The 136,180-nt window shown below is 53.6% G+C and overlaps 8 protein-coding genes and 1 pseudogene across 15 annotated transcripts in view; 5 read left to right on the plus strand and 4 right to left on the minus strand.

Moving 5' to 3' along the window:
• Positions 1–2,031: 2,031 nt before the first annotated feature.
• Positions 2,032–25,811, plus strand: ZNF335 (zinc finger protein 335; the record flags this gene model as incomplete). Of its 4 annotated transcripts, none has more annotated exons than XM_083744113.1 (27): positions 2,032–2,238; positions 2,613–2,886; positions 3,058–3,135; positions 3,495–3,761; positions 5,396–5,536; positions 5,625–5,780; positions 7,567–7,816; positions 7,943–8,120; positions 9,399–9,511; positions 10,484–10,502; positions 10,819–10,935; positions 11,778–11,854; positions 12,675–12,835; positions 13,488–13,714; positions 13,811–13,904; positions 15,471–15,568; positions 15,671–15,891; positions 20,858–20,966; positions 21,094–21,459; positions 22,347–22,489; positions 22,613–22,755; positions 23,554–23,657; positions 23,802–23,882; positions 24,467–24,550; positions 24,669–24,734; positions 24,888–24,969; positions 25,327–25,811. In XM_083744113.1, 27 exons carry the CDS (start codon positions 2,032–2,034, stop codon positions 25,443–25,445), a joined length of 3,975 nt encoding a protein of 1,324 aa, XP_083600239.1. In that variant the 3' UTR covers positions 25,446–25,811. The 4 variants fall into 4 exon arrangements, with proteins under 4 accessions (XP_083600239.1, XP_083600240.1, XP_083600237.1 ...); XM_083744114.1 differs by having other exon boundaries at positions 7,567–7,801; XM_083744111.1 differs by having other exon boundaries at positions 23,554–23,882.
• A 665-nt stretch (positions 25,812–26,476) lies between these two features.
• Positions 26,477–40,203, plus strand: LOC310847713 (uncharacterized protein; the record flags this gene model as incomplete). Its single annotated transcript, XM_083745775.1, has 10 exons — positions 26,477–26,712; positions 29,193–29,727; positions 31,030–31,203; positions 32,816–32,872; positions 33,085–33,186; positions 33,965–33,982; positions 37,213–37,299; positions 38,122–38,194; positions 38,316–38,405; positions 39,494–40,203. The coding sequence occupies 10 exons, from the start codon at positions 26,477–26,479 to the stop codon at positions 39,694–39,696; spliced, it is 1,575 nt and encodes a 524-aa protein (XP_083601901.1). The 3' UTR covers positions 39,697–40,203.
• A 9,689-nt stretch (positions 40,204–49,892) lies between these two features.
• On the minus strand, positions 49,893–54,350 carry LOC310847844 (E3 ubiquitin-protein ligase RNF182 pseudogene; annotated as a pseudogene). The gene is made up of 2 exons (XR_014568704.1): positions 54,036–54,350; positions 49,893–52,404 (listed from the first exon to the last, which is right to left on the minus strand). The product of XR_014568704.1 is annotated as an E3 ubiquitin-protein ligase RNF182 pseudogene (transcript).
• Positions 54,351–62,726: 8,376 nt separating this feature from the next.
• Positions 62,727–74,313, minus strand: PCIF1 (phosphorylated CTD interacting factor 1). 2 transcript variants are annotated; one of them, XM_083744279.1, is made up of 16 exons: positions 74,179–74,313; positions 71,532–71,670; positions 70,169–70,293; positions 69,826–70,017; positions 68,785–68,912; positions 68,489–68,643; positions 68,238–68,385; positions 67,732–67,815; positions 67,283–67,382; positions 67,012–67,174; positions 66,488–66,660; positions 66,286–66,372; positions 65,863–66,047; positions 65,560–65,653; positions 65,202–65,377; positions 62,727–63,807 (listed from the first exon to the last, which is right to left on the minus strand). In XM_083744279.1, the coding sequence occupies exons 2-16, from the start codon at positions 71,653–71,655 to the stop codon at positions 63,561–63,563; spliced, it is 2,181 nt and encodes a 726-aa protein (XP_083600405.1). In that variant the 5' UTR covers positions 71,656–71,670; positions 74,179–74,313; the 3' UTR covers positions 62,727–63,560. The 2 variants fall into 2 exon arrangements, with proteins under 2 accessions (XP_083600405.1, XP_083600406.1); XM_083744280.1 differs by having other exon boundaries at positions 73,849–74,257.
• Positions 74,314–86,500: 12,187 nt separating this feature from the next.
• PLTP (phospholipid transfer protein) lies at positions 86,501–102,959 on the plus strand. 2 transcript variants are annotated; one of them, XM_083744376.1, is made up of 16 exons: positions 86,501–86,778; positions 90,019–90,149; positions 90,406–90,505; positions 90,699–90,827; positions 92,387–92,542; positions 93,862–93,925; positions 94,094–94,157; positions 95,525–95,616; positions 96,466–96,642; positions 96,769–96,828; positions 98,414–98,578; positions 100,319–100,386; positions 100,482–100,524; positions 100,888–100,951; positions 102,265–102,341; positions 102,647–102,959. In XM_083744376.1, the coding sequence occupies exons 1-16, from the start codon at positions 86,516–86,518 to the stop codon at positions 102,752–102,754; spliced, it is 1,761 nt and encodes a 586-aa protein (XP_083600502.1). In that variant the 5' UTR covers positions 86,501–86,515; the 3' UTR covers positions 102,755–102,959. The 2 variants fall into 2 exon arrangements, with proteins under 2 accessions (XP_083600502.1, XP_083600503.1); XM_083744377.1 differs by lacking the exon at positions 86,501–86,778 and adding an exon at positions 87,835–87,982.
• Positions 102,960–105,606: 2,647 nt separating this feature from the next.
• On the minus strand, positions 105,607–116,779 carry CTSA (cathepsin A). Its single transcript, XM_083745274.1, has 15 exons — positions 116,702–116,779; positions 116,374–116,558; positions 115,807–115,921; positions 114,139–114,189; positions 113,697–113,783; positions 113,456–113,611; positions 112,124–112,215; positions 111,562–111,646; positions 111,317–111,408; positions 110,974–111,052; positions 109,844–109,992; positions 109,642–109,717; positions 109,408–109,497; positions 106,610–106,714; positions 105,607–106,171 (listed from the first exon to the last, which is right to left on the minus strand). The coding sequence occupies exons 2-15, from the start codon at positions 116,556–116,558 to the stop codon at positions 106,088–106,090; spliced, it is 1,446 nt and encodes a 481-aa protein (XP_083601400.1). The 5' UTR covers positions 116,702–116,779; the 3' UTR covers positions 105,607–106,087.
• A 7,153-nt stretch (positions 116,780–123,932) lies between these two features.
• Positions 123,933–130,775, plus strand: NEURL2 (neuralized E3 ubiquitin protein ligase 2). The gene is made up of 2 exons (XM_083744714.1): positions 123,933–124,655; positions 129,840–130,775. The coding sequence occupies exons 1-2, from the start codon at positions 123,968–123,970 to the stop codon at positions 129,953–129,955; spliced, it is 804 nt and encodes a 267-aa protein (XP_083600840.1). The 5' UTR covers positions 123,933–123,967; the 3' UTR covers positions 129,956–130,775.
• An 808-nt stretch (positions 130,776–131,583) lies between these two features.
• SPATA25 (spermatogenesis associated 25) lies at positions 131,584–133,306 on the plus strand. Its single transcript, XM_083744687.1, has 2 exons — positions 131,584–131,719; positions 132,444–133,306. The coding sequence occupies exons 1-2, from the start codon at positions 131,599–131,601 to the stop codon at positions 133,238–133,240; spliced, it is 918 nt and encodes a 305-aa protein (XP_083600813.1). The 5' UTR covers positions 131,584–131,598; the 3' UTR covers positions 133,241–133,306.
• Positions 133,307–133,705: 399 nt separating this feature from the next.
• The window catches only part of ZSWIM1 (zinc finger SWIM-type containing 1), a 3,787-nt gene continuing 1,312 nt past the window's right edge, over positions 133,706–136,180 (minus strand). The window contains exons 1-2 of one of the 2 annotated variants that reach the window (XM_083744467.1): positions 135,936–136,180; positions 133,706–135,815 (exon numbers count right to left, since the gene is read on the minus strand). The exon at positions 135,936–136,180 is cut by the window's right edge and continues 270 nt beyond it. In XM_083744467.1, coding sequence (XP_083600593.1) covers positions 134,154–135,680 — 1,527 coding nt within the window. In that variant the 5' untranslated portion in view covers positions 135,681–135,815; positions 135,936–136,180 and the 3' untranslated portion in view covers positions 133,706–134,153. The remainder of the gene's footprint in view (positions 135,816–135,935) is intronic. The other variant, XM_083744466.1, reaches the window with a different exon arrangement.

Genomic DNA, 136,180 nt, shown 5'->3' on the forward strand with positions numbered 1-136,180 from the left:
TAGGGACCGCTTACCAGCGGGAAGGTAAACGGCGTTTCCGTGTGCGGCTCTGGCTCGCCAGAGCAGCGATGTCACGCTGGCCACGTGACCCGGAAGTGTCTCCGGACAGCGCTGGCCCCTGGCCTCTTAAGTGAGATGGGCGCACAACCCCAGAGTCTGTCAAGACTGGCCCGTACGGGCAGGGGTACCTTTACCTTTACCTTACCTGTCTGGCACTCAGGTATCAGGATGCCAGGAATTATCTCTCAGGCAGAGGGGCAGCTGAGCTCACATGTCTATAATAATTTCTGAAGTTTTCCCAGTGAGCCAGTGCATAGATACATTTATCACTTGGTATTGTGCAGCAGAGGCCCTTTGAACAGATTGGACGAAACTGTGATGAAGTGTTTTGTGAAGACAAGTCACAAAAGTGATTGTGCTGATTTTGGTAGTGGGCTGCATGTGCAAGCCCCCCCCCCCCAAACTATACATAAATTCCTGCAGCACCTCCCAACTCCTGCTCAGGGCAAAAACCCTTCTCTGCCACAGCCCCCTTCACCCTTGCTCTGCTCCAACCTCAAAGGTTGCCCTGCACAACTTTGGTCTTTGCAGCCCGCAATTCAGGGAGCCCTGCAAGGAGCGCTCTCGGACGTCTGCTTTGCCTGGCTTCCTTTCCCACGGGGTGAATTCTGGGTTGCAAACACCGAAGTTGTGCAGGGCAGCCTCCCAGATCCTAATCTGATACTCTAACCACAATACCACACACACCAATATGAGCAACTTAAGCACTCAGCAATAGGAGCACTGCTCTTCTTTCTGCTTAGATCAAACTGTACTCCGGCATTTCTGGACAAGCAATACTCCTTCCAGCAGCTTGTTCAGTTTTCCATTAAATTTTCGTGGTTAAACGGCTGGGGGGGGGGGCGATAAGCAAACCAAGGCACAGGGTCACCTGGATTCCACATCTAGTGCCTAGCAGACTAAAGTTTTCCTGCCCAAAGGGACATGTAGGGTGACAAGCAGACTCTGGAGGTGGCAAAGTAATGAGATTGTCATTCGAACATTAGTTACTTTTCTGTTGCCAGTATATCTCATTAGAGATTAGGGGATACACTCGTTGCTTACTGCTTTCATCTTTGGTATCCTGATGGTACAAAGAACCTGGAATCTGGTGCACATCTTGTGTCTTTGAAGCCATCCAGGTTCAGAGATAAGCCCGATTGTATGAAGCTGTGTTGTGGAACACAGGGAGAGCCTTGCAGCTGGATCAATCTATCCCAGCATTTTGCTTTTAAAGTGGCAGCCAGGTGCCCCAGTGAGGTCAGCAGCCCTCTCTTATGCCTCAGAATGTCAGAAGAGGCCATCTCGTCCAGCATCTTCTTCATGGCCAGGAAGACGCCTCTTCTGGGAGGCCCCACAGGCAGGATCTCTCCCTGCAGCACTTTGGATTCCCAGCAGCTGGGATTGAGAGTCATAGGACCTCTGATCCAGCCATCATGACTAGTAGCCCTTGGTAGCCTTATTTTCTTAAAGTCCTCTTCTAAAAGCCTTACGTTTACTGTCTCCTCTCTTCTCTCTCCTTGCCTAGTCTGAGGTGCCCTAGAAGTCGGTCGCTTTCTGGCCTCACTCAAGCACAGTTAGAGAAACTGTATCTGGCTCAGGCTGTAGCTGGGATATTCCCCATTCAGGTATGTGCCAGAAATATGTACCATGCAACGGACAGACAAGATAGTTCCTGGGGCTGTCATGAGGGGGGCAAGATGCTACACCAAAGAGTGATGAACTGGCCTGGGTGCTGGGTTTGCAAGAGAGATTCAGAAATATGACTGGGAAACAGCTGGCATGGATTAGCATTGATTCCATTCCTGATTTTTGGGGGGGGGTGGGGGGTGCTGCTGCATGAACACTCCTCTTTTGCAATCAGAAGCTTCTGTTTCTCGTTCCACCTTTCACTGATGGGCAATGTCCAGTGCCACATCCCAGTAGGGGGCGACTGAAGACTGGGGTTTCTTCCCACCATGACACACATGCTCTGCTTTTGCAGACTTGGCCATGGAAGCAGAAAATGAAGTGGAGAGCAGCAGCGATGCTGCCCCTCGGTTGGGGCAGCGAGAGGAGCCCTCCGAGAGCGGCCTGGGCATGGAGACCTCAGAGACCATGTCTGCGGACAGCAGCGATGCTGCCTCAGTGCCCGTCACCCTCTCAGAGGCAGATGAATCCGGGGTCGGCCAGAGCTCGGACAGTGGAGGGATCTCTTTGGTATGGACCAAATCTCTTTTGCCTCTTTGGGGCCAGGCTTTCTGACAGGGTGGGGGACACAGCAGGCCAGGCCCATTCCGCAAGAGCGGAAGATAGCAAGTCTGACCTGGTGGAAGAATGAGAGGCTAGTAGGAAGTCTCCTCTTGCCTTTCCTCATGGTATGATGGACTTGCCTTTATTTATTTGTGCAGAGTTGGAAAGAGACCCTTAGGGTCATCTAGTCCAACCCCCTTGCAATGCAGGAATTGCAACTAAAGATGGCCACCTAAATTGTTCTTCGAATCCTCCTATGAAGGAGCATCCACCACATTCGTCTCTCTGCCACCTCTGAGTCGAGTTCCAGCCTCTGTTTCTTCCCCCTCTCTGCCTCGCAGGCCGAAGTACCGGAGAGCAGCTCCAGCACGGACACCTTGCCCAGGGCCTACCTGCCGGACTCCTCCTCCATTGCGCAGTCCACCCTGGTGTCCAGCATCTCCACCGTCAGCCAGTCCGTCCTGGTCTCCCAGTCTCCCCAGGGCCTCGTTCACTCCAGCGTCCTCGCGGAAGGAGCGCCCGTCGTCTCCAACTCCACGGCCTCCACCTCCTCGGATCTGAGTGCCGCCATTGACAAGATCATAGAGTCCACCATTGGGCCAGACATCATTCAGCGTGAGCAGGCAGAGGGCTGCGGGCGGGGAGTCCGTGGTGGGAGGGTGCAGAGGGAGTCGGAGGAAGCAAACAGACTCTGGAAGTCGCTTCTCACAGCCGTTCTTAGGAGGCACCCCCAAATGTGCCATTTGTGCAGGAGCTGACGCTGGTTCTCTTTATTCCCTGGTTCAGGGTGCATTGCTGTGACAAGTGAGGAGGATGGTGGGGCCCAAACCACCCAGTACCTCATCCTGCAGGGGCCAGATGATGGTAAGGAAAGGGTCTTACGCATCCATTTCTTTGCCTTCCTCTCCCACCCTTTTCTCCAAGGAGCTCAAGGTGGCGTACGCGATTCTCCCTCTCCTCGTGTGATCCCCACAACAACCCTGTGAGGTTGGCCGAGTGGGGGATTCAAACCCTCTCCCAGGTCCTAGCCCGACACTCTTAACCGCTACACCTCACTGGCTCCAGCCTTGCTTCCTTCCTCTCCGGCCGGGAGCAGAATGCGGAGGCAGCCTCAGCCTCTGCCGCTCCCGGACTGCGGTGGCCTGAGGGCTCCCTCCTGGCCAGCCTGGAGAGGAGGGAGCTCTCCCTTGACCTGGCGCCTGCACTCGCTCCCTCTGCCACAGGGGCCCCCATGATATCCCACATGGCCAGCTCTGCCCTGGCCCGCAGCTTGGCCGTCGAAGCCCTTGCGGACGGCCCCACTTCCACCTGCGTGGAGCACCCCGGGCCCCTGGAGCCGCTGGAGCAGCCGGAGGAGCCCGACCTGGAGAGCCTGGAGGAGCTGATGGAGGTGGTCGTGGTGCAGCAGTTCAAGTGCAAGATGTGTCAGCACAAGAGCGCCTCAAAGAGGGTCCTCATCCAGCACATGAGGGAGCGCCACTTCCAGCCAGGTGCGTCGGGCTCGGCCGGGCCTCGTCAAGCTCCAGGGGCGGAGTGGAGTTTTGGAGCGGTTCGTAGACTCAGAGAGTTGGAAGGGACCCCGAGGGCAAGGCAGGATTGGTGCACGAGGGCATGGAGTCGGCTCTTGCGCAGGCTTGCCAAGAGAACTCTGGCTCTGCACCACAAATGTATCAGCTTCTCTAACTTTTGGGAGCCGAGGGGGGAGGGCAAGGGTTAGCAATAGGAGAGGGAGGGGAGGTTCTGTGGCACAAGCAGGGCAGTATAAGAACATAAGAAGAGCCTGCCTGGATCAATGGCCCATCTAGTCCAGTGTCCTGTTTTCACAGTGGGCAAACAGATGCCACCTTTGGAAACCCACAAGCAGGATTTGAGCACAAGCGCATAACTATCCTTGCTGTGGTTTCCAGTAACTGGCATTCAGAAGCGCCGCTGCCTCTCACCCTGGAGGCAGAGCCGAGCCATCCTGGCTAGCTGCCCCCGGTAGCCCTCTCCTTCTCCTCCATGAATTTGTCTAATCCTCTTTTGAAACCCTCCAAGGCGGTGGTCTTCACTGCCTCCTGCGAGAGGGAGTTCCATAGTTTAACTCTGCATGAAGAAGGACTTTCATCCATCCAGAGTCTTCCAATGTTCAGTACTATTGGGCACCCACAAGGTCCAGCATCATGAGAGAGGGGGGGAAAGACCTTTCTCTCGCCAGTTCCTCCAGACCAGGGACCCTTTTCTCAACTCTGCGGCTTGCAAGTCAAGCTGCTGCACAATGGGAGAGATGGGAGGGGCACAATATATGGACTCAATCCGAATCAAAAATTTAAATAGGAGTGAAAATGTTTTGATGAATATACGGCAAAATATTGCTCAAAAAAAGATACGCTAATATGCCTAGATTAAAATGTGAAGTACTGGATGGAAGAAAAATGAGTAAGGAAAGATAATAAGAATATATTGATGATTTGAGAAGATTGTAGAATGCAAAGATTATTGTGAATTGTATAACGTGGAGGAAATCGAGTGGGGGCGGAGGGAAGTGGGATGAGGGAGAAAAGAATAATATGATGGATTGAGGAAATAGAAATGCAAATGTATGGGGGGAATGGGGAGGAAATGGTGTTGGCTTTGGTACGTTTGTATTGTAATGTAATATTTGAAAAATATATTTATAATATATGTGATATAATATATATATATATATATTATAAATATATAAATATATATGGACTGATTATATATATATATAAATATATATAGGGACGCGGGTGGTGCTGTGGGTAAAACCTCAGCACCTAGGACTTGCCGATTGCATGGTCGGCGGTTCGAATCCCCGCGGCGGGGTGCGCTCCCGTCGTTCGGTCCCAGCGCCTGCCAACCTAGCAGTTTGAAAGCACCTCCGGGTGCAAGTAGATAAATAGGGACCGCTGGTAAATGGCGTTCCGTGTGCTGCGCTGGCTCGCCAGATGCAGCTTGTCACGCTGGCCACGTGATCGGAAGTGTCTGCGGACAGCGCTGGCTCCCGGCCTATAGAGTGAGATGAGCGCACAACCCTAGAGTCTGGCAAGACTGGCCCGTACGGGCAGGGGTACCTTTACCTTTATATATGGACTGAATCGTGCTGTTTCCTCCCCACTAGCATCAGCCCCTGGTGTGAAGAAAGGGCGCCCCCGGAAGGGGGCTCCTGTGCCCAAGGCCCCGGAAAAGAGGAAGTCAGAAGAAGCAGAGGAGGAGGAGGAAGACGACATTGTGGACGCAGGAGCTATCGATGACCCCGAAGGTATTTCTCACACAACCCCCCAGCTGCAGCCCCTCACCTGGCTCCCCCAGCCCGCTCACCTGGGCCTGCCTTTGCCACTCTTCCACAGGGGACAGCGATTACAACCCAGCGGAGGACGAGCCCCGAGGGCGCCTGCCCAAGACCAGCAGCCGCCCTGTGCCCACGTCCAGCGAGGAGCGGCTGCGCCGGCGGCCGGGACGGCCCCGCAAGTTCCCCTGCCTGGAGGTGGTCCCTCAGCCAGAGGGTAAGCAGCGGTGGCAGAGCAGGGAGAGTGTGCAGAAATGCACACAGAGGTGCGCTCCGATTGGCAAGGTCAGCCCCACCTGCACGGCATGGCAGATTCTCCATTTTCCAAGTCATTGCCAGATTTAGGGCCAAAGTGAAACACTTCCAGTTGCTGGCTGCATATCAGAAACGGAGGTTTTCAGCGCTGACTTCCCTCCTTCCTTCTTCTGGTTTTTTATATCACATATAATTTTATCGCTTAGGAGCAAGTATAAATGTAAAATGCAACACATTATGTGTATGTGGAGTTTGTAACTGGAAAACTAATAAAGATTATTTGGAGGGGAAAAGAAAGAAAGACACAGAGGTTTTCAGATTCTCCGGGGGATGCTTTGGCGCCCCGTTGGAGTTCGGTGGGACTACTCACAAGCAAATAGGCGTTCTTGCAAATAAGTGTGTTTCACAGGAGGGCAGTTTCTTCTACTCAGCTGCTGGTACGAGCTTGGCAGGGCTTGCTGCCTTTGAGGGAGCCTCACTCAGATCCCCCTCTGCCCCCTGTGGGTCAAGTTGTGAGGGGAGCAGGGCAGTGGCACCAAGCAAAGACGTGGAGAGGGTCCCCTGGAGCATCAGAGAACAAGTTTGCTCCATCTCCTAGTTAGTTTGCATTTCTTGGTGCAGAAAGTATTGATCTCGTGTAGAGATCTTTCCTATTCCAATTAGTTCAAGAAGCTTCTGGAAGCTTTTCTTTGTGAAAGAAACAAGCAGAAGGGTCATGATGTTTGGGTAATTCCTTCAGAGAAGCTGAGTACAGCTGATGTAAACTGGTTATCTCTTCTGTCAAGGTCATGCTGACTATCATAATAAGGCCAGAAGGAGTCTAGGCTTCACTTTTTCTTTCTATCTTTTTTCCTTCTGGTGTGCTGTTCTGTACAGTATGTAGCGTTAAAGTTTAGACTTATAAGTTATTGTAAGCTTAAGTTAAGTCTTCTGCAACTGGATTTCTTACAAAAAAATTTCCTTCCAGTAGCACCTTAAAGACCAACTAAGTCAGTTCTTGGTATGAGCTTTCGTGTGCATGCACACTTCTTCAGATACACTGAAACAGAAGTTTCCAGACCCTTCTATATAGTGAGAAGGTGGGGAGGGGTATTACTCAGAAGGCTGGTGGGAATGGGTGATTGGCAGATAGCTGTCTGGAAACTTCTGTTTCAGTGTATCTGAAGAAGTGTGCATGCACACGAAAGCTCATACCAAGAACTGACTTAGTTGGTCTTTAAGGTGCTACTGGAAGGAATTTTTTTTGTTTTGACTATGGCAGACCAACACGGCTACCTATCTGTAACTGGATTTCTTACAGACAGGGCCAATCCCGAATGTATTGGATTTCTAACCATTGTGCTCATTTGCCTTCAGTAGCAGTAAAGCTCTGCTGGATGAAATATTCATTCCCTCTGGTCTATCTTGGGGGAATCCTGCAACGTGTTTAGGTTTTTCCTCTGCCCACTATACGTTGGAGTTCTGCTCTGGATCAATAGGAGCAGAATTCAATGACACTCCCGTGGGACAGCCCTTCACATATTTGAAGATGGCTCCTTTGACACCTGTCCGTCTTCTCTTCTCCAGGCTAAACAGATTTCTTCATGCTAAATAGTTCTCATCCTGTTTTTTCATGCTCTCTTTTCCTTCCCCTCCCCCAATTAGCACAGTGCTGTTCCTGGATTGGCTTTGCGCTTGCTGTGGCTTCAGGCCACCCCTCCCCCTCCCTTCCCCCCAAACTAAGCTGGCTGGCTGTTTCCCCTGGGCAGGTGGCGATGCAGAGCCCGTGGTCTCATCCCAGGGCCTCCCCCAGGGCGACCCCCAAGGCCCCGAGGCGGCCAGCTCCTCGGACCAAGTGCCCGCTGGGAGCGAAAGCCACGGGGAGCAGGCCGTGAGCCAGTCCGACTCCGAAAACAGGGACCCCTCCTCCCACGAGAAGCTGGAAGCGCTCCCCCGCCGGCGCGGCCGTCCCTCCCACCGCTTCCTGGGCAAGAAACACCGCAAGTACATCGGGCGAAGGTGATTGGTGGGGACAGCGGGTGGGGCTGGTTCCGTGTGCCCCCTTGGGGCTCCCTGCAAGAGACCCTGGGGCCTCCGTGGGGCTGGCCTCTCTGCGCTGAGCACCACTGTGATGTCACACCACAGGTACTGCTACAAGTCGGCCAAGCCCTTGATGCGCCCCTACCTGTGCCGGGTCTGCGGTTCCCGCTTCCTGACGCCCGAGGACCTGCGCTTCCACGTGAACTCGCACGAGGCCGGAGACCCCCAGCTCTTCCGCTGCCTGCAGTGCAGCTACCGCTCTCGGCGCTGGTCGTCCCTCAAGGTGCGCTGCTGCTGGCTGCCTCCCTTCTCCCATCTCCTCCGAGCAGGTGGGAGGAAGACAAATAAATGGAGAGCAGGGGACGTTTATGTATTCATTTTCTTTTCCCCACCTGCCTGTAATTAATAATAATAATAATTATTATTATTGGGCTCAGGGCGGCTAACACCAGTAATATTACAGTAAAATCATAATGGGGAGGACCCCATTTAAAATACAGGTTAAAATGCAGCCTCATTTTAAAGTAGCCAATAGATCAAGACCATAAGGGAAGGGAAAACATAAGGGTCAGACCGAGTCCAAACCAAAGGCCAGGCGGAACAGCTCTGGTCTTGCAGGCCCTGCGGAAAGATGTCAAGTCCCGCAGGGCCCTGGTCTCTTGGGACAGAGCGTTCCACCAAGTCGGGGCCAGTACTGAAAAGGCCCTGGCCCTAGTTGAGACCAACCTAACCTCCTTACGACTTGGGACCTCCGAAATGTTGTCATTTGTGGACCTTAAGGGCTTTAAAGGTCAAAACCAGCACCTTAAAAGAGGATTAGACAAATTGATGGAGGAGAAGGAGAGGGCTGCTGAGGGCTCCATTCAGGATGGCTCTGCTCTGCCTCCAGGGTGGGAGGCAGAGGCGCTTCTGAATGCCAGTTGCTGGAAAGCACAGCAGGGATAGTTACACTTTGAGACCATTCTAACCACCTTGCAACCTGGGACCTCCAAGGTGTTGTCATTAAGGTCCTCCGCGGGGCTTACCAGGAGAGGCGGTCCCGTAGGTACGTGGGTCCTAGGCTGCACAGGGCTTTAAAGGTCAAAACCAGCACCTTAAACCTGACCCTGTACACCTGGGAGCCAGTGCAGTTGGTAAAGCACTGTGTAATTTTCTGATCACTTCTGTCAAGCGAGCGTTAAGTTGCAGGTCCGCTGCATAGAAAAGATCTATTAAAACATACGAACGATCAGTTTGTACAATCAAAACATCACAGCGCAAGGCCTTTCTTTGAAAGCAATCTGTTCCCCAAAACCTGTTGGAACAAGAAAGTCGCTGTCTGCCGGTGGGAGGACAGCAAGGAGGGAGTTCTCTAGGCGGGGAGTTCCAAAGTTGTTTGTCATCAGCCAGCGCTGAGGAGGCGTCTCCTGCATCTTCCACAGATCTGCCTGAGAGGGAATCGGGAGGGAGAGAATGGGCCTGTGGGAATTTGCTCCAGTGAGCAGGTGGAGAGAGGCCAAGGAGCCAAAACCACCCCAGGTTTATTTTTTAATAACCTAGAGCCTCCTCCTTCCCCTTGCAGGAGCACATGTTCAACCACGTGGGGAGCAAGCCCTACAAGTGTGAGGAGTGCGACTACACCAGCGTCTACAGGAAGGACGTCATCCGCCACTCGGCCGTCCACAACCGCGACAAGTAGGCGTCCTCAGGGGCCCCGGCAGACCCAGGCGGGCAGCAGAGGGGGGGCAGCGGCTGCTGCTTCAGTGCTCAGCGGGGCCTCCCCTCCCATGTCCAGGTCATGGGGTGGGTGGCTGCTTGACAGTGATTCTTCGGCTGACATTCCTGCATTGCAGGGCATTGGGCTAGATGTCCTCTGGGGGTCCCTTCCTACTCTACGATTTTGCGATTTCTCAGTGGCCTCACCTGCTTCTTCTTCCCTTCCTTCCTTTGTTTTTTTTTTTTTTTTAAATTATTAAGGATTTCAACACAATAATTTAACAAAAATACATCATCCACATTGTTTTCCCCCCTCAATTCCCCCCCCCCCCCGGACTTCCCTCAGCTCCTTTCTCTGGCTTCTCAACACATATTTCTGTCTGCATGTTACAAAATTGTAAAAATCCTCAAATTATCTATCTATATATTGCAGTAAAGAGTTTGTAAATGTTTATTCCAAACCTGCCAAAGAGTCCAATTCATTTTGTTGCTTCTTCAAATATTTCATAAAAGGTTCCCATTCATCTTTGAAATCAGAGTTATCCTTGTCACGTAGTTTGTGTGTCAATTTTGCCAGTTCCACATAGTCCATCAGTTTTTCTTGCCACAGTTCTTTCATCGGGGTTTCTTCGTTCTTCCATCCTTGTGCTATTAAGGCTCTTGCTGTCGTTGTCGCATACATAAAAATATTTTTAAATTCCTTTGGCAAATCTTTTCCCACAATCCCTAACAAGAAAGCCTCGGGCTTTTCCACAAATGTTGAATGGAAAATTTTCTTTAACTCATTATATATCATATCCCCAAACTTTTAATTTAACTGCAATCCCACCACATATGATAAAAAGTCCCTTCTTTTTCCTTGCATTCCCAACATAGGTTTGAGCCAGTTTTATACATTTCCCCTAATTGTGCTGGTGTTATGTACCATCTATCCTTTGTTTCTGTTTTTAGGAAGAAGCGAGCTGACCCGGTGAGTGTCTTCCTTCGCCTCCCCCTGACTCCTGCGTGCGAATCTTTCTTGGCTCCCCTAGGGGGCGCTCCTTGCTGTGTGTGCCCTCATGGACAACCCTGCAAGGGAGGCTGCTTCTGCTTGGGACCGAGAGGCTGTGACTTGGCAAAGCCACACACAGAGTCCAGAGCAGGATCAGGAGGGGAGCTTCAGCCCCAAAATCAGGGCCAGCTCTCTGGGCTGAGCATAGCCGGCTGCTCCTCGTGGGGTGGGGGTGGGGGGGGCGTCTCACCTGAGCCAGGCAGTTCTGACCATACCTTAACCTCTCTCTGGGCAGCCCCCCAAGCGCAGTTCCTTCCCCTGCCCCGTCTGCAGCCGCGTCTACCCCATGCAGAAGAGGCTCACGCAGCACATGAAGACGCACAGCGCCGAGAAGCCCCACATGTGTGACAAGGTGGGTGTCAAAGCGGGGGGGCCCTCCTTGGCTGATGCATTGTGCCTGGGCATGGGGAGGGCAGGGAGCAAGGTCCACAGCTGCCGCCCTGCATTAGCGGCAGAGGAAGCTGCTCGGGCGCCTGGGCAGGCGCGCCCATAGCAGCAGGGAGCACCATGGGGCCTCCGAGGAGTCTGCCTGCCTCCTCCCATGCAGCCGCCCTACAGCTGGGGGGGGGGAGGCAGCAGGGGGACCATTTGGGGCAGCACAGAGCCTGCGGGTGCCCAAACCACCGCGTCACTCCCAGGAGAGACACATGGCTCAGGTGTGCTACAGGCCCCGCGCTGAGTGCCCCCTGGCATTTTGTCACCCCTCAGTGGTGACACCCGGGTTGGACCTGTTAGGATATAGTTCCATTCCACCTTTAGAACAGGCATGTGGAGTTGTTGTATATCACAGGTCTGTTTCCTTCCAGCACAGTCGGCTGGGAACTTCCGTTGTGTATTGCTTTTGTCTATACTGCTGTTTGCTTGGACATGAAGGAAAGCAGACATGTTTTTCCTTTTTCCCCGATGCTGAATAAATGCTTGTAAATATGCTTACATATGCCTCTGTCCACCACTTCCGTTGTGAAGAGTTATTCACTCTGCTGATTAGAGCGTGCTCAGTCTCTGAAGGCTTCCAAGGCTCGAGTCGCTGATAGATGCTGTTCTGAGAACCAGAGTTCGCCCAGCTGCCGGCCGGTGGCTGGAGCCAGCTGGGGGCTTGCCAATTGCCCCCGTTCCCCGGACGCATCCCAACAGGACCGCCCCCCTTCCTCCACCCCTGCCCTGCATGACCTGAGCCCTTCCTCTCTCCTGCAGTGCGGGAAGTCCTTCAAGAAGCGCTACACCTTCAAAATGCACCTGCTGACCCACATCCAGCCTGTGGCCAACCGCCGGTGAGCACCCCCTGCATGGCCCTTGCGGGGTGGGGGGCGGAATAATGGGCAGCTGTGCGCATAGGCCGCCCCCCCCTGTTGGCCCACGGTGACGGCCGTCTCCTCCTCCTCCCTTTTTTTTTTGGAATTTGTATTTTATTTATTTGTTAACATTCTTATATTACATCGGTAAACGTCATATTACATTACAGGACTTACTATAATATAATTTCCAACACGTATACAAAAAATATATACAGATTTTATATACCTAGAAAGGAAATGAAACAAAAAGAAAGAAAGAACAAAGAGAAAAAACAAAAACAAATCCCCCCCCCAAAAAAATCATATACATACCAACACACTAGACTTCCTGTCTTTCCCGTTGTATATTCCTTTTTTACAAATGAATGTACTCTTATTATTGTATATATCTTTACATATTATCTAATACATTCCTATATCAATATGTGCTCTTAGTCTTATTTCTCAACTCAGTCTCACTCCAACATCAATCAAATGCTAGCATAGATGGCGAAGCTTTGCTGTGTTTTTGAACGTATGTTTTATATCTGTCCCACTTTTCCATAAATTTTTGTTTTGAATTGCCTCACAGGGTATTTGTTGACTGCGCCATTTCAGCAAATTCTTGTAGCTTGTACTGCCAGTCCGTTATTGTTGGGGCTCCTTGTTCCTTCCACCCCTTTGCTACCAAAGTCCAAGCAGCGGCCATTGCTTATAAGAATACCTCCCTAAAGGCCTTAACAATGCTTTTATGTACTCTTATGTACTCTTATATCCCTGCTAACAATGCTCTTTTGTACTCCCTCCTCCCGGGCAGGTTCAAGTGCGAGTTCTGCGACCACGTCTGCGAGGACAAGAAGCTGCTCCTCAAGCACCAGCTGCTGCACATCCAGGACAAGCCCTTCCGCTGCAGCCTCTGCCCTTACGCCACCCTCCGGGAGGACTTCCTCCTCTCCCACATGGCCGTCAAGCACACAGGTGAGCAGCGCCGTCCCATCTCACTGATTACTCAGGTTCACAAGATAGAAGCACAAGGAAAGGGTTAAACCAGAAGCAACAAGGCAATAACACAAAGACATTTAAAAGGCTACAGAATATGAATCAGCCCAAGGCCTGGCTGAGGAGGAACATTTTCACCTGTAATGAAGGCACCAGGCGAACCTCCCTGGGAAGAGCATCCCACAGATGGGAAGCCACTGCAGAAAAGGCCTCCCCCTGGACTTCACATGGAGAAGGAACACAAAGAAGGGCAGAGGCAGATTTGGGGCAGCAGGACCAGTCCCCCCCCCCTTGGCTGGCAGACAGGACATTGCAGGAAGAGGGCTGGCGCTCGCTCTCCCCTCTTCCTGGGAGGTTTCTAAGCAGAGGTTGGACGGCCATCCTTCAGAGATCCTTGGGCTGAGATTCCTGCATTGCCGGGGGTGGGACCTGGGGGGCCTCTGCAATTCTGTGTTTAGGACTGTTCAACGGGTATGAACAGTCCCACTGGGCTTTTTCAGAATCTTGCCTCCCGCAAACAGGGAAAGGGGGGGCAGACTCTCTCCCCAATTGCCAAGCTGTCCCTCCCCTTGCCACCAGCCAGGCGGGCTCCGTCCTCACCCCGCTGCTGCTGCTGCTGTCTCCCCTGCAGGCGGGAAGCCCTTTGCCTGCGAGTTCTGCCACTTCACCACCAAGCACAAGAAGAACCTGCGCCTCCACGTCCAATGCCGCCACGCGGAGAGCTTTGAGGAGTGGGTGCAGCGGCACCCGGAGGAGCCCCCCTGCCGCCGCCGCCCCTTCTTCACCCTCCAGCAGATCGAGGAGCTGAAGCAGCAGCACAGCCAGGGCCAGGCGGAGGCAGCGCCCACCAGCTCCCCCGTGAGTGCCCGGGCATCGCCCCCCCTCTCATTTCTGCAGCTGCCCCATCCTTCCCACCAGCTCTGAGCTGCCCTCACCGCTTTCTCCCTCCAGCAGGTCACCTGCCAACCTGCCCAAACCCCGCCTGCTCCGGAGCCCCCCATCCTCACGCAGGAGCCGCTGGAGGCAGCCACCATCATCTACGAGCCAGGTAGGGACAGGCCCATCGAGTGCAGCGTCCTCTTCTCACAGGGGCCATCCGGGTGCCCCACTGAGAAACCCACAAGCAGCAGCCCTCTCCCCTCCTGTGGTTTCCAACAACTGGGATTCAGAAGCCTTTCTGCCTCTGCCTGGGAAGGCAGATCATTGCCATGGTGGCTAGTCAACAGTGGCCCTCTCCTCCTCCATGAATGTGCCCAGTTCTCTTTTAAAGCCATCTAAGTTGGTGGCTGTCACTGCTTCCTGTGGGAGGGAGTTCCACAGTCTAACATGGCATTGCATGAGGAAGGGCTTTCCTTTTTCCTCCCACATTCGGCTTCACTGGATGCCCACAAGTTCCAGTGTCACCAGAGAAGGAGAGAAACCTTCCTCTATCCTCTCTTTCCAAGCCATGCAAAAATTGTATAAACTTCTGCCATGTTGGCATTCCTTACTTGCCATTCCCCAAAGCTAAAAGGTCCCAAATGCTGCAACGTTTCTTCATAGGAGAGTCAGATTTTATTGGTCAATCAAATACCAGTTACAGTGGTACCTCTGTATGCGAACAGGATCGGTTCCATAGCCCTGTTCACATCCTGATAGGAACGTAAGATGTGACTGCGTCTGCCCGTGTGTGGGTCGCATTTCGCCGCTTACGCGCATGTGCTTGACTCGGAAGTAACACTCAACCTGAAGTTTATTCATCCCGAGGTATGACCGTATAGCCAAAAGCAAACATACGAAACACAGACATGCAGCACATTGGGGTCTCACTCCACCCCCTTTTCTGCAGGCCTGTCCTGGAGCAGCAGGAGGGGAGGCAGAGAGGGGGCGCAGAAGGGACCCTTCAGAGCTTGGAGCAGGAGGTCTCCGACCTGAGTGTTGCTATTCTGCCAGCGTCAGAGGACCCAGCACCAAAAGAGCTTTTAAGGTTGCCTTGGGTGGAACTTGCGGGGTTTCAGCCAGCCTGCCTACAACCGCATACAGTGGTACCTCAGTTTAAGAACAGTCCGGTTTAAGAACGATTTGGTTTACAAACTCCGCAAAACTGGAAATAGTTTCCCGGTTTGCAAACTTTACCTTGGTCTAAGAACGGAAGCCGAATGGTGGAAGGGCACTGGCGGCAGGAGCCTCGTTAGGAAAAGCACGCCTCGGTTTAAGAATGGACTTCCCGAATGGATTAAGTTCGTAAACCGAGGTACCACTGTACAGTCATACCTCGGGATAAATACGATTCAGGATAAGCGGCGACCTGGAAGTAACGGAGCACGATACTTCTGGGTTTCGCCGCTTGCACACGCACAGACAGTCAAAATGACGTCATGCGCATGTGCAGAAGCGGCGACACGCGCAGTCGCGTCTTACGTTCTGTTCAAGATGCGAACGGGGCTCTGGAACAGATCCGGATCGCATCCCGAGGTACCACTGTATTGTTGATATTGCGCAAGTTGCAGTCGTACTGTACTCTCAAGCAAGCAAGCAAGCGAGCAAGCCCTCCCTCCCTCCCTCCCTCCCTCCCTCCCTCGTGGCTGGCTAAGGGCGCAGGAGCCCAGCTGACCTCCCTCTTGCCCCCCCGCAGACGTAGAAGGCTCTGCTGAACTGGCCACACAGACGGCGCTGGACCTCTTGCTGAACATGAGCAGCCAGCGGGAACTGCCCGCCAGCAGCACCCTGGAGGTGAGGCCGGGGACACCTTCGCAAGCCCCAGCTCCCTGGTGGGCCCCTCCAGCCGGGCCATGCCATGACCCACAGCTGCTTTCTGCACCCTCCCCCCTGCAGGTGGCCGTGGTGAAGGCCGATGGCTTCTCCAAGGCCTCGGAGCCCCAGGGGCAGCCGGAGGAAGAGGAGGAGGCCCAGACCAAGGTGCTGACGCTGCACGTCACAGAGGAGGCAGCCCTGGAGGGCGCCGAGATCCAGCAAGTCACCATCCCCTTCAGCAGCACCACCGAGTACAGCATCATCGCCCCAGGCGAGGAGGAGGCCACCAGCACGCTCTACGGGTGAGAGCAGAGAAGCCGGCCGCCTCCAGGCAGAAGGGCTCTGGCCACAGGGAGTCGAGAGCGAGAGGCAGTGTGGTGCACTGCTTAGAGCGCCAGGCTAGGACCTGGGAGACCAGGGTTTGAATCCCTGCTCAGACATGAAGCTCACGTGCCATCTGGCAACCCAGCCAGATGGGCAGGGAATAAATAATAATATAATAATAATAAAATTATTATTATTATTATTATTATTATTATTATTATTATTATCATTATCATTATCATTATTATCATTATTTATTTTATTTATTACTTGGACCAGTCGCAGCCTCTCAGCCTCACCTACCTCACAGGGTGGTTGTGAAGATTAAATGAGGGAGCTTTGAGTTTCTTGCAAGGAAGATGAGAGATAAATATATTGGGGGAGGTAGAAGGTGGAGCTTGTACGGCCTTCTCAGACCAAGGCTCGCTCTGCATTCCTACTGCCCCTGTGGCTTCAGGGTTTTCTCTGGATCCATGTGATTTTTTTTTTTTAATGATATTTATTAAAGTTTTCAATAACAACACATAAATACAAACAACAACAATAAAAACATACACAAACATAAAACAACAGGTATAATTTCAAATCTTATTTTCTCAGCCTATTTTCCCGATTTCCTCATACCTCCCCGTTCTGTATTCTAATTTCATTATCCAATCAGCAAATTCATTCTCTTATTTCCCAAAATTTTTTACTAATTCCATTCCTTTTCCTAATCAATGTCTCTGGATACCACATCGTTTTTAAAACCATGTCATTCTAGCCTTCATTAATTTTGTAGTGTTTATTTAGATAGTCTTTAAATTTCTTCCAATCTTCTTCCACTGTCTCTTTCTCCTGGTCCCGGATTCTGCCCGTCATCTCTGCCAGTCCCATGTAGTCTGTCATTTTCATCTGCCATTCTTCCAAGGTGGGTAGATCTGGTGTCTTCCAATACTTTGCGATAAGGATCCTTGCTGCTGTTGTGGCATACATAAACAAAGTTCTATCCTTCTTTAACACCACATGGCTAACCATACCCAGGAGAAAGGCCTCTGGTTTCTTCAAGAAGGTATATTTAACTACCTTTTTCATTTCATTATATATCATTTCCCAGAAAGCCTTAATCCTTGGGCAGGTCCACCAGAGGTGAAAGAATGTGCCTTCATTTTCTTTACACTTCCAACATTTATTATCTGTTAAGTGGTAAATTTTTGCAAGCTTAACTGGAGTCATGTACCACCTATAAATCATTTTCATAATATTTTCTCTCAAGGCGTTACACGCCGTGAATTTCATACCGGTGGTCCACAACCTTTCCCAGTCAGCAAACATAATGTTATGTCCAATATCTTGCGCCCACTTAATCATAGCTGATTTAACCGTTTCATCCTGTGTGTTCCATTTCAGCAACAAGTTATACATTTTTGACAAATTCTTAGTTTTGGATTCTAACAACTTTGTTTCCAATTTGGATTTCTCCACGTGGAAGCCAATTTTCCTGTCCATCTTATACACTTCCAATATTTGATAATAATGAAGCCAATCTCACACTTTGTCTTTTAATTTTTCAAAACTCTGCAATTTCAGTTTATTTCCCTCCTGTTCTAAAATTTCCCAATATTTCGGCCAAGTAGATTCCATATTAAGCTTTTTCACTGCTTTTGCCTCCAATGGTGAAAGCCACCTTGGAGTTTTATTCTCCAGTAGATCTTTATATCTAGTCCAAACATTATACAATGCTTTCCTGACAATATGGTTTTTAAAGCCTTTATGAACCTTAACCTTGTCATACCACAAATATGCATGCCACCCAAAAAAATTATTAAAACCTTCCAAATCTAAAGTGTCAGTGTTCTCAAGAAGCAGCCAATCTTTCAACCAGCAAAAAGCTGCTGATTCATAGTAAAGTTTCAAGTCTGGCAGGGTAAATCCCCCCTTTCCTTTGCATCAGTTAAAATCTTAAATTTTATTCTGGGTTTTTTGCCCTGCCAGATAAATTTAGAGATATCTCGCTGCCATCCCTTGAAACACTCCATCTTATCAACAATTTGCAATGTTTGGAACAAGAATAACATTCTACGTAATACATTCATTTTGATAGCTGCAATTCGACCAGACAAGGAAAGCTTCAAATTTGACCAAATTTCTAAGTCTTTTTTGACTTGATTCCAACATTTCTCATAATTATCTTTGAATAAGTTCATGTTTTTAGCAGTCATATTGATCCCCAGATATTTTACACACTTAACCACAGTTAAACCTGTTTCATTCTGAAACCTCTCCTTCTCCATTACTGTTAAATTTTTCTCTAATACCTTAGTCTTTAGTTTGTTTAATTTGAATCCTGCCACTTGACCAAACTCTTGAATTAATTCCAAAACCCTTTTAGTACTAGATTCTGGCTCTTGTAATGTAAGTACCAGGTCATCTGCAAAAGCTCTCAATTTATATTGTCTCGCTCCGACCTGAACCCCTTTAACCAGCTGGTCTTTCCTTATCATATTCAGCAAAACCTCCAGGACTGAAATAAAAAGTAGTGGAGAAATTGGGCACCCCTGACGTGTCCCTTTTTCTATCTTAAGTTCTTCTGTAACCACGTTATTTACAATTATCTTTGCTTTTTGTTCAGAATATATTGCGCCTATACCGTTTTCAAACCCTTGGCCTACCCCCATTCCATGGAGATTCTTCTTCATAAAGGTCCAAGAAATATTGTCAAAGGCTTTCTCCGCGTCCACAAATATCAAAACAGCCTTTGTATTTATGTTAACTTCTAGCATTTCCAAAATGTCTATTATATTCCTTACGTTGTCTGATAAATGTCTTCTCAGGAGAAAGCCCGATTGGTCCCTGTGAATCTCCCCCATCAGTACTTTTTTCATTCTCTTAGCAAGAATGTCAGCAAAAATTTTGTAATCCACATTTAATAAGGAAATTGGGCGGTAGTTTTTAAGTTGGGTCTTTTCAGTCTCTGTCTTCGGTATATGCGTGATATAAGCCTCTTTCCACGTTTCAGGTGCTTTTTTCCCCTCAAGAATTTCATTACAGACTTCCTTCAAAGGTTGTATTAACCATTCTTTTAGAGTTTTATAATATTTGGAAGTCAATCCATCAGGCCCCGGAGATTTGCCCAGTTGCATGTTTTGGATGGCACCTTCTATTTCTTGCTCAGTTATTTTCTGATTCAGAAGTATTTTACTTTCACTCGAAATTTCCTTCATCCCATTTTTCTCCAAAAATTGCTCTATATCAGAGTCCTTTTGCGGCCCTTGTGCGTATAATTGTTTAAAGTATCTCTGGAAGCAGCTTCTAATCTCAGTTGGATTATAAATGTTCTTTCCATCCACTTCTAGATTTGTCACTGTATTTAGTTTTTGTCTCTTCTTCAATTGCCAAGCCAAAAATTTGCCACATTTATCTGCTGATTCAAACGTTTTCTGTCTCATTTGTTTAATTTTCGATTCTATTTCTTGGTTCATCAGTTCCATATACTGAATTTGATGTAGTTTAATTTCTCTCAAGATCTCCTGCGACTTTGGTTTTGATCTTAATTTCTTTTCTCCTTCTTTTATCTTTTCCAAAATCTTGTCCTTTTTCGCATTTTGGCTTCTCTTTTTTATTGCATTTTGTTGTATCAAGAAACCTCTCATGACCGCTTTGCTTGCATCCCAGATTACTCTTTTTTCCACGTTAGTCCTCATATTAATCTCAAAATAGTCTCTTAATGTTTTTTGGGCCTTTTTACAGAATTCTCTATCTCTGAATAGGGTGTCATTCATCCTCCATCTGAATGTGCCAGCTGTTGTTTGGTTCATCTCCATCTTCACGTGATTAATAATAAATGGATCCACATGATTAATAATAATAATAATAATAATTTATTATTTATAGCCTGCCCACCTGGCTGGGTTTCCCCAGCCACTCTGGGCAGCTCCCAAAAGATTAACAACAGAATAAAACATCACACATTAAAAACTTCCCTTCAGATGTCTTTTCAAAATAGGATAGCTGTTTATTTCCTTGACATCTGATGGGAGGGCGTTCCATAGGGCGGGTGCCACCACCGAGAAGGCCCTCTGCCTGGTTCCCCGTAGCTTTGCTTCTCGCAGTGAGGGAACCACCAGAAGGCCCTCAGAGCTGGACCTCAGTGTCCGGGCAGAACGATGGGGATGGAGACGCTCCTTCAGGTATACTGGGCCGAGGCCGTTTAGGGCTTTAAAGGTCAACACCAGCACTTTGAATTGTGCTCGGAAACGTACTGGGAGCCAATGAAGATCTTTCAGGAACAGTGTTATATGGTCTTGGCGGCCGCTCCCAGTCCCCAGTCTAGCTGCTGCATTCTGGATTAGTTGTAGTTTCTGAGTCGCCTTCAAAGGTAGCCCCACATAGAGCACATTGCAGTAGTCCAAGCAGGAGATAACCAGAGCATGCACCACTCTGGAGAGGCACTCTACGGGCAGGTAGGGTCTCATCCTGCGTACCAGGTGGAGCTGGTAGACAGCTGCCCTGGACACAGAATTGACCTGCGCCTCCATGATCAGGTGGGAGTCCAGAATGACTCCCAGGCCGCACATCTGGTCCTTCAGGGGCACAGTTACCCCATTCAGGACCAGGGAGCCCCCCACACCTGCCTGCCCCCTGTCCCCCCAAAACAGTACTTCTGTCTTGTCAGGATTCAACCTCAATCCATCCTCCAAAGGATGAAATTTGGGGTAACTGAAAGACCCCCCTCACCCCCCTGGACTCCCTCTTCTGCCTCTCTAAGGGCCTGCAGGGTCCGGAAAGTGGCCCACCTGGGCCAGCATCCTGTTCTCGCTGAGGCCAACCAGACGCCCCCAGTGGGAAACCGAGCGCAAGTAGCAGCCCTCTCCTCTCCTGGGGCCTCCAGCAACTGGCCTCCCGAAGCATCGGCCATCGATAGGCCTCTGCTCCTCCATGAGTTTGTCCGATGTCTCTTGGCAGGGAGGGGGAGAGTCCCAGCGAAGTCGTCCAGGCGGTGGTCAGAAGCTGCACCCTGAAGGATGCCACAATTCCCAGCAGCACGCCAGAGAGCCAGCAGCACTCCGTGGAGGTGAGGAGGAGGAGGAGGAGGAGGAGGAGGAGGAAGGGGCCTGTCTCTCGCCCAGGGAGGAGGGAGGCCAGTCCAGCCCCGGGTCCAGGAAGTGCCGCTCTAACCAGCCTCCCTCCTGTCCCTGCAGATGAGTGGGGAGCGGCCAGAGGCCCAGTGCAGCGTCCCCTGGCCTCTGGTCCAGTGCCTGGCCTGGCCAGCCCACAAGGCCGTTTCGCTGGCCCCCGCCGATCAGGAACCGGCCCCCGGCAAGGGCAGGCCTCCCACCAGGCAGGGGGCGCCCAAGCAGGCCTCCGGCAATGATGCTTCCCCCAAGAAGCTGCCGGCAGTCCCGGCGGGCAAGGTGCCCTCGGCCAAGAAGTTCTCCTGCAAGATCTGCATGGCGACCTTTGCGGGCCGAGCGGAGATGGAGAGCCACAAGCGTGCCCACGTCGGACCCAGCGCCTTCAAGTGTCCCGACTGCCCGTTCACGGCAGCTCTGTGGCCCGACGTCCGGGTAGGTGGAGGGGGTTCCCTTGCAAATGGAGGTGGAGGGGGCAGGCGGCTGGGAAGTGCCCACCGCGCTGCGGCCAGAGGAGAGAGGCCTGGCACAACTGGGGAGGCAGAAGGGCAGGCTGCAGTTGGAGAGGCCCCTGGGCTCCCAAGCTGGGGGGGGGGTTGGGGTGTCCCTGAGTCACCCCTCAGTGCCACCCCCCGCAAGAGAAGGTCTGAAGGTCCCTATTCAGGGCCACTTTGCTCTGTGTGGGGTGCATTAGAAGATTTGGGGAGGGCTCTGGTGGACTATGCAGAATTGGCGAAGTTGACACATAAACTGCGTAATAAGGACAACTGTGAATTTTAAGAAGAATGGGAACCATTTACAAAGTACTTAAAGAAACAACAAAATGAACTGAGCTCCTTGGCATGGTTTGAATAAACACGCACAAACTTTTTATTGGTAACATATAGATAGATAAATTAAGGATCTTTACAATTTTATAATATGCACAGAATAACATGTGCTGAAATACCGGAGAGAGGAGCTGAGGGAAGTCTGGGAGGAGGTGGGAGGGTCATGGGAGGGGGTGGGAAGGTGGGTTTTTCTTTTTTAGGGGGGAGGGGGAAATGGGGGGGAATGAGGATGATGTGTTTTTGGTAAATTGTTATGTTGAAATTCCTAATAAAAACTATTTTTAAAAAAAAAAAAGATTTGGGGAGGGCTCTTTCCTGGGGGGAGAGTGGCTGGGCAATTGACTCATCTGAATTGTGGGAGTTGATTTAGGGAGCTGCCCCAGGGTTAGGGCGAGGAGGAGGGGGCCCCCGGGCTTCTCTCTCTGCTCCCTTCCTCCTCCGATTCCCGAGGCCCCTGACCTGGTTTCTCCCTTCTCCCCCCACCCAAACCAGAGCCACATGGAGCAGCACGCCAGCCTCCGGCCCCACAAGTGCCAGCACTGCAGCTTTGCCTCTAAGAACAAGAAGGACCTCCGGCGCCACACCCTGACGCACACCAACGAGAAGCCCTTCGCTTGCCACGTCTGCGGGCAGAGGTGGGCCAGGCCGTGCTGCCAGCATGGGGGGGGGGGCATTTCCCTTCACACAGCAGAGCCACCCTAGGGGAGTAGGGAGTCCAGCTCCCCACCTCACTCTCTCCACTGTTCTCTCCTCCGCAGGTTCAACCGCAACGGGCACCTGAAATTCCACATGCAGAGGCTGCACAGCGCAGAAGGGGGGAAGCAGGCGTCTGAGCTGGCTCCCAGCGCCTCCCAGACCATCATCCTGAACAGCGACGACGAGGCCCTGGCCACGCTGCAGAGTGAGCAGAGCAGAGACTCCGCCTCCCTTCCTCTCCCTGCTGCCCATCGGCCACAGGGCGGGCAAAGGGCATGTCTCTGCTCCTCTCGAGAGTCCCAAATTGGGGGCCGGGGGGGCAGAAATGCAAAATGGCGCTGTGCACAGCTGAGACCACTAGTTCCCCAATTGGGGTTACCTAGAGGGGTGCTAAGGGGCAGCGGGGGGGGCACTGGAGGGGTCCCCTCCAAGCACATCCATCGCCTACATAGGATTGAGCAGGCTAGAGCCTTGATTGAAACACCTTCCCTGCTTTGTATTTAAAGTTTTACTGCTCTTTTCACTTTCAAGTCTATTTCCTTTGGTCACAAAGGGACAGGTTTACAGTTCTGAGTTGTCACAGGGTGGCCCATAATTGGGAACAGCTATTGCTTTTCTAATAAATTAGTTAATGTACCCCTGTGGTAGGTGAGAGACTGCACCTGTTTGGCAAGCAGCTGTGTACGTGTTTCCTTCACTTTGCACTTAGTCAGAATGTATACAAATATTTACCATGCAAGATTTTGGGGGTTTTGCATTCCTTCGCACTCTTCTGACTAGGGCTTTCCAGGGGGCACCGGGAGTGAGTTTGTGGAATCAAGGGGACGGCGACCCCCAAAACATTTGGGGAACTTGCAGCCTCTTGCACGTGGGAGACCATTTCTGCCTCTGTGATGACGGCAGCAATATGCCTGGCAACCGCATTCACCAGAGTCCTCTCTCTCTCTCTCTCTCTCTCTCTCTCTCTCTCTCTCTCTCTCTCTCTCTCCCCCCCCCCCAACAGCGACCCTGCAGTCCGGCCAGGCTGTCCTGGCTCCGGAGAGGCTCCAGCAGGCCCTGGGGCAGGAGCGCATCCTCATGACGCAGGAGCAGAGCGTCCCCGGCCAGGTGAGGGGGACAAGCAGGCCAAGCCCCGGGTCCCCTCCCTCCAGGCTTCTGCAGCCTGCATCTCCATCGCATGTGAATGTGGGCGTGGGGCGGCAGTGGTGGGTCTTGGGGCCCAGAGCTGAACCCCCTTGCGTCTCTTCTCAGGAGGATGCTGCCTACATCCAGGAGATCGTGACGACGGCAGACGGGCAGATGGTGCAGCACCTGGTGACGGCAGAGAACCAGGTAGGGCAGTGGCAAGGGGGCGCTGGGGGGCGAAGCTGGCCTGGCAGAAACTCAGAATGCCTCAGGGCATTCTTCTTCACGCAGTGCACAGTTAAACTGTGGAACTCACTCTTGCAGGACGCAGGGATGGCCACCAGCCTTTGAAAGAGGCTTTGATTAAATTCGTGAAGAAGAGGGCTCTCGATGGCCCTGTTCTGCCTCCACGGCCAGAGGCAGCAATGCCCGTTTCTGGGCACCCCAGGAGGAGAGAAGGCTCTTGGGCTCGCATCCTGCTTGCAGTCGAAACAAAATAAAAAAAACCCTTCCAGTAGCACCTTAGAGACCAACTCAGTTTGTTATTGGTATGAGCTTTCGTGTGCATGCAGGTATCTGAAGAAGTGTGCATGCACACAAAAGCTCATACCAGTAACAAACTGAGTTGGTCTCTAAGGTGCTACTGGAAGGAATTCAGCAGAGATGCAGAGGCTTGTGGGATTTGATCAGAAATCATGTCAATGACTCAAACCCAGTCAAAGCAATGCTTTCATTGCTTTGTCATAATTCCTCATGGCAATCCCACCCGACCCCCACTCCTTCCCTTCCAGGTCCAGTACATCATCACCCAGGATGGCGTTCAGCACCTCCTGCCCCAGGAGTACGTGGTTCTGCCCGGGACGCATCACATCCAGGTGAGAGCCAGGGCTGGAGCGGAAGACAAGGGAGCAGTTGCCTCCTTCCTCGCCCTCCCCCTGCTCACCAGATCAACCCACCTTTCTCTATCCACCCGCCTCCGTCTCTCTTTTCCAGGTGCAGGACGGCCAGATCACCCACATCCAGTACGAACAAAGCGGTCAGTTCATGCAGGAGCCCCAGGTAGGAGGGGGGGGGGGCGTTTGGCAGGCCCTCTTCCCACTCCATGTGTTTTTAGCAGGAGGGTTTGGAAGCGTATGGGGTGGGGCAAGGGAATGGGGCTGGGGCGATGCCTCCCAGGGCTGCTGCCCACCCTGCCCGCTTCTGCCCCCGCAGATCCAGTATGTCCCCGTGTCGCCAGGACAGCAGCTCCTCACGCAAGCTCAGCTGGAGGCCGCGGCCCATTCTGCAGTGACAGGTGGGTACAGGGAGGGGGGAAGGGGGGCTGCACATCCTCCGCCCGCGTCCCTCAAATGTGGGTCCCCTACTGCTGTTAGACTACATCTCCCATCAACCCAGGCTAGCAGGACCAGGGATCAGGGACGATGGGAGTTGTGCTCCACATTATCTGGAAGTAGCCAGCTTCGTCCAATCAACTCATGGAGCAAGAATGCAAATGGAGCCTGTTTAGTTTGCACAAGTTGCAGAATTTGGGCTGGGAGGGGGCACATTCTGCCTCTTGCTCAGCTGCCCCCTCCTGCCCCTGGTTTAACTGACCCCCCAACGCAGCTTCTTCTTACCTGTTTCCCACCCATCTCTCTCTCTCTCTCTCTAGCGGTGGCTGATGCCGCCATGGCCCAAGCGCAGGGCCCGTTCAGCACAGACTGCGCAGCGGACCAGATCCACGAGCTCCAGCCGGGGGTCCACTATGACATCATCACGCTGGGAGACTAGCAAGGGGGACCTCGTCCTCGCCCCCCGCCCCAAGCATGGACCTCTGCTTCCTCTTGGCTCTGCGGGGGATGAGAGGGGGCCTGGCTGCATTGGCAAACAGGATCAGGACCCTGTCTGGATTGTGCCTTCGCGCCACGACCAGGAGCCCTCAGTGTGCCCTTGCCTCTCGGAAGGAGCTGCTCCCTGGGGCCTGGCAGGCCCAGCTGCCCCCACCTGCCTGCTGGCTGCCAGTGGCTGACTTGAAGCTGTGGGTGCTTGAGCCCCAACTGTAGGCCTGGGGGGGGCGCCTTCCCCCATGGTGTGGGGTGTTGCTTTGCTGGCCTTGACGGCGCCTCTCAATAAAGGCACAGGACTGCCTGGAAGCGAGATCTGTGTTGGCGCTGCCTCTTCCTCCTCCTTCCCCCTCCTTGCTTTGTCTGTGCCACCTGCTCAGGTGACCTTGACTCTGGCCAGCCATCGCCCCCCCTTCCCCCCACCCCTGGAATTAACCAACTGGTGAACAGGCTAAATCCCGTGTAACTCTCCCTCCAGTACAACCGCTGTCTCCCTGAGCCCGTCGCTTGGCAGTTGTTTACATGGGATTATAACAGCTAATCTGGGGCTTTAAGGAGGGCCATTTTGCATTATACTGATTATCTTCCGGGGGGGCAGGGTGGTGACCCACCCAACTTCTGCAGGAGGACACAGGCAGCTTCTCGTTCTTGCAGGACGGGTGAGCAGCCTGCCAGTCAGGGTAACGGTCTGTGAGGAAGGTCCCCGTCTTCCTGCAACCCCACAGCCTGGCCTCTCCTCGCTGCGGACTGAATGGGCAAAGGGGTTTCAGATCAGGGAACCAAGGGGGGCGGAGCGTGGCCCATTTCGGGGGCAGGAAGCTGGACAGGGGGCTTCTTGTTGCAGGTGTTCTGCTTGAGCACCGTGGGGAGGGTGCTGGTGCCCCCAGGATCCTGGAAATGTAGGGCACCCCGGCTGTGGTTCCTGCCTGGCCGGTCGGCTCCAGCTGTGCCCTGGCATTATAGCAGGTGCTGGGGGCGATGGCATTAGGGCCAGCTCCAGCTGTGTTGGGGAAGCGGGGCTTGCGCCTAGATTACAGGCCATTATCTAATAAAGCCGGATTGGCGCACAGCATGCTCATGATCAGGGTGGTGGCACGAGTCCTCTGGGGACAAGGTCATGGCCACCAGATGTGGAGGATGCAGCCGCCAGGCAAGGCGAGGGCCGGGAGCTGCCACAGCCCCTTCCCAGGCCCCCTCCGAGACGTTGCTGCCAGGTAGGTAGAGGGCAGAAGGGTGCCCTGTCCGTGCTCAGCGGCTCTTTCCTGTGCCAGGGGTGTAGAGGAGTGCGTTGTGAGGAAACTCGGGTTGGCTTTCACAGGTACCCTCGAGGTCCACTGTGGATTTGGAGACATAAATGGAGGATGCCAAGGTAGCAAAACAAGCTGCTGATCTCCCTTGGTCTGTTGCAAGAGTCTCTCTCCCCCTCCCTTGCAAGGAGACAGTGAGCCCAGAACAAAGGCAGTCTACAACATCCTGACAAGTCTGTCACTCAAGATGCCTGGCAATACCCAACAATGGGCTGTCATCCTTTTGAAATAGGGAATACCTTGCCTACAGAATCCATTGTCAAAGACCTGCTTCATTTATACATGGATACCTGCTCTTTTCACTGGTCAGTTAGGCCATTCAACAGCCATTGATCAAGCTGGTTCAGAGAGGGCGACTTATCTGGAATTTCCAGCTGCGTGACTTGAGGGGGTCTCTGAGGTTGGCTGGGGCTAAACACGGCTGCTGTGTTGCCCTCGGCACTATTTCAGTGGTGGCCGATTTGAAATGATTCCTTCTATTTTTATGCTGCTTTTATTTCACATGAATTGCAAAATGGCTTGCAAACAGTAACAATTGATGTTGTTGTTCAGTCATTTAGTCATGTCCGCCTCTTCATGACCACCTGGACCAGAACACGCCAGGCCCTCCTGTCTTCCACTGCCTCCCGCGGTTTGGTCAAACTCATGCTGGTATCTTCGAGAACATTGTCCGCCCATCAAGTCACAATTGATAGAACATCACAAATTCACTTATGAGCATGCATTTTATTTATGACACCTTATACTTCTTACAAGAAATACATGCACCCTTGTGGCTATTTATGGCCCCTTGTGCCCCTGGAGAGCTGGTGTGCCTGTGTGCACCTTGAGAACTAGAAACTTGGAGGTGATGCACATCTCCCTGCTGCATGCTGCAGCTCAGAGATGTGGGTTGAGTCCCTGCTGCTGCTGCCTGATCGAGGGAGAGTCAGTCCCATTCAGAAAGGTTGAAAAAGGAGTAGGGTGGAGCAGCCACATCTGTGGGTGTGAAGGAGCAGTGATTGGGTGCTGGGTGGAGAGGCTTCCTCCAAATCTGCCAGGTGCTGGAGGAGTCTGGGAAAGCCAGCTTGGGCCAGGAGGAAGGGCCTTGGCGTAGCTCTTGCAAAAGGTGGTTAGCTTTGTACGCAGAAGGTCCTGGGTCCCATCCCTGTAGGGAACCCCTGAGCACACATACCCTAAGTAGAGATGGCTGAATCAGGCCAGTGGCTCATGTATAAGGGACGCGGGTGGCGCTGTGGTCTAAACCACTGAGCCTCTTGGGCTTGCCAATCAGAAGATTGGCAGTTCGAATCCCCATGCTCCCGTTGCTGTCCCAGCTCCTGCCAACCTAGCAGTTCAAAAGCACACCAGTGCAAGTAGATAAATAGGTACCGCTCCGGCGGGAAGGTAAACGGCGTTTCTGCGCACACTGGTTTCCGTCACGGTGTCCCGTTGCGCCAGAAGCAGTTTAGTCATACTGGCCACATGACCTGGAAAGCTGTCTGTGGACAAACGCCGGCTCCCTTGGCGTGAAAGTGAGATGAGCACTGCACCCCCATAGTTGCCTTTGACTGGACTTAACTGCCTGGGGGTCCTTTACCTTTACCTTAAATAGCTCATGTAGCCCAGCCTGCTGTTGTCACAATGGCCAACCAGATGCATGCAGGATCCGGGCACAAGCCCCTCCCTTCGCATGGTTTCCAGCAGCTGGCCTTCAGAAGCATGGCTGCCTGCGATTGTGGAGGCAGAGCAGAGCCATCTTGCTCTCATCCTCTTTTAAAGCTCTCTGCCTCCTGCAGCAGGGAGTTCCTCAGTTTATGGACTGCAGGAAGGACTTCTTTTCATCCGCCGAATCTTCCACGCTTCAGCTTCACTGGACGCTCAGGAGTTCTAGTGTTAGGAGAGAGGCAAGAAAGCTTCTCCATCCTGCCTTGCATAATTTTACAAACTTCTGAGCCTGTAGATCTTGGTGGACTACAGCTCCCATCCATAGCTGTCAGCCTTCCCTTTTTTGCGGGAAATTCTCTTATTCCAGCGCTCTTTCCCGCTGCTATCCCGGATTGTTAGATATCCCCTAGACTGTCCCCGGGACAGGGGCGGCTGCTGGTCCCTTATTTTCAAATCTGAAAGTTGACAGCTATGCTCCCATCATTCCTGGCTCATGCCCCCCCCACCTCCCCCCTAGACTAAACGGCACTTAATAGGCCAGCGCTTTCAACTGGGTATCTGGGCAGTTTCCTTTTCTCTTGACTTGTGGCATTCCTCCCTCGCCCAGTGATGCCCGCCTCTGTGTAACCCCAGGGCGTGTAGGTCTCTGCTTCCATGTCCTCGTCCACCCAAGGCACATGCAACCGGATAGGGGGGGGGAGCTTTCCTTCCAGCTCAGCCCCCCCCCCCGTGCGCTTTAGAAGCCCTTCGGGCGCGTTGGCTCTCCTGCGCCGTCCTTCTACTGGGATCTCCTCGGGGCAGCGACACCGGCACTTTCGTAGCCGGACGGTGCCCGGGAATGCGCTGGGTTCAAGCGGACACTTTCTCCTCGTCCCGCCCTTCGCGGGTGGGGTGTGCTGGGGTGTCCCCTCGAGCCCCGTCCCAACCTCTCCAGGCCGGGGAGCCTTTGCGCCCGTCCGAGCGGACGGAAAGGAGACCGGGAACGGAAAGGCCTCTCGCGCGCGCTCTCGTCCCGCCCTGGAGGCCGTCGGGGGTGGATTCGGGATTTCGCAACCGGCGGCACCGGGAGGAGGAGGAGGAGGAGGCTCCCGGGAGTTTGGAAGCGCCGCCTGCTGGGTCCTGGGGCGGATGCGCCGCTCCGGAGTGACGCTCCTCCGGGAAGCGCCCCGACGGGCGGGGAAAAGGATCGGGAAGTCGCCGCCGCCGCCGCCGCTGCCCCGCCATCCTCCTGGTGCCCCTCGACGGAGGGACCTTCCCGGGAGCCGCCTTAAGCGGGTGCGTGACTCTTCTTAATATCCGGAGAGAAGGCAAATGGATCCGGCAGGGAGCCAAGCGGCGCGCCCCAGGCTCGACCCGCTCCTCCTCCGGCGGCGAACAGCTGCTGCCTGCTGAGCCTGCCGACGGGAGAGCAGCGCGGCGAGGGGGGCTTGGCACGCGGAGATGGACGGGGCGAGCGCCCTGCCTGGCTGGCTGGCTGCGTCTTGTGCGCTCCGGCGCTGCGCCTCTTGCTGCGCTCCGCCCCAGAGCGGCATTAGGGGCGGTGAACGGGGTCCGGGAGCTGCCGGCCTGGGCTGGAGCACGTGGGGTGGTGGGGAAGGGGCTCGCTCCCTCACCTCCCCCCCCCCAGTGCAGGGAAAGGAAACTGGCTGCCTGGTGCCAAGTCCAGAGGGCAGCCCCCACCTCTCCAGAGGGGCTTCTACCCCCGCCAGCCCTGCCTGGAAATGACTGAAACTCCTGCGTGCAAAGCATTGGGTCTGTCCCTGAACTATGACTCATTCCCCCCAAAGCAAGCAAAGATTCTAGTCCTCATTATTCTGAGTAAAGGGGCGAAGCAACGGGAACATAAAACGCTGCCTTGTAGCAAGTCAGTCCTTTGTCTAATGACTGGCAGTGGGGGGTGGCAGGCAGGGGTCGCCCCCCCCCCCGCCCTCCCTGGAGATGCCGCCATTGGGGGTTGAGTCCCAGGCCGCCTGCAAGCAGAGATGGATGCTTTGCAACTGAGCTGTGCTGGCCAATGGCCGCTGGCCTCCTCATCCGCTGCTGACAAAAACAGGATGCTGCACTGAAGGAGGCGACTTCCTTCTCTCCCCCCCGCCCTTCTGATTATCCCATCCATGGTGCTTAATCCATGGCGCCTGATTCACACGTGCACTTGTGAACCCTCTCAGCCTTCTTTCTATATTTTATTTAGCTCGTAAAGTCTGTACAATGCTCAGTTGGAAAAGAAAAGCTCAAAGCAGTTCACAAGAAAATAATCAAATTATCATACGGGGGAAAAACAAAAAACAAAAATTTAAAACTTTTAGAAAGTTAAAGAGCCATAGACAAAAAACAGATGAACACCCACATCAGCGGTCTAAGGACCTTGAGTTCCCAGATGCCACATTCTGGCACAATTCGTTTGTTTGTTTGTTTTGTTTTGTATAACACCCTGATTAGGTAGAAATCCCCATAATCCACAAATGAAGTATTGAATTGTCAATACAGGGAAGAGAGCTGGGGGTCTTAACTGCATAGGAAATTTGTGCCAGGGGACAGCTAAGAGGGTCTTGCTAGAAAAGCTGTTTTGTTTTGCAGGAGAAGCGTCTTACTGTGGCAACTGCTCCAAAGTGGGAGGGGGCACAGAAGACCAGCCCCCAGGGGGACATCTGTCCAGCCGTCCAGTTGCTGTGGGACTCCCGAGAGTCTCCGTGCCGGCGAGACATGTCAGCCCCTCAGATCCTGGTCACTGTCTGCGAAGATGAGGCACCGGTAGGTTCCTGGGGCCTCTGGTCCTTCTGGCCCTCAGGAAGGAGCTGCGGTGGGCTTGCCTCAGAGCTGTGGGGTGAGGATGGCCGCTTGCTCTGCCAAGACACTAAATCAGAGGTTGCCTGTTGCCAAAGACCCCAAACTATAGAATGGTAGAGTTGGAAGGGACCCCAAGGGTCATCTAGTCCAACCCCCTGCAATGCAGGGCTCTCAACTAAAGCATCCATGTGAGGTGGCCCTCCACCTTCTGCTGAAAAACCTTGTTGCGGAAATTAAGGGGGAGGGGCACATCTTTAAAGTTGTTAAATGTTACAAATATTATGCCTGAATGGATCCTTTCGACTTGACAGCTCAGGGAAGATACCTAGCTTTATAAATCGTATAAAATCAACTCCTTTGCCAGTTCCTCCATTTCAGCGCTATTTTGCCCTTGGAAAAAGGACCCTTTTCCCTTCCAGCTCCCCAAGCATGAAAACATGTATACACACCTCCCACCCCAGGAAGTGCCCAGAGGTGGCATTTGCTGAGCTGATTGTTGGCCAAGGAAAGCCTAATCCCATCCCCAAACTTGCCAAGGGGTCCAGACATGCAAAGGAACTTCTATTGTACTTTTGGGTGGTGGGCACCTAAGACATATTTGTCTATGCTAATCTTATACCTGAGTCTTGCCCTGCCATGTCTGCTTAGGCTCATCTTGTACCAAGGACTTGTCTGGACATGTTTTCCAAGGTTGAACTAGTGTAACCCCTGTCTACCCCTCCCCATTTGTGACATGTCAGTGATGTAGCAATGATGCTGTATGAACTGTATTCTGGGATATGGTGGGGAAGTTTTAAAAGTCCTTGTCACCCCATCCTCGGGGTTCAAAATTCCTCTTTGAACCTAATGCACAATAAACTTTGGTCTACAGCTATTTGCTCCAGTTGGCTGGACTCCTTCCTTTATTCCGCAGGGACCCGCGGGCTCTGCCCGACCAGCTGGGGGACTGAGCAGCCTCGCACCTAGATTTTTCCTTAACAGCCTCCCAGGAAGGAGATTCCGCCACCTTCCAAGGGAGTCTGTTCCACTGTCCAACAGCTCTTGCCATCTTCCTAATGCTTAACATGAATCTCCTTTCATGCCATTTGAATTGGTCGGTTCGAGTCCTGCCCTCGGGAACAGGAAAAAACAAGCCAGCTCCATCTTCCATGGGACAAAATACTCATGGAAACTCCAGGAAGGGAGAGGACTACTCTTGTGCTCAAGTCCTGCTGGCAGGTGACCCTTTGGTTTGGCCACTGTGTGAGAACGGAAGGGCCAAGGTCCCAGCCTGGAGAGAGGGAAAGCACCTGGCAGGCCGGCAGGATGGTGCCCAGGACCACGACTGAGCACCCTCTGGCCTTCAGCCTGCCTCTTTCCAGCTCAGCCCCTCTCATAAGCTCCTTAGCCGCTGGCGGCAATCACTTTCTCGTGTTAATAGGATCATGGCGGATCAGGGAGTCTGCCTCCACGCAGGGAGCGGGTGCTGGGCACCCACGTCTGGGGCAGCACCTCTGGGCAGGGGAGCTCTCTTTGGGGTGGGGAGGTGGCAACTCAGCATCTGTGCCCCATTCCCTCCTCTCTTTCCCCATTGCAGCCCCAGTCGGACCGAGACGCCGCAGACGACGGCCCAGGGGTCTCCAGCCCAGTGGCGGTGAGTGATGGGGCCAGAAAGGGGTCAGGTGCTTCTGGGGAGAAGACAGGGGACTCTGCGTGGGGCTGGTGGAGATCCTCAAGAAGGGGGACTATTGGATTAAGACAACGGCTCACAACACAAATCCATAAAGGCAACACAGTCAAAACATGCAGAAAACTTAAGAAAGGAGCCTCAGTGGGGAGACTGAGAGAGGGTCTTTCTCCTTGCAGCTGGAGCCCCTGGAGAAGGAGTGGCTGCAGGCAGCAGCCGGGGGCCACGTAGCCACCCTCAGCCACCTGCTCCAGCAGGACCCCACCCTCGCCTCCAAGAAGGTAAGGTCGCCCGGCGGCTGGGCCCCTCGGAGCCGGTGCCCGACTTGGCCAGCCCAGGCTGGTTCCAAGGGAGGGAGAGCCCAGCGAGAGAGCAAGACTTGAGGTCGCCTGGCTCTCCCTGCCTGGGAGAGTCCAAAGGCCTGCAAGGAAGTGGCAGGATTGCCCTGGGCATCCAGCATCGCCTCCCTCTGCCAAGGAGGGCCTGCTGCTGGATTGGGGGGGATGGGGGTGCCGAGTTGGACTTAGGGCAGCGCGACCGGTTCCCCTGCTCAGTGGCGGAGCTTCATGAGAGCAGGCGGGGCGGGGCTGGTGCACATCCTGGGTGCGTGGTGTGTGTCCTGGGGGTGTGGTGCACCGCCCATAAGGGTGTGGCATGCGTCTTAGGGGTGTGGTTCCCCCCATAGGGGCATGGCACCCAGTGTGGGCAGGGAAGCAGCCGCAATGCCACCCCGCCAGGATCGCGCTGCCGGGGGCGGTGGGCTCCCTCCGCACACCTCTTCCTCCGCGAGGGCCCCTGCTCTGGGTGCTGAGCCCGGGGCGGGGGGGGGGGTGCTTCAGGGCATTGCAACTCCGCTGTAATGAATTGAGCAGAAGGGAAGAGGCAGGGGTCAGGGGTCAATGGGTTTGGGCCTTGCACAAGCTGAAATCAGAAAGACCCCAGTCCGCCTCTAGGGTCGCCCTGCATCTGAAGGGGCTCCCTCGCGCTTGCCACCCTCCCCATGCTGACTTGAGCCCCTCTTTTCTCTCCCTCCCGTGGCGCTCCGGCTGCTGCTTCCAGGATTTCACCTCGGTGAGTGTGAACGCTGTCCTTGATCTTGCACTCTGGGGCTCAGACCCACAAGGGGCGCCTGGCTGGCTGTCTTGCCCAATACAAGGCGGTTCTTTTAAAATGAGATTCAGACAAACACAAGTGAGTGAGAAGATTAAAGATTTTGTTCTAAACAGCAAGCATTACATACATTACCAAGCAAGCACTTCAATCTGCCACTGCCACTGGGAAGCCCTCAAGAAGTGGCAAAGGGACTCCCCCAGGTAGCCTGTTTTCACAGCCCTGCGATCGATCAGTCCATGCAGGAGCTTCTAATAACTCTACCCAAACCTTCCGATTTATAGATAACTATCCTGTTAGCCCGCATGAATTGCCCGACTGCCTACATGCTACCTGCTATGTACAGATTATTCATTAGCCACCTCTCTCAATGCCTTACTTTCTTCAAACAATGTCTAACATCAGAAGAAGGTACCCAGCAATATCACTTCCTTCCCTTCTTACAAATTAGGGCACTAAAAGGCTGTTCTTCAGCCATCAAAGACCTGGACAAGAGACAGAGAGGGGAAGCAAACAGAGGCAGGAAGGGAACCATGTTAAAGCGCTATCTCCTCCAAATACAATTATCTTCCGGGTAGATTGCCCTGGGAGACGAGGATGCTGGACCAGGTGGGCCACTGGTCTGATCCTGCAGCCTCTTCTCATGTTCTTCTTTGGGAGCCCAAGACTTCTTGGGGGGGCTGAGCCCACGGAAACGGAGCTTCAGAAAGAAGCAGCCGCGGTCCTGGATCAAACAAACCCCTGTGCTGCAAAGAGAACGTCAGCAATGTTATGGTTTGAAGGAATTCTATAAAAGATTGTTTATTGCATATGTACATGGTCATCGTGTTGCCTAGACATTGCTGCCGGTCCTGGATCCGCCAGCCAGCCCTCCCTCACCTGGAGAGTGCAGAATCGGGTCAGCTGCCCCCCAGCCACCATGTCTCACCTGGTGAGGAAGGGGGCTGAGGCCGTGGGCCTTCTGCTCTGCAAAGGGTTCAGCACCAGATTGGCTGCTAGAAAGACCCATGGGGGGGTGAGCCTGGCAGACGGGGGCCCGTTCAGGCAGGTGCTCCCACCTGGAATGGGGTCTCCATTGCAGACGGAGGGGCCGCTTTGTGCTTTAGTTCTAAGCCGTGTGGCTCCCGGCAGGGTCATGTGGGACCTCCACATCTTCCTCCTCTTGGGGTCCTTTGTGGGAGGGGGGGCCCAAGTCCCCTTGCAATGTTTCTGCCCCCCACCCTCCTGGTGCCACCTCCCAGCCATCTGGGGGGGATCCCTACTGCAGCCCCGGGTGCGTGAGTGCCGGCTGTGGGTGTGACACTTTGCACATGTTCAGAGGGCTTCAGGATGCACCGCATGACTCTAACGCTCTCTTCTCTCTGTTTCCCTCCCCCATTGCCAAATCTGCCGCCTGGCCCTTCTCCTCCCGCTCTGCTCAGGGGGTAAGTCTAGACCCAAGTGGGTCAGGTCGCCTTGGCGTAGCTCGGGGGGGGGGTCCCTGGGGGTCCCTTCTGCCTCAGGCTGCATGTCCTCCTGACGGGCACTGTCTCTGAGACCCAGCGCCAATGCCACCTGCCTGCCTGGCACACTGCCCCTCTTTCTGTTGTGACCCCCCCACCCTACAGCCTCCCACCGTCTGTGTTTGTGGGGGGGAGGTTCTCCCTGGCAAGTGGAGTCTCTCCTGGGTGGGGATTTTAATGACTCTGCTTCTCTCCCACGGTTGCTGCTGCTGCTGCTGCTGCCTGACCTGACACAGTTCGTAAGTATTTGGTCCCAACTACTAATTTCCTCCCCTTACCCCTAAATGCCCCCTTCTCCTCCCCAGAATCCTTCATCTCACATTGCGGAGTTAAACTATGGAACTCCCTCCCACTGGATTAAGTGTAGGCCACCCACCGATATGGCACAAAGTGACATGCATGCATCATTTTATTTGCGTTGCACCTTTCCATAGTTAGAACTGTGCTCAAGACGGGGGCTTACGGGGGGGGGGGCAGAAATACAAACATGGCAGAAGTAGTCATGAACAAAAAAATAAAATATCAAAAAGTGCACAACCAAGTTAAACAATCTTCACATAAATCGTAATATCTAAAATAAAGATACAAAACAGCAACTGTCCCCCAGCAGAAAAACCCCAAGCCCAGCCCAGCCCAGCCCAGCCCAGCCCAGCCCAGCTTTTGCAGTTGGAGTCAGTCCAGGCCCCTGAACAGGCCTGCAAGGCAGGGAGCTGCTCTTCCGGGTCTCCCAGCCAAAATTCACGGAGGACCAGAGGGCTTTCAAGGGCACCTAGGGAGGGGGGCTCTGCAGGAGAGGGCACTGCTTGTGGGGTTCCCCGACTGGCCCCTGTGTTGCGTTCCAAAGGCAAAGGAAGGATTGGACCCTGATTAATAAAACACACACCAGGCTTGGCCAGCAAGACTCTGGGCGGAAGGGCCAATAGCCACTCCCTCGTCCAAACCATTTTATTAACTATTAAAAGAGCTCTTACACAGCGTTTGTAAGAACCAATCTGATTTCCTCTGAGCATTTCAAAAAATTACCACGTGGGACAAAGTCGGATCAGAGGAATCCTTTTAACTACAAAGAACTAATTTGAGCATGCATACATAAAACAGGAACCAAGGAGGAATGCATTTAGCAAACCCCGGAGGTCATAAACAAGCAGTAAACAGGAAAGGAAGAACAGGCAAGGAAAGATAGTATTTACCATCTCCTTGTGAACTCTCTTCCCGGCCCTTAAGATCTACCTAAAGATTGACAAAATCTACATCAAAGCTACCTCCTTATCTTATGTGAAGCAACTGGTCTGTGTTTCAGAATGCTTATACATGCCTGTCAGGCAGAGAAAATGGGCAGAGATGCTGAGGCTTGTGGGATTTGATCAGAAATTATTGTCAATGACTCAAGCCCAGCCAAGCAATGCTTTCATCGCTGACACAATGGCTTGATGCATATTTTCATAATTCCTCATAGCAATCCCACCTGACCCCCCCACCCCTGCTTGGCTCCTGTGAGAAGAGGGTCCCGGGGCCTGATCCGGAGGCTCTTCTGATGCTTCCCATTGCGACTGGGAATGTGAAGCAAGCCTCCGCCTTTCCTGTTCCTGGGAGGTTCAGGGGTGGGCAGAAGGGGGGCTCCCTCTTTCTTGCTGGGTGGGGGGATGAAGAGAGGAAGGCTCCCCCCCCCGTGACCCCCCTGCTCTCTCCCCCCAGACAGCCCTCCACTGGGCAGCAAAGCAGGGCAAGGAGGAGCTGGTGACCCTCCTCCTGGGGGCCGGGGCCGACGTCAACATGCGAGCGGTGAGTCCCTTGCAGGGCTGGGAGAAGGGGGCTGCGCAGCAAGGCGGGCTAAACCCCCCCCCCCGAATCCTGGCGAAAGAGGAGGTGTTGGGGTGCCCCTAAACGGCCCCTTTTTTCTCCTCCCATGCTGACCCCTCTGCATGGAGCATGTGAGTAGACAAGGGCACCACCATAGGTGTTTTTTTTGGGGGGGGGGTCCTGCACCATCCAGGGCAGGAATTGCAGCTTCAGAGTGGAGCTGCTTCCCTTAACATGGGGGTGCAAGTGGGAGCAGGTTGGGGGGCACAACAGTTGCACAACCAGTTGCACAAACCCAGCTAGATGGGCAGGGTATAATATTATTTTTATTATTATTTTAAACTATTTTATTTATTATTTTATTTATTATTTTATCTATCATCTATCATTCATCTATCTATCTATCTATCTATCTATCTATCTATCTATCTATCTATCATCTATCCATCCATCCATCCTTCCTTTTCCTCCACCCTCCTGCCCCTTTTCTCCTGGAACACACACAGGGGGTGAGTATTCAGATGTGCTGGACCTGTGGGTGCATCGCTTTGGGGATGGGCAAGGCCCCCGAGAGCAGAGCCTGCTGGAGGGTTGCTGGAGACCCCAGGGGTGGGAGGGTTTGGGTGGCAGGTGGGGCGCCCCCCACTCCCCATAAAATAGCGGGTCTCCATGCTGTGTGCAGGCATCTTGGTGCCAGAGGGCGAGGGGGCACTGGGCAAAGCGCGTTTTGGGGGTGGGGGTGTCTGGTGGTTTCAGAGTCAGGTGCTTCAGAGCCTGTTCTTCCTCCTTCTGCCCCCCAACCAGGGCTACACCCCCCTGCACATTGCCGCCCTACACGGCCACCGGCGGCTAATGGAGTTGCTCATCTGGACCCATGGTGAGGAAGACATGCTCCCCCCCCCATCATCCACACCCCTCCCTCCCTGCCAAAGGGGTCAGCCCTCCTCGGGGCTGCTTCTTCCTCCCCGATGGCCCCTCAGCTCCCTGTCGTCCCACAGGTGCCAACCAGGACCTCCGGGATTACAGCGGCCGTCTGGCCAAGCACTACCTCTGCGTGGAGACCCCGGAGGGAGCCCCCACCCCACCCCGTAAGAGCAGCACCCCCCCTTTCTGGCCTTTGCATGTGCCTCCACAGGGAGGGCAGGTTCAGGGCCAAAGGAAGTCCTTCGCCATGGAGCGCCTGGTTAGACTGCGGAACTCCCTGCCACAGGAAGCAGGGATGGCCAGCGACCTGGATGGCTTTGAAAGAGGGTGGGGCATATTCACAGAGGAGCAGACCGTGATGCTCCCGCTTCCCAGCTTCCGGAAACTATAGGAGGGGAGAGTGCGGCTCTTGGGTTCGGATCCTGCTTGTTGCCTTCCCACTGGGGCATCTGACAGTCAGGCTCTGCAAATGTTCTTAATAATAATAATAATTTTTTATTTATACCCCGCCCTTCCCGGTTCTAAAGCCAGGCTCATGGCGGCTAACAACAAATTTAAAACACTATAAAAGCAGCATAAAATACAGTATAAAAACATGAATAACAATGAAAATCAAAAATCAATTAGATAATCCCCAGGGCTAGCTGGCTGAATTGGTCCTACTTGGGCCAGCGAGGAGACCAGGGGAGATTTGGCTGTGGGGTCTCAGAGCGGATGATCTTCATAAAAGGAGAGGGGGAGGGAAGAGAAGGGAAATAAAAGATCAGGCTGAATTCAAATTAAAGGCCAGGCGGAATAGCTCTGTCTTACAGGCCCAACGGAAGGAGGTTAAATCCTGCAGGGCCCTGGTCTCATGGGACAGAGCATTCCACCAGGTTGGAGCCATCACTGAGAAGGCCCTGGCCCTGGTGGAGGATAGTCTGACTTCCTTAGGGCCTGGGACCTCTAAACTATGGTTATTCATGGACCTTAAGGTCCTCCGTGGGGCAGACCAGGAGAGGCGGTCCCATAGATATGTGGGGAGGGGTCCCTTTCTGCTCCTTGTTTGCATGTGGAAAAGGGGAAAGGGGGAGGGACCCTAAAGGGGACTGGCTTGCAGCCCCCTTCCCAGAGCTTCTAGGTTGTCTGGCGGAAGGGCCTGTGGGGAGAGGGAAGGGACGTGGGGCTGGACTAGATGACCCTTGGCGGTCCCTTCCAACTCTGCCATCTGTGTAAGCGTGCCCCCCCTGGGGGTCTGCTGGTGTCTCCCCAGAGCTGAGCCCGATCCGGGGGGAGCGCAGCAGGAACCGGAAGCTGGCCTGCCTCCTCCTGCCCAGGACCACCCACCCAGCGCAGCGGAGATGGGGCTCAGCCAACGACCTGGCGGAAGAGGAGGAGGAAGAGGAGCCCCAGGAGACCCCCCAGCAGCTGGCGCCCCCAGGCAGCTACCGGGCCGTGCGCAAGTTCTCTCGCTAGACAGGCGGAGGCCCCCGGACTCGACCAGCCTCTCTCTCAGGGAGAGGCAGTGGTGGCCCAGTGGTTAGAGCATTGGAGCAGCACCTGGGAGAGACCAGGGTTCCAGTCATTCCACAGTGACATTGGGGGCCAGTCGCTGCCTCTCAGCCCAGCCTGCCTCACAGGGCTGTTGTGAGGGGAAAAGGGGGGGAAATGATGCCGGGCATCTTGAGTGCCGTGCAGAAAATGTTGGGCTATAAATGGAGCAAATGTTTTGAATAACGTTTTATATACATTACAGCCGACAGGTGAAGAATCAGAAGCACTCGTTCTCTCTCTCTCTCTCTCTCTCTCTCTCTCTCTATCTCTATCTCTTTCTCTCTCTCTTTCTTCTTCTTCCTTTGTATTTGTTTTTATTTAATCGGTTTTTTTACCTTTTGTATTCTAAAAAGATATTTTATAGTTGGTATTCATCTTTGTATATCTCCTTTCAAGCTTTAATAAAATATATTGGGGGGAAAGAGAAAAGGGTGGAGTATGAATGCAACAGATAAATAAATGAAACCAGCCCCCGGCCCCTTCCTGAGCTGGGGAAGCCTTAGACTTCGCCCCCCGCCCAGCTCCCTTCCTTCCATGGCTGCCTGTGTCTTCTTCCAGGCCTCTCCAATAGAGAAGGGACTCCAGGCCTCAGTGCAACATATCCAGGATTTGGTTTCCTTGGAATGAACATCAGCGGAGTCTGGTGTCTTTGGGATATACTTAGAGATGGTTTTACTTACACATATATACAGCCTGAGCGTAGGATGGAGGGTCACAGCATCAACATCCTTCTAGGAGATCTCGCTTTTCAATTATTATTATTATTATTATTATTATTATTATTATTATTATTTACTATTTGTACCCCGCCCATCTGGCTGGGTCTCCCCAGCCACTCTGGGCGGCTTCCACAAAGACCAAAAATACACTAAGTTGTCACACATTAAAAACTTCCCTGAACAGGGCTGCCTTAAGATGTCTTCTGAATGTCAGGTAGTTGTTTAGCATTTTGACATCTGGTGGGAGGGCGTTCCACAGGGCAGGCGCTACCACCAAGAAGGCCCTCTGCCTGGTTCCCTGTAACATGGCTTCTCAAAATGAGGGAACCGCCAGAAGGCCCTCGGAGCTGGATCTCAGTGTCTGGGCTGAATGATGGGGGTGGAGACGCTCCTTCAAGTATACTGGGCCGAGGCTGTTTAGGGCTTTAAAGGTCAGCACCAACACTTTGAACTGTGCTCGGAAACATACTGGGAGCCAATGTAGGTCTTTCAAGACCGGTGTTATGTGGTCTCGGCGGCCGCTCCCTGTCACCAGTCTGGCTGCCGGATTCTGGATTAGTTGTAGTTTCCGGGTCACCTTCAAAGGTAGCCCCACGTAGAGCACATTGCAGTAGTCTAAGTGGGAGATGACCAGAGCATGCACCACTCTGGCAAGACAGTCTGTAGGCAGGAAGGGTCTCATCCTGCGTAGTCTCAGCTTTGGCTCCAGCAAAGAGCAACCAGGTCTCTGGGTCTCCAGCTCAGCTCTTGCACAACTCTCAGGGTCTTGCTCTCCTACCTGGCATCTAGGTGGAGGGGCTGGAGGAAAGTCCCACCTATTATCCTGGAAGGTCCCATCCTGCAACCTGGCTCATTCTTTTGGGATGCAGATGAGGACACCTAAGTGGCCTCCAGGGACATTGTCTTACCAAAATAAAATTGTCTGACGAGTTTAACGATAGAATCCCCCATTAGATTCTAGCCCTCCCTGCGTCCAGGACCCCAAGGACTGGAAGGAATTCGGGGCATCATGCAGACGGACCTGCCCAAACCCCCTTCGAAGCTACATCTCATTGGCCTGGAAGTGAATCGCCCCCATGACCACCGTGCGACCCAGTTGGGGCCCCAATGCAGCTGTTCCACCAACAAGGGAGTAGCACTCTGCACATGCTCTTTAGCCAAGACTTAGAAGGGGAATCGCAGTCCAAACGAGGTTCTCTGTCCACTTCTCTAGGCCTGGAGCACCCAGAGATTTCCTAGAACCTAAATTTTTGTACATCTTAAATAGTCTTGAGGGGGTGAGGGATCATCCATGCTGCATCTTTAACATATTTCCCTTGATGTTATAAGACGCCATACATTTCATATTTGTTCTCCAAAGATTTTCCCATTTGGTCATCATTATTGGGCAGCCAATATCCTGTGCCCAGGGAGGGGGCTGCGATGGGGGGGGCCCCGAACCCCCCCAGGACGTGTGCCAAAGGCAGCCACTCCAGCGAGTGAGAATCCAGCTTCTGGCACAAGGCTGGGCTCCTCCAACTGCAGCATCCTGACGCTGCCCCTTTAAAGTGAGCTGTGCCCGCTGTCTGCTAATGCCCCTAATCAGCTGCCCTTCACCCCTCTGCCCCTATAAATCCCCCAAGCGCAGCCTCTCCCGCCCCAGAGCCACTCTTGCTCACCATGGCCTCAGCACCCTCCCAAGAGACGCCTGCGGGCAGTGGGGATGCAGAGGGCTTTTGGTGTCCCCTAGGGGCCCCGCCTGCCCCCCTGCCCCCCCTGCTGCCCCACCTGCCCTGCGCCTACCCTGCTCTCCCTTGCTACAGCCTGCTGCAGCCACCTCCCCTGGGGCTCTTCGCCCAGCCGGTAAGTGACTCCAGGCACTCGGAGTGGCGTGGAGGGGAGGGCGTTCTGTGTTGCATTGGGGTGAGTGAGGGGCTGGGCCCAGGTGAGCCCCTGGGGGCTTGAAAGATGGGTGGGACTGGGTGGGCCAAACACCTTCTGCAGGCGAGACTCTTCTCTCCCTCTCTCAGTCGCATGGGAGAAGGTGCAACTTTTGGAGCTGAAAAGCTTCCAGGATCCCTCAGGTCCTCTGTGCTTTGCTGCTTCCAGCAGCCCTCAAGCAAGTGACACACTTGCTGGAATCATAAAAGAATTCCCTTGCCTTTCTGCTCCGTATTTAACAGTGCCAGCAACCAAACAGCAGAGAGTCCCGCAGATTAACTGCCCACCAGACTTCTTTTGTTCTTTCAGAATGTGTCAGTCTGGCGTTTTTTGTTTCCATGTGCCCATTCTGTTAAATCTCATGGCTGTTTCCATGTGTCCATTCTGGACTCCTTTCTTTTTATATATATACATTTTTATTGATTTTTTAACATATCAGTTTCAACAGCCATACAACATATCTTCTCATCTTAAACAATGTTTTAGACTTCCATCAACACCTCTGATGCTTTTCCGTTCTTTATCACTTATTCTGCATTTCTTAATTTCTATATTACATTTAATTGTCCTTAGCTAATAATTCTTTTCATAGTCCTTCCTTTTGGCCCTTCTGAAATAGATGCAAGGCTCATGAAAGTTTTCAGGCATGGATGGCCTCAGAATAGAACGCCTAAGTTTGGGGAGGGGCTGCAGCTCAGCCGGTGGAGCATCTGCCTTGCAGGCAAAGGGTCCTGAGTGTGAATCCCAACGGCATCTCCTAGCCGGGCTGGGAGGCACCTCTGCCTGAAAAACTCAACAGCTGCTGCCAGTCAGTGCCAACAATACTGGGAAAGCTGGACCAATGTCTCAGTGTAAAGCAACATGGGCGTAGCCGGGGGGGCAGGGAGGGACAGATGCCCCCCCCAAATCAATAAAAACGCATAGCTAACTGAGGTTCTGCACCCCCTAACAAAACTCCTGGCTACACCCATGCAAGCCAGCATCCCATGTCTCTGTGTTCCTACCTGGCAAATCTCCATCAGTTCTGAGGTGGGAGCTCATTGGAGCTGCTTACCTGTGGCTGGGGGGTGCCAAGCATGTGAGGAGAAGGAACTTAGGGGGAGAATAGCAGGCAGGCAGAGCAGGCGGGGGGGGGTGAGCAATGGGGCCAGCCGTGGGAAGCCAGGGGGGCAGGTTGTCAAACAAAGGCCAGGCAGCCATTGGCACCAGATCCCAGGTGGGGTGCGGGCAAGGGTAAGGTCAGACTGGCTTGCAGGAGACCCCCTCACAAGTTCCCTTCATAGAATCATAGAACGGTAGTGTGGGAAGGGATCCCAAGGTCATCTAGTCCAACCCCCTGAAATGCAGGAATCACAACTGAAGCATCCATGACGGATGGCCATCCGATCTCTGCTTAGAAACCTCCAAAGAAAGAGTCCACCACATGGGTCGGCAAACTAAGGCCCAGGGGCCGAATCTGGCCCAATCGCCTTCTCAATCCGGCCCCTGGACGGTCTGGGAATCAGCGTGTTTTTACATGAGTAGAATGTGTGCTTTTATTTAAAATGCATCTCTAGGTTATTTGTGGGGCATAGGAATTCATTATTTCCCCCCCAAAAAAAATATAGTCTGTCCCCCTGACCCCTGGTCTACCACCTTCCAAGGGAGACCGCTCCTCTGTCAAATGGCTCTTTCATGTCATTTGAATCTGTTGTTCCTGGTCCTCCTTTTGCCAGCAGAAAAAATCAAGCTTTCTCTGTCTTGCATGGAACAGCAGCACTTCAGATATTTGGAGATGTCTCTGTGTCTCCAGCTTGCAGCCAGCTTCTTCCTAGCAGCCGGGCGAGGGGGGGGGAGGCCCAATGGCCATTTGCCCGATGGCACAGAGCAGCTTCTCTACTTGTACTAATTGCAATGTGCAACTGGTCAGGCAGATCCACTACCTAGGCAAAGGCATCAGTTGGGGAAGCTTGCTCTCATACCCTTTAACACACACACACACAGGGTCCCGAGAGCTGGACGAGAGTCAGGGCATCATCCAGACTGACCCTCCCAAACTTGTACCATCACCCCCTCCAGAGACCAAACCTCCTCCCCACCCCAGCTTCCTCCACAGATCTTCCTCGTGAGTTCTTAGGAATGGGGAGGGAGGCCTTCTGCATGCAGCACAGGTGTCCCATTCCTGAGTCCTGCCTCTGCCTGGGATTCATGTTCTCTGTCCTAATTCTCTTTGCACCAAGTCCCCCCCCCCCCCAATTTGAGGCATAGCTGTCAATGTTTCCCTTTTTTTAAGGGAAATTCCCTTATTCCGAGTAGGATTCCTCGCAAGAAAAGGGAAATGTTGACAGTTATGATTTGAGGAGCTATAGGAGGAGGCAAGCCACCCTCGTGGCAAACGTACACAGCCTGGCACAGTGGGCAGGCTGGCATCGAGGCAGCTCAAGCCGCTCCTCCCAGCCCTGGGCTGCATGACAGACGCTCCTCTCTCTGGTCTGGAGATGTTTAAAAATATCTGCAGAGCGGGAGTCTTTGTGGTGGCTTCTCAACCAGACAGGGAAGGGGCCTTCTCTGGGAGGCAGGAGACATGCTGGGATGGGACTAAAAATAGCAGCAGGAAACAAGAGGAGGCAGCAGAGCTGAAGAAGCAAAGCCCCTCAGGGGCACGGTGCCCGCCTCTCGACCTCAGCAAAGGTGGCAGCGCCATCCGCAAAGCTCTGCCCACCCACTCAAGCAGGAGGGGCCCAGAGTGTGAATAACCGGAACTAACTGTGTCCTGGTAGAGCCAGGGTTGGTGCAGGGGTCAAAGCTGATGAAAGGGCCCCGAGGTCCTTGAGGGCAGCTGCAGCCCCAGTGGCAAGGCTGGACCCAAGAGCACCCCACATCCTTTAGGGGGAGAGGGATGCCCTCCGGGACAGATGGACCACCACTCAGGAGGGCAGAGAAAGCCTCCATTCATTTCCATCATGCCTTTTCTCTAAAACGTCCCAAATGCCGCAACCTTTCTCTGCCAGCCTTTGCTTTCAGGGTGGAGCAGGTTTCCATTGCATGGGCCACATTTCAAGCATGCTTCAATTTCTGCTCTCTGGCGCTTCTGTCGTTGACTCAGCCTGCATCCAGGCATGCTTCTTTCCTCCAGCAGGGACAAGTGTCCCGTTTTAAGCGGGGCATCCCAGATCACAGAAGCCAATTCTGGCTTCCCCTTGGATCCTGGAATGTCCTGTTTAAGACGGGCACCCTGGCGCGAGTCAGCAGGATTGTGCTGGTGAGCGCCAGAGAGCTTTCCGGGATCGCTTTGAGAATCATCAGGGTCTCCGGGAGGCTGCAGTGGCGGCGGCAGGAGGCAGCGGCGATGGGGGCAGAGGAGGCAGCAGGTGAAGGGGGCAAGGGGCAGGCAGGCAAGGGAGGGGCTGGGTGAGGAGTGGTCTTGGGGCTGGGCAGGCAAGTGACAGGGGTGGCAGGATGGTGTGGGTGTGCCTCAATTTGCCCTCCCGAAATGTGGGGGAGTATGCAGGGAGCCAGAGCAGACCGGAGGAGACAACATTTCCCTGTTAACGGAGAAATCTGAGGGCTCCCTTGGACAAAAAACAAGGACACCAGCCAGGAATGCCAGAGCAAAACAGCAGCCAGTAGGCTTGGTCTTGACTGAAGACTGTCGCAACAGGACTCCCACCTGCCACCAGGTGGAACAAGATGGAAGCCCCAAACAAAAGAGAACCCGAGCTTTTATTAGCTGCTAATCCCCATGTTGTGGGATGCAGGTGGCGCTGTCGGTTAAACCACAGAGCCTAGGGCTTGCCGATCAGAAGGTTGGCGGTTCTAATCCCCGTGATGGGGTGAGCTCCCGTTGTTCGGTCCCTGCTCCTGCCAACCTAGCAGTTCGAAAGCACGTCAAAGTGCAAGTAGATAAATAGATATCGCTCCGGCGGGAAGGTAAACGGCATTTCCGTGCGCTGCTCTGGTCTGCCAGAAGCGGCTTAGTCATGCTGGCCACCTGACCCGGAAGCTGTATGCCGGCTCCTTCGGCCAGTAAAGCGAGATGAGCACTGGAACCCCAGAGTCGGCCACGATTGGACCTAATGGTCAGGGATCCCTTTACCTTTTTAATCCCCATGTTACACCCCCCCCAGACTACATCACTCATACATCATGGTTACATCATGAAAGGGGAGGTCTGGTGGGAGCATCCTGGACCCTGCCCCATGGTTCTCCTTGCCCTCCACCAAACACCCATCAAGTGTAACAAAAGAGATCTTTACATTTCCTTGTTTCCCAGCCAAGTTAATCACACCCTTTTGTCTTCATCTGGGTTTGGTATTTCTGGAATGGCAGCCTCTCTGGCACTCAGGTATCAGGATGCCAGGGATTATCGCTCAGGCAGAGGGGCTGCTGAGCAGCTGAGCTCACAGGTCTATAGGAATTTCTGAAGTATTCCCAGGGAGCCAGTACAGAGATACGTTGATCAGTGAATTCTGACATTTGGTATTGTGCAGCAGAGGCCCTTTGAATAGATAGGAAGAAACTGTGATGAAATGTTTTGTGGGGACAAATCACAAAAGTCACAAAAGCGATGGTGCTGGTTTTGGTAGTGGGCTGCATGTGCATGATATCTGCTGGAGGGGCAAACCCCCCAACCTATGAATAAATTCCTGCAACCCCCGGAGTTGTTTGGGGGTCCTGCTGCTGACAGCTGCTCTTGCCTTTGTGTGCTGCAGGTCTCGGCCCCCTGCGAGCTGCCTGGCGGACCCCCCCTGCTGTGGCCGGCGCCCTTGCTCTACTCGCCCCTCCTGCGGCCAGGCACCCCCGAGGACCCGTCGCGGGGCAAGGCGTCCGCCTCCCGGGAGAGCACGGCGGCCCTCAAGGCCTGGCTGGGCCAGCACCCCAAGAACCCCTACCCCAGCAAGGGAGAGAAGGTGCTGCTGGCCATCGTCAGCCGGATGAGCCTGACGCAGGTCTCCACCTGGTTCGCCAACGCCCGCCGGCGGCTCAAGAAGGAGAACCGGGCTTGCTGGGCGCCCCGGGCCCCGAAGGCCGAGGGAGAGGCGGAGGAGGAAGAGGAGGACAGCGAGGGAGAAAGAGCAGCCCCCAGCACCCCTCCGCCGAGGACCAATCTCCCCCAGAGTGGCTTTCTGGCAGAAACAGCCGCCCCTTGGCTGAAGGCCGGGCGGGGGCAAGGCTGGCCTGCGTCTCCTCCACCGGCCACTGCTGAGCTGCCCCCCAAGCCCAAGATCTGGCGTGTGGCTGAACTGGCCACCAGCGCCCAGCCCGGCAGGGGGGCTCTTTGAGGAGCTGCGGGGTGAGAGGAGACCCCTTTGTCCAGCTAGAGAAGGAGGAGCCCCGGCAGCCCTGGGAAGGCTTGTCTGGCTGGTGGGGAAGCGGAAGAGAAGAGCTGCTGCTGCTGCTGCTGCTGCTGCTGCTGCTGCTGTTGTTCTTGTTCTTCGCCTGCCCTTCAGCCCAAGGTCCCAGAGGGGCTTACAATAATTAAAACATCGTGTGAATACAGTTGAAAGTAGCTGGGATAGTCAACTCTAGCAGAGTTTGGGTGGCCACCTGCCAGGGATTTTTTAGCTCTGAGTCCTGCATTGCAGGGGGTTCGACTGGATGACCCCTGGGATTCCTTCCAAGTTGAAATAAAAATAATTAAGGTCTTATATATAAATAATAAATGTTCATAAATGTGCCAACCAGGCACGTACATAGATATGGGGACCACATGTCTGGAGCAGCACAGGAAGACCGTCCTGAAACCATTTTGACTCCCAAACTGACCCAATGTTTTCTCTGCAAGGAGGGAGCGGGTGAGGGAACCTTCCCATCGTCTCAGGAATTGGGGAATCACCATCTCAAAGGAATGGACAGACTGCCAGGAAAGGGAATCAGATAAGGCATTATCAGATAACCTGGCAGACAGGAAAAACAACATTCAAATTTCTGTTGTAGACCACCTTTTCTGTGATGTAGATATGATGTATGGAGGGGTGGTCTTGAGCTCCATGGCAGGCAATTTGAAATGTCTATATAAGGGCGGACACACCTGGTTTCTGGGTCCTCCTCCTTTCCTGCGTGAGAGGGGAGCCCCCTGTTGCAACAGATCAATAAAGATCAAGCTTACGAGCTGCTTTGCTTCTCAATATTCTCTGGTTGGCCTCTGTTATTTTCTCCTACCAGTAGGGAACCTACGTAAGGACTCTATATGGGCTCTTGTGTCCCCCATAAGGGAAAAAGGGCATATTTTGTTTACAACCAAGTCTGCAATCCTAGAATTATAGAAATAGAGGGGATCCCAAGGGTCAACTAGTCCAACCCCTGCACTGCAGGAATGACAGCTCAAGGAACCTTGAGAGATGAGTGGCCAAACTCTACTTATAAACCTGCAACGAAGGAGAACCCACCACCTTCCAAGAGAGTTCATTCCACTGCTGAGCAACTTGTACTGTCAGAAAGTTATTCCTCATGTTTAGTTGGAATCTCTTTTGTTGCCATTTGGATTCCATTAGTTTGGGACCAAGCCTGCTCCATCGTCCATGGGACAGACCTTGAGATATGTGAAGGTGGCTCTCAGATCTCCTCTCGGTCTCCTCTTCTCCAGGCTAAACACGCCCAGCTCCTTCAACAGCTCCTCATCAGGCTCAGTTTCTGGCAAGGGGGGGGGGTTAGATTCTGGAAGGGGTGCAGATTTAGAGGACCGAGTTGCATACTTTTTCATCCTGGGGTGTGAGGATGGAGGGCCTCTGTTTTGACCGCTTGTGTCGTGCTAAAAAGTGCCCTACACAGAGCAGCTTGTGGGGTTAAACCAAGAGAGAGGAAGTGAAAATTTGCAAACATCCCTGGGGAAAAAGAAAAGTAGCTCTGCATGACCTCTACTGGATGAAAAGGTCGTGGCAGCTCCAAGTTCCTCTAAGCCACGGGTAGGCAAACCAAGGCCCGGGGGCTGGATCCGGCCCAATCGTCTTCTAAATCCAGCCCACGGACAGTCCAGGAATCAGCGTGTTTTTACATGAGTAGAATGTGTGCTTTTATTTAAAAGGCATTTCTGGGTTATTTGTGGGGCACAGGAATTCGTTCATTTAATTTTTTCCCCAAAATATAGTCCAGCCCCCCACATGGTCTGAGGAACAGTGGACCGGCCCCCTGCTGAGAAAGTTTGCTGACCCCTGAAAGCCTACTCCCCAACAGGATATCAGCTCCCTAAATCTCCCTCTATTACCCTGGCAATCCCCATTTAAATCTGGGAAGAAGCACTTCCTTTTTTATGTCCCCAAACTTTTCTCCATCCACTTTCCCCCTGCAAGGCATCATTGTAGAAACATGTATCTCTCACTCGCCTTTTAAAGCCCCAAACACCGCCCCTCATAGGAGAGTCCCTCCACCTCCTTGATAATTTGGGCGGACTTTTCCCAAACCTTTCCCAGCCCTTTTGAGGTGAGCTAACGGAACTGCACACTTTCACTCCTCATGCGGTTGCGCCATAGATTTGCAGAATGGCATTACAATACTGGCAAGTTTCGTTTTATTTCATTTATTTCTGAACCAATGGAGGACACAGACAACAGGAGGTGCTGTTCTGCCAGTTTTCACCAGGCACCGGGACTTGCAAACCAAAATAAGCAGCTCTTCCTTTAACCCTTTGGTGAGTGTCACGAAATGAGCAGACCAGGACTTGGCACTGAGCACTCAGGGGGAGGAGGATGTGATGAAGGCCAGGGGTCTGACTCCCCTAGGTGGGACACCCTTTCCCCCTTTGCCCCTTGAGCTGCTAAGCATGCTCTGCAGAACTTGCAGGGAGTCTCTCTGGTTTTTGAAATGACCTCCCCCCCTGTTTGCAAGAGGTCACCAGTCTCCCTGGACCCACTGGGTGTGGGATGCTCTCCCCTCTGGGGAAATTGCCCATGTGCAAGGGGTTGGACTAGTGGACCTTTTAGGTGCCTTCCAATCATACAAGTCTAGGATTCTACGTCAGGGGGCTGGCAAGTTGCCACAGTAGGACATGCGATGAGCCAACGTGGTGCGGTGGTTCGAGTGCCGGACGAGAATCCGGGAGGGACTAGAGTTCAAACCCTCACTTCGGCCGTGAAGCCTACAGGGTGACCTTGGGGGCCAGTCGCACTTCCTCTCAGCCTGGCCTACCTCACAGGGTTGTTGTGGGAATTAAGTGACAATGGGGGTGGGATTGGAACCATATATGCCCCCTTGACCCCCTTAGAGGAAAAACATGGCCCCTAAAGGCAAGAAATAAAATAAAATAAATATATAAGAAGCAGGGGCCAGCAGAAGACTGTTGGCTGTTCCCACATCACCCCCAGGCCCAGTTGCTCATTGGGGTGGGGGCCGCATCCTGTCCCCCTGTCATTCCCAGTTCCACCAGAGACACGTGGCAGAGGGGTTCCCCCCCCCCCAGGGTCCACACCAACGAGGCAGCTTCTCAACAGGGCAGAATCTGTTTTCCAAAAGAGCAGCAGAGACAAAGGCACCCCCCCCCCCCAGCTCAGCATCCTCAAGGCTTGCTCAGGAAGCTGAAAGGGCGAGGCAGGGAGGCAATGGGCTTCTTCCGACTGCTGTTGACAGGAACACTGTCCTGGCACATGGAGGTTCTACTTAGCCGTGTGGCCAACAGCGTCTGAAAGGCCCCTCCCTCCTCTTCCTCCTCCACAGAACTGCCTGCTCCTTCCTGAAGGGGGCCGGTGAGCAATAAATTCGAACCACCTGCCAGCTATAAATCATCCGGCTGCCTCAATGTGGTTGTACTTGAGAACTCCTAATTTTGTCAGAATGAATCGGATTTGAAGATCTTATGATTTGTGGACCGAGATCTCTGACAAACAAACATCTATGTGTGAAATTACGGCATTCTTGCCTTTGCAAATATCTTTGGAGACAAATAAATTTCTCAGACAGCCAGGTTGCTACATAGTTCTCATGAACGCTTGGCCAATCCATCGTCCATGTCTGAAGAAGCACATCATCGCCTTTCCAGCTCTGAAACACGGGAGGGCTCTCTTCCAAGGCTGGCACTGCCCTTGGTTCGGTTGGCGACCAGACTGCAACCAGGCCGTTGCAGGGAGAGGAGGACAATGCTGCTGAAATCTGCTTCCAGGAAGGGCGGTTGGAATGGCACAAGATTTGGGGAGGACAAGGAGGGCAAATTGTCTCTTGGGTGCTGGCGGGAGGCTCCGGGGGGCTGGCATTGCCCTTTGCCCTCTGGATCTCCCCCACTGCCCGACTCAAGAAGGCAAGTCGAAGATCTCGTGGCAGAAGCACTGGCAGAGGCTGTAGAAGACGCAGAGGATGAGGGTGGAGGGCACAAGGCTCACCAGGACGATGCCCAGGTTGAGACGCTCCACCAGCAGGAGGTAGATGCCAAAGGGCAGAGAGCTGAAGTAGACCAGGCAGAGGACGCCCACCAGAAAGCGCGGGAAGGCGTGCCACGTGGCGCAGGGCTGGCACTTGCCCAGGGGGCCGTAGCAGGGCAGCGAGGTCAGGCTGGGCGGGCGGTAGAGGCGCATGACATCCAGGACCCCCACCCCCTCGGGGGCCGCCATGTCCTCGGGCACCTCCAGGAGGGTGATGACCAGGCAGTCCGAGGAGGAGCTGTGCCCACCCTCTGCAAAGGGCTCCAGGATGCTGGGGCACAGCAGCACCTCCGGGGAGGGGGCCGCCCCCCCAGCCCTGGCGCCCCCTCCTTGCTTCCGGGCCCTCTCGCGGCAGCTGAGCAAAGCCAGGACCTGCCCGTCATCCTGCAGGCGCCCCACGTCCCTGTCCGGCGGCAGGGGCATCTCCTGGCGGCAGAAGGGGCAGCTGAGGGTCCCGGGCGGCTCGCCCACCTCTACCATCTTGCGCAGGCAGCGGGCGCAGACACGATGGCGGCAGCTCAGCAGTTTGGGGCGGCGGCTGCGGCCGTCAAATCGCTCGTAGCAGATCTTGCACTCCATCTCGTGGGCTGCGAAGACCAGCGGCTGGGGGGCCACTGCTTTGGCCTTGCCAGGGGACATAGCGGCCTTGGAGGAGGGGAGCCTGGCTGCGTGGGGGGCAGAGAGAGCACAACACAAGAAGGTTAGAAGAGCCACGGTGGGCCAGGCCAATGCCCTGCCTCGTCCAGCAACCTGTTCTCACCCTAAGAATCCGGATGAGATTCCCTGCCTTTTCCCCTGGTGAGACTCAGGTAGACTGTCTCTGGGCTTGGAGGTTCCATAAAAGCATAAGACGAGCTTGCTGGTTGCTGTGCACGCAGAAGAGCACAGGCTCAGCCCCTGGGAGTCCTGGCATCCCCAGGCAGGCGTGGGGATGCCCTCTACCTGGAACGCTGCTGCCAGCCTGTGTCTACAATACTACACTAGACTGCACAGGATAAAGCAGCTGCTGCCTGCATCCCTGTAAGACTTGGCAGGTCTCAGATGGTTACCATTAACCCTTAGGTCTAGGAATTTTAAAGCATTATTATATCAAAACATTGCTTTTTTAAAAAAATGGAGGAAATGGCAGCATAAGATATTCTTTAAAAAAACAAAAATAGTTACAGTGTCAGACTAAGATCAGGGTTCAAATCTCCCATTCGGAAATGAAGCTCCCTGGGTGACCTTGGGGGCCAGTCGCTGCCTCAGCCTAACCTACCCCAGAGGGTTGTTGGGGGGATTAGACTGGGGGGGGGCTGTGCGTCACCTTGACCTCCTTGGATTGAAAGGTGGGGTGTCCATACACTACAATAAATAAATAAGAAGGAAAATGTCCCTTTTCTCCCCTTGAAGAAACTCTGGGAAGGTCTGCGTATTCTGAAGTGGAAATATATTCTTCATTTCCCCGGTTTGTCTCTACTGCTGGGCCTTCCCATCGCTGGTTTGGCTGGGTCACATCCAGGCTCCTGCCTGGGCACCAGGGCGCTGTCTCAGGAGGCCATAAGAAGAGCCTGCAGGATCAGGCCAAAGCGGGGGCCCATCTAGTCCCCAACCCTCTTCTCACTGGGGCCAACTAGATGGATTCCAATGCAAGAGCCCCATTCTCCCCTCCTGTGGCTTCCAGCAACTGGTATTCCGGCCTCCACTGGGGAGGCAAGGCAGAGCCATGGAGAGCCCTCTCGTCTTCCTCCTCCTCCTCCCTGAATCCGCCTAACCCCCTTGGAAAGGTTGCTGAGCCCCACGGCCTCCGCCGGCTGGGCGTCCAGCAATGGCCTGAGCCCCCCCGTCCCCCCCCGTCTTGGCTGGGCTGCTGAGCAGGACGCATCTGGCCTCTGGGCACACGCGCGCAATTGCGCGCAGGCTGGCTGAGAAGCAGAGCGCCTCACCTGCTGCCAAGAACGGGGGGGGGGGCACCTGTGGCCCTCCAGACGTGCCTGGGCTCCAGCTCCCATCCTCAGCCCCAGCCAGCGCGCTCAGGGAGGGTCACAGAGGACAGAGGACCCCCCCGCAAAAAAAAACCACCATCCATGCAACCCTGTGAGAAGCTTGCGGCCCTTCCTCCCGCGGTTGGGGAGGGGGGATTCTCTCCTGCCTTGCCCAGCTGCTGGCTTCGGGGACCCCCTCGCCCAGATCGCGCACCCCCCCCCGTCGGTACCGCTGCTGGGAGAGCCTGGCCGGGCCCCAGGCAGCACCGGGTGGAGTCCTTCCTCGCCCCTCTCCTTCCCCAGAGCTCAAGGGAACCCATCCCTCTCCCTACCTGGTGCGCGGAGGGGCGGGCGGGGGTCGTCCCGCCCGGGGATGTCCCGCCGGCCTCCCAGAGAGGCGCTGCCTGCTCCGGCTCCTGCTGCAACCCCGGGCAGACGCTCGCGCGGGCCGCCGGCAGCCACCGCCTGGCCGTTGCCATGGCAACAGAGCCGGGATGCAGGAGGAGGCGGCGGAGATGGAGAGGATGCTGATGGCTGGTCAGGCTCAGGCGCCCTCCCCGCTTCCCCCTCCCCGGATGTACGGCCTGATTCCACCCCCAGCTCCGCGGATATGCGGGGATCAAGCCCCCCCCCCACTCAGCAGCTCAGCTGGGGGTCCCGCCGACCCAGCGCACCCCATCCTTTCCCCCAGAGGCCCCCAAGTTGCTTGGGGAGGGGAGAGGCAACGCAGAAGATGCGGCCGCGGCCTTGCGCATCCTTCGGAGGGCGCTGCCCCACTTCGCCGTGGAGACAATGGTGCCATGGTGGCGCTGCCCGCCGCTGTGCTCCTGGGGGGCCTTGGGCCACTCACTGCCTCTCTGCCTGCCTGCCCTACCTGGTTGGCTGGTGCAGAAAATATTGAAGGTCGGGGGAGCGAGCCATGGGCGCCCTCCTGTGCGCCTCAGAGGAAAGGTGGGAGACCCACTGATCAGAAGGTTGGTGGTTCGAATCCCCGCGACGGGGTGAGCTCCCGTTGCTCAGTCCCTGCTCCTGCCAACCTAGCAGTTCAAAAGCAAGTCAAAGTGCAAGTAGATAAATAGGTACCACTCCGGCGGGAAGGTAAACGGCGTTTCCGTGCGCTGCTCTGGTTCGCCAGAAGCGGCTTAGTCATGCTGGCCACATGACCCGGAAGCTGTACACCAGCTCCCTCGGCCAATAAAGCGAGATGAGTGCCGCTACCCCAGAGTCGGCCATGACTGGACCTAATGCTAAGACCAGACCATGTCATTACCGAGGAGGCAGGTTTAGTCGTTGTTTGATGACTATCCCTGCCTCCAGGTCTGGTCCTGACCGAAAGGATACAGTAATCAGCAAGGGAAACCCACATGACCTGAAAGTGTTGCTGTGCAATGCCAGGTCAATGATGAATAAAACCACTGCCATCCACGATCTGATTGTGGATGGAGGATTTGACCTGGCATGTGTGACAGAGACCTGGTTGGATGAAGCAGATGGGCCTGTCCTTGCCGCTGCTTGCCCACCAGGTTTCTCTTACGCACAGCAACCCAGGTCATGTGGGCGGGGAGGGGGGGTTGCAGTGATTTTTAGGAAGTCATTAGTCTGCACCAGGCGTCCTATTGGGAAGACCCAGTTTTCTGAGTGCATGTTCTGGAAGTTGGGCAATAGGGGCAGTACAGGATTCCTACTGGTGTACCGACCTCCCCGCTGCACCAAGGATTCCCTGCCCGAGCTGCTTCAGGTCGTGGCGGATATGCTCCTGGAGACACCTAGCTTGGTTGTCCTGGGGGATTTTAACATCCATGCCGACACGACCTTACAAGGGGCCGCTCGGGACTTCGTGGAAAGCATGGCCTCCATGGGGCTGTCCCTGAATAAGTCTGGCCCAACTCATAGCCACGGACATGCCTTAGACTTGGTGTTTACCTCTACGGATGTTGGTGATCTGACATTAACTAAAAGCGAAACAAAAGAAGTGCCATGGTCAGATCACTTCCTGGTGCAACTGGACTTCTCCGCAACCCTTCCCCTTCGCAGGGAGGTGGGACCGATTCGGATGGTCCGCCCCCGCCACTTAATGGATCCAATTGGCTTCCAGAGAGTGGTAGGGGATGCTTTATCCCAAGTTGATGGCCTTTCAGCTGATTCCCTGGTGGCCCGCTGGAATGCGGAGTTAACCAGGGCTATTGACTGTCTGGCTCCGAAGCGCCCTCTCCGATTGCATGGAGCCCGGACAGCCCCGTGGTTTTCCCCGGAGCTGAGGGTGATGAAACAATCGTTGAGACGGCTAGAGCGCCGGTGGCGGAAAACTCATTCTGAATCAGACCGGACACGGGTTAGAGCTCAACGTCGAGCCTACCAAGTGGCAATGGCGACGGCGAAGAGGGCCTTCTTCGCCGCCTCCATTGCATCTGCAGAAAACAGCAGCAGGAGACTTTTTCAGGTGGTTCGCAATCTATCAGAACCACCTGTACCACCGGGGCCTGGTAGGGACCCCAAGATCTCCTGCAATGCTTTTGCAAAGTTTTTTGCAGATAAAATCGCTCAGATTCAGAAGGAGGTAGACTCCACTGTGGGAGCAGGGCCAGGGCGGGAGAGTGCTAGAGTTCTGTCTGGTCCTGTTACATGGGATCAATTCCAATCTGTTACCTCCGAGGATGTGGACAGGCTGCTTGGACGAGTGAAACCGACCACCTGTCTCCTTGATCCTTGCCCATCCTGGCTGACAAAAGCGAGCCGGGAAGGGCTGGGCGATGGGCTCTGCGGGGTGGTGAATGCTTCCCTCTGTGAGGGAGCCTTCCCAGACCCGCTGAAAGAGGCGGTCATTAAACCGCTTCTTAAAAAAACATCTTTAGACCCGGCCAATTTGGCCAACTATCGCCCAGTCTCAAATCTGCCATTCTTGGGCAAGGTGATTGAGCGGGTGGTTGCTGAACAACTCCAAGCACGCCTGGAGGAAACGGACCATTTGGATCCCTTCCAGTCGGGATTCAGGCCTCACCATGGGACTGAAACTGCCTTGGTCGCGCTGGTTGATGATCTCCGGCGGGCTAGGGACAAAGGTGAGAGCTGTTTCCTAGTTCTGCTGGATCTCTCAGCGGCCTTTGACACCATCGACCATAACATCCTTCTGGACCGTCTAGAGGGGCTGGGAGCTGGGGGCACTGTCATACAGTGGTTCCGTTCCTTCCTCCTGGGCCGTGTCCAGAAAGTGGTGGTGGGGGGTGAGTGTTCAGACCCCTGGGCTCTCACTTGTGGGGTGCCTCAGGGTTCTGTCCTCTCCCCCATGCTTTTTAATATCTATATGAAGCCGCTGGGAGAGATCATCAGGGGGTATGGACTGGGTGTTCATCAGTATGCAGATGACACCCAGCTCTACCTCTCCTTTAAATCAGAACCAGTGAAGGCGGTGAAGGTCCTGTGTGAGTGCCTGGAGGCGGTTGGAGGTTGGATGGCGGCTAACAGATTGAGGTTGAATCCTGACAAGACAGAAGTACTGTTTTTGGGGGACAGGAGGCGGGCAGGTGTGGAGGATTCCCTGGTCCTGAATGGGGTAACTGTGCCCCTGAAGGACCAGGTGCACAGCCTGGGAGTCATTTTGGACTCACAGCTGTCCATGGAGGCGCAGATTAACTCTGTGTCCAGGGCAGCTGTCTACCAGCTCCACCTGGTACGCAGGCTAAGACCCTACCTCCCCGCGGACTGTCTCGCCAGAGTGGTGCATGCTCTAGTTATCTCACGCTTGGTCTACTGCAACGCGCTCTACGTGGGGCTACCTGAAGGTGACCCGGAAACTGCAATTAATCCAGAATGCGGCAGCGAGACTGGTGACTGGGAGTGGCCGCCGGGACCACATAACACCGGTTCTGAGAGATCTGCATTGGCTCCCAGTACGTTTCCGAGCACGATTCAAAGTGTTGGTGCTGACCTTTAAAGCCCTAAACGGCCTCGGTCCTGTATACCTGAAGGAGCGTCTCCACCCCCATCGTTCAGCCCGGACTCTGAGATCCAGCGCCAAGGGCCTTCTGGCGGTTCCCTCATTGCGAGAAGTGAGGCTACAGGGAACCAGACAGAGGGCCTTCTCAGTAGCGGCGCCCGCCCTGTGGAACGCCCTCCCATCAGATGTCAAAGAGATAAAGAATTACCTGATGTTCAGAAGACATCTTAAGGCAGCCCTGTTCAGGGAAGTTTTTAATATGTAATGCTGTACGGTTTTTAACACTGATTGGGAGCCGCCCAGAGTGGCTGGGGAAAACTCAGCCAGATGGGCGGGGTATAAATAATAAATTATTATTATTATTATTATAATGGTCAGGGGTCCCTTTACCTGCACAGAAAATCAAAATAGACATATGTGGGTGATTTGGTCAGCGGAAACTATTGGTCAGGAAAACCAGAGTTGAAGTCCTCACTTGTGCCCTGAAGCTCCCTGGGTGACCATGGCCATTTCCCCACCACCCCTCTACGCCCCACCAGTCTCACTGATTAGGCAGGGTGAAGCACCGGTCTCAGGCGGCAGAAGTGCAAGAAGCGGCACCCCAGCTCTTGCCGAATGCAGGGGGGCATTCCACCAGTGACAGAAGGGGGGGCAAGGGGCAGCACATTTGTTTCACCTCCGGTAGCCAACAGGATGGGGGGCCCCTCCTCGCAGGGTTGTCATGAGGAAAGGAAACTGGAGGGAGGAAGCATGCAAGAAACCTTGGGTTCCTTGGAAGGGAAGCAGAATATAAATGGAGAATAAAAGAACCAAGCCAGAAAACCAGGAACTTCTGCACTACAGACTTGTGGGAGCAAATCTGTCCAGAAGTGCCCAAGAGAGATATAAAATTAAGGAAGGGTTCAGGGAGTTTGGCTCAAATGAAACTGGGAAGATGGCAGACTCAGGCTAGACAAGAGGGAGTCCTTCACATACCCAAGGAATTCGCCAGACGACGAGGTGCTTCTGGGCCTCCAGAGAAGCATGGCACAACGGTCAGCCAACCACCATTAGCTTTCTCAGTGAAAATGGGACAGAGGCAGGTCTTGAGGTCACCTGCTTGCCCACTGACCAGGGAGCAACCCTGCGAAGGCAAACACTGGCTACCTCTCCATCCTCCATGTGCAGCAGCAAACCCATTGATGTTTCATGGAGGGATGCAAGGAACCTTCACAAAACAAACTAATTCTGCACTTGCGTCATTTCCCGCTTGCGTCATTTCTTATTTTCCATAATTTATTCCTGTTTCTGGCATTTGGTATACTTTGGTTAGTCATGGAGGAAGGATGCTGCACTGCTCACTCCACCCCCCCCCCCAGTATTATTCAGGCACGTCTCTGGCTTCTGAAGCTCCCGCAGGTTTCACCGCCCATCTGACATGTTTCTGCAGGCATACTAAGGACTAGTAACCTGCTTTAAAAATAAAATGGAAGCAGAGATGCACATGAACTTACATTTCTGCAGCCTGTGGAATTAGGCCACACATATGCACAATCATGGTTGCATTCCATTTACACCCTAGAATTCTTAAATATAGGTGATATAAGAAAACAAAATTATTTTTTCCTATGTGGCCTGCAACCTCCACACCAAACAAAACTGGATGGCGACCCTTGCTTTTTATTTACTTGATTTATACCGAATTACACTTCAGGCACACTCCGTGCTCCTCCCCATAGTGAAACCGACTCCCTCAGAAGCCGGATGATTCTTCTTCCTTGGAGGTTTCTCAGCAGAGGTTGGGGGGCCATCTGATGGCGATTCTTCAGCTGTGATGCCTGCATTGCAAGGGGTTGGGCTAGACGACCCTTGGGTGGCCTCAATCAATCCTAGGGGAAGGGGCAAGGGTGGCACAGGGAATGCAGAAGCTGGGCTCAGGCCCATCAGACATGGCCTTTGGCCAGTCTCTCCCCCTCCAGGTTCTCATGAAGTCAGAATAAGACCAGACCATCGTGATGTCTTTGGAGTAAGGATGCGATAAGCAATTCAGTGAGATTCCACACAAAGGCACAGCTGGGCAGACCAAGGTTGCGCTAGAAGTGGTCTGGACTGCTCTGTTTGAAATCATACCAGCGCAAGTAGATAAATAGGTACCGCTGTGGCGGGAAGCTAAACGGCGTTTCTGGTTTCCGTCACGGTGTCCCGTTGCGCCAGAAGCGGTATAGTCCTGCTGGCCACATGACCCGGAAAGCTGTCTCTGGACAAACGCTGGCTCCCTCGGCCTGAAAGTGAGATGAGCGCCACAACCCCGTAGTCACCTTGGAGTGGACTTAACTGTTCTGCCTTGGTCAGGCCCCCGTCCTCAGAGTTTCGGGCCCACTTAGGATCACAGAATGGTTAAGAGCTGGAAGGGATCCATTTCAGGGCACCACAATTTAACAAGGATATTGACAAGCTGGAATGTGCGCAGAGGGCAAGCAAGATGATAAAGGGGTTTGGAAAATATGCTTGATAAGGAACAGCTGAGGGAGGTGGGAATGTTTAGCCTGGAAGACACTGAGAGGCATGAGGTTCACCTTCAAGTATCTTAGGGCTGCCACACAGAGAAAGCACCACTGCCATAAACTCAACAGGAAAAGACTTCCTGCATCTTCAGAAGACCTCGTGGCTTCTTTCCACAACCTCCCCACCATCCCACATATGGAGCAAGCTTCTTCTCTTCTGCTCCGGAGGGGAGGACATGAACCACTGGCTTCAACTTACAAGAAAGGAGATTCCGACTCAACACCAGGAAGAACTTTCCAACAGTAAGAGCTGCTGGACAGTGGAATGGACTCCTTCGGAAGGTGGGCTCTCCTTCCTTGGAGGTTTCAAAGCTGGAGTTGCATGGCATGTGTATTTGTGGTATGACAAAGGGGAAGTACATAAAGGATTTTATAACCATATAGTTAGATCACTTTTAAAGGTTGGGAAAGACATAAAGATCTATCGGAACAGAAGACCTCGTGGTGGTGGTGACCAATGGAAGCAACATCAATAAGGAAAGTAAGAAGGAAAGAAAAATGGCCTGCATATAGAGATATTTTAATAGAAACAAAAGGGAAATTAAAATTGGAAGAGCTTGAGGATATTCAAGAATATGTAAATGATTGTCTGCAGTATTATCAATTAAATTAGATATTTAAAGAAGATAGAAAGAAAGGGTTTAGCTATAGTTTATCCAGATTTCAAAGAGAAATTATAGATGATAACACAAAAACACTGAAGATGTATAGTCTACTGTTAGAGTGGGAAACCAAAGATGAAGAGGTTAACTGTGTAATGATTAAATGGGCTCAAGATTTAGAACATAACTTACAAATGGAAGATGGGGGGAAAGTATGGAAATTGAATTTAAAATTCACTGCTTGTAGTGCTCTTAAAGAGAATTACATGAAAATGATGTATAGATGGTATATTACTCCTGTAAAAATGGCAAAAATGTATAGAACAAGCTCCAATAAGGGTTGGAAGTGTAAAGAGAAGGAAGGCGTGTTTTATCACATGTGGTGGACTTGTAATCAAAAGCTATTGGGAAATGATTTACAATGAAATGAAAAAAATGTTTGAGATAACTTTTGTTAAAAGACCAGAAGCTTTCTTGCTAGGCGTTACAGGTCAAGACTTGCCAAAAGAGTGGAAGAAACCATTCACGCATGCTACAACAATGGCTAGGATATTACTAGCCCAAAAATGGAAAGACGACAAGATACCAATGAAAGAAGAATGGCAAGTAAAACTGATGGATTAGGCTGAAATGGCGAAGCTTACTGGAAAACAATAGGCAAAGACAATAGAGATTTTAAAAAAGACTGGGAACCATTTATGATGTACCTACAGAAACACTGTAAAAAAGTAGACTCACTAGCTAGGTTTGACTAAGCACTTACAATTAAGAAAACAAGCATAAAAGTTAAGAGGCAATAATTGGGAAAATAATAAAGCGTAAGATGTAATTTGGGAAATACTGTAAAAAAATGATGTGAATGCAATAATATTTAGCTAAAGTATTACAAATTAAGGTAGAACAAAATAAGCAGAAGAAACAAATATTTAGAGAACCAGAAGAGGAAGTTGAGGGAAGTCAGGGGTTTTGGGGAGACTGGGATTTGCATATAGTTTTTTTGTAATAATGATGATTGTGTTGAATATAAAAATGTAAAGTTTAATAAAAACTATTAAGAAAAATAAAAACAAAGCAGAAGTTGGATGGCCATCTGTCTTGATGCTTTAGTTGAGATTCCTGCATTGCAGGGGGTTGGGCTAGATGACCCTCAGAGACCCAACTCCACGGTTCTATGATACTATGGCTACACAAGAGTGACGGGGTGGGAGGGGAGGCTTTAAAACCCCCCTGCCCTGAAGCACTTCTGGGGCAGCCAGGATGCTATTTCCAGCACTTGGGGTGGGGGGAGAGGCGGGGTTCTTTCATATCCGGGGAGCAAGCTGGCCTTGCAAAAGCACGCCAAGAGTCAGGGCACGCCTTCAGAGGGAAGCACCCGACTGCTCAAGACGGTCACAAAGCCCAGAGCTTGACATTTGCTCTCAAAATCACTGCAGGCCTGGATTGTGTTTGCAGTCAACAAGTCTTCCGTCTAGCCATCGCCAAGCAGGGCTTGAGGGGCTGCCCACTAACAGGTTTCATAGGTTCAAGCAAAAAACAAAACAAAACCTTCCCAAACTTATTGCTGCTGGATGCAGAAGCCAAGCAGAGGAGGAGACATTAACAACCTTTGCATGTGAAAGAGATCCTGGTCTCTGGACCGAAAGAGAGGTTGTGTATTGAGCCACTTAGGATGCTAGTGTCAGTTACACCAACATCCACACACCCTTGTCTTTTCCACAGCACCAAAGCAATTCCTGCAGGTCAGCTGAGCGGGAGGAGCAGGAAGAACAAGAGGTCCCCCCCCCCTTTTACGCACACAAACACACAGCCTGTCCTCTCATCTAGCAGACACAAGAGACACCTTTCCCTCTTCCAAGCTTCCCGGGGTTTCAACTCTACAGGATCAGCACCTTGTGAGCTAACTTTCCCGAACTCAACCTAACATAGGAAAAGCAGCCAAGGCCTGGGGGGCACCGTAATGCTGGTTTTAATGTTCCTAAGAACTGGGAAACAAAATCAAAAATAGACTTTTCCTTTGCTCTTTTGATAAAAGTAATAAAATGGTTAGCACTGTTAAATTAAAATCCTTTAAAAAACACAAAACCCCACTGCTGGTCTCCAAGGAAGCCCGGAGCCTCGGATAAAAACTGCGACGACTACAAAAATGGCAGCCAAGACTTCTGTACACACACAAAGGGGGGCGGCCTTGCCCCACAGGTTACAGTAAACAGCTTCGGTGAAAACACGCAACTGGTACAGCTGGGGAGGAAGAGAGGGGAGGAGGCGGCATGGCCTTTCGGAGCGCGGAGTCGCCACACGGACAGGTATTTACAGTATAGACACACGGCTGGAGCAGCGCAAAGGACACCCCAGGGCATGGGGCCGCCAGCTTCCCTCTGTCCGTGCTCCTTTCCCCTCGCAGACGACTGCCCACGTCCGCCTGCAGCTCTGGGCCACCCCTTGGCCTCCAACACGGCAGGCCAGGCAGCCAGACCCTCACCCCGCTGTCCGTCCCACCTGCCCCGTGGGATCCGTGGGGGAGCTACAACGTGGGCGGCAGGCACCTCCTCGCCCAGCACACCTCAAGGAGGCCAGGAGCCGGTCCTGCCGCTGCGTGGAGCATACGGGGGCGGGGGAACGCCCCCCAGGGAGGGAGGAGGAAGGGGCTGCGGGGCTTGAGAGGAAGGCAGACGTTGCGGAGGAGCTGATCCCCGCCTCCAGCACTGTGGGGCCAGCCCCCTCCCTTGGGAGCAGAGTCCTCTCCCACCGCCGCTGCCCATCAGCCCAGCCAGGAGTGCGCTAGTTCGGGGTGGTCTCCCGGCTGGTGCTCTGGTCCTGAACTGTCTCTCTCTCCTTCTCTGAAGCTGAAGAGGAAGACGAGGAGGAGGAGGAGGAGGCAGACGAAGCCAGGGTCCGCCCCGAGTGCTTATAGGCCGTGACGAGCTCCTGCAGTCTCTCGGCGTTGGGCTCCCACTTGGCGAAGCCGGAGTTGTTTTGCAGGAAGAGGACAGCGGTGTTGTGCACAGCTTTGTAGTACATCTCCTCCCTGGAACAGAAGACAGGCGGTCAAAGCTGCCCCTCGGAGGAGACGAGGGCTGGGACAGAATGCAGCAACTGAACAAGGACACAGAGCTGGACTCCAGCTCCCATCAGCCCCGGCCAACAGCCAGGGATGGTGGGAGATGCAGCTTGGCCTCACAGATTCGCTACTCCCCGTTTTGCATGGAGAACATCCAGTTCAGTCCCTGAAACCTGCTGTCAAAGGGATCTCAGGTGACAAGGCTGGAGGAGAGATGGCCAGACCAGACAGGGGGCTCCTCCTTCTGTCGGTGGCCAACTGGCGGGGGCAGCCAGCGCCTTCACCTCAGGGAAGAGAGGAGCTGCTGGGTGAAGCACCCCTGGAAAGAGCCCACATTTGCTATAATGGCCTGCAGATTGGAAGGGGGCTCAAAATCCCCTGCTCTCCGCTTTCTGTGGGTTAACCAGTTCCTGATCCACAAGCTGACTTTGCCTGGTGTTCTATGACTTCTAAGCCCTGTTTAGGGAAGTTTCTAATGTATGATGTTTTATTGTGCTTTTAATTCTGTTGGGAGCCGCCCAGAGTGGCTGGGGAAACCCAGCAAGATGGGCGGGGTATAAGTAAAATAGCAACTATTAGCAAAGAGGCACTTTGTCAAAAGCTTCTTCAAAGTGCAAGTACACTGTGCCAACTGGATCGCCTCTGTTTACAGCCTGTTGACAGTTTTGAGTGATTCCAAAAGGTTAGTAAGAGCAGACTTGCTCTTGGAGAAGCCATGCTCATTCTTCTTCAGCAAGGCTTGTTCTTCTGTATGCTTGGCAATTCTACCTTTAACATTTTCCACCAGATTCTCCAGAACAGATGTAAAGCTAACTAGCCCCTAATTTACCAGATTCCCCCTCTTTGCAACCCCTTTAAAAAAGGTGTGGCATTGGTAACTCATTAGTCCTCGGCCACAGAGGCCAATCTTAGGGGACAAGTTACATAGCTGTTAGAAGAGCAGCGATTTCACACTTGAGTTAAGAACTCTCTGCCACCATCCAGATCCTGACTCATGACTCCCTTGCTGTGAAGGTTAGGCTCAGGTGCAGGAGTCGGGCCTGCAGATTCGGCAGGGAAGACAGGTGTAAAGAATGCTTCTCTGCAACCTACTTCTGCCCCCTTCAGTGGCCTTTCTTCCAAAGGTCTAAACTGCCTCCTTGATGAGCCTCCTGATACTAAGGTATTTAAAGGTTTCTTTTGTTGCTGGTCTTCTACGTTTTTAGCAATGCGCTCCTGGAATTCTTTTCAGATCCTCTACTGCCGGCTTGCATTTCTTCTGCTAAAGAGATTGCATTCCTTTTTGTTCTCTGATCGCTCACCGCATCTGGGTGACGGGGGCAGGGGAGAAAGAAGGGGCAGGCTTGGGGTTCTCAGCTTACTTTTTGCAGACATGCTGGGAGCCGCTGCGATACTCGTGGTCGAAGGCGGGCAGGATGAGCTGGTGGCGCTTGAACCGGCTCTGCTCCATGCGCGTGAGGGCCGGCGTGGGAGGATCCCGCCACTCTGGGATGAAGACGATGAAGGACAGGGGCTCATTGGAGGCCTCCAGCAGCTTCTAAGGCAGCGGAGAAGAACAAGCACCCTCAGCCTCGTGGGCAAGGGGCGAGTGGCGCTCCAGATGTGGGGGGCAGGGCAGGGGGAGAAAGGAAGACCCCACCTGACAGTGATGCAAGAAGGATGGACCAGGGAGGTGATGTGACCTTGTAGCAAAGCAACACCCCCAAGGGGGGAGCATACCTCAAAGTGGGACACCATGGCATCCATCAGCTCCTCACAGAACGGAGGGTTTGCCTCAAACGAGCCACTGATGGGGAAGAAATCCAGGCAGGGACTGAAGGAGAAAGATGCAGCAGGGCCCGTGAGGGAAGGGGAGGCAGAAAGAACTTGGGGGAAGGTATACCCAACCCCCCCAACCCCCAACCAAAGCCATGGGCGACCTCAGTCTAACACAGCAGGCAGGGGCCCCCGTCTGTCTGTCCTTCCTCCTCCTCCTCCTCCTCTCCCCCTTAGGGCTCCCGCCAGCCCCCTTCTGGCACTCACCCCCTTGAGCCGAAGTAGCCGTCTGTGTCCAGAAAGGCCGAGCAATACTGCTTGAAGTAGCAGTTCAAGGGGGAGGCAAAGCACTCAAAGCTCACGCCAAAGAGCTTGTGCAGGGCTTCGAAGATGTGCACCGGGAGCGCCCCCTGCAGGCCGGTCCCCTCGTAGAGCCCGGTGCCAAACATCATCTGCGGGGAGAGCAAAGGAGAGTGTTCATTACTGGATCGCCCTTAAAGTGAAACCCCAAGCCACCTGCTCCGAGCCCCTAAGCCCCGCAAGAGCCCAGGGCCCGGAGGTCTCGCCAGGGTCACAGGCATCTGCCCGGGGAAGCACCTCAGCCGACTGAGGGGACACCTGGCCCACCAGCCTGGAGAGACAGCCCCCCACCTGCCCCCATCAGCCCAAGCTCAGCAGGGCAGGGCATACCTGGTATCTGCGGAGGAGGCACCACACTCTCGGCAGAAAGCGCTCAAAGGCCGAGTCGTCAATGCAGCTGTACCGATAAAGCAGCCACTGAGGAAGAGCAGAGGGGGAGAAGGTGATGCCGGGATGCAAGGGGTGTGGGTGGCCTGATCCTGACCCTGCCCCCCCCCCCCGGTCTCACTCTCCTCTCCCTGCTGCCACCTACCAGCTTGCTGAAGTAGCTGCGGCTGACTTTCACCATCTCTCCCTTGTAGCGGACGCACACCACGTTGTTCTCCACGTGGATCTCCACGTTTGGCAGCGGGGGGGAAGGGGCGGCCAGCCTCACCGGGTAGCAGTAGACGAGCCGGTCCTGCACCTCTGGAGTTTCTGCCTCCGCTGCAGGTGGAGGGGAGGAGTTAGGGCCACCCAGGCCACAAGGACGAGGGGCAGCTCCCACCCCAGTCCAAGTGCCCCTGACCCAGCTCCCCCCAACACAAAAAGTGGCCGGGAGTCTGCAGCCTCAGCCAGGGTAAGCGGCTGATTGATTTAGGACAGATTTGCTGTTCTTGTTTATCCCAAGGGGGCACACATGCTCTCCCTCTCCTTACTTAATCTTCACAATAGCAACAGCCCTGCAAGGGAGGACAGGCTAAGGGAGGGCGACTGGCCCAAGGATGAGTTTCAGGGCCAAGTACGGGATTTGAATCCAACGCTCTTGACGACGACACCACCTGGGCTTGCGCCTACCAGAGATGTTGTGCTCCTTGAGGATGGCCAGGTGCTTCTCACGAATGCGCTTGACGTACTCCAGAGAGATGTGGTAGATCTTACTGCAAATGCCCTCCACGGAGTCCTTGGCTGCCGCCGACACGTGGGGCCCACACTGCTTGCGCAGGTGCTCCAGGCGGTCCTGGGGGGGGCAGAGGGGGGGCTGTTACACATGCTGGAGTGCCCCCAGGTGCAGACAGGGGGACACGCATACCCAGAGGGGGCTCTGCCCCTGCAAAAGGCCACTGACCATGTAGTCTTCCTTTGAGGCGGAGTGGTCCCGTCGCAGCCAGCTGAAGGTGTCCTCCACGTTCCACTTCACCACCTTCCTGCTGTCTGGGGAGGCACTCCTGCAGCACACAGAGGGCAACATGGCTGAACCCCGTGGCCAACAGAGCACCAAACTCTTCTCCCCGCCTTTAAAACTGAACAAGGACTCAGCAACAGCTTTAAACGCATCCTGCTCTCTCCCTCTCAGTGCTCCGCCTTTTGGCTACTTCCCTTTTCCTCGCGACCTTCCTCCACTGCACAGTTTCTGGTGAGTGGCCTGACTCTCCTTCCTTTTAATCACGCTGCTTGCTTTCCTTCACACACACACACAGCCTTGCCCATTTTGCACTGATTTTCGCAAACCCACCGGACCCTGGCCCCCTCCCCCTCTTGCCCTCTTCCGCTTCTACTCAATGCCAAGCTTCCCACCTGGACTCAATGAGCCTCTTTGCAGCCTCAGCGTATTTGAAGAGCAGCCGCTTGGCTTCCTCCCGGAACTTGATGCGGGACAACCTGCAGGACACGTAAGAAGGTGGAATCACAGAATGGTAAAGTTGGAAGGGACCCCAAGGGTCATCTAGCCCAACCCCCTGCAATGCAGGAACAACAGCTGAAGAATCCCAGGCAGGGGGCCACCCAACCTCTGCGTGAAGACCTCCGAGGAAGGAGAGTCCATCAGAGTCCAGCCCCAGAGAGCCACTGCTGCGAAGACAGGGGTAGGGAACCCCTGAGCACAAATGCCCTAAGGAGAGCCGACTGGATCAGGCCAAGAGCCCACCTGGCCCAGCAGCCGAGAGGCAGGAGCTGAGCAAAACAGCAACTCTCCCCTCCTTTGATTTTCAGCAACTGGCCTTTGCGTAACAAAGAATTTGGAGGAGACTCCCAGGGACCCTCCTTCTCCCTCCCACCTTAGGAGCACCACCTGCCAGCAGTACCTGATGGGAATGTCATTCATGATTTCTCTGAACATAGAAGGAGACACAACCGGTTCACAGTTGCTCGGCAGCAAAGGATCCGTCCCTCTGTCCACCACTTTCCGCTCCAGCATCCAGCGGTTGAAGGATTCCCGCGGAGGTTCGATCCCTGGGGAGGGGAGGGAGGCAGGCTGTGGGCTCTGGGAAGAAGCGCCCAGCATGAGGCAGGCGTCTAGGGGAAAGGGGGCGGGAAGCTTGCAGGCAGAACTCACCCTCTCGCTGCTGGCAGAGCTCCCGGTAATGCTGGCGCAGCTTCAGCATCAGCTGGGACCGGAGGAGCTCCACTTCCGGGTGGGGGCTCAGCACCTCCGAGGGCGCCCTCTGCTTGATCACGGCGTTGGTCTGGATGTCCAAGTCCCAGTACACTCTGCGGGGGGGGGGGGGGGGGACAACAGGCTGTGAACTGCCTGGTCGCTGTGGGAGGGGCTCAGCAGCACCCAAGTCCCTTGCCCAGAGCCCACCTCCACGTCAGTCCCCTCCGGGGGCAGAGCAGGCGGACGCGACTCACTCGGTAGGTCGCAAAAGAGCCGCCTGCTTGTCTTCAGGAGAGACACCAAACATCTTCAGCAGAGCCGCCCCAGGGGCGCTGGAGGAGTTGGGTGTTGGCTGAGTAGGGGCGTTTGCCGGGACATCCACCTGAAAGTGAGAAACGCCAGGTCACCTTGGGAGAGGGCGCAGCGCCAAGGCCAGGCTGGCCAGGGCAACACCCATCTCTCCTCTTATTGCAGGGGACGGAACTGAATCAAAATTGCTACCAGAGATCTCTTGGTTCCTCCCACAAGGAATAGGATAAGGGCAGGACAATAAGGGAGCAGAAAGGCACCCGGCCAATTTGGATACCAATAAATATTAAGAAGAGGAGGTGCTCACGCCAGGGATGCCCAGTTGCCCCTGACGACTTCAACCCACAGGGAGACGTGTCTGCAGACAGCTGCTTCCTGCCAAGAAGTTGCACAGCCAGCCAGTCCGCCAGCCCCAGTTTCCGGGGAACATGCCACACCCATTTGACCTGGTTCCCTCTGCTCTGAAAGGCTCTGCAAGAAAGTTTCTCCAGAAGTTTCTGCAAGAAACAGAAGCAGCCCTGCCTGCCACCTAGGGGAGAAACGCCGTTCAAGCTTCAGTTTGACTGGTGTGGAAATTCTGCCAAACCCATTATCAGGAAGGCAGAAGTGCGGCCTGGCCACAAAACTGGCAAGAACCGGTTTAGCAGGAGCCTAAGGCAGAGTGATAGAAACATGAAAAGCAGCCCCAGATAAGATGCAAGGAGGGCTCTGCCTGTACAGCAAAAAGGCTTGGGTTGAGTAAGTGTTTCCATGGACTTGGAAGGTGGCATGGGGGGAGGTCCTGGGGTGTCAGGAGGGGGCTGCCAGGATGATGCCCTTTTCCTTTAGAGGCTGTGTGTTAATGGAGGCCCTTGTGGACTCTGCCCGGTGATGCATTTCTGAAGAGAAGCCTGGCCAAGTGGGAATCTGCTTTAAGCCTCTGTACTGACTCCCCAAAGGCCATCTCCTCCCACACCTGGGGAGCCTTCGGTGCCCACCAGGCCTACCTTGGCCTTCTTCACGCTGTTGCCGCTGGGCTGAACCTCCTCAGAGAGTCTCCGCTTTCGCGTCTTGTTTTCAGAAGTGGCGGCAGCAGCGGCAGCAGCAGTGGCGGCGGCGGCAGCAGCGGCGGCAGCAGCCGCATCGCCAACTCCTCCTTCTGCAGGCATCGGGGTGGCGTTCAGGCCCAGAGGGTCAGACTAGAAAGCCCAGAAAGAGAAGAGTTAGGCCACCAGGAGCCCGCCCCCCCCCCCCCCCGTGCAGGCAGCTCTCCTTTCTCGAAACCCTCCAGGCGGCCAGGCCTCCCGCTGGCTGCGGACTCCCCTCTCTGCCGCTCGACAGCCAACTCACAATGACGTCGTGCTGCCCCAAAAGCGGCATCTCCCAGAGCGACTGGTTGGTGAAGCGGTTGAAGTAGTAGGGGCGGCTCTCCCGCTTGCTCCAGCACTTCTCCCAGCCGGCCTGCACCAGCTCATCTGAGGGACAGCAGAAGAAGAGCTGTTATCACGATTGTTATATATTCATTTATACCCCAGGACTCAAGGCTGCTTACAGATAAAAAAAACAAGAATCGCTAAAAACCAAAAAAACAATAAATAAAAAACAATTAAACGTTAATAGAACTATATACGTGCATGAAATCTGTTTAAAACTTACAAATAATTGCAATAAAAACAGCATGGCACCAGGCCTTTCATTAAAAAGCAGGCAGTCCCCCAAAGCCTTTTGGAACAAGGAGGTCTTCACCTCCCAGCAGAAGGACAGCAAAGAGGAGGCTGGTCTAGCTTCTCCCGGGAGGGAGTCCCAGAACCTTGGATCAGTTGCCACGGAGAAGGCCCCCTTCCGTGTCCCCACCCAGGGGAACTGAGAGAAGTGGCCTCTACTGAAGATCCTGGGTCCCAGGCAGGTTCATATGGGAGAATAAAGTCTCTCAGCCATGCAGGGCTTGACAGGTCAAAATGAGCACTTTGAATTGTGCCTGGAAACAGGCCCGTGGTTCTGCTCTAGCAAGGGAGTCGCCTGCTCCCTATAACCAGCCCTGGCCAGCAATCTGGTTGCAGCTCTTTGAGCCAGTTGGAAGTTTCTGAGCCCTTTTCAAAGGCAGCCCCACATGGAGCACATTATAGCAATCCAAAAGAGACACCACAAAGACGTGTCTCATGGGGGCCAAATCAGGCACCTCAAGGAACGAGGGGAGCTGGCAGCTTGGCTTCAACTGTGCACATGCACTCCTGGCCACAGCACAAACCTGAGGGCTCAATCCTGCAGCATGCCCAAGAGGCAAACTTGTGTCCGCTCAGAGAGTGCTACCTCATCCAGCACAGGCTGCATCCCTAGAGCCACGGGTCAAAAAAGCTTGGCTGGGGGAGAGGGGGCTGGGCGCCCACATGCAGCTTCCTTCCTGCTTTCTGCCCCCCTCCCCAACACTGTGCTACACGGGGCTCTCCTAACAGCCAACAAGAACCTGGCAAATCAGAGGCCACTGTAAACAGATGGGCAGGATTTTGATTTCACTCTCATGGAAAATATGGATTGATATAAGAGAGTTTGGAGAAGCTGCAGTGTTATATGATCCAAATGGGACTCCAGGGAAGGGGTGGGTGGAAGTCCCAAGATCTGAAGGAATCTCTTTATATGGATATGCAATTGGTGTTTGTTCTAATTTTGTATTGTAAACAGCGAATGAGAATTAATTCACAAACACAGCAAGTACCTGGCAAATCCTGGACCTGCCGGACAGGTTTGGGGGAGCTGGGCTGGTTCTGGTGGGAGGTGCTGGGCGAGTGGCTCATCAGAGCAGCTTCTTCCCCAGAGCTGCCGTGGTTCTCATGGGCCATTTCTCACCATTTGCACTGGAGGAGACAGAAGGAAACGCTGTCACAAGAAGCCCTGTTCACACAGCCACTAGTCCAGACCGGAAGAGCTCTTGCAGGCACAGCCCTCTTGGCCTGCCTGGCAAAACAGGCAGGCACACCTGAGTTTTGAGGGTCCAGAGGCAAACCTCACATGCGCCCCAAAGACAGGGAACACCAAAAAAACCCACGAAAGCATTTATTTGCCCAGACCCTGCAGGCTGAGGTAGCTAAACTCTGGTCCTTTGGATGACGCTGGACTCCAGCTCCCATCAGCCCCAGCCAAGATGGCTGTTAGCACATCTGGAGGGCGGCAGGGTCATTCATGACCAATAGGGCAACTAGCACAAAGGGGAGGGGACACCCTAGTTATAGCTCCTGGGCCTCAAACCCCCCTGCCTGTGTGCACAAGCCAGGAAGAGCAACCAAGAGGGTGGCTGGAGGACACAGAGCCCCACGCAATGAAGCGGTGGAGATCAAGAGAGGTGCCAGCCAGCCCTCCCCAGGCCATCTCCCTTGGGGATGCACTTCCTGCCCATTCGCTCTCTGCTGCCGAATTCTGCTGGAACAGGAGCTGCAGAGCCCTGTGTGCCACGCCAACCCTGACTCCTTTCCCTATTGTTAAGGCATCACCAGGATACCATCTTCTCCACGGAATCCCTTCTACCGAGTCCTGGGCTGGGGCCAACTCAATCTGGAGGCACACGGGAAAAGTTCTCTTGGAAGCCTTGAGAGCTTTTGATCGTTTTAAGCCACGCTCCAGGAACACCAGCCAGACTGTGCGCACACTGCAAGGCATGAGTGTGCACTGCAGGGCAGGCAGGTGGGCTGTCTGCATCTGCCTTGCCTGTATGACACTAGGCTCCGTCTGAGAGGGAGCAGGAGTCCCTCAAGGGGGCAGCCCAGGGAGCCCGCTTTTCCTGTCCAAACAGCATCCAAAAGCAAATGACTCAGCATGGCTACCAGCTGGGCTTCCCTTTGAACTTGCCTGCTCTTGAAGCCTGGTTGTAGCAGAAAAGAGTAGGAGTTCCACTACAGATCTCCAGGCAACCTCAATAGCTCTGCTTGGTTGCGCAAGACACCTGCTCAGGCAGCTAGGTGATGATTCAACTTAAGACACTGGCAAGCCTGTGTTGGGCGGGGAGTGGGGACAGCTTCATTAGGCTTCCTGCACCATTGGTGACCTTGTGCTCTCTCGTTTGCCCCCTCCCATCAACTCACTCCAAGTTTAACAGTCAGAACAGAGCACTGTGCATGAAGGGCTGAATCGGGGTGGAGAACCTGCTGCAGACTCCAACCCCCAGCAGCCTCAGGCAGCGAGGTCAGGAGGGACCGGAGCTGTGGCCAGAAGGCACCCTTGGGCTACCTAAGCACATAAGGTTTCGTCTGATCACATATCTAACGCCAACCACATTCCGCCAGCCAGCACTCTTTGTGCCCAAGTCTGTTATACCCCTGGTCCCCAGGATACAGAGGGAATTATGCCAACGGACACCCAGAACCCCCTGCTCCTTCAGCCCCCAAAGGGATTAGCATAACTGTATTTAAGAACTTGCCCGGCAGACAGAGGTGAAAAGGAACTGTCTGTGGGCAAAGGAGTGTGGCAATATAAGTAGGGCAAGGCCGGCACGCAGCCCTTCTTTGTACCCAGCAAAGGAACCACGTGGGCTGCTAATGGATGAAAGCCTCCCTCTGCCCCCTGCACAGAAACACAGCAGAGAAATGCAGGTCTCGATCCCTCTTCTGCTACATCCCAGCAAGCCAGAATTTGTTTATTTAGAAAGCTCGTAACTTTTGAAGGCTTATTCACAAGGCTGAATTGCCACTAGGGCACAGCTACTGGGTATTGTACGTGGCCCATAGTATGGTAAGAGTCTGAAATGTTTTGAAAATCCAGGCCGTGCCCCCAAGGAGCTTACAGCTTAGAAGCCGCAACGGCAGAGAAACATTCCTGCTTCCTGCTCTGTGGAGAAGCCAGTTGGAGTGTGGAAATGGGCACCGGGAGCAGCAGCTTGGAGCCCGACCAGTCCAAGGAATTATTTGGGATACAGAAGGATTCCTCCCGGAAATTGAGAAAACTGCTGTTTGGAAAGGGTGCTGGGGCTTTGAACACAGAACTCCCAGCACCCTTCCCAAACCGGAGCACCCAGGATTCCTTGGGAGAAGAAGCAAAGGCACCTTGACTTGTGTGTCGGGCGAGTCTGTACACCGGGGGAAATCTGTAAGGGGCTTTAGTTGGGGGCAGCAAATGCCTTTGAACACCGGCTACGGGGAGACCCCCAAAGTGGGGGGAGTGCTGCTTGTGGTGCTCAGCCGCCCCTTGTGGGGCATCTAAGCCTCCATTCCTTGCGACAACAGCAGCGGAGGGCACGGATCTGCCGGCAAGAAGGAAAAACAGAACACGGGAGGAGCTTCTGGAGGCCCCGTTTTAATGGGAGGGCAGCCGCCTGGGAGACACCAGGAAGGTCCATGGGAGGAGGAGGAGGAGGAGGAGGAGGAGATACCCACAGGGGGCGGCCTCCGCCAGGAACCAGAAGCTGCGGCGCCGGCGAGGGCGAGGGCGACGATCCTGGGCGACTAGCGGCGGAGGAGGCTAGCGGCGGCTGGTGCGGGGCGCCGGGGCCAGGTCTCCTTGGGGCTCCTTGGGCCGGCGGCGGGGCGCTGCAACGGGGCTGCAAGGCAAGGAGGCGGCGGTGAGCCAGGGAGGGAGGGGCGGGCGGGCGGGCGGGCGGGCTGGAGAAGCCATTGGCTGGGCGGCCCACGGAGGGTGGATCGGGGGCTGGGCCGCCCGGCGCAGCCCGGCCAGAGCGAGGCAGGCGGGCAGGCGAGCAGGACGGAGGGCGGCCGCCCGCCCGCCCGCCCGGCCGGCAGGCGCGCGCGGAGAGGAGGCCCGGCCGCGGGGCGGAGGGCGGCGGGGGCTCCGTCGAGGCCGAGGCGGCTCCGGGCGCTCCCTTCCCGGCCCGGGCGGCGAGAGGAGCCGCAGCCCCGCCGCTCTTCCGCCCGGGGCGCCGGGGAGCCTCCGCCAGGGGGCGCTGCCGCGTCTCGCCCCGGAGAAGGAGGGAGGGGGAGCCGCGCAGACACACACTCAGGCGCGCTCCCGCCCTCTCGGCCGCGCGCGCGTCTCCTTCCAAGATGGCGGCGGCGTCGCCCTGGGCGGCCCCTCCTCCCCTCGCCCGCCGCGCCCCCGCCCCCTCGCGCGCGCGCTCCCGCCCCCCGCGGCCCCGAGCGCCGCCTCCCGGGGCCGCGCCGCGCCGCCCTCACCTGGGGCCGGGGCGCCGGGCTGCTGGGGGCCTCTCCGCTCTGCGCCGCCCTCCCGCCGCCGCCTCACCCGGGCAGCCGCCGCCGCCATCTTGTCTTCGGGACCCGCGGCCAGCGGCGCGCAGGCGCCGGACACACCCCGCCGAGACCACTGCGCAGGCGCCGCTCGGGGGGCGCGGCGGGGCGGCGCAGGCGCACTGCCAGGCTGGCGGGGGGGGCAGAGAGACGCGGCGCCGCGCGCGCAGGCGCAGACCGGAAACGCGCTCTGGGTCGCCCGGGGTGGCGAGTTCGAATCCCGTCCGGGGTGGCGCAGCTCAGAAAATAATTCGATTCGCGAAAGAGGTTGGGGACCACCACTCCCCCCAAGAGAGCGCCCGCACCGTGGAGCTGCGGTGCTGACGGGGCCACAGCACTGCCGGTTGCATCAGCTGCTGTTGCAAGTCTGGGTCAAGTTCAAGGTGTTGCAACTAGAAGCTGAAGCTCGAAGCGGTTTACCCGCGAGGGGGCCTGACTCACCGACAGTCCCTTGAGCGCCTCCTTCTGCAGAAGGGGCTCCTTAATTCCCCTTACGCCTGGGCAAAAACTTGACCTTTCAATAATAATAATAATAACAATAATAATAATAATAATAATTTATTATTTATACCCCGCCCATCTGGCTGGGTTTCCCCAGCCACTCTGGGCGGCTTCCAACAGAACACTAAAATACAATAACCTATTAAACATTAAAAGCTTTCCTAACAGGGCTGCCTTCAGATGTCTTCTAAAAGTCTGGTAGTTGTTCTTCTCTTTGACATCTGGTGGGAGGGCGTTCCACAGGGCGGGTGCCACCACCGAGAAGGCCCTCTGCCTGGTTCCCTGTAGCTTTGCTTCTCGCAATGAGGGAACCGCCAGAAGGCCTTTGGCGCTGGACCTCAGTGTCCGGGCAGAACGATGGGGGTGGAGACGCTCCTTCAGGTATACTGGACCAAGGCCATATAGCGCTTTCAAGGTCAGCACCAACACTTTGAATTGTGCTCGGAAACGTCCTGGGAGCCAATGTAGGTCTTTCAGGACCAGTGTTATGTGGTCTCGACGGCCACTCCCAGTCACCAGTCTAGCTGCCGCATTCTGGATTAATTGCAGTTTCCGGGTCACCTTCAAAGGTAACCCCACGTAGAGCGCATGGCAGTAGTCCAAGTGGGAGATAACCAGAGCATGCACCACTCTGGCGAGACAGTCTGCAGGCAGGGTGGGTGTCATCCTGCGTACCAGATGGAGCTGGTAGACAGCTGCCCTGGACACAGAATTGACCTGCGCCTCTATGGACAGCTGTGAGTCCAAAATGACTCCCAGGCTGCGCACCTGGTCCAGTAGCTGAAGCTGAGAGCGGTTTATCTGCAAGGGGGCTTGACCCACCGACGGTCCCTTGAGCGCCTCCTTAATTCCCCTTACACCTTGGTAAGAACTCGACCTTTCATTAATAATAGTAATTATTATTATTTATTTATACCCCTAAACAGCAGCAGCAACTCCACTTTGGAACTCCCTGCCTCATGACACCAAACACTCAACTGCACTCCCTTTGACGCCTGTGAAAAGCATTTTTGTTTAGACATGCCTGCCCAAATATTTACAAAGCTAATGTGAGTTTTAATCTGTTTTAGTCCACTGTTATTTTAACTTTTAGTAAGCCTTACATTAATGTTGTTAGTTTCTCAGGGATCATTTTATGGGTGTTTTTTTTATTATAAACCTCATTGAGAGGGGCTTTTGCAATCGAGGTGCATAAATTTTATGAAATAATAAATAGATGAATGTAGATGAGCTTTTCCCTAGTGTTACCGGAATTTATGGAAAGGTGGGGTGGTTTTTTGTTGCTTTTTTCAGGGGTCATTTTATGCCCCCCCCCCCAATAAACTGCTTTGAGGGGGCTTTTTTACAATCAAAGAGGTGTATACATTTTATGAAATAATAAATAGATGAAGATGGCTGAGCTTTTTCCTACATCCAAATGGCAGTTTCATTTCATTGGGGGCCCCTGTTGATTTTTAAAAAGAACACCTTATTTTTATGTGCTGCATCTCCCTCAGTGTTCAGATGGGGCCATAAACATTTGCTGTGCAAAAGGAAATGGAGGGCAATAGGGCATTTTTACGGATCCCTTTGAAGAAGCTGCTCCTGATACCCAGGAGGGCGAACTGTTTTTCCTCCTCCTCCCTCAGAGGCAGGGCAGTCCCTTAGAAAAAACGGATTTGGAACTTGCTAACGGGAGCAAAAGTCTTTTAAATGTTGCAACCCTGTCGTCCTCGAGGAAAGAACAGCTGCAGGCGGACTGCAAGTTGGCAGAAAAAGCGGAGCTTCCACAGTCTGTTTATATTCGGGTCAGTAAACAGTCCAGGAGTCCCAGAGCTCTTGGTTTCTGTTTATTGACGAAAAGAAATCAAGATACGAGATGTGGGCGGGGGTATCACGCAAAGCCTTCCCAGGACCCCGTCCGTTGTCACGATAGCTTAAGGCAGGGGTCAGCAAACGTCTTCAGCAAGGGGCCGGTCCACTGTCCCCCAGACCTTGTGGGGAGCCGGACTATATTGGAGGGGGAATGAATTCCTATGCCCCACAAATAACCCAGAGCTGCATTTTAAAGAAAAGGACACATTCTACTCATGTAAAAACATGCTGATTCCTGGACTGTCCGTGGGCCAGATTGAGAATGCGATTGGGCCAGATCCGGCCCCCGGCCTTAGTTTGCCTACCCATAGCTTGACCTTGCCCTGCATTGGTAACCTCATGGTTGAATTCCTTCACTGTGCTCTTTGTGGGACTACCCTTGGGCTCGATTCGGAGGCTGCAGCTGGTGCGGAACACAACAGTTAGCATGGGGGGGGGGGAATTACTGCCAGCATATTCTCCTTCTTTGGCGATCACTCATAGCCAAGTAAGATTGTCTTCCATGAACAGGGTCTTAACAATGAGTCCTTAAGTGACTGTGGAGGCCAGTTCTGGACCCACACGTCCTTTCACAGTGGGGACGTAGGTTTCTGGGTGGGAGTTGATCACAGTGTGGATTTGCCAAGCGTGCCTTCCTCCTAGCATGTTTCTCCCTTGCGTCCTGAGTTCGAGTGTCTTCAAAGCCCATGACTCCTTTGGTAAAGGCTGTTCTCCAACTGGAGCGCTTGCAGGCCAGTGTTTCCCAGTTGTCAGTGCTTATACTACATTTTTAAAGATTTGCCTTGAGAGAGTCTTTGAACCTCTTTTGTTGACCACCAGCTTTACGCTTTCCATTTTTACATTCGGAACAGAGTAGTTGCTTTGGAAGACGATCATCAGGCATCCACACAACATGACCAGTCCAACGAAGTTGATGTTGAAGAATCATTGCTTCCACACGGGTGATCTTTGCTTCTTCCTGTACGCTGGCATTAGTTCGCCTGTCTTCCCAAGTGATGTGTAAAACTTTTCGGAGACCCCGTTGATGGAATCTTTTGAGGCATATAACTCCCTACTTGCGGGATTTACAATGGCTGTCAGTGCACTCTACTTGTCAAGTTCAAGTGCCTATGCAGCTCAGGACCTGATTGCTGGAGAGAGAGAGAGAGAGAGAGAGAGATACTGCCTTGTCCCTTATACACCCAGTCACTCACTGCAGTCGGCCGGCAGGAGAGGCTTCCCTGCCAAAGATGTCAGAAGCCCAGTCCTTAGCAGGGCTTGTAGTGCAGCTGCCCCTGTTCTGTGGAGCCTCCGGCATCCACAGCCTGCAGTTTCGGGAAACAATTGAAGACGTTTTTGTTCCAAAAGGTTTCCCTGGCTGAATAAGCGGGTCCTCTGGCCAGGGTCAAAGCAGTTTACGTTACAAAAAATAAAAGCATGAAAAAATAAACATAATTTAAAAGCAAAAGGGTTTTGGATGGATGCAAACTGCCTTGAGAGATGGGCGTTTAGAAGGAGATGAATGAATCAATGGTCCATCCCCCAGGAGTAATAAAGTTACTTTAGGAAGAGGGAGAAAATATTGACCCTTCTCAGCTGCTGCTGCTGCTGCTGCTGCTGCTGCTGCTGCTGCTGCTGCTTCTGCTTCTCTTCAGGCACGCTGGACGCTGCCTTCGCCTGCGTCAAACCCCTTGGCCCATCCAGCTCAGGATTGTCTACATGGAGTGGCAGTTGCTCTCCAGGATTTCTTGCCCAGCCCTGTCTGGAGATGCCACGGACCGGGGGGACCTTCTTTGCCCCTGAGCTGCGAGGGGGGGCCTTCTTTAAGGGGCCATTTGGAAAGCATCCAGCTTGGCGGCTGCATCCCCCTGTGTGCGCTGCTCTGCAATCTGCTAAAGCTGTTTCCAAAAGAGCATTGGATGTGACTTAGAAATCTCTCCCTTTTATTATTATTATTATTATTATTATTATTATTATTATTATTATTCCTTGTGGGTTTTGAAATTTGCTTGGGGCAGCCATGAGGCAGAGAATCTGCTTAGCCCTCGGCCTAAAAGCTGCATCCCCAAATTGTTATAGCAATAGTACAGTCATACCTCGAGTTACAGACACTTCAGGCTCCATTTTTTCAGGGTGCGGACGCTCCTCAACTCGGAAGTACTGGAACGGGTTACTTCCGGGTTTCAGAGGTCACGCATGCGCAGAAGCACGAAATCATGCTTTGCGCAGAAGCGCCAAATTGCAACTTGCACATCTGCAGAAGCGCCACTGCAGGTTGAGAACGTGCATCCCGCACAGATCACGTTCACAACCCGAGCATTAAAATAATAATAAGAAGAAGAGTCTAGTATCTCTTCCACCACCTCCTTGGGGTGGAAATCAGCTGGTGGGGGTTTTGATGGGGGAAATGGCTTCCATTAATTCCCCACTCTTTTGCTCCTGGCTCCGCCTCATCCGCAGCGGTTCCTCCCTCCCTGTTGCTACATCCAAATGAAGAAATTGAAGCCCACGGGAACCCACCTGCATCAAATCTGGCTCTTGTGGTCAGAGCAAGGCTGGTGAGACGGGGCTGTTCCCCCACTCCCAGAGTGAATCATTTTGTCCACAGCTATTTTGGTTTGCAAAGCCTCTCATCTCTGTGCCCTGCTGTGGTCCCTGCACCCGCAGCCGGTTTGCCTTGGGCTCTCCTTTGCCTCCTGCATCTCTTCCAGCTGGAGGCCGTCTTGCAGAAAAAGGGCAGCCCTCAAGAAAACGCTCCAGGCTTGGCCAGTACTTTCCAGGGCGGGGGCCTCTGGCACACTCAGCCTTGTCCAAACCGTAGACCTCCTGGGCTAAATCTGCCACTGGCTGAGCAAAAGCCCCGAGGCGGAAAGGCTACTGGAAAGTTGGAGGGGACAAAAAGGAGTTTTGCTTCGGTGAAAACACAGTGCTGGGGGTTTTTACTGTCTGCAATAAGCCGTTGGTGGTGATGGTGTATTTTTGCTTGTAATGAATTAGCAGAACTGCTTTCCAAGATGCGCAGTTGTGGCGCTTGTTGGTGGAGGGATTACCTGGGGGGGGGGATGCTAAGTGGCAAGAAAAACTCAAGCTCATCAGTTTTCTTGAATTAATTAAAATGCTTTGACTGCATTTTGAATTAAGGTGCAATTACTTGTTACTGTTTTGAATGTTATTGTCTTCCCTGGTGGGTCGTGCAAACCACTATTCTGAACAATGTTTTTAATAGGGTAGGGGGCACTAGGGCTGAGTGTAACCAAGGGGGTGAGGCCAGATAAAGTTTGGGAATCCTTGAATGAGTTGAATAGACAGTTCGGATGCACAGAAGGAAGCACACAGGCCTTGCTCAAAGCAAAGAACACCTGAGCAGCACCTGCAAGCTCGGCTGGCTGAGGCTGATCGGAGCCCAAAACTGCTGGGGGAGGCCACTTTTCACTTTGACATTTTTTAACGTCCCATTTCAGCTTTGTACTAAAAGGTAGCAAACATTTGTCAGCCCCGACATCTCGTTTATCTGCACTATTCTTAGCATGTTGGCTGACCCATATAATTGCTGGAGAATCATCTGGCCACCATTTCAAAACGCTTCTCACCTGTGATAGGGCTGTCATCAAAGGTTTTGGAGGCTTGTCCATCACCCCACCCACCCCCCATATTTACTCTGATCTCACAAGCCCCATCCGAGGCAGGGCCTCCCCAAGACATTTTGGCACTTGAGGTTAACCACAAAATGGCACATTCCCTCTCCCACCAGGGAAGATGATCCGCATTGGGAACAAGGTGTGGAATCAAATCAATCCTGTAGGTCTTCCCTAGAGGTAGGAGGAGACCAGCAGTGCAGCAATGCGGGGGGGGGAGGGGGGACTGCCAAGGATGCAGCCTAGAATAGCATTAGCCCTTTTTTTTTGCTAATGCTTAGTGAGTTGTTTCAGAAGAGCCTGCTGGATGAGGCCAGTCTATTACCTATTATTCTTTTATAAAAGTATATACCGCTCAATCACAAAACATATCAAAGTGGTTTACAAGATTAAAGATGTAAAAACCATACAATAAAAGTATTAAAAACAATTTTAAGAAGAAAAGCAGTTAAAAGCATCAATAAACCAATTGTGGGAGATGTGCTCCTAGTCACCTACACGGGCCTGGAGAAATAGGAGTTTTCTTTTCTTTTTTTGAAGATAATCTTTATTGATTTTATGATTACATACAATACATATACACATTACATTTACATTTACTCCTAAGAGTTGACTTCCCTCCTTCCTTCTGGCTTTTTTATGTTGTGTCTTAAGTTTTTCGCATTGTCTTTATCAATTTTGTATATTGTTGTTCTTCTTTCAACTTTATCCATACAATGTCTATATACAAATAAATCTTTCTGTATATACACGTCTTGTTGTTTGTCTATATTCATTTACAGATACAATTAGTTACCTTGATTGTAATTTACATTTTAATTCATATTGTCCTTAATAGGAGTTTTCAGCAAGCATTTAAAAGTTGGCACAGAAGGTGACGGCTGAATCTCACAGGGGCCAGCAGAAGCCCACATGGGAAGCGCACAAGCAGGACCTGAGCACCAGAGCAACTCTCCCCTCCTGCAGTTTCCAGCAACTGGGATTCAGACACATTGCTGCCTCTGACTGTGGAGACAGGAGCATGGCCATCCTCTCCTGCTCCATTGTTTTGTCCAACCCTCTTTTAAAGTCATCCAAGTTAGCAGGCATCCCTGCCTCCCATTTCTCTTCAAAACTTAGCGAAAGGAGCTGGAGAAGTAAAGTGGCAGAGAGGGGAACCTTATAAACTGCCAAGCCCATTTCTCTCCCTTCAGAACAAGACACCGTTCACGAGCACAGGAGGCCCAGAAGCTGCCTTGCGCTGCGTTGGAGCAATGGTCCGGCCATTTCAGCGTTGCCTGCTCCTCTCCAGGTTTCAGGCAAAGGAGCCCTTCCAGCCCCCACTGGAAATGCCATGGGGACTGAATCGGGGACCACCTGCCTGCAAACCCCACACACTCTGCGGCTGAAGCGTTGCATAACAGCCCTTGCAAGAACAAATTCCAGGGTTGCTTAAAGTACTAGCAGAGATTAGCTGATTAGTTGCGGATGGAGCCACGGCCGGTCAGAGGCACAGAGAGGAAGAGGGGGCAATTGCCCGGCCAGGCCAGGCCGCTTTCCTGCTGCCACGGAGCCACAGTCCCCAAAATGCCAAGAAAGGGATTCCCAGCATTAACCCTTCTTCACGTTCTCCCCCCCACAGGCTCATTGGAAGGGTCACTGAGGGATGGGGCAGGAGACAAAGGCAGAGCCATAAGGCCATGAGGGCAGGATGAAACTGGGACTAGGGACTGTCATTCCTGCATTGCAGGGAGTGGGCTAGATAATAATTATTAATATTATTAATATTTATTATTATTTGTACCCTGCCCATCTAGCTGGGTTCCCCCAGCCACTCTGGGCGGCTTCCAACAAAGATTAAAAATACATAAAAATGTCACACATTAAAAACTTCCCTGAACAGGGCTGCCTTCAGATGTTTTCTAAATGTCAAGTTGTTGTTTATCTCTTTGACATCGGGTGGGAGGGAGTTCCACAGGGCAGGTGCTACTGCCAAGAAGGCCCTCTGCCTGGTTGCCTGTAGCTTTGCTTCTCACAGGGAGGGAACCGCCAGAAGGCCCTCGGAGCTGGATCTCAGTGTTCTGGCTGAAAGATGGGGGTGGAGACGCTCCTTCAGGGATACTGGACCGAGGCTATTTAGGGCTTTCAAGGTCAGCACCAACAATCTGAATTGTGCCCAGAAACGTACTGGGAGCAGATCTCTCAGGACCGGTGTTATGTGGTCCCGGCAGCCACTCCCAGTCACCAGTCTAGCTGCCGCATTCTGGATTAGTTGTAGTTTCCGGGTCCCCTTCAAAGGTAGCCCCACCTAGAGCACATTGCAGTAGTCCAAGCGGGAGAAAACCAGAGCATGCCCCACTCTGGCAAGACAATGCGCAGGCAGGGAGGGTCTCAGCCTGCGTACCAGATGGAGCTGGGAGACAGGTGCCCTGGACACAGATGTCTCTTGGGGTTCCCTTCCAACTCCATGATTGGATCTGGCAGATTAATTACCCACTTGGACTCGGTTCCCCAGGTGTAAAATGGGAATAATGGTGACCTACAAGAGCCCTCAAAGGAGGCTCTATTCTTTCTTATTTTGTCCCTGGCTGCAAAAAAAGAAAGAAAAGAGGGGTAAGATAAGCCCTGCTGATTTCCCACCCCATTGCCTCCCCCGCAGTGAATCATAGGAAAGGTGTGTTGCTCCTGCAGGGACCTGCGCTGGCATTTGGGTGCCAAGCAGAAAGGCGGGCATCGGAGGCTGAGCCCGGGAGCATTTCAGAGGCACCGGATTTCAGCACAGAAAACTCCCAAGTGGTATCTCTGGAATGCAGAGCCGCACAGTGACGCCTTTCGCCCCAACCTCCAGTCTGGGAGGGATGATGGGGTTGTCTCTTAAGGTTAGCAGCAAAATGAGGAAGAAGCAGAACAGGGAGAGATGCTCTTTCCAGTGCCTGGGGAGCTTTCTTGCTCTCCTTCGTTTCCCGCTGGGTGTGATTCGGAGATGGTGCTGGAGCCAGAAAGATGCCCTTCATGTTTCCCAGCCCGGTTTGCCCCCATGACATCTTCCTCCCTCCCTTTCAGGTGGACTATCATGCAGTGGCATGCGGTGAATTTTTTCGTAGGGGATCAGTTAGGGCCAGAGGCGCCAGCTTGCGAGGGCAATGGGGGCGGCGATGTTGTGCCTGTGACGGTGCATGCGTGAGCATCACGCCTCCCTCCCTAAGCCAGCCAGAAGCTTCCAGGCATTGGGAAGGAGGCGCCAGGCTTTAATACTTTAAGACAGTGGTACCTCGGGTTAAGTACTTAATTCGTTCCGGAGGTCTGTTCTTAACCTGAAACTGCTCTTAACCTGAAGCACCACTTTAGCTAATGGGGCCTTCTGCTCCTGCTGTGCCACCGGAGCACGATTTCTGTTCTCATCCTGAAGCAAAGTTCTTAACCTGAAGCACTATTTCTGGGTTAGCAGAGTCTGTAACCTGAAGTGTATGTAACCTGAAGAGTATGTAACCTGAGGTACCACTGTACTCTAATTTACTGGGAACATTTAGGGGGCTGGCCTAGTCCCCCAGTCCACTGACCACACACCACTGCCATAATGGAACCAGCAAAGTCTCTGTTTAAACTCTCCTGCTCCCTTTGCTTCAGCTAACTTCACAAGACCGACACCAGCCCAAACATATCATGGGCACTGGCAGCACGGAAGAGAAACTTATTTTTAAAAACGAAACATACCAGTTTTGCACCTAGGAAAAGAGACAGCCTTGGCCTCCATGAATTTGTCTGTCAATGGCAACTCCTTGGTTGTTTGCACCTTTATCTCCATGGAACTTCGTACGGTGTATGTGGTTCCTCCTCTCTGCATTTAATCCCCACAACGACCTTGTGAGGCAGGCTAGGCTGAGGGGCAATGACAGGCCCCCAGTGAGCTTCGTGGCCAAGTGGGAATTTGAACTCTAGTCTCTGCTGACCTGAGCCCTAGCCTGACACTCTAACCACGACGCCATGCTGGTTTCTAGAAGTAGATGGGCCATTGGTCTGATCCAGCCTTATGTGCTGACTTGCTGCTGGTAGGCAGAGAGCCGGCATTTTGCGGCTTCTTCCATGCCGGGAGACGTGCTTGCAGTCGCATCAGAAGCCTGGGAGGCGACAGGAAGGAAGGCCGGCTCCATGAGGAAGCCGCTTTGATAAGTGGTTTCAATGGCAGGAGGGAAGCAACCTGCTGTGGAAACACACAGGGCTCCCCCCCCCCCCCTTTCAATGTGGCATTCATCAAAGTGCAGGAGGGCCAAGCCCAGCTAGCGGCAGGGTCGGGGGGGGGCACTGCTGAGGTCCCCCTCCTCCCCCAGGAGCAAAACCTGTGGGATCCAGCATGGAAGCAGGAAAAAGTGTGGGTGGGCAGGAAGCACAGGGACTCAACCCACAAGGACCCCGGCCCTTCAGTGTCCTCTCTCATGCCCTTCCCATGCTGTAGTCCGGCTACTCCTAAGTAACACCCTCCCATACCTCGTGTCTGGAACTCCCCAGGGCTCCAGGGACCCTTCAAGGCCTTCCTCTGTGGGTCAGCCAGGTCACCTGGGGAGCTGAGCACCCTGGGAAGATGGGGCCAGGAGAGGAGTCTGCTGCTATGGACCCCGTCAGGATGGCTGAGTCACACTGATGCCCCAATGTCCGAGCAGTTAGGCCACTCCAGCCCACAAAAGGAAAGACAGCCAGGCCAGCCGATTCAGAAGGTGCAATTGAATGGGAGGGAGGGAGGTGAAAATGAAGGCAGGAATTGGTGTCCAAATGGTGCAAGCTGAACTGGAGAATCTCAATGGTTGACCCCGCAAGAGGCTCCAGATTAAATCTCAAGCACCTCCAGATTGGGAGAGCAAGAGAAAGACCCCTGCCTCAATTCCTCTGTGGGTGGGGGCCTGATTCTCTGCCACGTGACTTCCTGTGCTCTAAATTGTTGCCTCTTTGGGCTCTGCTTCTCCGGGCATCAAAAGTGAGACCCGGATTAGGTCCTGGAAGAGACCTGGGTTCAAATCCGCCCTTGGCCAAGAAGCTCCCTGGCCAACCACTGCCTCTCAGCCTAGCCTACCTCACAGGCCTGTTGTGAGGACTGAATGAGGAGGGGAAGAAGAATCATGTAGACTGCCTGGAAGAAAAAGTTGGGATAGGAATGCAAGAAGCAACTCATTTTTCACACAGCAAATCTGGTTTCTTTCTTTTGTGCAAACAAGGGCTCTCCTGATGCAGCCTCGGGGTGGGGCAGAGCAAGGGCCCGCTCCCTGCTCCGTGGGCGACGTTGGCTCAGGCTGACCTAGCCTACAGGGTTGTTGTGAAGATAACCAGTCAGAGAAACCCCCAAGGCGCATGGGGAAGGGAATGGAAGGGGCAAGAAGGTCATTGCTCCAGCTCCAGCAGGCAGGAGGGCCAGGCGGTGGAAAGGAGGCCCTTCTGGGACTGAGAGCTGCTGCCGGCCAGAGCTGACAACGCTGGCCTCCCAGCGCTCATTCCAGGGCGAAGCAGGCGCCGGTGGGGCAAGCCAGGCGCGGTCCGAAGAGCCTCCAGGCCAGCTTCTCGGGGCGCGGCGAGGGATGCGCTCAGCGAGGCTCCTGTTCTGCACACCCCGGGGCGCCAACCCCGGAGCAACTGCGCCCCGCTCCCTCGCCTGCCTGCCTGCCTGCCCGGCCCCGAGTGGCCTCGCCTCTCCGGCCCGGGCTGTCCCCTCCTCCGCTGGGGCGGGCGAGGAAGCGCCAGGAGGGAGTATAAAGGCGCCGGGCGGGCGCGCAGGCGGGCAAGCCGGGACGCGGGGCGAGGAGAGGCCGGAGCAGACGCCGCCGAGGGACCAGCGCAGCCGGCAAGTGCGCGGCGCCTGCCGCTCTCCCGGTTTGCAGAGCAGGGCTGGAGAGGGGGGCCGCTTCTCCCGCTTGCAGGACCCTCCTTCGCCAGCCTCCCGGGGAACCCCTCGTTGGGTGGGGGGCAGGCGAGGACCCCCCGGCCCCAGCTGGTCCTGCAAGCACGCTCCCCTCTCCGTTTTCCGCCGGGATTCCGGTTGCGGGGGGTGGAAGCATCGGCTGGGAAGCATCGGCTGGTGATGCGCCGGGAGGCTGCTGGCTTGGCCAGGGCTTCGGGGGGGACGGAGGGGAGTTAGCGGGCTTCGTCCGCAAGTCACGAGATCTCTGCAGCGGGAGGGGGCGGGGGAGAAAGGAGCGTTGGGTCCCCGCCGCCGCCGCCTTCACACGGTCGCGGGCAACACGCGTGTGCGGGGGAGAGCCTTCCCTTCCCCGCGAGGAAGAGACAAAGCGCGGCGTCGCCCGGCAAGCTGCTGAAAAGGAGAAGCGCGGAGCCGGGGCTCGTGATGCGCGTCTGGCGAGGAGCCTCCGGGCGTCTGCCGCGGGCACGACCGGCCCAGACCTGCCCGCCATGGGGGGAAGGAGGAGGCGGCGGCGGCGCGTTTCCAGAGGCCCCTTCCCAGCAGGGGGCATGGAGAGGTGGGAGGGGGCGTCGAGAGGTGCGGGAGTCTGGCACCCCACCCGCAGCGCCCCGGAGTCTCGGGGACGGGGGCAGTTGCGCGGGGCTGGGTAGGGGGCAAGGGCCAGACTCGTCTGCGCCCCCGGGTCCGGGTCTGGCTTGGAGAAGGGGGGTGCTCCGGCTCAGGAACCAGGCAGCCCGAGCTGGGGTGGGGAAGCTCAGGGGGCTGCTGGAGAGAGCTGCCCCTCATCCCCGGGACTGCCCGGTGGAGCTCCTCTTTCTTGGGGGGCTGTATCACCCCCAACCCCCATTCCCGCTCCCGCGCAGTGCGCAGCGAGAGGCCGGCGGGGCTGCGCCCAAGTGGAGGAGAAGCGAGCCCGAAGGGAGCCGCTGGAAAACTCTGGCCCCAGCCTGACCTCAAACTCCTGATCTTCCAGCAGCTCGCCAGATCCACACCCCCCGCCACACACACAAAGGAGAAGCATAAGAAAGAGGAGAGTCCGCAGGCCGGACTGCCCCCTCCCTCGCAGAGCCATCTCGGCCAGCGGCCAGATCCCCACAGCCCCGTTGGCCAGACCTTTGCGTCCCTGGTGCGTATTGCCCGTCCTCTGGAACTTAGCGGATAGCTGCCTCTGACCATGGAGGCTCTGCTGAGCGCTCAGGGTAGCAGCTGTTGGAGGAGGAGAGAAGAGAAAGGGGGGCTTGGTGGGGTCCCTCTAGAAGCTCCGGCTGAGGTCAAGAGAGGATCCTTCTTCCTTCCCAGCAAGGACCCCTGTGATCCTCACCCCATGAACTGGGTCTGGCCTCCTGTCAGTCTTTAAAAAGCATAGGGTTTTAGAACTGTGAAGTTGGAGGGGACCCCAAAGGTCATGTACTCCAACCCCCTGCAATGCAGGAGTGTGACCATCTGAAACAACGTAAGCCGTGCTCTGAAGAAAATGCCCACCAGCTCTGACCCAAAGGCCCGTCTTCTCCAGCCCTCTCAGCGTGACCCATCGGACGGGCACTCTGGGCAAAAGGAGCTTTGGGTCTTTCTTCACTTGTGGACTGATTGGTGTCCCTCCAGCACTTCATGAAAAATTGTTGCAAAAACAAGGCTCCTCCTAGAGGAAGAGTGGGAGACAAAACCCCAGAATGGTAGAGTTGGAAGGGACTCCCCAGGGTCATCCAGTCCCACCCCCTGCAATGCAGGAATCTCAGCTGAAGCCTCCAGGACAGAGGGCCATCTGACCTCTTCAAGGAAGGAGATAAATTCAATAAATACTGTCCTTTTCTGTGTATAAGACTAGGTTTTTTAACTCTAAAATAATGTTAAAAAACAGGGGCCGTCTTATACGTAGGGGTTATCCATTTTCATAAATTTGAGTCCCCCAAAAGAGGGGTCATGTTGTACATGGAAAAATACAGTAAACAATTTAAAAAAATAAATCCTGTAAAACTGTAATGTGCAATAATAATAATAATTTCTATTTATACCACACCCTCCCCGGCCAGAGCCGGGCTCAGGGCAGCTAACACCAGTAAAAATTACAGTAAAAACATAATGGGGGGGGGGGGAACCAATTTAAAATACAGGTTAAAATGCAATTTAAAGTGCAGCCTCATTTTAAAAGTAGCCCATAGATCACATAAAGACATAGAAATATTGAAATTACCATGCCCCATGAAGAACATCATCCACACACCAGCCTTTAAGAACATGAGAAAAAAGTTCTTTTTTAAATCAGGCACCTAAAAGAAGATAAGGTTGGGAGGAGAAGCACTTCAGTGGGGAGGTCATTTGACAGGCACAGAGCCCCCGCCAAAAAGGCTCTGTCCCACAGGCCCCACCCACAGTTTAGTATGGAGACCCCCAGAAGAGTCCCAGCTGGGGATCACAGCGCCTTGGCAGGTGGGGGCGGGAGGTGGTGTTCTCTCGGGAATTGGGGCCCCAGGTCATTCAGGGACTTTCACTTCCAGCTGAGGACCTTGAATTGGGCCCAGGAAGTTCTCGTCTTAGACTGGCACAGAGCCAGTTGCATTCAAATCCCCCCCCCCCCCAGCGCCGAGGAGCTGAGGTTTCTGTTGCTCTGCCTGTAATGTGCTGGAGGGTTTCCTCAGAGGACTGTGCGCAGTGAAGAGCGCTCAAGATGGCCAAGTGCCCATCAAATCACTGGCCCTCAGCACTGTGGGAGGGACTGGTGCCACTTCTGTGTCCTTCGCAGCCCCTGGCACACATCCCTTGCCAGGGAGGGGGGCGGGGAAGGAGAGGGAGCTGCTGCCCACGGACCTACAGCTGGATCAGGCCAAAGAGGGCCCATCTAGTCCAGCCCCCTGTCCTCACAGTACCCAATGCGAAACTCACAAGTGGGATTTGAGCACAAGGGAATGGATACTGATGTTTTAGACCTTGAAGGTCACAACAGTAGTTTTGGTTGGGATGCATCAAAGACGAAATGTAGCCCCAGAATCTACAACGTATTTGTGGTATGAAACGGTTAAAGCACATAGGGCTTTCTTGAATCGTGTCGTAAGAAAATCGGTTTTGTCCAGTCCTGTGGGAGGGAGTTCCACAGTTTAACGATGTGCTCCTGCATGAACTATGTTCTAGGGCCAACGACTTGCTCTCCTCCACCACCTCTTGCAGGGCAAGTGCCACCATGGTCCTGTGCCACTCTCTTCTCCTCTTCCTCCTCCTGCTGCCCTTCTTGGGCACAGCGGCTGCCGCTGCCACTCCAGGCTTCAAGATCAGGATGACAGCCAAGGGCTTGGACCTGGGTAAGGAGGCGGGGGGCAAGGGGAGGGGATCCTGCAAAGCGGTTCTCTTTGGGGTACCTGCCTGGTCCTCAGCACTGCTCCTGCCAAGGACACCTCTGGCCTTGGGGTCCTGCCCCATTCTGCCTGCCAAAGGGGTCTTGGCGGGTCTCTTGGCCGGCACCTCCTGCCCCCAAGGGATGTGGGGGGCTGCTTGACCCCCCTCCTGGGTTTGCGAGGGGAGCAGCTGGCAGTGACACCCCTCTGGGGGCTTTTGCAGTGAAGCAGGAGGGGCTCCGCTTTGTGGAACAGGAGTTGGAGAACATCACCATCGCTGATTTCCACGGCAAGGAGGGCCAGTTCCACTACAACATCAGCAAGTGAGTTTATTTGGGGGGGGGGGCTGCCCCACAGGGGCTTTGCTTCCTAGCTTAGAAGATGCTGTGCTTGGCCATGGACCAATCGCCCATCCTGGGTTGGTGGTCGCCTCCTGTAGCAAGGAGTTCCATAGTTTAGTTGCAGGCTGTAACTCTGCAATTCAGTACCAGGCTGCGTCTCTCCCTCTCCCCGCAGGGTGAGAGTGACCCATCTCCACCTGTCCGCCTCCGACCTGCGCTTTGAGCCCAAGCAACACCTGGCCTTCAACATCAACAACGGGTCCATCAGCCTGCGCTTCCGCCGCCAGCTGCTCTACTGGTTCTTGTGAGTCACTCGCACTCCACTCTTGCTCCAGCCCAGCCTCTGGCACCAGCCCAAACAGGGAGCCTTGGAGGAGGCTGGCTTGGGGAGGGGGGTAACTAAGCCTCGATCCAGTATACCTGAAGGAGCGTCTCCACCCCCATCGTTCTGCCCGGACACTGAGGTCCAGCGCCAAGGGCCTTCTGGCGGTTCCCTCACTGCAAGAAACAAAGCTACAGGGAACCAGGCAGTGGGCCTCCTCGGTGGTGGCGCCTGCCCTGTGGAATGCCCTCCCACCAGATGTTAAAGAGAACAACTACCAGACTTTTAGAAGACATCCAAAGGCAGCCCTGTTTAGGGAAGCTTTTAATGTTTAATAGACTATTGTATTTTAATATTTTTTGGGAAGCCGCTCAGAGTGGCTGGGGAAACCCAGCCAGATGGGTGGGGTATAAATTAATTATTATTATTAAGCCCCCGGGCAGCCAGCTCCTTCCCACCACAGACAGAGGGTCCTTGCAAGGGAGCTGTGAGCCCTGAAGTGGCAAGACCTCTTGTTAACTGGGATTCATGCATTGCAAAGCGTTGGACTAGCTGGCCTTGCAGCTCTACAGTTTGATGAGTCTGCCTGGATAGCATGTATCATGCATGGGAATGAAGCAAATATGAATCCCTGTGACCCACGTGTGGGGTAAATAACAAAAGAATTGAGTGGGTGCCTGGAATCAAAGTGTGGGGCTAAGCTCACCTTTCAGCAAGGGAGAGCCCCCAGTTCCAGAGTTTAAACTCACAAAGTCAAGCAGCTCAGTGAAGCGAGAGGAATATAAGCGGCTTGCATATCTCGTTTAGTCTGCTTGCAAAGCACTCCCCTCTTTCTACCCCTTTGCAATGAACAGACCACACACTGTTAAGTAAGTTTAAAATGCTTTACTTACAAAATGTTCCAAAAGTCGGATTAATGCATTTATCCAAGCAGCGGCAAAGAAAGCACAGGCAGAATACTGTTGGGTAGAAAATGCAGAAAGATTGCTTCAATCGCACGGGCTCTAAGCTTGGAGTCTGCTTAGGCATGTCTTCCTTGATCAGTTATATGGCACAGAGAGAGAGGGAACAGGAAGAGAAGGCTTAACTTCCTCCCTCTTCAGAGAAGAGGAGGCGTGACCTAGCTGAGTCCAGGAAAAGGATTCTGTAGTCTTAGCCCCTTCATGCACTAACTAGTATTTATGCATTATTATATTTGACTGCAATCTCCCACAGAAACCTCTGTCACTCTAATGGGCCAATTGTGCCCTCCCAGCCTGGTCCTCAGCGCTCTCTCTGCAGAGACCCTGGCCTGATCCTGGCATCAAAGGCTGGGCCTCGGCTTCCAAGTGCCCTGTGGTGGGCTCCCTTTGTGGCTGAATTGTGTGGCTGCTGGCCTAATCATCATCATCATCACCATCATCATCATTTAATTCTTTATGCCCCAGCCACTCTGGGCGGCTTCCAGCAAAATATGAGGACTTGGGGGTTGGCCTCCTGTGGGACACCTGGAGAGTCAGCCTTCCCACCCCCATGCCTACTTTTAACCCTTTCCGCCCCAGCTATGACATCGGCTCCATTAACACTTCGGCCGAGGGGGTCCACATCCACACCCAGCTGGAGCTCTCCAAGGACAACAGCGGCCGCCTCAAGATCTCCAACTTCAGCTGCAATGCTTCCATCGCCCGCATGCATGCCGGATTCAGCGGCACGCTCAGGTACGCCTGCCTCCTGCTTGGCCCCTGCCTCCTCCTTGGTTGCTGCTTTGGGGCTGAGAGAGGTGGCGAGCTGCTTCAGGGACCAGGCTGGACTGCCGAAGGGTGCTGGCAACTAAGTTGGCATCATGGTGGCATGGTTGGAAGGGGCGGGAGGGAGCCCATGGCAGCAATAGAGGAGCCCATGGTGGCTGAGGATGCTTTGGGGGCAGTGGCTGGAAGGTCCAGCAAGGAGTTAGGGTGGCTCATGCCCACTGGGCAGAATAGATAAGAAGAGCTGGCTGGATCAGGCCAATGGCCCGTCTAATTTAGCATCCTGTTCTCACAGTGACCAAGCAGATGCCTCAATGGGAAACCAGTAAGCAGGATCTGACCACAAGAGCAACTCTCCCCCTTCCTGTGGTTTCCAGGGGAAGGCAGAGCACAGCCGTCCTGGCTAGCAGCCTTTGATAGCTCTTTACAATCTTCTTTTAAGGCTTCTAGGGTGGTGGCCACCTACTGTGGGAGGGAGTTCCACAGTTTAACTATGTGCTGAAGGACTTTCTCTCATCTGTCCTGAGTCTTTCAGCATCCTTGAAGGTCCACAAAGGCTTGTGTTAGGAGATGCTGCGACAGGGAGGGGAGGGGCATTCTGGGACTTCCCCTTAGAAAGGATCCAGGGTCTCCACCAAGGTGGTTTTGATTTAAATCAAATCAATTTAAATCACTAGTCAGTAGGACTCAATTTATTATTATTATTATTATTATTATTATTATTATTATTATTATTATTATTTTACAGACAGACTCATTCTTGCTTGTATACTCTTAATATATACAACCAGATGAAGGTTTCATTTTTGGAATAATACATTTTCAGAGTAGTTTTTACAGTTATATCAAAAATTGCTGATTTGGCTATACTATTAGAAATACAAACACAGGTAATTATGAAATTATTGTTTATATTTGAACAACTTTTCAAATATCGGAAGGAGAAAAACAATCATTTCCTTAATAACAATTTAAACTATTTAACACAAAAACGTTATAGCATACATATCCATGTTTGTTAACTGATGTGGTTAAACAATTAAAAACAAACAAAAAAACTTAGACTGAGTTCTAGCACATATGAAAAACTTAAAACAAATCCTTATTTCCTGATGAATAGCCTTAGAACTATAATGTAACAAATAGAAAACTATCTTTAGAAAGATTTTTCCTCCAAAAGCATTTTATTATAAATATTTCCGATTTAAATAAAAAAAAACTTTTTAAAAGAAAACCATTGATTTTTATCCCTTCTGGGCTCCACTCTCACACTTTTGCGTTCTCTCCAGAAAGGTGTATGAATTCCTCGGCACTTTCCTCACCACGGGGATGCGCTACCTTCTCAACCAGCAGGTAAGAACCACCAAGCCAGAGGTAGGTGGGGCATTGGACCTTTGGCAGCCCCTCTTGCCGACAGGGGGCAGGAAGAGGTCCCCAAGAGGAGAGGGGGAGAGACCCTCCCTTCCCTCCGCCTTGCTTCCTGCTCCCCGCAGACTCCCCCATTCCCTTTCTCGCTTTCAGATCTGCCCGGTGCTGAACCACGCTGGGCTGGTGCTGATCAACTCTCTGCTGGACACGGTGCCAGGTGAGGAAGGCAGGGCAAGGCGACCCACACTCTGGCCCCGCTGCCTGCCTGAGCTCGAGGGTCAATAGTGGGGGGACGTAGGAGAAGGCCAACGGCCCCTCAAGTCCAGCAGCCTGTTCTTTTTTATATATCATATTTTTATTAGGAATTTCAACAAAACATTTTATCAAAAAACATATCATCCTTAATTCCCCTTAATGTTATTCTCTGCATGTTACAAAATTATATAGATCCTTAATTTATCTGATTGGCTATTATCAATGAAAAGTTTGTGAGTGTTTATTCAAAACCTGCCAAGGAGTCCAGTTCATTTTGTTATTTCTTTATGTACTTTGTAAAGGGTTCCCATTCTTCCTTAAAATCACAGTTGTCCTTATCACATAGTTTACCGTATTTTTCGCTCCATAGGGCGCACCGGACCATAGGGCGCACCTAGTTTTTAGGGGGGGAAATAAAGAAAAAAATATTCCTCCCCCCCCAGCCCCAAAGAGCAAAGAAGCAAAGGCAGCCAGCGGGATCCATCCTGCTGGCTGTCTTGGCTTCCTCTTTAGCCACGCACAACCTCTCCAGCCGGCAGAAGCTGTGCGCGCCTTTGTTTATAGCCGCAGGGCTGGGACAGGGGAAGCCCGAGCTTGCCCCAACACCAGCCACCAGAACAGGCTGCTATCTGCCAGCCTTCAGAAGGCGTGTGGGTAGCTGCTTGAAGCCCGGGGAGCGCAGCGGGGTTCAGGCTTCAGGCTGCTATCCGCAAGCCTTCAGAGCTGCGGAGAGCTGCCTGAAGCCTGGAGAGCGAGAGGGGTCGGTGCGCACCGACCCCTCTTGCTCTCCAGGCTTCAGCAAAAGCCTGTATTCGCCCCATAGGACGCACACACATTTCCCCTTCATTTTTGGAGGGGGAAAAGTGTGTCCTATAGAGCGAAAAATACGGTATATGTCAGTTTCGCGAATTCCACATAGTCCACCAGTTTCTCTTGCCACAGTTCTTTAGTTGGGATTTCTTCATTCTTCCATCCCTGTGCTATTAAGACTCTTGATGCCATTGTCACATACATGAAAATGTTTTTCAGTTTCCTTGGCAGGTCTTTTCCTACAATACCTAACAGAAAGGTTTCAGGGTTTTTTTTTACAAATGTTAATTGGAACATTTTCAAATCCAGCAGCCTGTTCTTACAGGTGCCAGCCAGAGGCCTGTGGGAAACCTGCAAGCAGGATTCGAACACAATTCCCAGCAACTGGGGTTCAGAGGCATCTTCACTCTGACCGTGGAGGTGGAACATGGCCATGTGGCTCAGGCAGGCAGGCAGGCAGGCAAGGGACCCTGCGGCCATCAGCTGCGCTCACTCACCCTCTCTCCCCCTGCCCTGCAGTGCGGAACCCGGTGGACGACCACATTGGGATAGACTACTCCCTGCTGAAGAATCCCGTTGTCACGTCTGACACCATGGACCTGGATTTTGAGGTGCCTCCTGCAGCAGAGCCCAGGGCTGGGGAACACCGGGACTTGGGTGGGGGTCCCGGACAGGGAAGAGGGCTGAAGACTGTTGGGATACTGCCGGGGAGACGGGGGCAATTGGCAGCCCCCAGCTGTCTCCAGCCACCGGCCGGCAGCCGGGCGACACTCCGGTTCCTGGTCAGCATCAATCAGCGACACGAGCCTCAGATACATTTAGAGACCTGTGCACACTCTATCAGCAGAGTGAATAAATTTTCTCACAACGGAAGATGCGGACAGAGACATGTGTAAGCAGTAGTTACAGCATTTTATTCAGCATAGTTCAGGAACAAAGGAAAACATGTCTGCTTCCCTTCGTGTCCAACAAAACAGCAGGAAACACAAAAGCTATATACAAACGGAAGTTCCCAGCAGACTGTGCTGGAAGTAAACAGGCATGTGACACACAAGTCGTGCCTGTACCCTTTTAAGGTGGAACGGAACTATATCCTAACAAAAAAAGTGGGGTGGAGCAGCTGAGCAGGCTGTGCCCAACATCTGCCCAAGGGGGACAGGAGAAGTCTTTGCTCTCTGGGATTGGTGGTAGGCAGAGCCCAAGGAAACGGGGACTGATGTGCACTCCGGCTGCACTCACGGAAGAAGCCTTTGCCAATATTTAAATCCTAGAGGTTTGGAGGGGGGAGGTCTCCAGCTTGCATCAGAAGGAGCAGCAAGATGCGGGCAAGGGATTGAATATTTGGGGAGTCAAAGCCCACCCTGTGGTACCAGGCAGGCGTGCTTGGGGCACGGGCGAGCTGTGAGCAGGTGGCTCCTGGCAGTTGGGTCTGACCGGGGTTGTCCCCCTTCCCCCCACAGGGCAAATTCTTCTACTTGGGGGACGAGAACAAGACCCTCCCCAACCTGGCCGTGGAGCCTGTCGTGCTGGAGACGGAGCGCATGGTGTACCTGGCCGTCTCTGAGTACTTCTTCGATTCCGCCCTCTTCTCCTACTTCCAGGCTGACGTTCTGAGCATGGAGATTGCCGACGAAAAGGTTTGTTGGGCAGAGAAGCCACGGGGCGGGTGGGTGGGTGAGGATCAAAAGCAATGCCAAGCGGGCAGAGGCCAGGGACCCCCAGCCACTGCTCTGATCCACTGGAACCCTTTGCTCTCGTTCCAGGTGCCAAAGGATTTGGAGGTTCTGCTGAGAGCCACGTTTTTCGGGAGCATCGTCATGATGGTGAGTGGCGGCGGGAGGGAAGGAGCTTGCGCTGGGCCAGTTCCCTCCTTCCTTCATCCAGACTCCATGCTTCTCACCCACCAGAGGGGCAGCAGAGCTCTGGGAGAGACGCTGAGTTGTGGGCAAAGGGGCACAAGAGAGGCTTCCACCTCTCTCTGTGTGTGATCTGATAATCTCCCTCAGCTCTGCCCCAGGAAATTGTTGTTGTCCAACTCTTCGTGACCCCCTGGACCAGAGCACGCCAGGCACTTCTGTCTTCCACTGCCTCCTGCAGTTTGGTCAAACTCATGTTTGTAGCTTCGAGATCACTGTCCCACCATCTCGTCCCCTTCTCCTTGTGCCCTCCATCTTTCCCAACATCAGGGTCTTTTCCAGGGAGTCTTCTCTTCTCATGAGGTGGCCAAAGTATTGGAGCCTCAGCTTCAGGATCTGTCCTTCCAGTGAGCACTCAGGGCTGATTTCCTTCAGAATGGATAGGTTTGATCTTCTTGCAGTCAAGAGTCTCCTCCAGCACCAGAATTCAAAAGCATCCATTCTTTGGCGATCAGCCTTCTTTATGGTCCAGCTCTCACTTCCATACATCACTACTGGGAAAACCAGAGCTTGAACTATAAGGACCTTTGTTGGCAAAGTGATGTCTCTGTTTTTTAAGATGCTGTCTAGGTTTGTCATTGCTTTGCTCCCAAGAATCAGGCGTCTTTTAATTTTGTGGCTACTGTCACCATCTGCAGTGATCATGGAGCCCAAGAAAGTAAAATCTCTCACTGCCTCCATTTCTTCCCCTTCTATTTGCCAGGAGGTGATGGGACCAGTGGCCATGATCTCTGGTTTTTTGATGTTGAGCTTCAGACCATATTTTGCGCTCTCCTCTTTCACCCTCATTAAAAGGTTCTTTAATTCCTCCTCACTTTCTGCCATCAAGGTTGTGTCATCTGCCTATCTGAGGTTGTTGATATTTCTTCTGGTGATCTTAATTCCGGCTTGGGATTCATCCAGCCCAGCCTTTCGCATGATGAATTCTGCATATAGGTTAAATAAGCAGGGAAACAGTATACAGCCTTGTCGTACTCCTTTCCCAATTTTGAACCAATCAGTTGTTCCATATCCAGTTCTAACTTCTTGTCCCACACAGAGATTTCTCCAGGAACTAGCTGGAGTCAAAGGGGTCTCCTTCAGCCTCACTGTCGCAAGAAGGGTGCCTGGGCTCCAGGCCAGGGCTGGACAGAGCTGGGTGGGCTCAGGCACAAGAAGGATTGTGCCCCCAGGGCTGAAGTCCAGAGGGATGAGGGTCCCCAGCTGGAAAAGCCCATGGCACCCCCAAGCCCGTTCCCTGGTCCTCCTTGGCTGAAATGAAAGCCCTTCTCCATGCAGTGCACAGCTAGACTGTGGAACTCCCTCCCACTGGAAGCAGTGATGGCCTAGATGGCTCCTGAATCCCAGGAGGGGCAGAGGGCTCTTGCGTTCAAATCCTGCTTTCAGATTTCCCATAGGCAACAGTCCAGCTCTTGTGAGAGGAAGATGCTGCGCTAGATTTGGCCTGATCCTGCAGGCTCTCCTCATCGGAGTCCCTCCTCCTTTCCTCCAGAACCCCTCCGTGGTGGATGCTCCTCTGATGCTGAGGCTGCGGGTCTCCTCGCCGCCCAGCTGCGCCATCAAGGCCTCGGGGATGTCCATCTCCGTCACAGCCACCCTCAACATCTTCTTGGCGCCTGTGGATCAGCCCCTGGTCCAGCTTTCCAGCATGACCATGGTGAGTGGTGCAGGCGAGGCCAGAGGTTGGGGAAACCGGCCCCCGCCAGGGACACAGCTCCTGGGGGGGCACAAAAACCAGACTGGGGGGTGTAGGGCAGAGATGTTTGTGGCAAGGGGCCACCACTGTCGCAGCAAGATAAAACCCAGGAGAAGTTTCCTCTCCTTCTCGCACCACAGAACAAGGGGGTGCAATTCTTCTGGAGAAGCCCAGTCAGATGGGCGGAGTATAAATAAATAGATTATAATTATAATTATTATGCCCTTCCTCTCTGCGGACCCTTTGAGGACTTGGGTGGCATTATTTTTATTATTATTATATTATATTATATGATATGATATGATTTATTATTTATTTATTTCCTTCCCTAAAAAGGGCTGCCTTCAGATGTCTATTAAAGATAGGATAGCTGCTTATTTCCTTCACATCTGAAGGGAGGGCATTCTACAGGGCGGGCGCCACTACCAAGAAGGCCCTCTGCCTGGTTCCCTGAAGCTTTGCTTCTTGCAATGAGGGAACCGCCAGAAGGCCCTTGGCACTGGACCTCAGCGTCTGGGAAGAATGATGGGGGTGGAGACGCTCCTTCAGGTATACTGGACCGAGGCCATTTAGGGCTTTCAAGGTCAGCACCAACATTTTGAATTGTGCTCGGAAACGTACTGGGAGCCAATGTACGCCTTTCAGGACCGGTGTTATGGGGTCTCGGCGGTCGCTCCCAGTCACCAGTCTAGCTGCCACATTCTGGATTCGTTGTAGTTTCCAGATCACCTTCAAAGGTAGCCCCACGTAGAGCGCATTGCAGTAGTCCAAGCGGGAGATAACTAGAGCTGTAATTTCTAATGCAGCTATTGCAGTAAATTGATTTTTCCAGGGGTGGTTGTGTGCTGATACAGCTCTTTGCCAAGGGCACAGGGGACCCTCAGGGCATCTCTGAGTGAGGCCAGAACTTCCTCTCCTGCTCACTCAGGTGTTTCCCCCCAGCTCAAAGGAGCTGCTGACTCTCCTGCGACCCCTTGTCCTCCTGCAGCGGCAATTCTTGCATCGCTGTGGGTTAGACTAGATGGCCCCTGGGGTCCCGTCCAACTTGGCAATTCTACGATTCCTCCTCCTCCTCCTCCTCCTCCTCCTCCTCCTCCTCCTCCTCCATCTCCCTGTGGAGTGGTTCACCTGAGTCACCTGCAGCAGTTTCCACAGCAAGCTCCTTGCCTGTAGAAGAGGATAACTCTGGAGCCCCAAAGGCTGGGAGGGCGGACTGTCCGGGAGCAGTGCTGTTGGGGTGGGGGTCTGCTGTCACAGGATTAGGGCCCTGGGGGTCCCAGGTCATGGTCAAAGAGCTCTTCTAGGAGGCCGTGACAGCTCTTGGCCTCCAACTGCTGCTTCTGTCTCTGTTGGGAAGCCAGAGGGTGGCCGTCGCCCCCGTCCCCCATGTCGGGCTCCTTTGAAACTGAGCTGCTCCTTTGAATTGACGCCTTGGCAGGTTTTGAATAAATGTGCACAATTTGTTTGTTAACATAGTAGATGGAAAATGTAGGGATTCTTACACTTTTGTAACATGCAGAGAACAATATATGCAAATAAATCAGAACGAGGAACTGAGGGAAGTCGTGGGGGGCATGTGAGGGGGGGGAAATGGGGGGGGAATACAATTGTTGAAATAATTTGTTATATGAAAATAACCAATAAAAAACTTTTAAAAAAAGAAAAAATGAGAAACTGACCTGCCCCTCATCTCCTTCCCAGGAAGCTCGGCTGAGCGCAAAGGTGCTTCTGCGCAAGAAAACCTTGCAGGTGCTGATGGACCTGAGAAGGTACCGGAAGATGTCGCAGGATGGGGAGAAGGAGCAGCCATGGCCCAGGACGGACGGCTGTCACTCACTTCTTCCTCTCTCTTTACCTTGTTCAGGTTCCGGATCTACTCCAACCAGTCGGCGCTGGAATCCCTGGCCGTAAGTGCTGGGGGCTGGGCCTGGGGGAGATGGCCTGGGAGAGGCAAGGCAGGGCTGCAGCTCAGAATGGGGTCACCTCCCGTGCCCTGCCGTGTGCCCAGGAGTGCTGGGCTCCGTTTCCCGTGTCTCCCCCCAAAAGGACCTGGAAAGAGCTCCCTGCTCCTGCCACCCTGAAGAGCCAGAGGGGAAACTGAGGCTGCTGTCTCTCCTTCACTGGGGCTGTTTAAGCAGAGGCCGGGTGACCACCTGTCAGGAACTCTTTAGTGGCGATTTCTGCGTTGTAGGGGTTGGGCTAGAGGACCTTTGGGGGTCCCTTCTGACCCTACGATTCTTCTATGGCTCTCTCTCTCCCTCCCTCCCCAGCTGATCCCTCTGCAAGGGCCCCTGAAGACTCTGCTGCAACTGACCATCATGCCCATCATCAACGGTAAGAGGCGTGGGAAAAGGAGAAACGTCCTTGCGCAGAGGCCCTGGACCGACTTCTGACTCAGCCTGGCCACCGCAGCCAAGAACGAGAGCTTTCCTCTCTTCTCTGTTGAACTGGGGCAGCAGGGGGGGGGAGAGACGGGACACAGTGCTGAGCATCAGGGTGGTCACTCTGTGCCCCCCCACCAATTGCAGCTGGGTGGCAATTCACCCCCCCCCCCCCGTCACTTTTGGCCACGGGGACCTCTGGGAGCCCAGAGACATCTCAAAGGCCACTCCTTCAGCACAAAGGCAGCAACTGTTCCTTGGCCCCAGATTTCAGCCTGGGTTCAGATCAAGATGAATGTGAGAAGAGCCTGGCTGCTGGATCAGGGCATGGTGGGGGGGGGGGGATCTAGTCCAGCACCTTTTTTTCACAGCGGCCAATCAGATGCCTGTGGATCTGTGGCAGGATCTGAGCCCAAGAGCCCTCTTCTCTCCTGCTGTTTCCACCAACTGGTATTTCAGAAGCATTGCTGCCCCCAAATGTGGAGACAGAGTAGAGCCATTGCGGTGTTAACGGAGAAATCTGAGGGCTCCCTTGGACAAAAAACAAGGACCCCAGCCAGGAATAGCAGAGCAAAAGAGCAGCCAGGAGGCTTGGCCTTGATTGAAGACTGTCGTGACAGGACTCCCACCTGCCACCAGGTGGAACAAGATGATGGAAGAAGAGCCCCCAAACTTTTATTAGCTGCTAATCCCCATGTTACACCCCCCAAACTACATCACTAATACATCATGGCTACATCATGAAAGGGGAGGTCTGGTGGCAGGAATCTGAGCATCCTGGACCCTGCCCCATGGTTCCCCTTGCCCTCTACCAAACACCCATCAAGTGGAACAAAAGAGATCTTTACATTTCCCTGTTTCCCAGCCAAGTTCATCCCACCCTTTTGTCTTCATCTGGGTTTGGTATTTCTGGAATGGCTACCTGTCTGGCACTCAGGTATCAGGAGGCCAGGGATTATCCCTCAGGCAGAGGGGCTGCTGAGGAGCTGAGCACATTGATCAGTGAGTTCTTACACTTGGTATTGTGCAACAGAGGCCCTTTGAATAGATAGGAAGAAACTGTGATGAAGTGTTTTGTGGGGACAAACCACACAAGTCACAAAAGTGATTGTGCTGATTCTGGCAGTGGGCTGCACGTGCATGATATCTGCTGGAGGGGCAACCCCCCCAACCTATACATAAGTTCCTGCAGCAGCAGCTAGTGGCTCCCGAGAGCCCTCTCCTCCATAACTCTTGCCTCAACTCTTTCTTTTCCTTTTCTTGCAGAGAGAACCAAGAAGGGGGTGCAGATCCCACTCCCCGAAGGCATGGATTTCATGAAGGAAGTGGTCACCTACCACAAGGTAGGCATAAGGATATGAGCAGGATCTGAGCCCTCCCCTCTTGGGGCTTCCGGAAGCATTCACTGTTTCGAACCACAGAGGCAGAGACCGAGTCAGCTGCCTCACAGTCCTCGACAGCCTTTTTCCGCCTTGCATTTTAGAGCAAGAGTCCAACTTCTCTGGCAGGATGCAGCCGTGCTACTGCTGTCACCGCCTCCACCTCCCCTTTCCAGGAGCTCCAGCGTCTTCCCTCCCCTGGGAAGTGGCAGCAGCCGAAGCTCCAAACCTGCCCCAACTTTGCCCACCTCTCTCTCCTTCCTTTGCAGGGCTACCTGACCATTGGCGCAGACCTCCATTTCTCCAAAGGCCTGAGAGAGGTGGTGGAGAAGTACAGGACCCCGCAGGGCCCACCGCCGACCTCCGTGGCTGCCTGAGGGGCTCCACCAGCAGCCCCCCCTCTGGCCTCCCCCCCCTCTGAAGGGCAGAGCGCCTGCCTGCCCTGGTTTGGCCTCCGCCAGCTCACGGCAGGACCAAGCAGGCAGCATCATCACCAGCAGGGCAGGACAAGGCGGCGGCAGCAGCTGCTGCCGCTTTGGGAACCTGAACCAATAAAACAGGTCAAAACCACTCATCTTTGGAGACCTGCCTGCTGTCTTCTGTGGGGACGGGGCTGCTCCATTCCCAGTGTGCCAGTCTGCGGAGGTGCTTTGCCCGCTCTGTGGCTCAGCCCAGGACTGCTGAGGGCCTTGTGCCAAGGGGCAGCGTCTGGCAGGAAGGCGCCAGGCCTCCAGGGGGGCTTTGCCACAGAGCAGGCACTCTGGCCCAAACAGTGTGGCTGAATTCCCCTCTTTGGAAAGGCAAAGCCACGGAGATGGATAGCCCTTATTATTTCCATGTGTGGGTTGATATGCAGGGGAGAAAAATCAGCCCAGAGTGGAAGGGCAAGCAGTGCCCCACTCCATGCCCTCAGGCCTGGAACAACTGCTACCCACTTGGCACCTGCGCAGCCCAGCGCATCACCTGCATCCGCACCATCATGGTGCAAGTTACGACGACCCTAGAAGGTAGGCCAGGATCATTGTCTCCATACTGCAGATGGGGGCAGTGGGCCTGAGAGAATGTGGCTCCCCCAAGGGCAGCCGAGGAGGGGTTTGGAATGGGTTTCAGAGCAGTAGCAGATCCAGCCCTCTCTCTCTGCAGCTGCACTTAGATTAAAACATTTAGTAACAGACCCTAATCATTTTCGGCATTTTTTCCAAGGGCTTCCACCTTTCCAATCTGAAAAGCCACTTTCACCTTCCTAGGGGTGTTCGAGGTGCCTATCAACTGTAGATCGAAGGCAAGGTAACCTTGTGTGTTTGCAGGAGGAGCGTGTCCCAGCCCCTTCTTCAGTCACGTGACATTCCCCCCCCCCCCCAATAATAAAAAGCCTCTATGGAAGTGGAAGGACTTCTCCTGGGATGGGAAGCGGGAAGAGAGATTTTCTTCCATAAACTTCCTTACACGAACAGGTCTTAGATTCCAAATCCTTGTCTACTTAGGCAGATGGATTCCTTTTTCAGAGCTGCAGAGTCCCTCTGTGCCCAGACCTTATATACCAGCCTGGCACCACCACCACCACCCTAATATTCTGGGCTGCCATCCCCATCAGACCCAGCCAGGGGGGTCTGGGACACTGGGGGTTGTAGCCCAGAAGATTGGCCAGGGGAAGGCTGCTGCTTCCAAGGGCAGAACGCCGGCTGCTTATTTTTAAATCCCCTTCCTCATTAATCCTGGCTTGGTTACTTGGGGCTGCGGCAGTCCAGTCTCCGTGGGCTTCATTGCTGTCAAGGGAGCCACAGGAACTGCCAAGTCAGTCAATGGGCCATCGAGCTCAGCCACTGACCCAGGCCGGCAGCAGGAGCCGCCCCCAAGGCCTCCCTAGCAAACCCAGGGCTGGCACTTTAGACCTTAGGAATGCCAGATTCTTCTGCCACAGGGCCCCTCCTGGCCCCACCCAGGGCAGACTCTCCTCGCTCCACAGGAGGAAGTGGGCCTGGACTGAGCCGTGATTTAATGGGGAATATATAAGCATTTCTGAGTTTAGGCGCTTGGGAATAACAGGTGATTTCTGCAAACGTAATGTCACTCGCTTACCAATGGATTCAAGTTACAAGAAAGGAGATTATGGCTAAACATCAGGAGGAACTTTATGGCGGCAGGAGCTGTTCAACGGTGGACCAGACTCTCTGGGAAGGTGGTGGTCTCTCCTTCACTGGGGGGCTATCTGTCAGGGCTTCTTTAGCAGAGTTCCCCATGTTGCAGGGGGGGCTGGATCAGATGACCCTTAGGAGTCCCCTCCTAACTCTACATTTCTGATTCTATGGCACAACTAGTAGGTTAAATATAGCAGTGGCCGCCCCAACAATTTAGAGATTCACTTCCTTCTTTATGCTGTTACTATGCCCTTAGACACCTAGTGGAAGACTTTTGATGTTGACTAAAAAATGAAGTTGTTTCGTCTCTGAGCTTCAACATTTGGTGAATGACCCCAAAATGTGTTGAGATGACAAAGCCAGAAGGCAGGCAGATTCACCACATTGGATTCAGGATGCCAGGCATTTTCCAGGGCCTGTGGACAGGTGAGATTGGGAGACACAGGTAGCTGGTGTGAATGCTCCGCCCCCCACCAGGTAAAAGACACACCTGCAGCCACCTCTGCCGAGATGCATGCTTGAGCATGTCAGCCCCACCCGAGGCAGCTCTTGGAAGGCAAAGTTCGGGAGCCAGAGCTCAGGGAAAATGGGCCCAACCTACAAAAGCCATCCCATAATGAGCCCCGGCTGAGTCATCACCTCCTCCAGCATCTAGAAATGGCCAAGGAGCAAGAAGGGAAGGAAGAGAAAGCAGGCAATGCGCTTCCTGCTGTTGCGCATTCGACTAAGGCCATTTAAAAACAGCATTGCCACAGAGGCCTGTAGGAAACCCACAAAGCAGGATCCGGCCGCAAGAGAAATCTCCCTTCCTTTGGTTTCGAGCAAGCGCTATTCGGAAGCATTGCTGGCTGAAGCCTGTGGGGAAGGGGCTTGGCTATCATTGCTGGCAGCCGTCAAGTCAATCACTCTCCCCTCCAGGTTCTGCCATTTGGGGCAGGGAAGAGAAGGGCAGGCAGAGTCATCTAGCCCCCACCCCTCCTCCCAAAACGCAGAGGATAGCAAGAGGGGGAGGAAAGAGGGAGGGAAGCCGCACAGCCAGGTGAGCACACCCCCCCCCCCCGGTGCCTCCAGAGACAGACACAGAACTCCAGTCCCCTTAGAAAAATAAGTTTTAATCGACGTGGGTGCAGCCCAGTGGCTTTTCTTTCACCAGTGATTCAGATCCCTTCGTCAAGACTGACCGAGAACTAAGGCTGAGAGAGGTGGTCCCGTTAGGGGTGCAAGGGGGCAGAGGGGGGCAGATCTCACCCTGCTCCCCAAAGGCAGTGCAAAATCCCCACAGGCAGTGCTGGGGAGGGAGGGGAGGGCTGCCCCAGGAGGAGAGGAGGAAGAGGGGGCCCCGGCGGACCCCACCCTAACCACCAGAGCAGCCTGGAAGCCCAGGAGAGCGGCCGGAAGGCGGAGGGTCAGGAGAGTCCTTGTGCCTCCCCAGCGCCTGGCAACGGGGGGGCAAGCGGCCCTGCGGGAGGTCCCAGCTGCCACCTTGGCACAGGAGGTGCGGGCGGAAGGGCCCGCCGAGCACGGAGGACGCAGTTCCCCTCGGAGGCGGAAGAGGGCGCCACGAGGCGAGGGCTAGAAGGGCTGCCCCGTGATGAAGCGCTGGAACATGTTGAAGGCGGGTCTTGGGCGATCCGAAGGCACCATGTGACCTGCGCCCTGTGGGTCAGAGATGGGAGAACATGGCAGGGTTATAATAATAAATAATAATAACAATAACAATAATAAATTTTTATTTATACCCCACTTCCCCAGCCAAGACCAGGCTCAGGGCAGCTAACACCCAACATAAAAACAATTGATTGAAATTCAGCTTTAAAAAACAAGATTAACATTAAAATATTAAAATGCAGCCTCGTTTCAGTGGAAACTCAATCAAAAACGTTTTTGGGGATGAAAACGTCAAGTCTTCACCAAGGCTAACTATCCAGACTGGTCCTACATGAGCCAGAAAAAAGCCAGGGAAGTCCCCAAATAAGGAGTTCCATCACAAAAGGAGAAAGGAAAGAGGGGCTTAAGGGGTGGCCGAGGGTCTCCAGGGGGCAGAAATGATGCCCTGGCCGGGAGTCCAGCCACAGACCCACCTGGACCACTTACCTTGACGGTGAGGAAGGAGATGTTGGTGTACTCCTTCACGAAGCCCCCAATCTGGTCCTGCCCGTTCTCATCGGTGTAGATCCAGGGCCGCCGGGCCACTTGCACCTGCCAAGCAGAGACCCTGTTCTTAGAACCAGAAGGGACCCTCAGGGACCATCTAGTCCAACCCCCTGCAAGGCAGGAATCGCAGCTCAGGAATCCCTGTTGGATGCCAACCCAACCTCTGCTTTAATAATAAAAAATAATTTTATATTTATACCCTGCCCTTCCCGGTTCAGAAAACCGGGCTCAGGGTGGCTAACAACAAAGTTAAAACACTTAATTCATGCAACAAAAAAACAGCATAAAATACCGTATAAAACGTGAACAACAATAAATTCAGAATTCAAAAATCAATTTATGGGGAAAATCCATCCAATAAACATTAGATGATCACCAGGGCTAGCTGGCTAAATTAGTCCTACTTGGGCCAGCGAGGAGTCCAGGGGAGATTTAGATGTGGGATCCCAGAGTGGGTAATCTTCATAAAAAGGGGAGGGGGAAGGAAGGAAGGGGAATAAAGATCAGGCTGAATTCAAATTAAAGGCCAGGCGGAATAGCTCTGTCTTACAGGCCCTGCGGAAGGAGGCTAAATCCTGCAGGGCCCTGGTCTCCTGGGACAGAGCATTCCACCAGGTCGGAGCCATCACTGAGAAGGCCCTGGCCCTGGTGGAGGGTAGTCTGAGTTCCTTAGGGCCCGGGACCTCTAAAGTATGGTTATTCATGGACCTTAAGGTCCTCCAAGGAAGAAGAGTCTGCTCTTACTGTCTTAGGCAAAAAGCTGGCTGGGGGTTAGGAGAGGTTCTTGCCAGCGTCCTGGTGGCGCTGAGGTTAAATTAAAACCAGCTGGCTTCCTCAAAACATGCAAGGAGGGGCTCAGCATTTCGCGGCTCACTTCTCCCGTGTGGGAAAGCAGAACCGAAAGAGAAAACGTGGAAGACGAAGCAAGTGCAAAGCCTCTCCCCCTCCGTGGGCCCGAAGCCACATTTGAATGTTTGGGTTAACAGGAGGAAAGAGGAAGGAAGAATTCCCCTCACAAATATGGAAGATGGCAGCCCCCAACTTTCCAAGTTCTTCCATTCCTGGATTCCCAATTAGGGTCTGTAAGAACTTGAGGAGAGCCTGCCGGATCAGACCAGTGGGGCCCCACCCAGTCCAGCACCCTGTTCTCCCTGTGGGACACAGGCGCCAACTATAGGGGGCCCGGGGGCCCAGGCACCCACAGCGCAGGGTGGGAGTCGGGTTGGAGGTCTCGCGAGGCCTCGGAGACCACGCCCAAGGTCCTGCCAGGCACCGTGAAGTCAGGACGGCACATTATGGCGCAGGTGCCATTGGGCACCCATAACCTGGGGCCCAAGTTGGTGCCCCTGCTGTGGGAAACCAGCAAAAGCAGGATCCGAGCGCAAGAGCCCCTCTTCCCTCCTGTGGTTTCCAGCATTGGCCTGGAGGCGGTTGGAGGATGGATGGCGGCTAATGGATTGAGGTTGAATCCTTACAAGACGGAAGTACTGTTTCTGGGGGACAGGAGGCGGGCAGGTGTGGAGGATTCCCTGGTCCTGAATGGGGTAACTGTGCCCCTGAAGGACCAGGTGCGCAGCCTGGGAGTCAATTTGGACTCACAGCTGTCCATGGAGGCGCAGGTCAATTCTGTGTCCAGGGCAGCTGTCTACCAGCTCCATCTGGTACGCAGGATGACACCCGCCCTGCCTGCAGGCTGTCTTGCCAGAGTGGTGCATGCTCTGGTTATCTCCTGCTTGGACTACTGCCATGCGCTCTACGTGGGGATACCTTTGAAGGTGACCCGGAAACTGCAATTAATCCAGAATGCGGCAGCTAGACTGGTGACTGGGAGTGGCCGCCGGGACCACATAACACTGGTCCTGAAAGACCTACATTGGCTCCCAGTACGTTTCCGAGCACAATTCAAAGTGTTGGTGCTGACCTGGAAAGCCCTATATGGCCTCGGTCCAGTATACCTGAAGGAGCGTCTCCACCCCCATCGTTCTGCCCGGACACTGAGGGGTCCAGCGCCGAGGGTCTTCTGGCGGTTCCCTCATTGCGAGAAGCGAAGCTATAGGGAACCAGGCAGAGGGCCTCCTCGGTGGTGGCGCCTGCCCTGTGGAACACTCTCCCTTCAGATGTGAAGGAAATAAGCAGCTATCTTATCTTTAAAAGACGTCTGAAGGCAGCCCTGTTTAGGGAAGTTTTTAATATTTAACCCTGTATTGTTTTTAACACTCGATTGGGAGCTGCCCAGAGTGGCTGGGGAAAATCAGCCAGATGGGCGGGGTATAAATCAATAATGATGATGATATCTAATCCTTGTTTAAAGCCGTCCAGGTTGGTGTTCTGTGGCAGTGAGTTCCACAGTGTGACAAGGCACTGTGTGAAAGACACTGTGGTTCACTGCAGAAGCGGCTGAGGCATTTCCCAGGATGCACACACCAGACTCAGCCTCAGTCCAGCCCAGCCTCCAGGGAGCAGTAGCCAGACGTCACCCCCCCCCCACCTCCAGAAGGATGGGGAGTTCACACCAAGGGAACTCCAGCCCTGCAAACGGGCTCCCTCCTTTTCAAAGCTTCTGGATGCCTAGTTTCCAGCAGAACCTGCAGCTGAAGGGGAGGAAGCGCCCAGGACCTTCTGAAGTCCTTCTGTCCGTCAGTGGCCCTGGAGGGAAGGGGTCTGGCTGAAAGGCACAGGGGCCGGTGGGGGGTGCCCTCCTCCAAGCAGCCCCCCCCACGGCTCCTGGCTCAACCCACCTTCTGGCGCAAGGAGTCCACGAACCACTCGTCCCCCAGGAAGTTGCAGGCCATGTCTACGTCGCCGTTGTAGATCAGGATGCGGTATTTCTGCAGGAAGGCCAGTCTGGAGTTAGTCGAGCTCCCTGGTGTCCTCTGGGGCAGCCCCCCCCATGTCTCCCCCACCCCCAGGTCCTGAGGAGGGGTCCCAAGGGTGTAGCAGGGGGCTCCCTCCCTCCACCTCCACGGACTCACCATGGTGCCAAGGAGTTTCAGGTACTGGTCGTTCATCGTCATGTAGATGCGCTTGTAACCACGGCTGACGGGGAAGCTGGAGGGGGGGGGGCAAGGAGCGTTAGGAGGGGTAGGGTGAAGCTGCGCAGTCCCAGGCCAGGTCAAGGCCTCCTCCCCTCCAGAGGCCACCTTTGTGTCGTCCCCCCCACCTGTACTCTCTCACCTGCACATCTGCCATTCCGGGGCGTTGTCCTTAACGTGCAAGGCCTTGCGCACCTGGGGGTCGTTCATGTAGGTGGTGGGGGACGAGGTGTTGATGCAGGGGGGATCCAGGCGAGCCTTGTTGCTTGCGACCGGCAAGGTGAGCAGGAACTGGGGGGGGGGGGGGGAGGTGAACATATTTCAAAGTAAGCATGCTGAAGGTGCCAGCAGCTGCTCTGGTTGCTAGAAGCAGCCCTTTGACCCTCCCTGCCAAGACGGCCCAAGTCTTTCCATGCCCAGGTTTGCTAGGCCACTGGAGGAAGAGACGGCTGAGGGAGGGGGGGGGGCGATTTTTTGGTGGTGATGGATACAGGTGTGCTCTCCTGCTGTGCTCACCCACCCCCCACGTTCTCTCTCTTCCAGGTCTGGCCAAGAGGAAAGCATTGGTCTGGGCCTGTTGCCCCCTCTGCCTCTACAGTCGTAATAATAAATTTTATTTATACCCCGCCCTCCCCAGCCAAGACCGGGCCCAGGGCGGCTAACACCAAATATAAAAACAATTGATTAGAATACAGCTTTAAAAACAAGATTAAAATACAACATTAAAACATTAAAATGCAGCCTCATTTCTGTGGAACTCAATCAAAAACTTTTTGGGGGATGAAAACATCAAGTCTTCACCAAGGCCAACTATCCAGACTGGTCCTACATGGGCCAGAAAAAGCCAGGGGAGTCCCCAGATAGGAGCTTTCGTGTGCATGCACACTTCTTCAGAAGTGCATGCACACGAAAGCTCATACCAAGAACTAACTTAGTTGGTCTTTAAGATGCTACTGGAAGGGATTTTTTTGTTTTGACTATGGCAGACCAACACGGCTACCTATCTGTACCCAGATAGGAGTTCCATTACAGAAGGAAAAAGGGGAAAAGAAAGAGGGGGAGGGCATTAAGTTGATTCCAAGCCAAAGGCCAGGCAGAACAACTCTGAAATCAGATCCCGCAGGGCCCTGGTCTCATGAGACAGAGCGTTCCACCAGGCCGGGGCCAGTGTTGAAAAGGCCCTGCCTCTGGTTGAGGCAAGAGAGCCTGATGCCAAGCAGAACTGGAGACTGAATCATGCCCCCCCCCCAACCTCTAGAGAGCTGCTCTCACCTCCCTCCAAGAGGAACGAAGCGGCTGCCGAATGAAGTTGTTGCCCAGGTCGTAACTGACCAGCATCCCATCATTGTACCTGGAAGCCAAAGAAGGGTCCTGCTTAGTGTCACCTACTGGAGAGCCAGAAGGGTTCCCCAAGGGTCATCCAGCCCAACCCGCTGCCACACAGGGACCACAGCTGAAGAATCCCAGAGCTTCAGCTCTTGCCTGACGTTCTGGCACCTTCTGCCCCTCTCAGCCACCCAGGGCAGGGCAGCGGGCGCTGAAGTTGTGCGTGGCTTATAAGGCAGTCCCCCCCACCATTTCACTGGGGAGCGAACCTGCCAGCAGCCGAGCCTACCTGTAGCTTCCAGGCACTCCGCCAGCACACGGGGCATACAGGTTGTAGATGTTGAGGCCAGACTCGTCCACAATACGGATCACCTCCGCCATCTGCAACGAGACGCAGGGAAATGCAAGGATCCAGCCAGGAGGAAATGGAGAGAGAGAAAGAGAGGGCCCAGCCCCACTCCTCTGCCCAGGCAGTGCCCCACAAGTGGGTTTGGGGGCAGGGGGAGACGCCCTGGCCAGCCGCCCTCCACTCACCCCAAGAGTGCAGTTCAGGTTCTTGTTGTCGTGGAAGTTGCACTTCCCGCCAGAGCAACACGAGGCCTGCAAGTCCGACCAGAGCCTGCAGGAAGAGGCAGAACCAGAACCATCGTCACACCAAAGCCCTGGGCTTTGCCACGGCCCCCCCAGCCAAAGCAGACCCCCGTTTCTCCCCTTCCACTCCCTCCCCACTGCCCATCTTCTCCATCAAAGAACTTAATTCTATCAATTTTTCACAATGCAGAAACATAAACTGTTGTCCTTCCGGTATCACATATTTGCACCGCGCATTCGCCACGACTAAAATGTTCCAAGTGTGCTCTTATCTCTGCATTTAGGAACTTAATTGCTGAGCTAGGCTCTCTGAAGATCTGTTTGTGCAGCAGGCAATGGGAAATCGCTTCCACGTTCCCTGATTTAAGAAACTCGAGGGAAGTCCCTTTTGCAACTTTTGCGTGGCAAACAAGTCTTTCTGATAAGGCCCAATTGAACAGTAATTCAGGCTGCCATCTTCTGCCCCGAAGGACGCAGCCCCCACCCCAAGCCGGCAGATTCTCACCTGCTCCCCAAGAGGCCGTGGTAGTAGGCGAAGTAAACCAGGGAGTTGTCGTTGGTCTCGTAGGAGGAGAGCCCGTTGCCCACTACAATTCCCTGGAAAACACAGGCACAGCCCCATCAGCGAGGAAGACCCCTTGGCCCCCGAGCGAGAAGGGGCTGCCGTCACAAAATGCGGCATGTTTCTCTGACATTTGGAAAGCTGAGCTCTCCTTTGGTCTGCTGCCGTGGAAAACGTGCAGATGTATATTCACCAACAGAGAGCTTATAGCGTTAAAACCACAGAATCACAGGGCTGGAAGGGAGCCGAGGGTCATCTAGTCCAACCCCCTGGAAAATGCCCCCCCCAAACTCTGTTTATGGACCTCCAGAGCAGAAGAGTCCGCTGTCTTCCCAGGGAGTCCGTTCCACTGCCCAACAACTCTTCCCATCAGAAAGTTCTTCAGAAAGCGGGAGAAGACAAGCTTGCTCCCTGGCTGTTGTGAAAGGAGCCGCAAGGTCTTAGGAAGACACGAGTGAAGTAGTTTCCCGCTGAGTTTCTGGCCCTGACGCTTCTTCCTCTGAGCCCGGGATCTCCCTTCTTGCCTGCCCAACCAGGCTGTTGCTTAGCTACCTGATGGCAACTCTGCCTTCTTTGTGACTTCCACAGGCGTGTCAAGGCGAGAAAATGCCTCTGCAATTTACAGGCCGGCCGCCTCCAATTTTTTTGTGGCTTCCCCAGCGGCTGATGAGGCTCTGACCCAGCAAAAGCTGCCTTAAACATCACAACCGTTGCCGTGAACTGAACCGCCCAGAGATTCCACTGTGTACCCTCAAATCCCAGAGGTCTGAGAGTCAAACCTTTGTGCGCTTCTCTCCGTCCTCGTCCCCAAAGCTAAAGCAGCTTCTATAATCAAAATCACGGGACTGTAGGGTTGGAAGGGACCCCCCAAGGTCATCCAGCCCAACCCCCTGGCGATGCAGGGATCTCAGCTCAAGCATCCCTGACAGATGGCCCTCCAAGCTCTGCTTAAAAACCTCTGAGGAAGGCGAGGCCGCCACATTGCGAGGGCGTCAGTTCTTGTTCCTCTGGAAGGAGCTGCCAGCTGAGACTGGTTCCTCTGGAGCTCTTGGGACAGGTGAAGCAGGCGGCCTCTGAGGAGCCTCTGCACGCGGCTGCCACCCACGACTCTTTCGAGCGCGGGCTCAGCGCCAGGATTTTGAAATCCTCCAGAGCAGGTGAGTGGCAGCTGCCTCCTTTGTCAAGCGGAGGTTGCAGAGGCCCCGATCCCCAGCCCAGCCCTTGGTCCTCCTCCTCCTCCTCCTCCTCCCTCTAGAGGACCCCGCAGACACACACCTTCAAGTTGAGGCTGGGGTCCTGCATGACCCACTGCGCCAGCGTGGGGATGTAGATCCCGCCGTAGCTCTCCCCGGTCAGGAAGAGGTCCTTGCTGCTGTATTCCGGGTAGAGGCGCAAGAACTCCTTCAAGGCCAGGTAGTTCACGCGAGCCACCTGCCGGGGGGAGGGGCAAAGTGAGCGCACGGCAGGTAAGGGAACGGAAGCCCCCAGGGCCCCCCTCCCAGTCCACCCTACACACCTCGGTGTCGTTGGTCCGGTAGTCTTGGCTATCGGAGTAGGAGTAGCCCACCCCAACGGGGGACTCCAAGTAGAGGATGTGGGCCAGCTGAAAGAGATGGGGACAGCAAGTCACTTTTCACCCACCAGGGGGCGACATGCACCTGGTGCCCTCAAGCGCTTGGTTTCATTCATTTCACTGCACCTTTTCCCTCCAAGGAGCTCAAGGCAGCCTCCACGATTCTCCCCCTCCTCGTTTTATTCCCACAACAACCCTGTGAGGCAGCACTGACTGGTCAGATCCTGTTGCAACACTCCAGCCACCACGCCAGACTGGCTCTCCAGCTGCCCAGAGACAGGCAACGGGATCCTTTGCTGCAACTGCCCTTTCAGAAAGAGCCAGGAATTCCCAGCAAGCATTTCTTAGGGACCCCCTTGACGGATGGGGGAGGAAGGAGCCTCACCTTGTTCCAGGCATAGTTGTTGTATCCCAGAGTGGATCCATCAGGCTGAATCTGCCAAGGGAGGGCGAAGGGGCTGTTATTGCGACACAAGGCAAGGGGATTCCCTCTCCAGTGACCCAAATCGCAGCAGATCCTTATTTCAAGGCTCTGTGCGGAGCAGGCCTGGGCACGTCAGGAGGCAGCCGGCCTCACGGTGAGAAAGTTCACACATTCAGGTTTCGAATCTGAGTCACCTGTGGTGCATCATCCCAATTAACTTCCAATTGGAATTATTTATTTTGCAAAGGGAGCTGACAGGCCATTATTTGCGATGAGTGATACTGGAAAACATTTGCACTTCCAGGCTCTCAAGAGATTATCCTCCTCGTCACAAGCCGAGCGCAGGCGGGCCGCTGATCTCATAAACGCTGATTGAGTTCTCGTCACCCACGGCTGGCGTACACCTTCCCACCCCGAAAGCGCCACAGCTTGGGGAACAAGGAACCGCTAGGCCAGTTGTGGCATCAACCTCAAAGATGCAGCCAGGGCCACAAACCTGGACAGCTTTACAAGAAGGTTAGACAAATTCTTAAGAGGCGAATAAGGCTAGCAATGGCTACTCGTCAAGAGAGATATACGGAATCTCCCCTGTGTGTTTCAAATGAGCCTGCTTTGGATCGGGACCGTTTAAACACATTATTACCCCACTCTGTAGAATTCAATCCGCTATATTTTAGCTGTACAATCACTAAAACATTCAGGAACCAAACAGCTTTTTCTGTGCGGCCTGAGCAGGAGAAAGAGGTCGGAATAGGCCAATATTTGACTGGGCTATCTCTGGATCAAGCGATTTTTCTTTTTTCAGTTCTCAAAGTTCTTAACCCGGCTCAAGATTGTCCTCTGAACTAGCCGGATGTTTAACTGAGAATCACAAGTCAGTCCATCGTTTGAAAAACGAGACTTTAGAGCCACCTTGGCCCCAAACGGGAACTAGACATTCCATTGGGACGACGGCAACCTTGGTTTAAGGAGCCATTTGGGGCCAGCTTATATATATATCTGAATTTCTAACCCCGCCAGGAGCAACAGGCCTCTGCAAACCAGACGCTGGAGGCTGTGTTGCACTGTGGCCCTGCTTGCGGGCTTCTCAGGGGGGCCCCGGTTGGCCCCTGGGAAAACAGGATACTGGGCTCTGGGGCCCCTTTGGCCTGATCCAGCTGAACTCTTCTAAATTATTGCTATGGGGAAAGATGTTAATTGACCAAGTAAATTTTATGTGAAAATAGTTTTGGAAAACTGCTGCAATGATTTATAGGGAAACTCAGCCAGGGGGATTCGAGGAGGGCACCCAACAATGTTAACAAAAGTGGCATTATTAAAGTTAGGATGTTTTCTTTCTATTTGTTTGTTATAAATTTGGATAGCTAATAATTTTTTTTTGAAATAAATTATTGCCATCGACTGTATCAAATCCAGATGCTGCTGCTCCCCCCCCCCCCAAAAAAAAAAAATGGAACTCAAGGCAGCAATCACACCTCCAAAACCAATTGCAACAGAAATGCAGATTTCCATGCCTGGCTCTCTCCCACCTTGGCATAGCAAATGCCCAGCATTTCCCCATTTGCTCCAGGGGAAAGGGATCTCCTGGCCCACCAGATCCTGCCCCCCCCATCAGTCCCGGATACTGACCGTGAAGGGCCCATGCTCTGTCAGGAGGCCGGCGATGGAGCTGCAGCCGGGCCCGCCGTTCAGCCAGAGCACCAGGGGCTTGTCTGCTGGGCCGTTGCCCTGCGCCTCCACGAACCTGCAAGGGAGGCGGAAGGAGGTGAGCAGCCCCAGGCATGGCTGTCAACCTCCCCTTTTTTTGTGGGAAATCCCCTTAACCCGCTGCTATCCTGGATTGTTAGATACAGTCTGGTACCTCGGGTTAAGTACTTAATTGGTTCTGGAGGTCCGTTCTTAACCTGAAACTGTTCTTAACCTGAAGCACCACTTTAGCTAATGGGGCCTCCCGCTGCTGCTGTGCCCCTGGAGCACAATTTCTGTTCTCATCCTGAAGCAAAGTTCTTAACCTGAAGCACTATTTCTGGGCTAGCGGAGTCTGTAACCCGAAGCGTCTGTAACCTGAGGTACCACTGTATCCCGTAGACTGTCCCCGGGACAGGTGAGGCTGCGGATCCCTTCTTTTCCAATCTGAAAGCTGACTGCTCTGTCCCCGTGGGCCCAGGTGCAAGCCCCCCTCCCCGCCACACCTACCAGTAGTGCAGGTGCTTGTCGCTCTCGGCGTCCAGGTAGCCCGAGTAGTGCTTGAAGGCGGGCTGCTTGGCCAGGCCCGGCAGGTAGGTGACCTCGTGCCCGGCGGGCGCCGCTTGGGCAGCGCAGCAGAACAGGAGAAGCAGCAGCAGCGGCGGCGGCGAGGCAGCAGCGAGGAGAGGCGGCATCTGCAAGCAGAGAGAGATGAGAGCGCGCCCGGGACGCCGCAAGGAGCTCTGCCAGCGGGACCCCTCGAGGGCATCCAGCCTGACCCGCCCGCCCGCCCGCCTCCCTCCCGGGCGCGCCCCCGCTTGCCTTGGCTCGACGCGGCGGCTCGACTGGGCAGCGCGCGCGTGACCCGCGCTCATATGGCCCGGGCGGGTCACCTGACGACACGGAAGAGAGGGGCGGGGCCCCGGGGACGGGCGGCCAATCGGAGCCGTCGCGGGGCCGTATTCACCGTAAGCGACGCGCCCTCGCTACCGTAATCTCCTGCGCGGAGAAGCGCGCGCCAGAAACAGGAAAAAGAAGAATAATGATGATGATGATGATTTACAAAATTATTATTATTAGCTACATCGCCGACCTCCTGACAGAGCAAGGGCCCTTCACGGTCAGTATTATTTTTATTATATTATTGTTTATTGTTTATTATTTATTATTTTTATTATTATATTATATTATATTATTTATTACTTATTGTTTTTGTTTTTATTATTTATATTATAATAAATTATATTATTATTCATTATTTATTGCTTATTATTTATTATTTATTTATTATTAATTTATTATTATTAGTGCTTTTTTCTAGGGGGACGCAAGGGGACGCATACCCCTAAACATTTTCTAAATCTTTGTACTTTTGTCCATTTACTGTATTTATTTATTTATTTATTTTTACTTTATTTACAACATAGTCCACAACAACACATACAGGCAATCAAACAGACCCACCCACCACCACTGACAATTTCATTCTCAAATTAAACTCCTATCCCCTTACAGAAAGAAAACAGAAGCTAAAATTAAAGACTTCCTTTATCCTGTCAGTGGCCTCCTTGTTTACTTCTTGTGTACTCTTTCTTTTATTTGGGATTATTAGAATTTTTCCTAATTATGACTTCAAAAACCGCAGTCTCCTGTATTCCCCCCACCCCATTTGAACTATAAAATGATGATTTCTAGACTCAAAATGAGAATACCCTAAATATTTATATATTTTTAAAGAAAAAAGCACTGTTATTATTATTATTACTAGTATTATTACTAGTATTATTTCTTCAACTTATACGCCACCCTATAGAGGTCTCAGGGCAATCACAACATATAAAATCAAACCGAAAGCAGTAACCCCGTGCTGGCCAAACTTGGGTGCACATGCCCATCATCTGAATGGCAATGCCCATCAACTTGGGGTGGGGCTCAAATATTTTATTGGGGGCCCTGAAGGGACCTCAGCCCCTCAGAGTTCACTCCTATGGTCGATGGAGTCCGACTCGGCTGAAGGCAGCTTCCTGCATGTTCCTAATATGCTGGGATGGCAGGGTGAGCAACACGGGGGGGGCTGTTGCCCTCCTTCCTCCGGGGCGGGGGAGGCATGTGGGTGGCTCCTACGAGATGCAGGCTATGGGACCTGCTATAGGGCCACTTGTCTGATGCAGCAGAGCCCTTACTTGTAGCTTGTTTCCTTTTTAGTAATATATATGGAACAACTGATTGGTTCAAAATTGGGAAAGGAGTACGGCAAGGCTGTATATTGTCTCCCTGCTTATTTAACTTATCTGCAGAATTCATCATGCGAAACGCTGGGCTGGATGAATCCCAAGCCGGAATTAAAATCACCGGAAGAAATATCAACAACCTCAGATAGGCAGATGACACAACCTTGATGGCAGAAAGTGAGGAGGAATTAAAGAACCTTTTAATGAGGGTGAAAGAGGAGAGTGCAAAATATGGTCTGAAGCTCAGTATCAAAAAAACGAAGATCATGGCCACTGGTCCCATCACCTCCTGGCAAATAGAAGGGGAAGAAATGGAAGCAGTGAGAGATTTTACTTTCTTGGGCTCCATGATCACTGCAGATGGTGACAGCAGTCACAAAATTAAAAGACGCCTGCTCCTTGGGAGAAAGGCGATGGCAAACCTAGACAACATCTTAAAAAGCAGGAAATCAGCCCTGAGTGCTCACTGGAAGGACAGATCCTGAAGCTGAGGCTTCAAGACTTTGGCCACCTGAGGAGAAGAGAAGACTCCCTGGAAAAGACCCTGATGTTGGGAAAGATGGAGGGCACAAGGAGAAGGGGACAACAGAGGACGAGATGGTGGGACAGTGTTCTCGAAGCTACCAGCATGAGTTTGACCAAACTGCGGGAGGCAGTGGAAGACAGGCGTGCCTGGCGGGCTCTGGTCCAGGGGGTCACGAAGAGTCGGACACGACTAAATGACTAAACAACAGCCACATTTTTAAAACTGAGCCCCAGTTCCAGAGTTGGAGGCATTCATTCATAAATAAAACGAAACTGTGTTGACTGTGAACATTCTGACGTTTGTAGTGTCTCAACAAATGAAACTGATTTGTAAAAATGTCACACGGGGGGGGGGAGGGAAATACGAGAGAGAGAAATTGCACACACTTTCGTAAATCAAGAAAATCTTTAATAAAAAATAAAAAATTACCACTTACACAGAGTGGAGGGTCCCAAGCTAACCAGAATTCTGTTAAGAAATCCCTTGTCTAACATTTCGGAGAGACTGAGTTTTGAAATGTAAGGCAATTTTTCCTCTACCAGAAGATTTGAATGTTCCAATAAAGAATTGATTTGCTTTTTAAAAAAAAACATTCTGATGTTTGATGGGGATTGTCCTCTTCTCAGGAGCCTCCAAATAACGCTGGGGGTACTTTATTTTTATTATCACTTATTGAATTTATATACCGCCCCGTACCTGGAGGTCTCAGGGTGGTTCAAAAGACGAAATCAAAATACCGGTATATAATCAAAATGAAAACAACCCAATAACCCCCCCAAAAGAACCCCCCACATTTAAAAAAAGGCATAGGATGTCAATCAAATCAACCAAAGGCCTGGTTAAAGAGGAACGTTTTTGCCTGGTGCCTAAAGGTGTACAATGCAGGCAGCAGGCAAACTTCCTTGGGGAGAGCGTTCTTTAATCCAGACACATCCAACTCCCAAGAGACTGAGATCTGCTCCCAGTATAAAAAAAAAACTGGCAGGGATCTATCCATTGTCATTGGAGGGAGGAGGAGCGTGCGTAGGGTGGGTGGATTACCTAGAGTTCCAGAGCTGTTGAGCTTTTTGCGGGGTAGGATAGCCCAGAGTTCTTCAGCTTTTATTGGTTAACTTTTGGTAAACTTTATTTAATCCCACGATCAGTAAGGGTCCTGCGATCTACCAGGATCAGCTGGGGATCTACTGGTAGATCGCGATCTGAAGTGAAGGACATGAGGCAGGAGTTGGTAATGCAGGTGAGATGTGCAAAAGCAAGCTGCCAGCTGGCTCCGCTGAGGCTCTTTTTATTAACACAATATGCAAAATCAGTCAGATACATTTTGGGGGTGGTACAAACTTATTTTGGCACCTGTTTCCACTGCGTCATTTTCCCCTTGAACAATGTATAACGAAGGAGGCAAAGGTCACAGACAGGGCATGGCAGACCCCTAAGAAAGCCAAAGGTTAGATAGAGGCCATGATGTTCAGAAGTGTGCTCCACACCTGGCAGTCATTCCTTCAGCAATCTACTGGTTGGACATGCCTGAACAGAATGGCTGAGGATTCAAGAAAATGGCCAGTTGGAGACCTTCCTTGGGGAGCCCGCCAGCCATCTCAACTGACTTCAGCTGTCTGAGAGCAGGTGGAAGGAAGGTAGGTTTTTAGGGAAGGACGTTTGTGGCTGAAACCCCAAGTGTGACGTCAGTTTCCCCGTTGGGTCACAAGCAGCTGATCCCTGTTGTGCAAGCTTCGCAAGATGCAAATGTCGCCATTTCAGGGAGCCTCTTCTCCACCCACACAAGAAGCACCTGCTGTTCTTTGAAGAGTCACTTCCTCCTGGGCACAGAACTCAAATCACGAGATCCCCCAGTGAGGGACACAGGATCGTGATGGGGAGATTGGCCAGGCCAGTTGGGGTGGCCAAAGGCTTGCTGGGCAAATGGCCCGTTGCCTCAGGCCGTCTGCTGAAAGGATACTCTTCCTTGCAGAAGATCACCACCATCATGACTAAGCCTAAGGGCAACTCTTCCTCAAGGGTCATCTAGTCCAACCCCCTGCAATGCCAGAACCACAGGGAAAGCATCCCTGGCAGATGGCCACCCAACCCCTGCTTAAAAATCAGGGACCCCCACCTTTGGAGACTGGTAGTCTCCAAAGAACCCCCCCCCCCCAAAAAAAATTCTTTCTTACTACTTGAAACAGGTGCATGTATTTGTGCATCAGATGATTCCTGAGTGCAGAACATGAGCTTTGATTGTCCCTATTGAAATTCATTTTCTTCATTTTAGTCTTCCTTCCCTCCCTCCTCCGAGCTCTTCAGGCAGCATGATAAGCCGGGCTTTGGCAAGGAACTCTGAGGGAGGAGGATCCCTTGCAAGCCAGACTCTTGTGAAACCACTCAAACTCAGGACACAAGGGAGAAATGTGCTAGGAGGAAGGCACACTTGGCAAATCCACAGCGTGATCAGCTCCTGTCCGGAAACCAATGTCCCCACTGTGGAAGGACGTGTGGATCCAGAAGTGGCCTCCACAGTCACTTACGGACTCACTGTTAAAACCATTTACAGATAGGTAGCCGTGTTGGTCTGCCATAGTCAAAACAAAAAAATTCCTTCCAGTAGCACCTTAAAGACCAACTATGTCAGTTCTTGGTATGAGCTTTCGTGTGCATCTGAAGAAGTGTGCATGCACACGAAAGCTCATACCAAGAACTGACTTAGTTGGTCTTTAAGGTGCTACTGGAAGGAATTTTTTTGTTTTGTTAAAACCATGTTCATGGAAGACAATCTTACTCGGCTATGAGGGATCGCCAAAGAAGAATGTGTGTTCCTGCTAAATCTCTCCCCTCCTGCAACAGCTGCTGGCTGCTGCTGTTATACGATACGATAATCGTTATTGTCATTGTCCCATACAGAACAATGAAATTGAAAAAAATCTACACAAGACATTCAAAACCCAACAAGTCTGCTATCCCAGCTATCCCAACCTGGTTAGCCCCCTAAAAACTCTGATACCCCATTTTAAAATACAATATACTCTCACAGAAACTCCTTACACTGCGTTTAAAACCAAAATTGCATTTGGATAGAAACTGTTTCTCAGGTGGCTAGTCCTGGTCTTTATGACCCTGGACCTTCTTCCAGAAGGCAGAAGCTGAAAAAGATCATTTCCGGGGTGCGCACTGTCCTGCGCTATCTCTGCAGCTTTCTTATGGCACCTGGAAGCGTAGATTTGATCCAAGGTGGGAAGAGGGCACCCAATTATTCTCTCCGCAGTCTTTACAACCCTGGACAGCATTGTTTTTTCCCTGCCGTGCAGCTCCCAAACCACATGCACAGACCATAATACACTCTCCTCAGTGCAATGGTAAAATGCCACCAACAGGTCCTTTGTTTAGTTCATTTATGAGCAACTTCCTGGGATGCACCTCTGGGCGATGTGGCAATTGCTGCGTCACCGGCTGGCTGCCCGGCCTGCCCCAAGGCAACCTCATGGCGCCTGGCAAGTTCCTGGGCAGTGCAAAGGACTTCATGGAGAGCTGGAAGGGAGCCAAAGGCTCACCAAGTCCAAGCCCGGGCAGCGCAGGAATCACAGCTCATCACGCTGGCAGCTTTTTTCACGCACAATAATTTTTCTGAGCCTCTCTTGCTTGCGTCTTCTCACAACCAAACGGTGTATTAGGAAGAAGACTTTGGAGCCCCCTGGTTGGATCAGTCCCAAAGTCCTGCCTGTGCTTCCATGAAGCCCACAAACGGCCATAAAGGCAACAAGCTCACCCCGTGGTTGCTTCCAAGCAAGCGGATCCGCTGATAGACTGCCCCTGAACATGGAAGTTCTGCCATGGCTAGCTGCTGTGACATCCGCAGAGCCTTCTGGATCAGGCCAATGAGGGCCCATCTAGACCAACATCCTGTTCTTCCCCAAGCAGATGCCCAAAGGGAAACCCACATGCAGGATCCGAGCACAAGAGCCTTCTCTCCTTCTGCTGTTTCCTGCAGTTGGTATTCAAAAGCCTTGCTGCCTCTGGCCAGGAGCCATGGAGAGCCTCTTCTTCAGGAATTTAGCCAGTCCTCTTTTAAAGCCACTAAGGTTGGTGGCCGCCACTGGCACCTGCAAGAGGGAGTTCCATATTTAAGGAGGAGCTGCTCCTGAAACTTCAGCTGGAGGTTAGTTCCCGGGCCCAATTCAAAGTGCTGCTCTTGACCTATAAAGCCTTAAACAGCTCAGGATATGATCCTTCCCAGACCCTGAGATCATCCTCCGAGGCCCTTCTTTGTGTGTCTCCTTCACGAGAGGTCCAGGGGGTGGAGACATGAGAAAGGGCCTTTTCTATGGTGGCTCCCTGCTTGTGCAATGCTCTCCCCAGGGAGTCCCGCCTGGCGCCTTCGTTACATCTCTTTAGGTGACAGGCAGAAACATTCCTCTTTTCTCAGGCCTTAGGCTGGTTAAACTATCTCTAGCTTTTAAAGGAGGGAGCAGGGGCTTGTTTCTGTTTGTTATTGTAGTACACATTTCTGTGTTTTTATACTGTCAACCGCCCTGTGATCCTCAGATGAAGGGCGGTATACAAATCTAACAAATTCATTAAATAAATAAAATCTGCTCCGTGTTGATCCTCCTCTACCATCCCCCTCCACCCCATCTAAGCTAGTGCCCATTACCTCCTTTAATTTATTAATTTGATTTAACCTCCTTCCTTCAGGCCTGTAAGACAGAGCTATTCCGCCTGGCCTTTAATTTGAATTCAGCCTGATCTTTTATTTCCCTTCCCTTCTCTTCCCTCCCCCTCCCCTTTTTTGAGACCCCACAGCTAATTCTCCCCTGGTCTCCTCGCTGGCCCAAGTAGGACTAATTCAGCCAGCTAGCCCTGGGGATTATCTAATGCTTATTAGATGGATTTCCCCTAATTTGATTTCTGAACTTTGAATTTTATTGTTATTCATGTTTTTATACTGTATTTTATGCTGCTTTTACAATTAGGTGTGTCAAATTTGTTGTTAGCTGCCCTGAGCCCGGTTTTTGAACTGGGAAGGGCAGGGTATAAATAAAAAATTATTATTATTATTACCACACCTCATGGCATTGCCATCCATCAAATAATTATACACTGGGTGAAGCAAGCTGGCATTGCCCACACCCAAAAGCAGCACATTGCCCTCCGTTGTGCCACCCTGATGCCCAGGGCTTCCATTCTGTCGCAGGCCAGGCTGCCCTTTCCGTGCAACTCACAGGGCATTAGGACCTGGCTGGCTCCTACCAGCCCACACCGTTCCCTATTTGGAGACCTTGTGTGTCCGGCGACAGCAGCTGCCCTGACTCGGAGCCCCCTTAAAATAGCCTCAGTCCTGCCCGCCAGAAGCCCAGGGATGAGTGCTGCAGGCCACCCGCCCACCCGCTTCCACCGAATCCACGGGGCCAATGTCTGCGTCGACCCTTCGGGCACCCAGGCCACCCGCGTGGAGAGCTTTGCCAACGGCGTCTGCTTCAGCCGGGAGCCCCTGGCGCCCGGGCAGATCTTCCTGGTGGAGATCGAGGAGAAGGAGCTGGGCTGGTGCGGCCACCTGCGGGTGGGGCTGACCGCCCATGACCCTCGCAGCCTGGAGACGGTGCCCGAGTACGCCCTGCCAGACCTGGTCAACCTGGGCGACAGCTGGGTCTTCGCCATCACCCGCAACCACAACCGGGTCGCCCCAGACGCTGCCGGGGAAGAGGCCTCCGCCCGGGTGAGGGGCTTCCTCTCTGACCCCTACTTGCTGATCGAGAAGGTCAGGATCCCTCGGGACAAGCTGGTGGGCCGCAGCAGGCCCGGCCGCTACAGCCACCTCCTGGACGAACTGTACAGGACCAACGTGCTCCCTGCCACGGCCCGGAGGAGCAGGATCGGGGTGCTGTTCGCCCCGCAGCCGGACGGGACAGCCGACATGCACATTGTCATCAACGGCGAGGACATGGGTCCCAGCGCCAGGGGTCTCCCGGGCTCCCGGCCCCTTTACGCCGTGGTCGACATCTTCGCTTCCACCAAGAGCGTCCGCCTCATCCAGGTGGAATACGGATGTAGGTATTCCCAGCTCCCAAACTGGCATGGCCCCCGGCCCATGGGGCAAAGGGCCATAGCTCAAAGGTGGAGCAGCCTCATGGCAGCCTCTCCCGGTGGGGCTGGGAGAGACGACTCCTGCCTGGAACCCTGGAGGGGCATTGCTGCCAGCCAGTGTAGGCCGTACTAAGCTAGATAGACCAATGGGCAGACAGCATGACACAGCTTCCTAGGCAGATCAGAGCTGGTGGCTGGCATTGTCACAGGAAGGGAGACTTTCTGGAGGTTTGGATCCTGATGGCCCCAAGGCAACAGCTGGGTGGGCTAGTGGGGTGAAGGGGAGAGGGAGAGAGGAGGAGGCCAAGCCCAGAAGCAGGCAGCCGGCTGCTGGGTCGTCTTAGGAAGGGTGGGGGGGCGATGGACAGGGAAAGTGAGCCTTGCCCCAAAGGGGTCTGCAGCTGATATAAGAAGGCAGGAGGAGAGGGAGGTTTAACACTGTCCATACAAATAAGGCACTTTGAAGAGCGGCTGGCAGGAGAATCCTAGAATGGTGGACTTGGGAGGGGTCCCAAGGGGTCTCAAGGGGTCATCTGGTCCCACCCCCTGCCATGCAGGAATCATAGCAGTTTGATCTAGCATAGTGGCAGGAATGAGATGGAGCAATAACTCTGGATGTTCCAGGTGCGATTCTTGTCACTGGGAGACCTAAGCCCCTGCTCCCTCAGTCCGCACTAGGGGAATGATACTGATTCAATTTCTAAAGGAAGTGTAAGTACAGTGGTACCTCGGGTTACAGACACTTCAGGTTACAGACTCCGCTAACCCACAAATAGTACCTCAGGTTAAGAACTTTGCTTCAGAATGAGAACAGAAATTGTGCGGCAGCAGTGGGAGGCCCCATTAGCTAAAGTGGTACCACAGGTTAAGAACAGTGTCAGGTTAAGAACAGACCTCTAGAACAATTTAAGTTCTTAACCAGAGGTACCACTGTATTATGAGAAGACAACAAAGCGCCTTGAACGCTCTGAAACAGGATGTCAGAATGTCAAGCCCAATCGCTTGGGAGCAGAGAGACCAGGAGGCAGCGGAGCCATAGAGGCAGGGATCCAGGAGGGAGCCTGACAAAGAGGATTGCAGAATCCTAGGGTGAGGAGGGACCCCAAAGGGTCATCTAGCCCAGCCCCCTGCAAGGCTGGAAGCCAACAACTCTTGCCGCCAGAAAGATCTTCCTAAGGATTAGTCAGGCTCTCCTTTATCGTAATCTGAATTCCGGGGCTAAAGGAGATCCAGGAGGTGATTCTGCTCTGCATTATCTGTTGGCAAACAGAGCAGGGGTATAATTAGCAAGCATCCCGCGCTGGCCGCTCTCTTCAGTCCCATGTGTGCAAGGGATCTATTTTTAGGGAGGGTTTGTTTTCTCTGCCGCACTGGCAAATCCCTTGTCCCTGCCTTCATGGCCAGTGGTTCTCCTGCCTGGGCAAGGAGGAGTGTGGTGGGCTGGGTGCGGGGTTCGGGGAGGCCATGGAATGCAGCCACCCCATGGGGCATGCTGTGGCTTAGCTGCATGTGGCATTCAGTAGTTAACCTACGGAACTCCCTGTCAGCATCGCCCTTGAGCCAGTAACACCGACTGGTCTCATCCACTCAGCCCCGACTGGGCCAGGCGAGCTGGGTAGCACTTCCAGAGACCACCTTCTGCGCAGGAACAGGTCAAAGTGCTGTGGACTCACAGCTTAGAGTTGTGAGCACCAGATTCACTCCAACAAGAAGACAGTCGTCGCACAGCAGAGTATAGCAGAGTATAGCAGAGCATAAACGACTCGGAGAGCAGCTCTGTAGAATATCTTCTTTATTCTATCTACAACTATTATACACAACAATATACAGAGCTAAATGAGGTCTAAACGAAAATGCTGAACTGCACTGAGTGTCTGCAGCTGCTCTTAGCAGCAACCTTATCTACAGAGATCACACTCAGTCTCTCTCTCTTTGATGTGAGGCTGGAGTGGAATAAGTAGAGAGCAGAAACCAACCCCTCATCTCTGGAGAATCAGCAGAGAACATCAGCAGATTCTTGGATATGGGAGGGGTGAAATCTCCTCACTCCTTCCCACAGGAGGCAGCGATGGCCATCAACTTAATAATAATAATAAAAAAATAATAAAATTGTATTTATATCCCGCCCTCTCCAGCTGAAGCCGGGCTCACAGCAGCTAACAACAATAAAAGTAACACAGCATTCTAAAATCAATTCATTCCGAAATCAATTCAGAGTCAAATTAATGGCAACCATTGGGCTGGAGTTCTGTGAGGATTACCAAAGGAGCGGGTCAGGCTGTGCCTTGGCCAAAGGCCAGGCGGAACAGCTCTGTCTTGCTGGCCCTGCGGAAAGATGTCAAGTCCCGCAGGGCCCTAATCTCTTATGGCAGAGCGTTCCACCAGATCGGGGCCACAGCTGAAAAAGCCCTGGCTCTGGTTAGGCCAGCCTAACCTCCCTGTGGCCCAGGACCTCCAAGATGTTTTGGTTTTCAAGGAGGATTGGTCCAATTCATAGAAGAAAATAAAGCTACTGGTGGCTACCAGCCGCAGTGGCTCTGCTCTGCCTCCACAATGTCCTTGTGCCTGAATCCTGTTTTAGTGTTTCTCTGCTCAGCGACTGTGAGAACTGGATGCCGGGGCAGGCGGGCCATGGGCCGGATCCAGACCCTCTTCCTATGGAGGCTTGTTGTGATAGCAGCACCTCCAGGCCCAGGGACAGTCTATCTGTGAACACTAGATTATGGGGAACAACCCTTGGAGAACGCTTTGGCACTCGGGTCCTGCTTGTGGGCATGGATCTTGCTGGCCTCTGTGAGGCTGGGATGCTGGACTGGATGGGTCCCTGGCCTGATCCAGCAGGCTCTTCTGGTGTTAACAGACCATAATAATATGTTAAAAAGAGAGCGAGCCCTGCAGAGAGAGGCTGCGAAGGGCCAGGCACGAGGGCTCACTGTGCTGCAGAGAAAGGCTAGCTCCACATCCTCCAGGTTTTGGCCATTCCATGCCCAACGCCAATTCCCGGAGGTCCTTGCCTGGCTTTGCCAGCTGTGCCCCATGACAGTGCAAAGACAGATGAGCTGGGATGTGTGGGAATCCTCTTGCAAGGCAAGACCTTCCTTTGCCAGAAAGGACCCTTTCCTTCTCTAGCTGACATTCACACAGAGAGGGTGCGAGGCAAAAGGCGCTTAAAGCGCTGTGTGTGGGAGCAATGGGAGGCTCCACAGGTTTGCTGGATCCAGGGAATATAGAACCACAGAATCAGAGCTACAGAGTTGGAAGGGATCCCTCAGGGTCATCCAGACCAACCCCCAGGCATGCAGGAATCACACCTAACAAGCCCCCCCCCCAACCTCTGCTTAAAAACCTCCAGTGAAGGAGAGCAGCTTCCGAGTAACTTGGAGTGTTTCCTTTCCGCCTTTTAGGGTGGTCTTTAAAAGATATCTGGAGGTTACATTTCTTCTTGAAACGGGGAGGGGCATCCGTTTTGCAGTCAAAAAACTGAGTATGCCTTTCCGAGCATCAGTTTTTCAAGTTAAATATCTGATGCCTCTTAGCAACAATGTTCTGCTGCAGCGCAGCTTCCTTCTTTTATTATTATTATTATTAAATTTTATTAAATGTTACCCAAAAAATGAAAAGAAAAAAAGAAATAGAAACAATACATAACCATACAGTAAAACATTCATCTACACAATTTTCCAGAATGCAGACTAGAAAAGAAGAAAGACGAAAGGTAAAAGAAAGAAACAAGAAAAAGAATGAAGGGGGGAAAAATACTTTTCATAATCAATTATTCCAAATTCATACTTCAAACATTGCAATATATAAATCCTAGTTAAAATATTATAAAAGACTTCCACCGCATTCTTTCGCAAGGAGTTCCCCCAAAACATGCTGAGAACTGGGTCTAGTTCCGCAAAGGCCTTTTTTTTTTTTTGTCTCTGGGATGTCATGTTGTGAACAAACTTCCTTGGAGAGGTGTGTCAATTTCCTCTTTGGCCGGCATGCAAATTCCTCCCCCTCTGCTTCCTGGTAACCTGGGAAAGGCATGCAAGAAGCATTAAGCCCAAGGCAGGGTTGATGCCCCACCTCAGTTCAGCCCCCCCCCCCACCTCTGGATGAGACCTGTCCAAACAAGGCGGCTTCTGTGGCTGCAAAGACCAATATGGGAGAGACATGTTTTGTTGCAGCTGGGGCAAAGGAAGGCGTCCGGTTGTGCTGCTACAGCTGCACCAGGGCGGTTTTTTTCCTTTCCTTGCTTCTCCCAGTGGTCGTTCCTCCTCTGCTTCCTGCTATGAATGTCTGCCTCCAGGCACCGTGGTCATCTGCAAAGGATTCCCACACACTGGGGTTGATATTGCAAGCCTTCGTGTCACAATTGATACAGCAGACCTTATGGTAACCAAACCACAGAGTCTTGCATTGCTAGAGGACTCAGCTCACACTTCGAAAGCAGTCCAAGTGTATTAGCAGAGTGACAGGCCGCTTGGTGTTTTTCAGTCTTCAGGAGCCTTTAGGGCGTTGAAAGGGAGGCAGCGGCATTGGCAAAACAAGCCCGGTTGTTGTGTTAGGAACATGGAAGTTATGTCTGGAAGCACCGGGAGGTGAAGAGAGATGCTGCCTCTGACAGGGAGCCAAAGGGAGGTTTTCACCCAAGGTGTGAGCGCAGCTTGTCTTTGGCAAAGTGGGTGAGGTTCCCCATGCCAAAGTGGCGTGGTGCCACCCCACGGGCTGGCCCTCCATGAGCTTATAAGTATCAAGCCTTCATCTTAACAAAAACATTCACAAGCCCAGGTCCGTCTTAACCATGAGCGCCAGGGGTGCAGGGCACCCGGGTGCCGGGCTCTCAGGGCGCCAGGCCAAGAGTCCGAGGCCCGAGAATTGGCGGCCGGAAAGAGCCTGCCCGTCGGTCGGAGCGCCACAGCGGGCTCTTCTGCCATGGGCAGCTCTGTGCTGCGAGTTTGGGGGCAAGCGAGTCAGCGAGGTGCCGAGGGAGCCAGTTGGCTCCCCCCTCCTGCGTGCCTGGGATTGGCGTGGGGCCGTGGAGAGGCCTGCCCAGCACACAGTGCTTACACCACGAGGCGCCACAAGGGGAATGGGTCCCAATCCTCATGCTGAGGTTGTCTCACAGCCAAGTCCCCTTCTTTCTCTTCTTTTCCTCCCAGTCCCCTCCCTGCAGACCCTCTGCCGGCTGGCCATCCAGAAGCACATTGCCCACCGGCTAGACATCGATGGGCTCGACCTCCCTCCGTCGCTGAAGAACTTCTGCAAATACGAGTGAAGTGACCAAGGCTGCTTCTTCGCCTGCACGAGTCGCCCGCCCAAGAGACTTGATGGAGGGTCCGCAAGAAGGAGCCGAGAGCAGTGAAGTCGCGCTTCGTCCTTGCTCTGTCCCCAGAATGCCAGCCTTATGGGCCTCATTTCCAACGTAGCCACTGGGGAGCCACGTATATAGCGAAAGACTCATTGAAGGGGCAAGACCACCAGCAGCAGCCCTCCAAACAACAGCAGGACCCTGAAATAGCAGGAACAGTCCAAGGGAGGATTTGATTTTCAGACTGCATGATGTAGCAATGAACTGGAACAACTGCCCCGTTTTTAGGTATACTGGGAACTACAGAATATGCTCTGACAGACAGCCTACATGCAAAGAGATTTTTTAAAAAAGATCACTAAGGGAATCTGCTTACTCGGAACATGCCAAGAATGTTTCTGCAGGAAAAATTCAGCCTTGAGCGAGTTTGGTAAGCGAGGAAGTGCCCTATTTTTCTCGCTGATCCGGCTCTCAGAACAAAGGCATGCTTTCCCTCCGAGGTGACTTAACTTCTACACACGTGTAAAGCTAAGGCGAGGGGCAGCTCTACGCAAGCATGTGAAGTTTGTAGGGCCACGGGCTCCACTTTTGTGGGTTCCCCAGCGGCCCACTGTTGCTCTGACCCGACATCACAGTGGTGTATTCATGGAGGAAATGCACTATGTAGACCTTTCTGTGACGTGAACTCCGAGGCCCAGAGGGTGTTGCTGCTATGGGGAAAGGGGGGCACACTAGGCTTCATGGAAGTCATGCCAGTTCAATAAAAGCTGCCTTAGAACAGCAACAAGTCCTGGGAGTGTCCCTTTCCTGCAACCTCAGCTCCCTTTCCCTCCTGATTATGAAGCAGAAGACTCCCAAGCAAGGGAGGCTCGGTTTTATTGCCCTGATACTGCAGTACATAAATGGCAATGAAACGATCAAGGGGGTGGAGAACGGCTGCAGTGTTTGGGACTTTTGCAGTGGTTCTCAACCGGTGGGTCCCCAGATGTTGTTGGACTACAACTCCCATCATCCCTGAGCTCTGGCCTTGGTAGCTAGGGGTGATGGGAGTTGTAGTTCAACAACATCTGGGGACCCACAGGTTGAGAAAGGCTGGCTTAGAGAAAACGCAGGGAAGAGGCATTGTGCATGGAGAAAAGGAGAGAAAAGGTTTTCCCCATCTCTGCTAACACTAGAATCTGTGGGCATCCCATGAAGGCTCAGGGAAGGGAAAATAAGCAATTTCTTCACACAGCACATAACCCATGGAACTCGCTCCCATAGGAGGCAGCGTTGCTTGACTGCCAGCTGATGGAAACTGCAAGAGGGGGAAATCGCTCTTGTGCTCGGATCCTGCTTCTGGGATTCCCATAATGGGCATCTGGTTGGCTGCTGTGAGAACAGGAGGCTGGACTCGATGGCCCTTGGCCTGATCCAGCAGGCTCTCCTTGGGGGGGGGGGGGCAAATGTCAGGGGCCGGAAGAGGCTTAGCAACCTGCCGGCTTCACCAGACTTCCCTCCTCCTCTGCCATTGAGCCAAGTGGCCCCAACTCCTTGGAGCAGCCGAGGGGCAAGGCTGCCCAGGGGCTCTGTGTGAGGTAAGGGCCCAGTCCTGTGACACTGGTTCTAGAATGGGGAGAGTTCAGGACAGGCACAGCACTGAGGCAGCCACAGGCCAGCTCTCAGCCGACACCATGTCCTATTATGGGATGGGGAAACCTTCCGCGGGCTTCTTTCCACCTCCAGGTCCAGGTAACGACTCCCCTTCCATCCCCCAAGGCGTTTTGTGCAGAAAACGCCCTCCTCTGTGCGGCCCCACACATTCCCCCCCCCAGCTGAATTGGTGTATGGAGGGAGCTCTTCAGGTCACCCCAGAGATGGGTGGCTGTCTTCTTAGACTCACAGAAGTGGAGTTGGGACCCCCAACGGTCATCTGATCCACCCCCCCCCGGCAATGCAGGAATCACAGCCAGAGGGCCAGGGATTAAAACCTGCAATGGACAAGAATCCACCCCCTTCTGAGGTGGTCCATTCCGCTGCCCAAACCTCTTTGACAAGGCCAGAGAACAGGCCCCAGTGCTACAGGGTTGAGGCCCAAGGAGAGGCAGGCCTGGGGGGGGGGGCAGCTGATATGGGCCACACAGAACCATCTCCTAAGCTCTCTGGTTGCTTCTGGGGCGGAGTGGGAAGCCGGGAACCCATGGAATGAAAATTGCAGCTGCAGCTCGACTCTCGCTCCGGTTTATCTTCCTCTTGGGAAAGAGATTACTCAGCACCAGGAGGCAAGTGAGTGTGTGGGCAGTGGAAACGGGTATCGAGGGAAGGAATTTAGCACCCTCAATTCACCCCGCCTTCAATCTAGCCTGAGAACCAGAGTGCCAAGTTGTCCTCCTCACACACCCTCCCCGCCAATTCACCTCTGCCCCAGACACTCCAGTTGGTGCCCCCCCAACACACACGCCTTTATTTTGGACAGGAGATTCGGGCAGCAGAGAGGTCGAAATGGCACCGAGTGGCCCGTCGAGCCTCTACCCTGGGATGCCAAGGGAGACCCCGGCTTCGGGGGGCCTCTCCTCTGCCATCGGGCTCCTGAGGAGGAAGCTGCAAGCCAAGCAGGGGGCTCCGCACCAGCTCAGCGGCCCCCAGCTGCTCCAGGATCCGGACGCCAAGCCGCCTTGCGGAGGAGCCTGCTGGTCACCGGGCACACCTGGGCAAGGGGCGCCAGAAAGGTGGGAGGCACACCAAGGCCTCTGCTGCAGGAAGCTGTGCCCTCAGGGACCGGACAGGGAATATGCCGCCGAGCAGACAGGTGACCGGTGGCTCTTCCTCTCCTCTGTGCCGCCGCCCCTTCCTCTCAGCCAGCCCCCCAAGGACCTTGCCAGCTCTGGCGGAGACTTTGCACTGGCCAGGTGGGGATTCTTGCCCAGCGGGGTCTTCCTGATGTCGGCCAAGTTTGGCAAGGACAGAGAGGCCCAGCCACCGCTGCACCTGCCCCCCAACATCTGCATCCTGACCCTGGCCATGATGATCGCCGGCATTCCCACGGTGCCCGTGCCGGGCGTGAGGGAGGAAGACATGGTCCACGCTGCCCAGTGCTTTGTGGCAGAGAACCTGGAGCCTGGCACCGCGCAAGGGGAGGCAGCACAGAGGAGGAGGAGGAGGTGGGCTGCCATGCAGCGCCTGGGGCCTTCCTGCAAGAGGGGGGACAAGCAGAGGAAGAGGGCCACCCACAGGAGCCTCCTGCCCCTGTTCCTGGCGCAGCTGGAGAAGTGAGAGCAGTGGGGAGGAAACGCTTAGTTCTGCTATGAAAAGCCAAGATAAAGGGTTTGTCAAAAGCGAGGCTCTTTGCTTATGTCCGTGCTTCTGCTTCTGTAAGCAGGTTGTTGGCCAGATCCTCTGCCCAAGCCTCCAAACACCTGTCTGGATTGGACCCCAGGCAGCCCTTCCTTCCCATTCCCACACCGCCACAGGAGTTACCCAGGCAGGCTCCTTGGGACCAAGTGGAAGGTATAACCCAGCTCTCTGCATAACAGCCCAAACGGCAGCTGCTTCTTGGAGCTCTTGCCCCTCTCCCCTCGTGTCCTTCTGTCACCAGTGTTTCCAGTCTGACACAACACCCACGGAGCGCTTCCACTGAGCCCGGTACCAGTTGCCTGGCACAGCCACAGCAGAGAAGCCCTGCCCTGTTTCTTAATGAGATTTTGAATGGTATTTAAAGGCTGATGTTGAGAAATGACAAACAGGAAAGACTTGTTTATTGACAACATTTACGAAAGAGAAGTCCTGCTCTCGCTGGGTGCAGGGGGGCCCATTTCAATAATCAAGGGGGGGAAAGGGAGAGGAAAAAAGGACCTGGGGGATACACCTGGTCCCCTTTGACATGGAGAACCAGACATGCTGATGGGGTTAAAACCAACTGACTTAGAGGAATAGTAATGCAGAGAGATGAGAGGGTGGACTTCACGGGACTGTAGGTCATGTCAGGAACCCCTGAGCCGCCACTGAGTTGCCGGCAAAGTCTCAGACAAGAGCCCAGGTTTGCAGTTGTGTGCACAGTCTTGGGCTGCTCATCAAAGCTCCCCCCGCAAAGGAGGAGCCCCACAGACACTTGGAGCTGAATGAAATGTTAACCTCAAGTCTCCGGCCGAGCCCAAGGGTCTGCTCCCGGTAGCGCCCCTGAACTCAATTACAACTTCACCTGCACGTAAGGCCCAATCCAGCTGTCGGCCAGCTCGCGGAGGGTGCTGTACCTGCGATCAAACTCCTCGTGACTGCACTGGCTCAGAAGCCGGCTGATCTCCGCAGTGAGAAACGACACAGCCAGGTACTTGTCCAACAACTTGTCCCACGAGCAACTCAGGACCTCCAGGAGCCCGTCGGTGCTGCTCTGTCCCTCTTGGGATGTGCTGTTTCCCTTGCGCCACCGCGCTGGGATCCTGCCAGGCTCTAAATCCTTCCCTTCGGAGTTCAGCACAGCCAGGACGTGCCGGCAGGGCAGCTGGAAGGTCTGGCTGAAGTGGCAGGTGCAGCTGCTGAGGCCCTTGTGGCGCACGGCCTGGGCATCTTCCAGGATCTGTATGCTGGCAACCTCTCCATCGTTTCCCATCAACTGCGCAGAGCTCTGGACAACTGCAAACTCGTTCAAGCACAGCCTGGCCGCCGGCTCTGTGCAGATGTCGCTCAAGGACTGCTTGATCCGCTCCTCAGCCTCTCTGGAAGTCGCCTCTGCCTCCTCCTCGCGAGCCGACTCTTCAGCAGCACCCCCTGCCGCCGGCTTCAGGGGAGTCGGCGCGGTGGTCGGAGCAGAATCCCTTGGAAGCAGAAACCTCTGAGAGTTTGCAGCAGAGCAGCGAAGAACCAGCAGGTTCTGGATGGAGGAGCCGTTGTCACTGAGCAAAGGGCCTGGGCCTGGCGCAGACTCCACGGAGCTCTTCTGGACCTTCTGGTAAGTCTTTGCTATTTTGGTGATGCAGGTCTCCAGGGATGGTCCTATGCAGAAGATCTGGCTTAAGCTGTGTGTGAGCATCTCCAGATCTTTGAAATACTGGCTGCACTGGCCCCAGGTCCGCCAGCGGTGAAAGGCCCAGATCTTCTCGTTGAGCAGCCACTCTTTGTGGAGCTGGGGCAAGCGGTTTGGCTTCACAAAGCCACACAGGATGGTGTACAGCTTCCTCAAGTTGCTCTCGCTGGGGGCACACATGGCGTTCCTCAAGGCGCTCAGAACCAGCCTTTCCGTGTGGGCTTCCAGGGAGACCTGCTGGATCTTGTGCTGCAAGTGTTTGCATATGTGGAAGACTGACAGCTGGACGTCCACAGAGGGGAACGCTTCCGACAGCGCCGGCAGCCACCGGAAGCGCGGGTCAACCAGGAAGGTCTTGATCTGCTTCCATTCGGGGTTGAAGGCCTTGAAGGTGCGGTACATTTGAGCCAGGCCTTCCGCTGACTCCCTGGTGGGGACCGCAAAGTGGATCACCTTGGTCATCTCCCCTTCCAGCTGCATGAAAGGCTGGTCCACCATGAAGGTGTAGAGGGCCTTGCCCCATGGGTTGTGGGTTCGATGAATGAGCACAACCTCAGGGTGCTGTAAGAAGACGTCCCTCATTTGGCTGGTCTGAAAGCTGATGGACTCCAGCTGGGAGCTTTTGTACACCTGGTAAGCCACCAGCAAGCCGCAGTCAAAGCTCAAGAGCTCCTTCACAGTTTCCAGGGCCATCGTGCACTCTCTTCCTGAACGTCTGCCTTGGAGAGCTTTTCCCAGGGATTCCTGCCAGGGAAAGAGTTCAAGTTTCTGCTGCTCTTACACCAACCGGGGTCAAGAGTGGCCAAGGTTTGTCTCAGACCGAAGGACCTAGAGTGAAAGAAAAGGGTAAAGCCAAGTCAGTTATCCTGGTTGGTGGTTCTGTTTTGGTGTGTAAAGGGATCTCCTTATGAGATCTGGAAGGTGACAAATTCAACATTTTTAACCCACCAAAGAGAGTGAAGGTGCTGTACCAGTAGCAATGGAAAAGGCACATTGTGTGGGATTTTTAAAAATGGAGTCCATTGTGTTTCCCATTGTTTTTTTAAAAAATGTATTTTTAGAGTCAAGCTTCACATCTATATTTTTCAGTGTGTTCTACAAACTTGGCTTACAAAGAGTTTTGGTTTACACAAAGCAGCTGGATCTGGTTAACAAAAAACCCCACAGAGCCAGGAGAAGGCCCAGTTAGGTCA

The sequence above is a fragment of the Podarcis gaigeae genome (genome assembly GCF_964106915.1).
Source record: "Podarcis gaigeae genome assembly, chromosome: 6".
Lineage (NCBI taxonomy): Eukaryota > Metazoa > Chordata > Lepidosauria > Squamata > Lacertidae > Podarcis > Podarcis gaigeae.

Bases quoted from the DNA above. Each gene is read 5' to 3' on its own strand.
- SPATA25 (XM_083744687.1), top strand. From the start codon at position 131,599: ATGGGGAGAGTTCAGGACAGGCACAGCACTGAGGCAGCCACAGGCCAG. The intron at 131,720-132,443 runs GTAACGACTCCC...TATTTTGGACAG, and splicing joins CTTTCCACCTCCAGGTCCAG to GAGATTCGGGCAGCAGAGAG.
- CTSA (XM_083745274.1), bottom strand. From the start codon at position 116,558: ATGCCGCCTCTCCTCGCTGCTGCCTCGCCGCCGCCGCTGCTGCTGCTT. The intron at 111,409-111,561 runs GTGAGTGGAGGG...GTCTCGTTGCAG, and splicing joins ACCTGAACTGCACTCTTGGG to ATGGCGGAGGTGATCCGTAT. The intron at 109,498-109,641 runs GTGAGTCCGTGG...GCCTTCCTGCAG, and splicing joins TGAAACTCCTTGGCACCATG to AAATACCGCATCCTGATCTA.
- NEURL2 (XM_083744714.1), top strand. From the start codon at position 123,968: ATGAGTGCTGCAGGCCACCCGCCCACCCGCTTCCACCGAATCCACGGG. The intron at 124,656-129,839 runs GTAGGTATTCCC...TTTTCCTCCCAG, and splicing joins CATCCAGGTGGAATACGGAT to TCCCCTCCCTGCAGACCCTC.
- PCIF1 (XM_083744279.1), bottom strand. From the start codon at position 71,655: ATGGCCCATGAGAACCACGGCAGCTCTGGGGAAGAAGCTGCTCTGATG. The intron at 70,018-70,168 runs GTGAGTTGGCTG...TGGGCTTTCTAG, and splicing joins TGGGGCAGCACGACGTCATT to TCTGACCCTCTGGGCCTGAA. The intron at 68,644-68,784 runs GTGAGTCGCGTC...CCCCCCCCGCAG, and splicing joins GCTCTTTTGCGACCTACCGA to AGTGTACTGGGACTTGGACA.
- PLTP (XM_083744376.1), top strand. From the start codon at position 86,516: ATGCGCTCAGCGAGGCTCCTGTTCTGCACACCCCGGGGCGCCAACCCC. The intron at 93,926-94,093 runs GTAAGAACCACC...TCTCGCTTTCAG, and splicing joins GCTACCTTCTCAACCAGCAG to ATCTGCCCGGTGCTGAACCA. The intron at 94,158-95,524 runs GTGAGGAAGGCA...CCTGCCCTGCAG, and splicing joins TCTGCTGGACACGGTGCCAG to TGCGGAACCCGGTGGACGAC.